The 144,179-nt window shown below is 42.8% G+C and overlaps 1 protein-coding gene and 1 long non-coding RNA gene across 7 annotated transcripts; one reads left to right on the top strand and one right to left on the bottom strand.

Moving 5' to 3' along the window:
- Positions 1-27,081: 27,081 nt before the first annotated feature.
- On the bottom strand, positions 27,082-33,414 carry LOC128416190 (uncharacterized). Of its 4 annotated transcripts, none has more exons than XR_008331166.1 (3): positions 33,312-33,414; positions 30,413-30,515; positions 27,082-27,450 (listed from the first exon to the last, which is right to left on the bottom strand). It is a non-coding gene; the product is annotated as an uncharacterized LOC128416190 (long non-coding RNA). The 4 variants fall into 4 exon arrangements; XR_008331167.1 differs by lacking the exon at positions 33,312-33,414 and adding an exon at positions 33,122-33,304; XR_008331168.1 differs by lacking the exon at positions 33,312-33,414 and adding an exon at positions 32,911-33,115.
- A 62-nt stretch (positions 33,415-33,476) lies between these two features.
- Positions 33,477-74,178, top strand: SLC16A1 (solute carrier family 16 member 1). Of its 3 annotated transcripts, none has more exons than XM_053393511.1 (5): positions 33,477-33,586; positions 60,076-60,333; positions 70,422-70,565; positions 71,631-72,497; positions 73,194-74,178. In XM_053393511.1, the coding sequence occupies exons 2-5, from the start codon at positions 60,117-60,119 to the stop codon at positions 73,469-73,471; spliced, it is 1,506 nt and encodes a 501-aa protein (XP_053249486.1). In that variant the 5' UTR covers positions 33,477-33,586; positions 60,076-60,116; the 3' UTR covers positions 73,472-74,178. The 3 variants fall into 3 exon arrangements, with proteins under 3 accessions (XP_053249486.1, XP_053249485.1, XP_053249487.1); XM_053393510.1 differs by having other exon boundaries at positions 33,496-33,609; XM_053393512.1 differs by lacking the exon at positions 33,477-33,586 and adding an exon at positions 34,686-34,707.
- The last annotated feature ends 70,001 nt before the right edge of the window (positions 74,179-144,179 follow it).

The raw sequence follows: 144,179 nt of genomic DNA, 5'->3' as shown, positions 1-144,179 counted from the left end.
ATTTTAACAGTTTGTTCTTTTCAGTGTTGTGGAACAGACATTCTGTTACCCAAAAGCAGCTTGTGCTGTACAGTGGTACCTCAGAAGTCAAACAGAATCCATTCCAGAAGTCCCTTTGACTTCCAAAACATTCGGAAACCAAGACGCAGCTTCCGATTGGCTGCAGGAAGCTCCTCCAGCCAATCGAAGCCACGGAAGTTGCGTCGGACATTCGGGTTCCAAAGAACATTTGCAAACTGCAACACTCACTTCCGGGTTTGCAGCGTTTGGGAACCAAAACCTTTGACTCGCAAGGCGTTTGGGATCCAAGGTACGACTGTACTATAAAAGGCACTGGAGCTGGAATAAAGGGTAATATGTACTCAGTCAAAAATGCCTTCAGATTCAATGGGATTCAATGGCCTACTAACAAATTTAGGCTGCGGAATTAAAGTTGATTTAGAGCTCTTGCACAACAAGCCCACCTCCCCAGAAATCAGATTTTTGTGATAAGAAAAATGCAGTAGAAAGCTTAGGATAGCACCCGCTTTGATGCGATGTTGTGTAGCCTCCACATGAACAAATCTGAGTGAATGCTCATTAAATAGCCGACATCATTTAATCTTCCTGAAAACAAATCAGGATAACAGATCAACAGATACATTGTCTGGACATGACAAAAAAGCTAACTCTAGTTTGGGAAGTTCTATGCCAGAAAGTCAAAGGATATGTTGTTTCTTTGCATACATGAACCTCATAGTAACAGGCTGTACTCCAACTGGGGCACAGGGTATCCCTGTGGAAGCCAGCAGGGATGTACAAAGCTAAGGTCAGGCCCTTTGGTTTAAAAATGTCCTAAAGCTGCAACAGGATTCAAAGGCCATTTTATTTTACAAACTTGAAAGCCAGAGCAAAGTTCAGCCAAACATAGGATACACACACTTGGCACAAGCTGGACGCAAAAGCTGTGAGTCTGTTCGTACCAATGACGACCATCTGACAGCTACATTACAAAGTACTCAGCACTGACCCCAAGAGAAGCGGGTTGCCTCATCTTCCATTTTCTCTGCCTTTGCTGGATGCTCCTTTCCCCTCTGCACCCAAGTGTGATCAAACTTTGCTCCTCATTGCCCAAATGCTAAACATTATACAAGTTGCAGTAGCGAGTTGGCCTTTGGGCTTTAACTTTTCCCCTCCCAGACATCAGCAAGTTCAGACCAGTTTGCAAGGTGCACTGCTTACAACTTTACATTTCTTTCACAAGAATATTAACAGTAAGGCTGGAAGATCGTGCAATAATCTAAGCACAGGGTACCTCAAAATGTGGTAAATTCCATCTAGCCTCTTTCTAGACTAGTCACCCTTTGTGGATGTAAGGGTGTGTGTGTGAGAGAGAGAGGGGGGGGGAATGTGCACTTGTGTATTTGTATAATATAAACTCACTGTTTTGTTTTTATGGGTGTTTGTGTGTAACTTGATAAAGTTGCTATTTAAATAATAATAATAATTTGAAGTTCTGTTTAAAACTTTGTGGTCAGTTGCCTTGAGACACTGCTTAGGGTATTGATACAATATTTTCAAGCTCAACTTTCATGATGTACTGGTTCAAATTACCAAATCACACAACTGGCCAATCTCAACTTTTATTAGTTTATTTATTACATTTATTCAGTGCATTTTTTCTGGTGGGGTACACATACCCCTAAACATTTTGTGAATCTTTGTACTTTTGTCTATTTACTGTATTTATTTTTCATGATTTGAACTATAAAATAGTTATTTTCTTGAGTCAAAACGAGAGTACCCCTAAACATTTTTTTAAGAACAAAGCACTGCATTTATTACATTTATATGCCACCTTTATCTTCCAAGGATCTCAAGGTGGTGTACATGGTTCTCCTCTTCTCCGCTTCATCCTCTCCACAACCCTGTGAGGTAGGTTAGGCTAAGAGATGGTGATTGGCCCAAGGTCACCGAGTGAGCTTCATGCTGAGTTGGGATTCCAACCCTGGTCTTGCAGGTCATAGTCCAACACTCTAACCATTACACCATCCTTCATTTGAGGATCACAGAACAGTTTACAATAAAAACACAATCTTCCATGGAGCCTTGTGGCTTCATATTTTCAGTTGTCATTTTTTAAAAAGCACTTGGATCCAGAAATAAGGGACAAAAGTCTCTTGCTTCAATGAACTGTAAATTACTTCCTGAAGTTCTTTTAGTTGTATTTGGAGATCTCAGCACAGATTGCCACTGTTTTCTTAGGGAGTATTTAAATGCAATTCTTGTTGTGTCCACTTATTCTTTATCCCAAGTCCTGTCTTTGACATCTTCACATGCTTTATTGCTCTATTTCCATAAGAAAAAAATCTTTGAAATGCACAAGGCTGTTTAAATCAGCATGGGGTCATAAAGAGTCTCTTGTGCATCAATCCTAGGGAGGAGATCACTTGTGATAACGTGACAGGAGACCCTGAGCTTTCAGCACGAGAGGCACATTTCCCTGTTGCCTTCTCTTTTCTAGTTGACTTGGGACCAACTTACACGCAATGAAGGGAGAGCTGTGTTTTCAAATGAACATCTTCCTAATCACCTGCATTGCAATTTTAAGTGGCATGTGGGCCACTTTCCATCTCCACTCAGGAGAAAAACTAGGTGCATCAATGGCATGAGGAAGCGTCAACTGCTATCTATGCACCCCTTTAAATAGATACTTTAAATTGCACTCCTACCACCTGCTTTAGATGTGATTGAGGCACACCAGTTGGTTATGCTGCTATTACATTAATTTAATCTCTGCTGTTTTTGCTCCATCTCTCCTTTTGTTTCTATGTCTGAGCTATTTAATCCTGCCATCCTTGAGGTCTTCTCCCGGTGCCCATGAAGGCTTTGAGCCCTGCCCCCCGCTTGTCCACTAACCCCCCCCCCCATGAGGTGGTAAAGGTATCACCTTTTTCTCCCTTGAGTAGAAGGAAGGAGTTCAAGACTGATGCTCTTTCCCACTTCCACTTTCAGCTCATTGTGCTTTTCAGGGCTAAGATCAATTCAGCTGGATCTGATTTTTACATGGTCCATTGGAAAAGCGAAGTCTGTATATGTGCATGTACTTTCTCTTTTTCTGTCTTTTGCAGGGGTTGGAGTGAGCAGAAACCTGAGGGGTTTTCCTATGGCACTTGCTCAAAAATCCAAATATGCCTACGGAACTAAAATGTTGGTGACCCTCTTACCTCTCGCATGATCACACAGTAATGAATGCTGTAACCAGCATACCACAAAGGCAGTTACTGTTGCTTGAGTCTCTTTTCTAAAGGGCGGGCAGAGAAAGTTATTGCTCCCTGATTTTCACCAAACTGCTTAAGGCAGCCAGTGTGGTGACATCCAAAAAATTTGAGGTACAATTTGTGTCATCATGCTCTTTAATACATGGATCCTTGTGGATCAATTTAAAATAGATATTGTCCTCAGTTTGAATGGGGAGACCAGCACTTTTGCTGATTTGGGTGGAATGGGGTTAGTATACCTTTCAAATACCAGTTAGCGGTTCTCAACTTGTGGGTCCCTGGATGTTGTTGGACTACAACTCCCATCATCCCTAGCTAGCAAGGCCAGAGCTCAAGGATGATGGGAGTTGTAGTCCAACAACATCTGGGGACCCACAGGTTGAGAACCACTGTGAGTAGCTACTTGAGTAATTTCTGCTCTATGCTAAACTAAGCTAGGCTAGGAAGGGAGGCACCCCTGATGCATCCTGCTGACCCCACCTCCTTACCTAATGCACAGAGGCAGGGCCAACTGGGCTCAGCTCTGCTCCATCCTATTCCATTTAGTTAATGCAAGAGTAGCCAACATGGTGTCATCCAAATTATGTTGGACTACAATTCCATCAGCCTCTGCCAGTATGGCCAATGGTCAGGGATGGTGGCAGTCATAGTTCAACATTTGTTGGCTACCCGATTAACACATGGAGACAACATCTGAATGGTGTTTGCAAGGCCTCTGGAAAAGAACAAACCCGGAACAGCCCAAACGTTTTATTAGCGCTCTCTCTCTTTCTGCGTTCAGTTTGTATTATTTTTGGATTCCTCTGGGGAATCACTGGAATTAAGAGATAACAAATAACCTCAATGAGTTCAGGCCACGACGCTCCCAGGATCTGGTAGGATGTTGAGCATGCCCATAGTTCCCCAGGGGTAGGTTAGTTAGTTGGACACATTTGGGTTATTGGCTTAGAGGCATCTGAGGTCAGCATCTGAGTGCATCATTCCTCAGTGCTCCGCCCATCCCCATGGGCTTGTGTGGCACTGTGAGTTGATGACACCTTCAGTCCCTGCCCTGGTATGAACCACAACAAAGCAGGCCTGTTGCGCACACATTCAGTGTGTATGTGAGCATGTGTGTGTGTGAGAGAGAGATCTCAAAGGGAAGCTGAGTCCAAGACTTTATCTTGCATAGGGCTTTGTGCAACCCATCACTAATAACATCAGGGTGTTCTGCCAAGTTCTCCAACGAACCTGTGACTTTATCCAAAATGATGGGGGGGGGACTGATTTATTCTACCAAAAAAGTGGAATTAAATAAACGTGACCTGAGAGAATCCCAGCCCTACAATTCCAGTCCTGTTTGGGCCTGTAGGGAGAGATGAAAGCCTTCCCTATAATTCCACTGTGCGACCCGGAATCCCCCCTACTTGATCTGCCAAAGCCTTTGGCTGCTGTAGAGCCCTGCATTTGATTGCCCTGACAGAAGCGGCTTATTAATTGCACTAATGAGGGGCTCAGCAATAAGAAGCAGGGCAGAGAAAGATGGAGAGAGTCCAGTGTGGCTAATAAAACGTTTGAAACCCAACAGAGCACAAGGTCACCCTGTTGCCAAGCTACTAGCTAAGCTGCCTGCCACACTAAATTGAGGACCAGGAGGTGACCCTGGGGGAAAATACCCTTCCCCAGAGAAGTTGCATTCTTAACAGGACAAGCGATGTTTTATTTTCTTAAAGTAGATGTACGTTATAGCAGGTTGGAATGATGTTGAAGCCTTCCATCTCTGGCCTTGGTGTAAGAAATAGCTGGGTTTTTAACAAATTCAAGAGCGATGTGTGTAAATTGGAAAGTAGACTGGACCACAAAATATGTTATTAAAGAAAACATTGAAAATGATTACACTTCCTTATCATGCTAGTCCCTTCCTTAAAGCCTGAAGCCTGGCTAGAAGAAGGAGAGATACAAATTCCCATGTTGCTTTCCGATGACAGGATCTTTTCAGTGGTGGTTTGCTGATTGGGGAATGCCCTCCCTAGTGTGGCTTGCCTGTCTCCATCAGCAGCAACTTAAAAACATTCCTGCTTACTCATGTACTTGGTGGCTGAAGAATACGGATCACTGGATGAAAGTATGTTTACTTGTAATTGCTTTTAGATTGTATTTTACTATAACTGTGTTTAGATGTTTTTATTTATAATTGTTTTTATAACATTTTAATCTGTTTTAGAATGTTTTTGGTCTTTAAATTTTATATCTGTATGCTGCCCTGGTCTACTTGCAGAGGAAGGGCATGGTATCCAATAAATAAAATATTAAGAATGAGTATTGGAGCCACCCTGAAAATGTATTATCTGTGTTCTGGTCAGATGAACAATCCCCTTTTCAGATCGGAGCTCGAGGTGCTATCTAGAGTTTCCTAAGAGGACTTGCCATGGCAGCAGAAGAGTATATGGACTGCTCCTGCAAAAATCGTTCTGGGAGGATGGTGGGAGACAAAGGGCAATGGAAAAGGAGGGGGCATGAGATGCTGAACACCATCAAGCCAGGTTTGTGTGGAAGAGTAGGCATCCGGAAGTGGAATGCAAGAAGGATGAGAATTAAGCTGGGGGATCTGGACCTGTGCTGGGGGCCTGCATAAAAGAAATCAGGGTTGCAACTGCAGATAGAGAGTATGCAAGAAGATCTGTACCTCAAAGAGACAGTGCCAGAGAGTAACAGCAGTACGGACTCAGCATGAAAGTTTTGTAAAGACTTTACTCTGCTCTATGCTTTTAAACAGGGGTGGCCAACTTCCAACAGACTGCGATCTACTCACAGAGTTAAAAACTGGCAGTGATCTACTCCCTTTTTGGGGGTTCAGGTCAAAGTTGTTGAGCTTCTTTAGGGAGGGAAGCCCCGTTTTTTAGGGGTGCAGGGCAAAGATGTTGAGCTGTTTTTAGGGGAGCCAAAGTTTCTTTGGGGGGGAGCCACTGATCTACTGGTGATCTACCACAGACATCCAGTGATCTACTGGTAAATCACGATCTACCTGTTGGACATGCCTGTTTTTAAAGAAGTTTCCTGTGTCAGCAGCAGCATGCTGTGGCAACACCTCAGAAAATCCTCTTCATTTTAACAAAGCATCTTAGTAAAATATATGACCTTATGTGCCTATAATTTTGTTTGGAGAGTATTTGGGTTTTATTGTGTCCTGGTCTTTGGTCTTTTGGATCAGGAGCTGCAGCTAAATTGCTTGCACCTAGCTAGAGCCACTGGAAAAGAGGGTCTTGTTTTTTCAGACTTCCCAGATTCTGAGATTTCAAACACTCAGCATGCTTGCCACCAGCATTTGGCACGTACATGGAGAAGAAATTTCTTAATCATATTGACTCATAGTAGATAATCATTAATGAAACATGACTGATGTGATATATACAAAGATTATTTTTTGAAACCAGAGGAAAAAACCTGATAAAATGTTTCTTTGCCAGTTTTGACAAATTGGGAAATGATTCTCTGGGGCTATTGTTCTGAGCAAGAATAAATCCTTGTTGTCTTAAAAACAACCATAAATTTGATTGTCCAAAATACAGTAAAAGGCGTATTGGGGAGAGTGAAGAATTAATCATTATGGGAGGAGCCATCCCCTTTCAGATGCAGCCTGAGAAGGACCCCTGTAATTCTTTGCATTAGTGATAAGTGGTGTTTTATAGTAAAATAAACCACTGCGATCCATTAGTAAGTTGCTGTGTCTGTTCTTATGGAAAGTTTGAGAACAGCTCTAATTCTCTAACACTGTACAGCACAAAATTCTTAAGATAGTATATCCTTGGAACACATGGTGGATGAGAAGTTAGATTCAAAGAGCATCAGACTAGCCTCAAGCCTCTTTGGCTTCTTAACCATATTTATCTTATTGCTTTTCTGCTATTTGGCTGACCAAATAGTAAAGGAATGTTCTGATAGATAGAAGGGGAATTTAAGCTGGATTTAAGCTGACAAAGGTTTGGGTTTCTGAACATACATGAGATGGGAGCCAATAAACAAAGGCTGAATCCTGATAAGGCAGAGGTGCTTCTCCCCAAGTGGTTCTCATTAGGTGAATGACCTCTGTAAGGCATTGCACTCCCTGTTGAGAAACAGGTTCGTAGTCTGGCAGAGACCCTCGATTCCATTCTGCCACTGGCATGCTAAGTGGATTCTGTTTATGTCCAAGCTTAGGCTGGTTCACCATCTACAACCATTCCTGCACTGGGACAGCTGGTCTCATTAGCCATTGCTCTAGTGATCTCCCATCTAGACAACTGCAGTGTGCTGTACGTGGGGCAGTCCTTGAAGATGGTCTGGAAATTGCAGCTTGTGTAGAACGCAGTTACCAGCTTGGTGAGCTTTATGGGAACAGTAGTCTTGAAAACACTACACTAGCTGCCAGTGAGTTACTGGGCCCAAATTACTAAATGGCCTGGGGCCCAAGTACTGAAAGATTGCCTCCATCAACCATCTCAGTGGTATTAACACATTTAGACTCTCCTGCGGAGTAGCTGGCATGAGACGGAAATCCCAAAACAGCAAAATAAAAAGCTGTTGCCCTCCTGACATGTTCTTGCCTTGTTCCAGTATGAGTGCTGCTTATCCTCTGCTCAGCCGTGCTTGACTAAGTCTGTCGTGTTTTCTGCTTTGCCTTAGTCTTGTCATGTCTTAGCCAAGCTCACCAACCGACTGCTGAGGCCTGGGGTAGCTGGGAATCTTGATTCCAGAGCAGATGAGGCAAGGAGGATCAGTTCAGGAACTTTTCCTAGGAAACAGTTGCTCAGACAAAAAAACCAAGTCTGGAACAATCCTTATATTAATTCTTAATTCTAATCAGATCTTGGTGATTCTATATCGGGGTGGGGAACTTCCAGATATTGTTGGATTCCAGCTCCCAAGAACCCTAGACAGCAGGGTCAAAGGTCAGGGTTGATGGGAGCTGGAGTCCTGCAACATCTGGAGGGCCACAAGTTCCCCATCTCATGAGCCTCATACTTGTTGCCTCTGACACAGATGCCAGTCATTTCCTGGCAAATAAAAAATGAACAAAGCACCCACTGTGAATGACAAGCTCTTCTTAAGATCCAACCTCAGTCCTCTCATCTACAATCTAATTCTAACCAACTCATGCTGGGACACAGCAAGACTGATCTGTATTTCACTCACTCCATTTCCAAAAGCCAATTTCCATATCACTTTTTTGTTTCTTCTAATCCATACATTTCCCTGTTTATCCATCACCCAAAAAATAAAAAAATAAAAATACAAAAGAGAATGCCAGTTTGCATAAAATGTGCATATGCTAATTTAGTTCTTACTCTTTTCCTCAGTTTAAATTGGTGGGAAACTGGTGCTTAGACATCACTGGACTGGAATTAGTCTGTCCCAGCCACTTATGAGTGGTGCATCCACGACACGTTTTGAATTTATTTTGCAGAGCAGATACATCCTAAACTGGACATTCTCAGATAAATGTATTAATTGTGAAATCCTGCACATGTTCCATCTTAAGGCTAAAGTTAGCTTAAGCCAAGCTTTGTTTGATTTCTCAGCATCCCAGCCAGGTTTGCTATCTGTGTGCAATGGGCAACTTCAGTACTTTTAATGCATGGATAAGAACCTGTAGAATTTGGGTATCCTTTTGCGTGTGTGTCTTTTGACAGAGTGCCCTGCATTCTAGTTCACACACAATGATCACATTCGGCTCTCATCTAACTCATTTCAGGTGTAATCCGCACAACATCCCTGTAAGGTAGGCAACTTCAGATCACCTAAGTCAATTCCTGACTGAGATTAGGTTTAGAACTGGGACTGTTGTCATTCACAGCACACATTCTTAGCCACTCGCGTAACATCCGTTCTTTTGCTCGCCTACATTCTGCTAGAAAAACAGAGTACCTTTGTGGAAAACAGATCTCAACAAAACTTGCAACTTTTCAAAATTCTTTGCTGCGATCAAAGAGCAACTTACAAAAGACTTCATTGAGGTACTAGCATAAGAGCGCTCTAAAGAAGTGCTGGATCAGCTTTTGCCCTCAATAGCAGGAAAAGTTCCAGATCCAAGACCTTGCGCTTTTGAACTTGGGGTATAATGTTGCAACCTTGACAGGGGATGGGGAAAGGGTAATAATACTCTCCTACAGTATTTCGTACTCATACAGACAGTCCCACTGAATTATCTGTAAGTATCTATAACCAGGGCGTCTTTAAACTCAGCAGCAAATGTTTTGCTTTACTTTAGAATAGTTTAGGAAGAGGGTCCAAATCGTAGGCCACAGCCTTGGAATAAAATAAAAAGAAAGGATCTTCCAAATAAATATTTATTGGTGAGTGTGATGCCAGCTGGTTTGATTGTGTCTTAGCTGTTTGTTCTCTGGAGTTCCCTGGCTGCATGACAACCTCTTTGAAATCTGGGGAAGCAGCTGAGTTTTGATGACTTTCCTTAGGAACTCTAGCAAGCCTAACTACTCCTTAGTGAAATCTGAGCATAGCTATGAGACATAGTTACAGTGGGTGGTTAATAGATATTCCCTTTGTGATGATAATTGTAGTTTGAATGCATGTGTGTGTGACAGAGAGAGAGAGAAAGAAGCTGTCTAACAGAATTTTCAGCTCGTTCACCAAACTACAGTTCACAGTCGCTGAAGAACTCATCAAGGAGACATGCTGGGTGTATTGGTCATTAAATCCAAAGACTAATTGACCAGCTGTCACCACTGAATGGTAACCATCACAAAAAGACAGCAACAGCTACAAAAAGAATCAAGAGTGGATCCCAACACACGTGAGCATCCACAGAACCCACCCATCCTGTTTCTAGGGAAAAGTCCAAATTCTCTGGTTCTGTGAGGCTAGGTAGGTTGGAGAGTAGACTTAAGCCCTTTAAAACTCTGTATATGTGTATTTATTAAGGAAATAAGTAATTTTGCAGGCATGAAAGATTGGGAAGACAGAAAAACACTAGGTATTGCTGCCTACTATGACTTTTGGGTGTTTCAAATTCTTTCAAAGGTTCCAAATTCTTAAGCCATTTTTAACTGCATGCTGGTCACGTCTTTTTTCTTTAGCAAACAAAGGGGTCTTTGTTGTCCCCAGAGTCCTTTGTCTCCTGCCACCTCCCCCCCCCCCCCAAGGAACAAAGTGAATTCTATGAAAGGGGAATTTCCTCTTCAGAACTCTGATAAACTATGCAACTCTACCTTCCATTTGTTGTGGGGGAGGGGGGAGGTAATTTGGATTATCTGGGTTTAAAGAGTTTCCATCACACCTCTGGGATACAGGATGTCTGCTTTGAGGGTTGGGCTATCAGGAGGAAATAGGCAAAGTTGCCCAGCTATTAAGGGAATTTTGAGAACACTTAACTCAAAGGAAAACAAAGGCTGAGATAAAAAAAAATGTGTGATGTTTCCATTTCACAGGAAAAACTGCAAGGAGCATGGTCACACCTTATATATGCTCTGGCCTGAGCAAAGTCTGTTGGGAACAAGGCCAGAGCATGGACCTTTCTTGACTAAAGTTTGCAAAGATGAAATCGGGCTTCTCTGCTGTCATTGCAGTTAAACTGTTGTGCAATCTATCCATTTTGAAACACAGACATGATCTGACTTTTTTCTTTGTTGTCCATAGTCTAATGAATGCTCATAATCAGGGTAAAATGTGGCATTTTTGAAAAGCTTTTTGGGAAAGCTGACTGGATGATTTTAACCTTCCTTTGGCAAGTAACTTGTATTTGCTTTCTGGCTACTTATTCATGTTTTATGGTTGCTTCAAGATTCTTTAGTGTTTCTCTTATTGTTGTGGTGCTATAAAACACCATGCTGTTTATGGCAGATAATGTGGCTTACAATTGACTTTTCCGCTTTCTCATGGTGATTAGTGAGAATTTAAAACAGGGTTGGCTAAAGTTTGTCCCGGGGGACCTGATCAGACCCCCAAGCAAATTTTTCTAGCCTCTCAGCAAGACCCCATTGAGTTTGGTGGCAAAAAAAACCAAAAATAAATAAATCAGCCCAGCACTCTGATGGGGTTGCAACCAGCCCCCAACATTTATCAATTGATCAATCAATTGATCAATCAGATGATAATTAACTACAAACCACAAAATTTGGCAAACCCTCCAAACCTATGTCATGGATAGAGGAGGTTAACCAATCGTGTCTTAAAGACACAATCACATATTTTGAAAAGGTGAAGGAGCTACTGGGTGTGATCCCATGGTCAGAAATATTAAATGAGAAGGGAGTTCAAGAAGGATGGGAGTTTCTAAAAGGAGAAATACTGAAGGCCCATATGCAGGCAATACCAACAAGAAAGAAAAGTGGGAGGCATCTAAGGAAAACTGGTGTGGCTGCATAAGAAGCTTACAGATGAGCTGAGAGTCAAGAAGGGCATGTATAAGAAATGGAAGAAAGGGAAATAACAAAGGAGGAGTATACACTAGTAGCCAACAGTTGCAGGGGGGGAGTCAGGCTGGCTAAAGCTCAGAATGAGCTCAGGCTTGCAAGAGAGGTTAAAAATAATAAAAAAGGTTTGTTTGGCTATGCTCGAAGTAAGAGGAAGAACAAGCAAGTGGTAAGTCCTTTGCGTGGGGAACACACAGAAATGCTATTGGGTGACAGAGAAAAGGCAGACTACTTAAAATGATGTAAGGAGGGAGCTACAGTCCAAGATAGGAAAATATATAGTAAGGGAACACCTAGCTACTTTAAATGAATTCATATCTTCAGGGCCTGATGAGCTGCATCCAAGGGTACTAAAGGAGCTTGCAGATGTAATTTTAGAGCCTTTGTCTCTTACCTTTGAAAATTCTTGGTGAACACCTGAGGTCCCTACAGACTGGAGGCGGGCAAATGTTGTCCCCATCTTTAAAAAGGGGGAAAGGAAGACCCAGGTGACTACCAGCTGGTGAGCTTGACATCGATACCAGGGAAGGTCCTAGAACAGATAATTCAACAGTCGGTCTTTGAGCATTTAGAAAAGAATGCTGTGATTACTAAGACCCAGCATGGGTTTCTCAAAAATAAGACATGCCAGACCAATCTGATTTTTTAAAAAATGGAATTACAAACTTGGTGGATCAGGGAAATGCTGTGGACATAGTGTATCTTGATTTCAGTGAGGCTTTTGACAAAGTCCCCCATGAAATTCTCACAAGGAAGCTGGTAAAATGTGGATTGAACAAGGTAACTGTTAGGTGGATTTGTAGCTGGCTGACTAACTGAATCCAAAGAGTACTCATTAATGGTTCCTCATTTTGCTGGGGGGAAAGTGACAAGTGGGGTGCCGCAGGGTTCTGTCCTGAGCCCAGTGTTTTTTAATGACTTGGATGAAGGAATTGAAGGATGCTCATCAAATTTGCAGATGACACCAAACTGGGAGGGGTAGCTAATGGCACAGAAGACAGAATCAGAATTCAAAATGACCTTAACAGATGGAGAACTGAATTCCAGTAGGAACAAATGTAAGGTTCTGCACTTAGGCAGGAAGAACCAAATGCAGAAATATAGGATGGGGGACACAACACCTGGCTTACTAGCAGTACATGTGAAAAGGACCTAGGGGTCTTGGTGGACCACAAGCGGAACATGAGCCAACAGTATGATGCAGCAGCAAAAAAGAAGAAGAAGAAGAAGAAGAAGAAGAAGAAGAAGAAGAAGAAGAAGAAGAAGAAGAAAAAGCTAATGCTATTCTAGGCTGCATCAACAGAAGTCTAGTGTCCAAATCAAGGGAAGTAATAGTATCACTCTATTCTGCCTTAATCAGACCACACTTGGTCCAATTCTGGGCACCACAATTTAAAAAGGATGTTGACAAGCTGGAACTTGTGCAGAGGAGGCAAACAAGATGATCAAGGATCTGGAAACTAAGCCTTATGAAGATCACTTGAAGGAGCTGGGTATGTTTAGCACAGAAAAGAAGAAACTAAGAGGAGATATGATATCCATCATCAAATATCTTAAGGGGTGTCACATGGACTAGGAAGCATGCTTGTTTTCTCCAATGGCTTCAAGTTGCAAGAAGGGAGATTCCAACTAAACATTTGGAAAAACTTTCTGACTGTAAGAGCTGTTCAGCAGTGGAACAGACTCCCATGAGAGGTGGTGGAGTCTCCTTCCTTGGAGGCTTTTAAACAGAGGCTGGATGGCCATCTGTCATGGATGCTTTAGCTGAGATTCCTGCGTTGCAGGGGCTTGGACTAGATGACCCTTGGGGTCCCTTCCAACTCTAAGATTCAATAATATATTATATGTCTTGAAATTCTGGCTGGGCTCCTCACCTCATCTCTACCATTCAGCGTGGCACACAGCCCGAGAAGTTGATTTCAGTCCCAAAAGCAAGAATCCTATTAGATTTAAACACTATGTGGATGCTTTTGCTTCTCAGGCAATTGTTAGGGAGACCAAGAGTGCATTGCCAAACCTTGCCTGCCTCCATGTGCCACTTACCTCTTGTTTGAACTCCTCCGGGTGTTACAGGGCTGCCTTCTGCAGGGAGCCTCTGTATATGATCAAGAACCAATGCAGGGAGCTTTCACAAGTAGAGGAAGCTCCATGCTGCAAACAATCATCCTTCAATTCATGGAGGGATATAAAGAGGGAAATGGTGACACGCTTGGTGGGGGTCTTTCCAGTGTACCTTCTCTTTCTCCTTTGAGGCAAAGAAACATCCTCATAGTGTCCTGGTGACCATTGGATCAGGCTCAGATTCCCACTGATGCAATTGCAAGAAAGCTGTAGATGGAGTACCTAATTTACTTGCATTCTTCACCTGAAGGGAGAAAGATGGAACTTTGTAAGATTCTAGAAAACCAAGGTTGAAAGTAAAGGCAGGCAGGCAGATTGCAAGAGTCTGATGAACTGAATTCCTGTTTTGTTTGTTTCCTTCTTCTTTACAGCAGACAGTAAAACTAAGGTTGAAACTAGAGGTGGCTTTCTCTCGACAGCTGCTGAAGGTCATCAGCCATTTAGCACCATATGGTGTAATAGAAAGCTGCTTGGTGTGCGGAGCCTGTTAAATAGAAAGGTGCTCAGGGCGTGGGCAACAGTAAGCCGCTTTAGGAATTGTTTGCAAGAAGCATCGAAGTATTATGTGGATTAAGATGTGTTTGCACTGTTTGTATGCAGGTTATTATGTTGCAATGGATTAATTTAAGTTTAATACTTAGCTTGATGTCCAGAACAACAAATTAAAGTGGAATATCAGTGAGACACTGATAGGGCTGGCTCTACAGAGTAGTATAATTTATATAGTACTGTGCCTCCTGCTGGAAGAAAAGTACATTCCAGCAGACTCCTCTCACTTTACTGTCATCTTACAGAGACCAGCCCAACCATTAGGCAAAGTGAGGCAGTAGGCTCAAGTGGCAGAAACTAACCTGTTGCTCATAGGTGTTCCTGGGATGGAAAGAAAATTCAGCTGCCAGTTTCTGTACCTGGAATTTGGTTTGTGTGTGTCACCATCTTGTTCTTTGTCTCAGGCAGCAAAATGCCTTGGGCTGGCTGCTTGTTTTCGCATGGGTAGTGGGGAGGAGGGAGAGCACTAGAATCAGGCAGGGCCTGTAAAATAAGTTGCCAACTGCCTGGTGACAATCCTGCCAGTGCAGATCTAGAGCGCTGCCAGAAGAATGTCTCTCTTTGGCTAGTTTTGAGGCAGAAGCCAGTATTCCTTCTGAAACATAGTATTCATAATGTGGTTGACTGATGACAGATGCTGGCATACTTGTTTGTTAGTGGAATTTGCTTGATATCTGTATTTGCTGGATATTGGAAGAAAAACAGAATTTTGGCATGTCACAGAGATTAGAAGGTTTAATCTAGATTCCCTATCTGGATTTAAAATGTTGTGTAACAAGTTGGAACGCTAATGGTTGGGTGGGTGGTGCAATAATGAATCTTTTCTTTTTAGTCTGATCTCTGCTGTGAACTCATCTTGTGACCTTGATAGACGAGTAATAAATTAGCTATGATGATACACATTTAATAAATTTGTTACTGGATTAAATCCTGGAGCTGCAAGAAAGTCATAATCGTCCATGAATTAGCCCTATTAAATCTGTGTGACGTGAGTAGATGAAATAGCAGTGTGGATAAATTATTTCACAAGAATGGAAATGGCAGGGGCGGGCTGTCTTATAAAGGTGGTAGTAAGAGATAATTAAAGCTTTGAAGATGCCAGCCCCTTTGCGTTTAATGGATCATGACCACAGTTAAGTGTGCATAGGATTGTTCTCTCAGGATCATGCTCACAACTATATGACAAGGTATACAGAAGAGTTTGGATTTGATATCCCGCCTTTCACTCCCCTTCAGGAGTCTCAAAGCGGCTAACGTTCTCCTTTCCCTTCCTCCCCCACAACAAACACTCTGTGAGGTGAGTGGGGCTGAAAGGCTTCAGAGAAGTGTGACTGGCCCAAGGTCACCCAGCAGCTGCATGTGGAGGAGCGGAGATGCGAACCTGGTTCACCAGATTACGAGACTACCGCTCTTAACCACTACACCACACTGGCTCACAACAGCCCAACAATGCAACAACATAAAACCCCCAGCAGCATACAAATCAATATAGCTACCGTAATTTGACCCAACAACCCCCACCCCCCTCTCACACAAAGAAAACTCATTGCAATCAACTGAATGCAACCAACCATGCTCTGGGCTCTCCAACCTCTTGCATCGCCAACAAAAGCAAACAGATAGACAAATAAAGAACCTATCCTCGTGACCCTACACATACACTAAGCAAAAGTATGAAAGATCATTACTCACACTTCTTTCTCCCCCCTACTCCTCCATTCTCTCCCCCGTAACCTCACAATGTCTATGACAGCAATGTCTCACATTGAATGTAATCAACCTGTAGAAAGGACTCTATGAATTGAAAACAGAGACATTGTATGTACTGTTGTTATCCATGAAAATCTTTCAATAAAAAGATTTCTTTAAAAGAAAAAAGAACAATATGACAAGCCACCTTTGGGATGCTAAATTGCTAATGTCCTCTGCACCTTTACCAAATATCAGGTTTAGGAACCACTTGTGTCCATCTTTGGTCATGTGTGTGTCTTTTTTAGCACCCAGGTATCCATTACCCCTCTCTATCTGCTGCTTGGGGTGCCTTTTGGCCAAAACATGGTATATCAATAAACCAGAACAGAACACAAGGAATAATAGACAAGGGCCATAGCTCAGTGGTCAAGCACACACTTTGCATGTAGAAGGTCTTAGGCTGAATCCCTGATTTCTCCAGATAGGGCTGGGGAAAATGCCTGACCAAATCCCTGGGTAGCCACTTACAATAAGTGTAGAAAATATTGAGCTACATGGACTTATGGTCTGACTTGGTATAAGGCAGTTTGCTATGTAATAGGGAAAGATTGCAGCTCAGAAGTAGAAAACATGCTTGCCATACAGAAGGTACCAGGCTGGATCCCCTGCATCTTCAAATATGGCTGGGAGATGCCCCAGTTTGAAACCCAGGAAACCCATTCCCCATCAGTGCAGAGACAGTACTCAGCAAGATGGAGAATGTTGAGACTTGGGTGTTATGCAGCTTCTTATGTTCCTAATGTTTGAACTACACTCCACCATGTACTGTGGTAGCATGTCAGTATCACATGTAGAGGCTGAAGAGTCACTGGGCAGTGGATTTCCTGCATTGATAGGGGAGCAGACTAGATGGCCTTTGAAGTGCCTTCCATCTCTGTGATGTTATATCTTTGGAAGGTACTTGCCACTGGCATGCTAACACCCGCTTCCTGGAAGTTCTATCCGGTTCTGTTAAACCCCTTCTGGACCCTTGCCTTAGGAATTATACTGACACATTTGGGCTCTCTACACAGCTTTCTCCCTGAAGGATATCTAAACAGCATATGAGAAGCTAAAGCAGTGGGCAACAGGAGAGAAAGCATTTATCAATGTTAAGATGTCTGATCAAAGAGCATTGATCAAAGACTGTGCTTATGCCCCAGAGAGCTGACAAACAGAACCAACAGTATCTGGCAACCTCATGCCTCTAGAAGTTTTGGATTGTCAGTTCCTGACAGCATGAAGAGGACAAAGGCTACACTTCTGAGTGTCTTGTGATCAGGTTAGGAGACACTGGGTGATGCTAGAGTGACACACAGGATTAGTATCCATCAAAACATTCTAAAATTACCTTCCAAATAGCCAACTGAGGAATTTCATATTTCCTTATTTTGACAGCACAGAAGTTGCTTGACCTGCCACTAATGCTTGCTGATTTGAAAGGGTATTTTTAAAATTAGCCTGTCTTGTAAAAAGAGAACTTTTGTATATTGTGTAGATTGCTATAGGGAAGAAGTCGCTTCTACAAACTTGTTGAAAACTGGAAATGTACTGTATTCCTTCTGCTGTTCTGCAGTTGCTAACTGATTTGGTTCACTATTCATCCGGATGGTGCCCTGGATGGATTGCTAATTGGTTCTCATATTGCATGTAGAAAGTGTCCCAGAGATGCAGAAAGCCTCACAAGTCTCTTTCTGCTGTTTTTATGCAACATCAGCCCTGCCAAGTTCATGGTCTCTCTAAGGACTGCTGGAGCAGGATGCTGAGCTGATGGCTCTATTCCCACCACACATGTCATCTTTATTCATGCAGTGGCTCTGGGAGTCAGGATATCCCAAAATGAGCAAGAAAGTGCAGCTTTCTCCTGGCTTCTGCGGGCCACTTAACTCATTTCAGGAAATCCCAAGTCCCTCTTGCACAAGATAGCAGCTATATTTGTGTTTTGAAAAAGCTGTCCTACTCCCTCCAGTCAAATAAAGAAATGTGCCTATTTTGGACCAAAATATCAAATGGGTTTGTTTCAATCTGTTTGGAGACAGTAAACTTGGTGGTTGGAATTAAGGGAGAAGCATCCTCCCTCCTCCTCTGTTGCCAATGCTATGGATCTGCTCCTTCTTGGGGACTGCAACCCTACACAGAACAGGCCTGTCTCCCCAACCTTTTGAGTCAAGAACATGGAACACATAACACCTCTGCATTATCAGGATTCAGCTTCGGTTAACAGGCCCACATCCAGCCCACCAATGGTTCCAGCTTTCTGTCTCCCTCCTCTCCTCCTCCTGTGGGGCAGTGTGAGGAGGCACCTCTCTTTGGAGCGGGGGGGGGGGCAGCTCAGAGACCAAGGGCAGCATCTGTGGCTGCTCAGAGAACTCCCAAGGAGAGGGGAGGAGAGAGGAGGCTAAGGGAACACTCCACAAGGGAGGGTGTTCGAAAAGGGGTGAGGGTCTGCTGGCTCTGCAGGCAAGGGGTGATATAACTGGGCTCCTGAGCCCCACAGGGGCGCCGCAGAAAGAATGTAGTTGGTCAAGGAAGCTGTGGACCCAGAAAAGGTTGAAAACCTCTGCTTTACAAGATAGGTGTTGTGCTCAGTGGCATTCCTCTGCAATCTACAGTTTACCTGTAGTAGTACAATTGGTCCTCTTAGGCCAATGAATATAACTACGGATTTGGGTGGAAAATCACATACCTCGCTACCTACTGCTGAAATCAATGGAATGCCCTATTGTGACTGGTGGAAAAGCAGGCCCAATGTGTCTCATGCTGAGCATCAAAAACAGTTAGAAATAATTGCTTATAATTGCATTGGGCTCAAAGCCAGGAGACTGGGAGATTTGTGAAATATTGCCTACTTTAGAGTCTACAGCATCAGGATTTTTCCATTTCACCATCTACCTTCCATCTGGTTGATGTATCTGTGCTTTAAGACTGATGTATTAGAGGTATCAGAAAAGTGATAATCCTCAGATTATGATTATTTGATTAAAGCAATGGGTTCTGGACCTTTTGTTTTGGCATAAGAATACCTTCAGGCCCTCATCTTGTCACCCGCCTAGCTACCACAACATTGTCATAATTTCTTCTACTTAAACTACCTTATTGCTTCTTAGGTGGATCATCAGAACCTAAATTGAACCTGGAATTCTGGTCATCAATACATCATTCTGATTGGTGCATCTGCCTCTTTGGTGGCGTTTTGTCTGTTGACCAAAAATCCATGTCTCTCCTGTGGCCAGTAAGGTTGCTTGAAATCTTCACGTCCAAGCATATAAACTCACAATTGATAGTAAAGGGCAAGTAAATCCAAACATGTAGTGTTGCATGTACTAACTACCGTATTTTTCGCTCTATAAGACGCACCAGACCACAAGACGCACCTAGTTTTTGGAGGAGGAAAACAAGAAAAAAAATATTCTGGATCTCAGAAGCCAGAACAGCAAGAGGGATCGCTGCGCAGTGAAAGCAGCAATCCCTCTTGCTGTTCTGGCATCTGTGATAGCTGTGCAGCCTGCATTCGCTCCATAAGACGCACACACATTCCCCCTTACTTTTTAGGAGGGAAAAAGTGAGTCTTATAGAGCAAAAAATACTCACAGCTGTAGCTGTTGTTTCTTCTGGTAGCTGCATCTCTGAAGCTGACCCCACATGCCCTTTGGTTTGGAGTCCTTGCCTCTATTAGCTGATGAAGAGGAATCTCACTCCTGGTCCCTAACAGATAAAGAGGACCGGAGGGCCCATCTGGCCCCTGAGACTGAGGGCTCCCATCTTTGCTCAGTGGCTACAACCTTGGGGACAGGACACACACACACACCCTGCCCCTGTAACAGCCAGTTTGGGATATGCATTACTGCTGTTTAGGAAGAGTAGCTGATAAAGAATATGAAATACACTGATATCTGGCAAGAGAGGCCAGCAACAGAAGGGACAGAGTAAAGAACAGAGACACACTACTATATTTTAATTAGATTCAAGAATTAACCATTTGCTCCCCAGCTGGAAATCCTCCCCACAAAGTACCCCTGTACAACAATTAGGCTTGAAAAAAGCTTTCTACTGCCTACAGTAGAAGGCTGCCCCCCACCCCGCAGCCTAACTGCAGTGGAAGGAGGATCAAGGAAAGCATGCAGCAGGCTTTTGATTTCCCTTTTTCCTGTAGAAGTGCTGTATAGTATAGGCAGCATATGTGGCTCACCTCTGACACAGTTTCTCCCTCAACAACCTGTGAAGTAGGTTAGGCTGAAAGTGATTGCTCCAAGGTACCCAGTGAAGTTAATGCTTGCCTGGGGATTTGAACCCAGGTCTCCCCAGTGCTAGACTAACACTGTTGCGTTATATGGGCTTATCATGCTCTGTTAAAGAACTGTTCAAATTCCAGTTGAAATATGATTGAGTTGGTTTACGCAGCATAGTCAAAGAAAGATGAGCCCCCACCTTAGATAACTGCAATTTGAGATCTGTGCAATTAATACCCACACACTGTCTTGTACAGCTACTGTTTGATTTCCTTTGCCTGAAATAGTTCCCTCAGAAACTGAGATGCTAAGTTCTTTTCTCCCTGAGAAGAAGTGAACTACAGTAAGTAAGGATGTGTGAGGACTCTTCCGCACAGCATTTAACTTTCCACAAGAGGCAACACTCTCACCTGATACCAACTTACAGGCAGGTAAGTTATAATGCAATTTTACATCTATCATCTCCAACCAGACTTTCAGAGTGTCTGCAGACTGTCAGCATTTTGCAGGAAAGGTTCCAGCGCATACTGGGGAATGCACAGTTATAGTGGATTAAAGCACTCTATTGCTTTAGTTGCAAGAAATCCATTTCTAAGGGACCTTTGAAGTTAGGAAACGAACAGGGGAAAGCACTGAAAAGTATGGAAATATGTATAAACAGCACACAATAATGAATGCAGAATTAATGCTCTTTGTCACATAACCTCCTTGGAAATATTTCAGAGCAAATGTTCAAAGAAGGCTGGTTAGGGCCAGCCCTATACATTTGGCAAAATGGTACTTCCCTCCCCACCAGAAAAGAACTGGTGAGGGAAGATCTACATCAGGAACAAGAAGGAAAGAGGATTGGTATCAGACTCTGCTGCCCCAATGAATTCTGTCACCTGATGATGTTGCCTCAGCTTGCCTCATGGGTGGGCCAGTCCTGATGGCCAGTGGTACAGTGCAACCACAGCATAAACTAGTTACAGGTAAGTAGCCGTGTTGGTCTGCCGTAGTCAAAACAAAATAAAAAAATTCCTTCCATTAGCACCTTAGAGACCAACTAAGTTTGTTATTGGTATGAGCTTTTGTGTGCATGCACACTTCTTCAGATCTGTGAAGTGTGCATGCACATGAAAGCTCATACCAATACCAAACTTAGTTAGCATAAACTTTGTGCAAGTAAATCGGGGTGAATGCCCAATAAACAGGTAATCTGGCTCTCTTCTCGGAAGCACTAAAGAGAATTACATTTTGACAAAACACCCCAATAGCCTGCTTAAAATCTATGCCTTGGTGATTCCCATCAGTGATGCATCTCCTGACTGATAATGTCCTAAAGTGAAGCCATGATTCTTACTCACACATAGTAATTGGTTATTTGCTTAGCTAGTTACTGGCTGTCAATCATGCATGCTCCCAGCTGCTAGATCTGATTTTCCCAGTTGAAAATCCTCTGCTTGTTCTCATGCATGGCCGCTACTCACAGACAAAGTTGGAATGCCCCTTGGCTGGAATAGCTATATATGTGGCACAATGCCCAACTGCCAGTGCTATAAGCCAGTCACAAAACTCCTGTGCCAGAGTTTACACTGAGACCCAATTCCAGTGTAATGTTCTGCCCTATAAGAGTGCTCTTGGAATGAATCCCATGGAGGAATACTTGTGGAAACTATTGTGACAGAAATAAAAATCCATGGCTTCCCAGGAAAGGTCCAGGAGTGGGGTACCATATACCTGCAATTGGCTTCTGCCTGAGGATCTTTAAGCTGTAACATGGACACTGATTTTCAGTTCTGACACGTTTTCCACATGTATTTCTTCTTGGGAACACTGTCAGTAGCATCCCTATGGAGGAAATTATCACACCAGCTCTGCCAGCATTAGAGATTCTAGCAAAACGTGCTGCCCACCATTTAAATGAGGCAAAAGAATACAAGCAATATATTTTCGTGGGGGGAAAGATGGAGCTGGCAAGATCACTGTGTCTTAGTCTGGGTGCCAGTTCCTTTGCAAGCCATCAGGAAAGGAGGTGGAAAAAGTAATTGCACCATTGGCACATATGGGGTGAATTGTCATTTACTTACTCTGATTTTTAAGGGAAATTTGCCCATTGGAAACAACAGAAGCTGTTTATATCGGCCAGCTTACAATGATCAGCTTATAATACTTTGATGCCCAAACAGTGCCTGATCCCTCATGGATCACTGAAAATCATGAGTTCAATAGATGAAGATCTGCAGATATTTAGTGTTTTGTCGATATTTAGAGAAATACATTATTACAATGGTGATGACTACCATTAACTAGCTTCCCATAGAGAAAGTGCTGTTAAAGAATTGCCAACTACTTTCCCATTCTGGCAGGGGTGTCATCTTGAATAAAATATTTGGGAGGCAGATAAGTCCCACCCCACATAATTGATCACAAGATGAGGCACACATACACCATTTGAATGGCAATGCCCATCAACTTTGGGGGGGCAGCCCACTCAAATATTTTATTGGGGGGAGCGAAGGGACCTCGGCTCCTAAGAGTTGACTCCTGGTATTGCTGGCCAGGACCAGACTTGCTTAGTTTCACAAGAAACAACACCAGTGTATTTGAAATCATTCTTAGTAGCAGTATACATGCAGCAATAATATGACTTCCCATCCTATATACAGAATATCATAGAATCATAGAATCATAGAATCATAGAGTTGGAAGAGACCACAAGGGCCATCGAGTCCAACCCCCTGCCAAGCAGGAAACACCATCAGAGCACTCCTGACATATGGTTGTCAAGCCTCTGCTTAAAGACCTCCAAAGAAGGAGACTCCACCACACTCCTTGGCAGCAAATTCCACTGTCGAACAGCTCTTACTGTCAGGAAGTTCTTCCTAATGTTTAGGTGGAATCTTCTTTCTTGTAGTTTGGATCCATTGCTCCGTGTCCGCTTCTCTGGAGCAGCAGAAAACAACCTTTCTCCCTCCTCTATGTGACATCCTTTTATATATTTGAACATGGCTATCATATCACCCCTTAACCTCCTCTTCTCCAGGCTAAACATGCCCAGCTCCCTTAGCCGTTCCTCATAAAGCATCGTTTCCAGGCCTTTGACCATTTTGGTTGCCCTCCTCTGGACACGTTCCAGTTTGTCAATGTCCTTCTTGAACTGTGGTGCCCAGAACTGGACACAGTACTCCAGGTGAGGTCTGACCAGAGCAGAATACAGTGGCACTATTACTTCCCTTGATCTAGATGCTATACTCCTATTGATGCAGCCCAGAATTGCATTGGCTTTTTTAGCTGCCGCGTCACACTGTTGGCTCATGTCAAGTTTGTGGTCAACCAAGACTCCTAGATCCTTTTCACATGTAGTGCTCTCAAGCCAGGTGTCACCCATCTTGTATTTGTGCCTCTCATTTTTTTTGCCCAAGTGCAATACTTTACATTTCTCCCTGTTAAAATTCATCTTGTTTGTTTTGGCCCAGTTCTCTAATCTGTCAAGGTCGTTTTGAAGTGTGATCCTCTCCTCTGGGGTGTTAGCCACCCCTCCCAGTTTGGTGTCATCTGCAAATTTGATCAGGATGCCCTTGAGTCCATCATCCAAGTCGTTGATAAAGATGTTGAATAAGACCGGGCCCAAGACAGAACCCTGTGGCACCCCACTAGTCACTCTTCTCCAGGATGAAGAGGAACCATTGATGAGCACCCTTTGGGTTCGGTCAGTCAGCCAGTTACAAATCCACTGAGTGGTAGCAAAGTCAAGACCGCATTTTACCAGCTTCTTTACAAGAATATCATGGGGCACCTTGTCAAATGCCTTGCTGAAATCAAGGTAGGCTACATCCACTGCGTTCCCTTCATCTACCAGGCTTGTAATTCTGTCAAAAAACGAGATCAGGTTAGTCTGACATGACTTATTTTTCAGAAATCCATGCTGACTATTGGTGATCACAGCATTCCTTTCTAGGTGCTCACAGACTGTTTGCTTAATGATCTGCTCCAGAATCTTCCCTGGTATTGATGTCAGACTGACTGGGCGGTAATTATTTGGGTCCTCTCTTTTCCCCTTTTTGAAAATAGGGACAACATTTGCCCTCTTCCAGTCTGCCGGGACTTCGCCTGTTCTCCAGGAATTCTCAAAGATGACTGCCAGTGGTTCTGAAATCACATCTGCCAGTTCTTTTAATACTCTTGGATGCAGTTCATCTGGCCCTGGAGACTTGAATACATCTAGACTAGCCAAGTATTCTTGTACTATCTCCTTAGTTATTCTGGGCTGTGTTTCCTCTGCTGAATCATTTGCTCCAAATTCTTCAGGTCGGGCATTGTTTTCTTTATCGGAGAAGACTGAGGCAAAGAAGGCATTGAGGAGTTCAGCCCTTTCTGTGTCCCCTGTTTGCATTTCACCATCTTCTCCTCTGAGTGACCCCACTGTTTCTTTGTTCTTCCTTTTGCTACGAACATACCCATAAAAGCCTTTTTTGTTGCTTTTAACCTCTCTAGCAAGCCTGAGTTCATTCTGTGCTTTAGCTTTTCTGACTTTGTGTCTACACGTGCTGGCTATTTGTTTGAATTCCTCTTTGGTGGTTTCCCCCCTTTTCCATTTTTTGTACACATCCTTTTTTAATCTTAACTCAGTTAAAAGTTCTTTAGATAGCCACCCTGGCTTCTTTAGGCACCTTCCATGTTTCCGTCTCATTGGTATTGCCTGAAGTTGTGCTTTTACTATCTCCCTCTTAACAAACTCCCAACCATCATGAACTCCCTTTCCTTTTAGTATTACTGTCCATGGGATCTCACCAAGCACTTCCCTAAGTTTTATGAAGTCGGCTTTCTTAAAGTCGAGAAATTGAGTCCTAGTATGCTTGGCTGCTCCTTTCCGCTGTATAGTAAACTTCAGAAGAGCATGATCACTCGCGCCTAATGATCCTTCCACTTCTACCCCACTAACCAGGTCATCAACATTGGTTAGGACCAGATCTAAAATGGCTGTTCCTCTTGTTGCTTCTCCCACTTTCTGGACAATGAAGTTGTCTGCAAGGCCAGTGAGGAATCTGTTTGACCTTATGCTCTTGGCTGAGTTTGACATCCAACAAATATCTGGGTAATTGAAGTCCCCCATTACTACTATCTCCCTTCCTTTTGCATGCTTGGCCATCTGTTCCAGGAAGGCATCATCTATGTCCTCCGTTTGGCTTGGTGATCTATAGTAAACTCCCACAATGAGGTCACTGTTATTCTTCTCTCCCTTAATTTTGACCCAAATGCTCTCACTTTGGCTTTGAGGTTCTAAATCTTGGATCTCTTCACAGGTATACACATCCCTGACATATAACGCCACTCCTCCTCCTTTCTTGTCTGGTCTGTTTCTCTGAAATAGATTGTATCCCTCCATTATTACATTCCAATCGTGGGACTTATCCCACCAGGTTTCAGTGATTCCTATTATGTCATATTTAGTTTGCTGTACCAAGAGCTCAAGCTCATCTTGTTTATTTCCCATACTTTGCGCATTAGTGTACAGACATTGAAGTCCATTAATCATTCCCCCGTGTCTCTTATTTAAGGATTTTTTCCTCCCACCACTAGGTCTGCATGCTGTTTGCTCCATTCGGTCTATGACATTTGGATGATCATCTTCATCAATTGATAGACTCCTACCTTCAGGAGCACTGTCTCCCTCCCCCACATTAGTCAGTTTAAAGCCCTCCTGATGAGGTTTCTGAGATTTTTTGCAAAAACATTCCTCCCAACCGTTGTGAGGTGCAGCCCATCGCTTGCCAGAAGTCCATCTTCAAGAAACTGCATTCCGTGATCTAAGAATCCAAACCGTTCCTGTTTACACCATTTGCGAAGCCAGTTGTTCACTTCCACTATTTTTCCCTCTCTCCCTGGGCCACGTCGTTCAACTGGGAGGACAGATGAGATGACAATTTGTGCATTTAATTGCTTCAATTTCCTGCCCAGAGCCTCGTAATCTCTTTTATTAAAAGCTGGGAAACAGAAAAAGCTGTGTTCAAGAGATAGAAATTCAAGAGTCAGCTTTGATTTGATTTTTTTGGCTCTAGGACCACATGCAAGTAGAAGGTGTATCAAAAGTGGGTGTGGCCACCAGTATCCCACTCATACAGGACACTCAGCCTTTATCCTAATGAATTGACTGATTTATGAAGCCACTGCCATGTGTACTCATTTATTTTATTTTTTTGTTGGCCTGTTGCATGGTGGCAGCAGAAAAATGTGCTTGGGTGACTGTATGAGGTATCTAAGCTGAGAGTTAACTGCTGTTTTAAATTTGTGTTTGTAAGCATTGCACATTTTGTTTTTAGTATGTATGATACAGCAAGCCTCCTAAAGATACTGACCTAGATTTTTATTCTTTAACTTTGCTATTTACTCATAAAGCGGGCCCATCTAACAAGTAAATAGCAGGCCTGCAGAATGATCCGTCCCTCTTTTGCCAATCCACACACTTGCCTGCATTGCATTCCATGACGTAGGTAGTTGATGTTCAGAATGTCTCAGGTTCAGTCCTTGAATCCCCTGCCTGAATCTCCTAGAGAGGCACTGCCTGTCAGTGTGGGGTATACTGAGCTAGTTGGACCTGTAGTTTGACTTGGAATAAGCCTTGGGATAAGGAAGCTTCCTATGTTCTGTGCACTTGTCTGTGTTGCCGTCGGTTAAATACAATACTGTTATACAGATACATCCTAAAAATGTGGTCCTTTCTTCCAGGATGAGGTACCCAGTTATAAACTGCCACCAATCAGTCCAGATTTTTTACTCTTATCAGGGGAGTAGATAAGGAGTGGTGATTACGTGAGGAATGGATGGTGATTGTGTGAGGATTAACTCTCTGTGGAAGGTTCCTTTTAAAACAGAAAGTAGCTTTTGTCTGGCTTTTGACTTGAAACCTGGACCATTCAGCTGAGTTCTACCTTTATGCACTGATCAAATTGTCTTGGCAGTAGGGATACATTTCCTTTCCACCAGTCATGCATCCTTTTGAAAGGGGTAAAAAAATATGCACAAAACATGTTTGTTTCAGCTCAATACTTGCAATATTTTTATTGATTGATTTTCTTTACTCAGGAACACAGATATTAGGATCACCTGAGAGAAGATTTTCTTAGAACTGGATGAACTTGCTGTTTCTCACACAGATATTTTCTTTTCCATTCTATATTTTAGTTGCCTCACCTATGTGGCAAAAATTTTGAATTATGAAGTAAATGCTCAACAGATATTAAATCTTATCAGCGTGAAGGGATGGGGGGAAAGCCTGCTTTGTGTCCACCTGACAGGCAGTGGCATAAATAAAAAACAGAGACATCAGTATGTGAATACAGAGACTTAAGGGCAATTCTGTGATAAGATCTCAGCAAGGATTGGCTTACTCTTCAGTGAGGAAATGTTTGTTAAGCTGATAGTAGGTAGAAAACACAATAGAAAAAAGTACCTGAAGCCTTTGCTTTAATCTGGCTTAATTAAGGAAATACTCGGGAGAGGCAACATTAGATGTTTGGTCCTTTTAGGTAATGAATGATTTTCACGTAATGATTTTACGAGGGCAGGGTATAAAAACATCAAACAAACGGCCAACAAAAAGTTTGTATATTTTGAATCAGCAATGATGATTTTCTTCCGTTGGTAGTTCTCTGAACAATCAAGGAAGTTTATTACTCTGCAATTAGCATCTTACAATAGCATCTCTTTATCATCTGGTGACTAAACAAACACATCAGCTCAAAGTATCACCAGAACTGCCTAATTAAATCATATAGTAATATAGTTTCATATGTGGAGATGGAAAGCCAGGAGTAACAAGTGCTCCTGGGATCCTGTTTTGTTTAGGATCTGCATTTGATAACATTGGGCAGAAAAGCACAAAGTCTCTGCATGCAAATAGGACACAAGGCACCTGCATTTAATTATTGCTAGGGTTGTGGAAGGTAATTTAATTAGTTTAAGCTCTATTGAAAGCTGAGGTATTTTTATGTGAGTGATAGGCCAGCTTTGGATGCATTATTTGTTCTCTACATGACTGTGATGGTTTCAGAGGATCTAGGCACATGCTGCAGATAGGAGAAATTACGTAAGTTTTATAAGATACAGATATAATTGTATCTTAATAACATGATTGTGCATTAGAAAACTGGGATGTACTATAGCACATCTTGCCAAAAAATATCAAGCAGGTGGTTCTTCAAGTCTTTACTAGAATTTTTTCTAGTAATTGCAAGCCATTATGCACCAGTTCCTATACAAAATATGAAGATTATAATGCAGAGTTTACATTACACCCATCAATTGCCTATATGGAGATAAATCCGGTCTGTAGAACAAGGTTGTTGACAACTAGTATCTCTTAATTTCAAACTACTTCCCTCCAACCCTCACACTATGAAAAAAATATCTCAATCTCACCCTAATCCCCATCTCCAATGGAGATGGGTTTGGAGCAATATTGTATAGTTTATTTCTCAGCTCCTGGTGCAAAAGCATTAGTAGGGCAATTTGTAAGTTTATAAATTTAAAAACAAATAAACAAATTTCCCCCTAAACAAAATGAACTGAATTTGAAAGAGGGCAAACTTTTGGAGTGGAGTGAAGAGATGCTGCTGCCAAATTAAAGATTTAATGAAGTCCTACATGTCTTCACTGTCTCCTTTGGCTACCTGACATTGAGTGAAAAGGAAGAAGAAAGTTCTGTCTTCAGACAAAGGAATTATTAGTCTACAACCTTTTAATGTCAATGCTTTTAAACAAAGGAGATGCAGCATTTCCATTAGACATTAAAAGTTTGAAATTGTTATTAACTAACTTCTTCAATACTTTCTAAGCATGAGGAAAGGGCTGATAATTTCAGAGGAACATGATCCCTGTTTTTAGTCTCCTTCAGACATGCTTTATATTTTATTAATTGCAATGTTTTAATCCCATCTTTCCTCTAACAAACTCAGAGCAGCTTTCATGGTTCTCCAACCCCCAACACCACCATATTATTCCCAAAAGTGTGAAGTAGCTGAGAAACTTTGTTTGGCAACTTTGGTGATTAAGTGGTATATAAATAGCTGCAATAAAAACATAGTTATTTATAGTTATTTTCTTTAGCGAAATTATACAACACTTTTCCATCCAAAGCTTTTCAATGCACCTTTCCATTTGAAGATGCATGTGCTTGTGTTTAACATTGTGTTTATCATGGCCGCACCAGTATATTAATACAAGTAAAATGTGAACAGCAGGTGCCTAACCATTTAGTTCACATGCCTAGAAGGGGAAGGGGGATAATTCTGTCTGGCAAGCAGAAATGCTTGTGCTGATGCAAAAATCAGAGGAGCTCAGTGTTGAATTCCTCCCATTAGGTTTATTTTGAGTAAAACCTAGTTGAAAGTCACCCAATAATAATACAATAAAAATGGAGTCTTTCTTTGTAAAGAAACCTTTTGACGAAAATTGGCCAAGCTGTATCTGACCCACACTGAGACTCTATCAGCATACTTGACTGCATGTGCTGGCCTTCTAGAATGAAAGAACCCTGAGGCAGTGAGCTTGGCCACCTGATGACACACAGAAACTGTGAGAGTGATCTCAAGCTTCCTTTCCCACAGGCCAGGAGGCACAACCGTGCTTCAGTCCTCAGCATTTTTAGGTCTGTCCAAAGTTCACCCTTATGATTAGCAAGCAATTGAAACAGCTCTTCTAGAGCTAGCAAAATCGCCAAAGTGTATGGGCAAAATGTTGAGACGAAATGGGGATGAGTGTTACTTGCCCCTCCTCAAAGATGCAGCAGCTTCAACAGTTTTCAAAGATGTCTAATGGTTGTGCCAGCACCTAATGGCAATTAACGTTTCTTTCAAGTACAGTACAGTCTCTCCGGTCTGGGGGGAAAGTGTAGTAAAGCCTTGGGATTAATATCTTTTAAAAATTCTGCACAAGATGCAATACTGAGGAGTAAAACACTTAAAATTCAAATAAATGTTTAAAAGAACCTTGGTCAACCCACCAGTCTTTATGTCTATACGTAATATGATTTTAAAAGTGGATGAGTGGAATGGTTATAATCCCTGGATTAAAATAATTGTGTTATTGTCCAATGTACAAGGTTCTGTTTCTATTTCTCAGCATCATTAAGTGCCTTAACATTTATGAAGCGTACCTTGAATGATCATGCCTGGTAGAAGGATGACTTTTCCCTTTGATGTGGCAGAAGAACCGTTTCCCATCTGTTTAGTGTCACTGGATTTGTTCCCCATTTCTTTCTAATATGGAGCAAATGACAAGATATTAAACATTTATCCTCTGGGAAAGGCAAAATTGGTCTGCCTTAGTCAATTTCAGGGTACAATGACAGGTGAATCACAAATTAAGAGAGCTCATGGCAAACAGCACTTTGACAAGAATTGTAATGCATCTCAAAAATAAGTTTTACCCTTGGTTTCTTGGTACACAATCCTTTAGCTGTTTAATTGTCTAGGTTTCATAGACAGAAAACTCTTTTGGTTAGGAGAAAGCACAATCACTATATGGCAATTGTACGGACAATTGTTTGATCAGTGTGTGCACACATGGAAATCACGCACTGGCAAACAACATTCCACCCTGATTGCCAGTGTGTGTGCTTACTACTCGGGAAAAGTTTAGTATTTCAAGTGGTCTTTACATAGTGACAGTATCTTGCTACTCTTAAGTTTTGATAGCAGGTCACGTTTACAAATACCTGATTTTCCAGGCTTTATACACTGTACTGGGAAGTGCCTATGATGGCTCATTTAACTGGATGTTTTCTCTTAAGTGACATATGGACCTTGCAAATGTTTTATAAAAATGTATGTAAATTGTTTTTTAAATAATTTTTATTAATTTCCCGTTTAAACATATATAATCACATCATTATTGTCCACTTTACCTCTTTGGCTCTTTAGAGCCTATCAACTTCCTTCCCTCTCACCTCTTGGCTTTCAAAGTTAACCTTTATATCACAGCATTTTATATATTTTCCAATTCTAATAAGACTATCACAAAATCCCTCAAAATTTAAATAAATAAGGGTAAAAAAAAATCTCATTAGAAATCTTCAGATAACCCTACTAGTGTTGTTAATTGCTTACAATGATCTTTCAAATATTGTATAAATTTACTCGTCGGTTTTGGATTTCCCCCGTCAACTTTGCCAGTTCTGCAAAATGCATGCAAATTAAGTCATGATGGCTGCTTGAAAAAAGGGAGTGTTTCTGATTTCTCACAAATGTTATGTTATATGAAATGTTAATGTATTATATGAGTTCCTACCCTTTCCCCTATGGTGTTGTGTACTGTATCATTTAGAGAACCAATACTGTCATTGGTGAGGGAAGAGGACAAGTCCATCCATTTCCTTCCTGTAAGGATTCCAACCGCCATCAAGTCTAGTGTCCGCTCCTATGCGGCAGGAGCAGTTCTGCTCTTTCTGCCTGGACCTGCTTTGCTCCCAGATCTGCCTGGGGTGGGTGAAGAATTTTCTTGGAGAGGGGATAATCTCCAATACAGAATTATATAAACTGCATTGTAATAACTCTAATAATTGATGTCTGGGGTTGCTTTCTTCTTCTACCCTCCCCATCCCTCTTTCCTCACATCATGTCCTTTAGATTATGAGACTGAGGGCAGGGGCTCTCTACTGATTTTTGTAAGTTTCCCTGGCAGACTTTTTAGCTAAAGAGCAGGGTATGAATGTGTAAATAAATAAAGACGCTGTTGCTCTTGTACAGATCATTTCCAAACATTTCATTCCCTCAGAGATAATAATAATTTATTATTTATACCCTGCCCATCTGGCTGGGTTTTCCCAGCCACTCTGGCCGGCTCACAACAGAATTAATGATGATTATAATAATAATAATAATAAAGCGATAAAACATCAGACATTAAAAGCTTCCCTAAACAGGGAATAATAGCACTCAGAGAGATTGTTCCTGCTCTCAGGCCACCTTTCGTAGATATTCTTTACCTGGTTTCCCCAGCTTTGGCACTGTGGACTTTGATCTGATTTTACGTCCTTAATGTAAGTGACTAAAACCAACCATAAACATGCTTGTTCAAGAAGCAACTCCCACTGCCCTGAATGGGATCCTAGTTCAGGACTGCAGGTTCATCGATTGCAGGGAACACAGATGTCTGGAGGGTGTGTGCAGGGCCGGATTTAGGTTTGACGAGGCCCTAAGCTACTGAAGGTAATGGGGCCCTTTGTCAACAACAAATTGCTGCTGTTTTTTGTGTTGAATATATGCTACATGGTAATTTATGGGCCTAATAGGTATCTAAAGCCATTTGCACATAACAGAATATGGATTTTATCAAAGTAATTGTTGAACTGAAATACAATTAAGAAGTATATTAATAGTGAAATTCAATTAAGAAGTATACTTTTGGGTGGCCCCCAAGAGAGCGGGGCCCTGAGCTATAGCTTGTAAGTAAATCCGGCACCGGTCTGGTGGGTGTCACAATTTCTGTGCAATTCGGAGTGCTAGGCTCAGACACCCTCAGGGCAGGGACCCACCTGCCCCCCTGCAGCAAACGGAAGTGTGCTAACTTCTAAGCAGCACATTTGCTGAGGCGAACCTGGCTGAGTTTCAGTTGCCAAGAAGGGGGGGGGCGGTCATTGAAGTCACGGCTTACCGTATCACAAGCACCGTTTCCAATTTTGCTCCCTCCCCGCAAAATATGAAGTGGGCATGGCGTGTGTGTGTGGGAATTGCCTCCCATATAAAAAGTACCCCGGGAGGGAGACAGACGTTACATTTAGGTGGGCTGCTGAAGCCCCAGAACCACTTATATATATATATATTTAAATACTAGTTAATAAGGGGCCCTTGTGTCGACCCCTTACTGAGCGAGACTGAGGAGCCCACTGGCGGCCACAGGGAGACCCGAGGCAGCCCCGCTCCTTTCTGGCAACGCCGCCGCCAGCTTCTACGTGCAGAAACGCCACTTTCCATTTGCCCCTGGTGGATATTTCCCCGCCTCTCCTCGCGAGCGGCGCCCCCGCTACAAAGGCTCCCTCAGGCAACCTCTCTCACACAAAGGCGCCTCTCTCTCTCTCCTATAAGGAGAAGCCTCTTTGCAGTCGGTGGGGGAGGCCAGCTGGTCAAGCCGCTCTATCTCTCCCTCTGACCCGCCAGCGCAAGAGCCCGCCCTTTGCCTCTCGGCTCCTCCTCCTCGCCGCAGGCAGGCTCCCCGCCCGGCCCGTTATAGTGCGTGAAGGGGCGGGAGCGCCTGCGAGTAGCGCTCTGGAGACTGTCTGGAAGGAGAGACGCGAGAGACGCGGCGTGGGGAAAGGGCAGGAGCGCGTCGTCTGAGTGCCGCTGCGTGCAACGGGTAGGGAGGGCTTCGGCTGCCCGGCTGGGGAGGCGGGAGGCAAAGTCCTCTCGGGGCTCCTGGAGCCCGCGGCGCTCCACGTGGCGCGGCAGAAAGGGGTGGCCGCTGGCCGTCTTGGGGGCAGCTTTTCGGTCTGCCCGCCAGCCCCGGAGTAGCACCAGCGCGGGGAAATGGAGGGGGGGGCGCGGACGGGCGACCCGAGCCTGGGGAGCCGGGCACGAGGTGGAAGGGGCGCGTGGCGACGGTGGGGTGGTGCTGGCACAGAGCTGTGGGGAGGGTTTTAAGCCCCGGGGGATGCACTAAAGCGAGGAGGTCCGAGGCCCAAGGTGGCCGGCCATCCTGCCACGTTGGCCATGGGCAAGGGGGTCCCGTTACTGATCGTTTATCGCTTTATCTTTAAGTGAGGACTGCTTGGGTCAGGGGCCATTGCATTCGTCTGTTTCCTGATTCCTGGGGATTTGCTGGGCTGGCGGGGAGGAGAGGGGACTGGTTGGCTAGCTTCTTTGTTTGAATTCAGCATGTGGTGGTTTGGGGGGTGCATGGCGAAGAAGGATTCGTTAATGTTTCTGCTATGTATCTTACAAGGGTTCGAGTTGGGTATGAGTAGTTGCGCGCATGGCTTGCTTGCTTTGCATGCCTGCATTCGTCTTGAGAGATCAGAGGATGTCTGACTTCCCTGTTGCACAGGCGTGCATCTCTCAGCGCTGAGATGCAGGTTTTGAATATAGATAAGCCTATCTAGCCCACACCGGGTAGCCCTAGCAACTCACCTCAAAATGATTTGCAGCAGAAGTGCGAGAGGGCTTACCATATTCCTTTAAATGTCCTATTATACTTGACAATCCTCGATTTCTCACCGCTTGGTTGTGGTTCAGTGTGTGCTATGCCTCCACTTCAAATACTTTTGTTGGACTTAATGTGAGGTGGTAAATTAAAAGTTCTATCTTTGATGGCTTTCACACACTGATGTCTTCACTAGATGTTGCAACCTCCAAGTGATGGCAACCATGTGTGAATCGACTCTTAAGCCTAGAACCAGTGGATTACTTACAGTGAAATACAAGGATGTGAGCTTGCCTTGTGAGATGATGCTAACAGGTATGTGGGACTGCTTGCAGTTCTGGTTGTGGCAAATGAACAAACATTGTTCCTTGAGTGCATCACCTCTTGTATCTTTTGAAAAGGAGACAAATCTTTAGGAATAAAGCCTTGCCTGTTTCTTGTGTGAGCTCATCAGCATTTCAGAATAGGCACTCTTTGGACTGGGGGAGGACAACTTTCTCACAATGTGATTTGCCTAGTTTACTGTGCCTTCTTTTGGTGACATTTTGAACCTTAAAGACTGCTGACACATCAGGTTAGCTTAAAGCATTCTTGGGTACAGAAGCAATTGTGCTGAACTGGCATACTGTCTGTTGTTTTCTTCAGGCTCAGCAGTTAAACCTTCCCAATAAGGAACCAGTAATTCTGTGTCCCTCTCTGTTTACAATTTTTAATAAAGAAAGTTACCCACCTATTTAATACTTTAGTTATTTCTTGCATTTGTTTACCACCTTCCTTGGTAACGATTTCTTGCATGACCTGAGTTTTGTTGTATGGACCTATTGTCATATGGAATCTCAGGTCTATGTCAGGAAACTATGTTACGGAGTTGTTCAGGTCTCTGTATCTTTTGAAAAGTACTACAGATGGTTGCATAGCTTGAGGCACAGTTATCAATAGGACTGAATCATTGTTCCTGCTATCTGAGAAAGCTGATCAGGTTATGATTATGATATATTCTTTTGCATTTTTCATTTTCAAGCTGTTAATGTCTTCAGTTTTAAGTAAAACATTAATTGGTTGCTATGCAGCACACTGTATTTCCAGATACAGAAAGGTGTTTCCAAACTTTTTTGCTTCTTCACAACTTCAGTACTTATTAAACTTTATTAAAATTTTATACTAGCAAATGTGATTGGGTGACCTTAAATACATTTATTATATTCTGTCACCTCTGCTTGTAACTGCTTTCCTACAAATTTGATGATGAGAACCTTCTAATTACACAGCAGCCAATCATGGGAACATGACTGCAGTTAGAAAGCTGGAGAGACATGGATGCATCTATGATAAAGAAGGCTGATCGCCGAAGAATTGATGCTTTTGAATTCTGGTGCTGGAGGAGACTCTTGAGAGTCTCATGGACTGCAAGAAGATCAAACCTATCCATTCTGAAGGAAATCAGCCCTGAGTGCTCACTGGAAGGGCAGATCCTGAAGCTGAGGCTCCAATACTTGGGCCACCTCATGAGAAGAAAAGACCCTGATGTTGGGAAAGATTGAGGGCACAAGGAGAAGGGGACGACAGAGGACAAGATGGTTGGACAGTGTTCTCAAAGCTACGAACATGAGTTTGACCAAGCTGCGGGAGGCAGTGGAAGACAGGAGTGCCTGGAGTGCTCTGGTCCATGGGGTCACGAAGAGTTGGACACAACTAAACGACTAAACAACAACAACAACAACAAATGATATCTATGATAATACCACAGAAAACAAATGGCCTGTAATGTACATGCAGACCCATTTCATTTTTATGTTTAAGGCAATGGGATGATTGCTCATTGTTTTGCTGTGTGATCTGTTCAGTGTATCTTTGCCTCAGCATGTGTGTCTGTCTGAGTTCTGCACGCATTTGATTAAGCCATGTTGATTGTGGTTAGGCACCTATTTCTGCACATTTCAGAAATAGGTTCTTCTTCTTTAAGAAGAACTGCCCAGTAGAATATAGTAGTGCTTTTCACCTTCTGGTTTTGCAGCTGGCTGTTGTTAAAGAAGGAACAAAACAACTCCTTTGCACTTTGCCATTTCAGCTACAACCTTTTGGGGATGAATGCGTGCCAAGCCTGTGAACGGATAAGGAACAGCCTTGGTTTAGGCAGGCATTCTCTATAACTTCTGGCCCATATTTCCAGTCCTGTTGTAACAGCTTGGCTGTGGATATGCATGTGCCAAGAGTCATTTCGTTTCTTATAGTTGCAGATAACTCTCTAAAATACATTCTGGTTGCATCATGTTGCAATCATAAGCTGGCCAAGTGTCAATCAAGGTAGCATTGAGTGTGTAGTATGTTTTGTGTGTCCTTGAGTCTACCACCTTGGCTCTAGGCATGCATACCTGGTCAGCATCACCTATATTTTTCCACCAACCTTGTTATTTCAGTTTACCAAACACTTTCCCTATTTCTGTTTCATTTCCCTTGTAGCCCATAGTACCATATAGCTTTTTGCATCCTGACATTCTTACTTCCTTGCCTTCTTTGGTGTTGCTGGTTGAGTTCTGAACAAATAAGGGTGTGTTGGCACCTGTGTACTTTGCAACTTATCTTTTCATTCTTGTCCCCTCCCCCCACATTGCCCTGGTACTAATCTTTTCGCATTATCTTTTATATATGTATTTCCTCCTTTTAAGACTGGTGGCTTCAGCTTTTTTCCTAAAGTAAAGCTGCATTTCCATAATTGTATGCATGTTAATAGCATAATAATGGAAGACAGGGGAAACTTTATGATGAAATGGATGTGTCTGTGCAAGGCTAGAACAAGTATCTCTTTCCTACTCTATAGCTGCTAATTCATACTAATTATACTTTAAACCAGCCTTCATCTCCTAGTGAATAGTAAAAAACATTAGTGAGGTGTATCGTGAATAGGCATGTTTTGGCAAAATTGTTATGTAGAAAGTTTCCATAATAAGGGAAAGGGCAGTGGCTGGGAAAGATACCATGAAATAGTTAGATCTGGCTGATCATGGGATGATATCAACTCAATAGAAGGTGAACTGTGGACAATGAGAGTAAAGCTAGATATGGTCTGAGGCAGGGGTCAACAAACTTACCCCGCCTCGGGCCAGTGCCTCCAGTGCCAGAGGGCGGGGGAGCGCGTGCCCATATGCGTGCGCATACACTATTTCCGGCGCACTTCCCGGTCGGAGGAGCACCGGAAATCGCTTGTGTGCATGGGCATCCTCCGACCCCAATGTGCACTAGAAATAATGCATGCACATGCGCAAATAATGTTTGCGCATGTGCGCAAGCTATTTCCTGTGCTCATCCGACCCGAAAGTGGGCAGTGCAGTGCTGGTAAGAGTGGGCGGTGGGGGTCACCGCGGGCAGAATAAACAAGTCCCTCGGGCCTTAGTTTGGGGACCCCTGGTCTGAGGTGTTAATACATCTTTACTCCTTTTAAACTTTTGCAAATAACTGACGAGATTTTCTTGACAAAATAATAATCCATGGCTATATTTTTAATTTTTTATAATATGGAAAATAATAGCTTTTGCCATTTTTCATTAGGAGTTTGATGCAAGGGGGAAGGTTTAAGCCTCTCCCCTATGCTATGATCCAAATGCAGAACTCTCAACAACCTTTTGGAAAGTTTAAATGAAAGCAGAGATGCAATCCACTCGTTTTTGCTCTCAGTGATAGATCATGGAGATATAGACCACATTAGTTCTTTGTATTATTACATTCAAACATAATAAAAGCCCCTCCAAATCCTGCCATGTTTGACATTTTGAAATTCCTTTACTTCAGTAGGAACAATTCTTTGGGTAATTTGGCATTGTTTTAAAAGCAGTTAAGCGTTTTTCACAATGATTAACATGAACAGCCAATAGGTAAGTTCACTTCTTCCCACTCTCACAATTTTACAGTAGATCAACTTGAAATGTAATTCAAATGAAACTCTGATTTGCTATACAGTGAGAAATGTTCAAGCAAAGCTTCCTGCTCCTTATGGAGCATTATCCATGAATCTTGTGCTTCTCATGCAATCTAGAGCTGCCAGTGGATTAACTTCTTTAACAGAGCTGTTTTGATCTTAGCTACTTAACTGAATACTAACCCACAGCAGTGAGGGTTTATATAACACTTTGGCAGCCCGATCCTATAGTTCTCCTGCGCATAACTGTGGCAGAAACCACAGTATAGTGGCATCATACATTAAATAAAAGGAGTAGGGTCATAACAGATAAAGAGTGCCCCCTCCACAATACTTGCCTGTACCCTTAACTATCTGTGTTCAAAACATAGTGTTGCAGAAGGAATTTGAAGCAGGGCTGTTTTGACTAGGACCAGGAAGACAGTTCAAGCAAGATAACTTGTACACCAGAATATACTGTAAGAAACCGTCCCTGTGGAAAATTATTCATGCTTCTTTCTAACCTTGGAGCACACACTGTAAAGCAGGAAAAAGATTTCAAGGCTTTGGGTGGCCAGGCACCTGCTTTGGTTTATTTATTTATTTCCAGTGGTTGGATTTGTTGCTTGACCCATGTTTTGGCATTCAGGATAGCAGGTTGTCCTAATGCCTATTCTTTTAATTTTTAAAGTTTTTTACTGTTGGAGGGACGCGGGTGGTGCTGTGGTCTAAACCACTGAGCCTAGGGCTTGCCGATCAGAAGGTCGGCGGTTTGAATCCTCGCAACGGGGTGAGCTCCTGTTGTTCGGTCCCTGCTCCTGCCCACCTAGCAGTTTGAAAGCACGTCAAAGTGCAAGTAGATAAATAGGTACCGCTCCAGCGGGAAGGTAAAGGCCGTTTCCGTATGCTGCTTTGGTTCGGCACATGACTCTCTGCTGGCCACATGACTCGGAAGCTGTATGCGAGCTCCCTTGGCCAGTAAAGTGAGATGAGCGCTGCAACCCCAGAGTCGTCCACGACTGGACCTAACGGTCAGGGGTCCCTTTACCTTTTTACTGTTGGATGTATACTGTTTTTATACTGATCTGCATCATTTTCTACGCAAAATATTTAAGGATATACATCAGTATCCGTTAATTTACTGACTTTATTCAACATTGCATAAAAGTTTTCCTCTGTTGTAGGGGAATGGATCTACAAAACTGTTTTTAATTTTCCTGGAGCTGGAAGCCTAAGCATTTCAAGTCTTTTATTTAAATGAACAGGGGTTGTTTAGATGAGTAATTTGGAAAGTCTAGTGAGTCCTAGCACAAATAAATTCCTGAACTGACAGCATGTTTTGCATGATGCAACTGGGTTATATAAGGTATTGGTAGCTGTTACCTACGTTTTCCCATTTTAAGCTATCGGAATAGACCGAACTGAATTGTAAAGATCACAGAGTAAACTGAACTGGTGTAAAACACTGTTCTAGAAGTCAGTCCTAATAAGGCAGAGAAACTTCTAATTTTTGTGTGGAATAAAGGCCTGGTTACAGAGATGATGTTCTGTGAATAGGAGATCTATCTAGCTGGTGCCTGAATGGGTTAGCTTTTTGTTAATCTGTGCTAACTCCATTTACTTCTAATATTTAAGATGTGCCGATATTAATTAAAACCAAACTGTTCAATCAAGTGCTGCCGATGGGAACAATTGTACTGAGTGGCTCTACGAGATAAAAAGATTCTGTCAGGGTGTTGAGCTACACTACAGTATATCCACATAAAGATGAATATTGGCTCATAATCTCTAATAAATCTAGAAATGAGAACCATGGAAGATCAAATAAAAATCAAATAAACAAGAGATGCATTGAACATCTCATTAAACAGAACTGCAATATGAAGGTTCTATAAATTAGTGACAGAGCACAGAGCTCATTCTCTCTCCTGCACCTGATTGACGGTCCCATGTGCAACCTATGGCAGGCTTTGCCATCTTGGTGCCTTCTAGATAGTCTGTACTACAGATATTTTCAGCCCCAGCCAACAAAACATTACTTACCTGGAACAGGATTCCATCTTAACATATCACAGTCCTCTTCAGGCATTACATGGGAATGATACTAGGGCATCAGCCATCTTTCCTCAATTGTTACCAGCTGTGTGGTTGCCACTTATTGTCCTACGCTCCTCTTGAGATTTGTGGGATAACATGAACATAAATACATTCCGTGTTGAGATTATCTTTATTAATACATTTGAATTCTGAATGTACTTTGGAATTGTACCATAACCTTGGAAGCAGGGTGAATGCTTCCATCTTGATGATGATTTCTATTTTTTTAAAAATGATATTTATTCAAAGTTTCATCAATACAAAAACAAAACAAAAAACAGAAAAATACAGCCAAAAAAAATAAATCAAAAAGAAAAAACCTAAAAAGAAAAAGGAAAATACAAATCTCAGATTACAACTTTTCATCTGCTTATTTCTTGAACCTCCTCACACCTCCCTTTTTTTATTCTAATTTAAATTGTTATTCCAGCAAATTATTCCCATGTTTCCCAATTTTAATTTAGATAATTAATCTTAACAATTTATCTTATTTGTTGATTCAACATAAACTTGCTATCTTTTAATATTATCTGTTATTCAATTACCTTAATCTCTTTAACCTTATCTTATCTTAAAAATCTTAAAATTTCAAAGTTTACATCATATTCATACATATTCCTTAAATCATTTCTACTAAAGCCAATTTAGTTCCTTTCCAGCATATTCCCTAATATTTATATTACGCTGATTCCAAAATTAACAAAAGAATTTCCCTTTGTATCTCTAATTTTTATCCAACGGTCCCTTCTTCCTGGTTTCGGATTGTGTCAGTCCTTTCTGTCCAATACATCCAGTCCATCAATCTGGTGTTCTAATGTCCGAGACCCTTAAGTCTCTTCTAGGCCCCTTCTGCAGATTTTCTTGTTCTTGTTTGTGCTTACGCACTTCTTTGTCTATTATTAGATTCTTGGGGAGTGGGTCTCCGGAGGGTTCTACCTGGTAATAATTTCCATTTTCCTTGGTCAGACTGGCCCCTTCCCCCCAGTCCCACTCCCCGTCGACATCTTTGTAATCCAAAGGAACCTTATCCAAAAAATAGTTCTTCACCTGTTTCATGGTCCCACTAGAGTTAGAAGCTTCCTTGATTTCAAACACTTCCCAACACTCTCCAAGTTCCATCTTCCAACGCAGTGGCTTTTGTTCCTGCAGGACTTTAGATCTCTCCATTTGTGTTGTTTGAGGAGTAATCACTACCTCTTCCTTCTTCATCTGCCCTTGGACTTGCCTTGTTAAGCCAGTTTCCTGAATTGATCGCTGTATAGCTTCTTTATCCTTATTCTCTGTTAAATCATATTCACTGGCCACTGCACTCATCAAATCCAATTTCTCATGCATCAAGTTCATTTTATCACACAGCTGCTCCAGCAAAACATTTGTCCTGCCAAGGGCAGACACCAAATCTTCCTTCCCACACATTTCTGAAGGTCAAGCGGCTGGTCCCACAATCCAAATCTCGCAGCTGTCTACAAATAAACTGCAACAACAAACTGACAGGCTCCCTCTAGGGGACACAGTTTCTATTTGTATCCAATTTTAAAATGTATCCACCAAAGAAGATTACTTTCATTTTCAAATCCTTTCAATTTTCAGATACTTTGTTTCTTTAAAAAAACAAAAATGCAGAAAGTAGCGTTGAAGTTAATTTGTTTCTCTTTAGCTATCTGTCAAAAATACTCCGCTTTCAATCAATGGACGTCTCAAACAATTTCTGTCCCGACACCCCGTTCCCAGGTTAGGGACGGTAGAAACTTAAATTCCTTTACTCTCCTCCTGCAGGATTGAACAGTCAAATATTTCCCCCCCCTTTTCTCCTGCTTCCAAGAGGGTTTTATTAGTTATAAATGCAGGAAATTTCCAATTTTAAAGCAGTTTTCCAGGCTATTAGGTTGCAGGGTCTTTGCTTCAATCTGTATACAAAAAAAGGGAGGTGGACTTCCTGTTTAAACCTTCCCGCTTCGTGCCTAATTCATAAATTTTGCAATTTTCTTGATCCAATTCTCCGTTTTTACTCATGGGTACTTGATTTAGAGTCCAAATGTCATCAGGAAAACGTCAGCGCTCTCCGGCGATGGCTGCGCGGCTTCTCTCCATGGAAATAGTGATCGGTTCGCAGCACCGCGCTGCTCACCCCACTTCACTCCGGAGCCCTAAAAAGGGGGTTCCTCGTGAGTAGGGGAGGCGCTCTTGGTGCTCTGCCGAACCCCACATTCCCAGGCTTCTCCGCCTGGGATTTCTAACGGGCCCCCGCCTTCGCCGTGGCAGGAAGACCCAATTTCCATGGAGCCTGTTCCTCCGGTCGGAGGAACTCCGCCATTCGTCGTTGGCACTAACCCGGAAGTCCCATCTTGGTGATGATTTCTAGTCCTGAACTCTTGTCTTGAGATGCTTCACAACTGATGGAAAAAAATACAATTTTGCTTACGGGTATCTTGATTCTAAGTCAGTTTTTCTTTAGTGAAAATCTGAATCTCTTATTTCATTCCCTGTAACTTTGAACACACTGAGTTATAAAAACAAATTGCACTATTCATAGTAATTACACTCTTGTTTCTGCTATAAACCAGCAGGATAAGGGACTTCAATTCAAGCTGGCTCTGTTTTTGGCTAGCTATGTTGTGCTGTGCCACAGCATATAGCTTGCAAAACTGCATCAGTTCCTAGTCACAATCATGAGTAATTTAGACTTATGCTTGTATTGAATGAGTCTCTCTCTGGGTCATTTTGGATACCGTTAGCCTTGTGCGCACTAGATGTAATCATTGTGAGAATTAACATATGGATAGGACCCTAACTAAACAATAATATAATACTGGGGGGAAATCTAATAATATCTTTTTAACATTCATAGCCTTATTCACTTGATCTGGAGCCAGTTCCTAGTGTTTGAGATGAAAATATATTTGTTTGCACACTTTGTTGTACTTTGATCTTGTGCTGACTTCTCAGAGCAGGTAAAGTTAATATGGCAAGACTGTGCGTTTTAATGTCCTCTAACTTTGTATGCATGCAATCTAATGCGTCCCATTGTAAGATGCAAGACATTTTAATCTGACTTTGTTGTTTTAGTGTTGGTAAGTAAGTAATGGGGTGCCTTTTGTCATAATTGTTAACATGATTAGTATCTGAAAAATAAAATTTTGAAACTGACAGGTTGCAATTTTATTTTTCTCTGATATTTCACTTTGGGCTGAGCTTGAGCATTGTCACATATAAGTGATTTAACACTGTCCTTGCTGGTCCATATTTCCATGACAGACTGCAGATGGTCCATAGTTCAAAGACTGGAGCAACAATTAGGAAGAAAACGGTTGGGAAGAAATGTGAGAGAGGGTGACTGGGAATCATTGTGAACTTCCAGGGGAAGGAATCACTTTTGTAAACTGATGAAACAGTGGCTTTCTCAGATCTGAGGTTTAACTACTATGTTACTTCAAAACAGATAGGCTTTTTGCCTGGTGAGGGGACAATATTCATGTATGTATTGATAAGAACGTGTGAACTCTGGAGGACATGTTGGGGCTGAACATTTATGAGTAGTGTGTCAAAATGGAAGATCTCAGTGATTTACTCAATTTACTTCCAAGTAGTATGCTTTAAAGTGCTACCCATTAATACAATGGAGATTTATTTTTCTGTTCTGGAATATTTTTCAGAACCTAAAATTCTTAAAACTTGATTTCAGCTTGAAGGAGGCAGACAGTAATGTTACTTCATACTTGATTTCCAGCAATTGTGCTGGATTGGTAATATAGCAGAATATAAGAAGAGCCTGCTGGATCAGACCCACCTAGTTCAGCATCCTATTCTCACAGTGGTCACTCAGATGCCTGTGGGAAACCCCCGAGCAGGGCCTGAGCAGAGGAGAGCACTATCCTCCTCTGCAGTTTCCAACAAGTGGTATTCAGCAGCATATTGTCTCCAATAAGAAAGAGCACAGTCATCATGGCTAGTAGCCAATTATAGCCTCTGTCACATGCTTTTAAAACTTCACATGAACCTCAGCCTCTCTCACCTGCAGCTCCTACCTGTGTGCACCTTTCCTCTGATTATTCCGTTTTTCCAGTTTGCCTTCTCTTGCCCTCATTCCTTTGGTTAGCTTCTGTGACAGTCTTCCTCTTCTAGGACCTCATTATTATCTAGGTCAATGGTTCCCAATTAGCTAATTACTGAGGACCTCTGTTTTTTCAAAAGCCAAGCCACAGACCCCCTACTTTTGAAAATTTTGATAACTCTCTGGTAGTTACCTCTGCAGAGCAATTTTTGAAGCAAAACAATGGATAATAAGCAAAGGATAATGAGCAACAATTTTAGGTATGCAAAAATAATAACAGATTAGGGCTGAGCGATATCTGGTTTTCAACATTTTGATATATCAGCAGCTAAGCATCACAATATATCACAATGTCTGAAATTGGAGATTGGAGGCATGGGGATGAGTGAAGGAGCAAACACAAGAGATCAGACGGGTGGGGTGTGTGTAGATCAGGCTTGGGGATGTGGGAAGCAGCAGCTGCGGAGATCCTGCAGGTGGGGTGAGTGCAGATCAGATGGGCGTTGGGGGGAGGAGACGAAGCAGAGTCACCTCCACTGATGGATTGAGTGGGAGGAGATAGAGATGGGGCGCATCAAGCCGCTGTCAGTGGGGCAGCCAGTGGTGGCAGATGGAAGAAGCGTTTGGCATAATAATCATTTCCTACTGATATCTGTTCCATCTTTTCCCTCTGGCAACTCATGAAAAGCACAGTCATTTGTTCTGCAGTTCTTGTGGCAGCCTCCTCATTTTAGGCATAGTTGCTAATCCAGAAGCTCTATTTTTCCCTTTCTACCCCCATATGATTCTCCCACCGCATGAAGCTTCTTCTCTTCCCATTCATTTTGTACCTTAACACCCACTCTCCCCCAGTGTCAGCTTCTTTCCTTCCTGGTCATTTTACATTCACTTCTTTCTTGTATAACTTCTTTCCCCTCGCATCCCCTTAACCATTCCCTGTCTGTTGTTCCTGTTTGCTGCTGTTACATATTAACTTTTTATCACTTGCTATAAGTTGAACGCTTTCTCTGGCCCTTTCCTCTCACAGCATGCAAGGAGGTGCTGTCCCAACACAGTGGTACCTCGTGTTACGAACTCCGCTAACCCGGAAGTAGCTGCTCCTGGTTGCGAACTTTGCCCCAGAATGCGAACTGAAATCGCACCAGAGGCAGGCCCTATTAGCGAAAGTGCACCTCAGGATAAGAACAGTTTCAGCTTAAGAATGGACCTCCGGAACGAATTAAGTTTGTAACCAGAGGTACCACTGTAGCAGGACTAAGGCATGTCTGGGAGAGCAGGGGAACAGGCAAATGAGGAAGCAGGGCTGTGGCACTGTAAGTAACGATTCTGAAAGTAGCCCAAGGCCCACTATCTGAAATGCTGCTGTAGAACAAATTTGACTAACTTACATATCTTGGCACCTAGATGTGAGTTTAGTTGTGTGGAGTTTTCCCCCCTGTGCATTTTAGTACTAAAATCACCTAGCATCAGTGTTTGAAACTCTCATTGTTCTAGGCACATTTTGTGATAGGCAATTTCATTAGCGCAAGCAGTTTCTGAGCAATGGACACATTACTGTGCCTAAGATTTTGGATTAAAACTGCAGAGTGGAAGGCAAGGAGGACATTTTTCTGCCTCCCCACTTCCAGCTACTAGTTAAAGGCTGGAGAAGAGACCCTATTAAGAATATTAAGGGGGTGGGCAGGGGAAGGACTAGACTGTGAAAAATGAACATAATATTTTAGCTGCTGTTCATTCATTTTCAGCTTTGTATTTTTGTTATTAAAAAGTAAGCCTAGACGTTCCGTTATTGCAGCCATATTCTTGGTTTAAGGTGCCATTTAGCTCCTAGCTTTCACATCTCAGTTTCTAATGCTGCCTGGCATCAAACTGTTAGTGTTCCCAACTCAAGATTTGTACACTTACCATAGAAGTATGAATTTAGAGGTGTCCCTGAGAGGGATGTTTAAGCATAACTTTGGAAGGCTGGGACACGTGTGGTGCTGTAGTCTAAACCACTGAGCCTAGGGCTTGCCGATCAGAAGGTCGGCGGTTCGAATCCCTGCGATGGGGTGAGCTCCCGTTACTCGGTCCCTGCTCCTGACAACCGAGCAGTTCAAAAGCACATCAAAGTGCAAGTAGATAAATAGGTACTGCTCCGGTGGGAAGGTAAACGGCATTTCCGTGCGCTGCTCTGGTTTGCCAGAAGCGGCTTAGTCATGCTGGCCACATGACCCGAAAGCTGTCTGCGGACAAAAACCGGCTCCCTCGGCCTATAGAACGAGATGAGCGCCGCAACCCCAGAGTTGTCCGCGACTGGACCTAACCGTCAGGGGTACCTTTACCTTTACCTTGCTTGGAAGGCTGCTAAATGAAACTTTTGGTCTGTGCCACTTGTGTGTTTATCCATAAGCCCGTTCCGCCCCATTTCTGCATTTTTTGTTTTTAAGCCAGGGGAGAGCATTTTAAATAAGCATTTGTGAACCTGTTCCTCACCCTCCTTAAAATATACATTTTATAGTGCATTACATGTACTAGATGGAGGAACTCCTTGTCACCCTCATAAACATCCAATTTTATTATCCCGGGGGGGGGGGGATGGGACCTACAACAACATTTCAAGACGTTTATAAAATAGTATGTAGATAATCTTTAAAAATATACTAATCCATTAGAATCAATATATTCTGAATTCTTAGAGCACTGTTTAAATAAAGTATCTCAGCACTGTCCAGCAACATAAGTGGAGAATTCAAAGAGTTTGGTTTTTCTTTTTATGCAGAAGTTTTTGAGGGACCAGTTATAGTTTATATGTTCTGGCAGTACAGATGATGCCCAAAACAACCAACAAATAAATAGCTCCTTTTTGCTTCTCAAGAAATCGTTTGATATTTTAACAGAATCTGGCTTATACTGTGATCTAATTCTTTGGTTTCAATTGGCTGAGGAGTAAATAGTTGTTCCAGATGCTGTTTGAAGGAAGTATATGCAATTCCTTAAAAGTAGTGCCATTTTAGCAACAACCAGCACTGCACAAATATGTGCAAATTAATCTCTCATAGAGGGATGGGGGACTTGTGGTGCTCCAGTTGTTACTGGCTAGTACTCTGGGATTTTGAGCGGTAAAGTCACAGGTTCCCCATCTCTGTTCTAGAATAAGTTTACCATATTTTTTTCAATGAATCCGGGGATACTTTCTGGATGTCCCATGGTCATATTATAAAGTACCGTATTTTTTGCACCATAACACTCACTTTTTTCCTCCTGGAAAGTAAGGGGAAATGTCTGTGCGTGTTATGGAGTGAATGCCTACGGATGGCGGGGGAATCTGCTGCAGTCGTGAGCAGAGGATCCATGGTTCCCCTTCCTTCCCTCCTCCGTGGCTCGCTTTGAAACAGCAAAGCGGGAGAAGAGCTGCTGAGTGGGGAGGAGAGAGGGACAGAGAGCCTGCTTGCTTTAAAGGAGCAAAGCGGGAGAGGAGAGGAGCCGCTTACACGAGTGTAAGCGGCTCCTGTCCGGTTGGCTCCTTTAAAGCAAGCAGGCTCTCTGTCCCTCTCTCCTCCCCACTCAGCTGGCTAAATAGCAGCAAAGTTTTTCAGCAAGCCGGGGAGGAGGGAGAGAAGCAGAGCCTGCTTGCTTTAAAGGAGCAAAGCGGGAGAGGAGAGGAGCCTTCTCCTCTTATACCCCTCTTCTGCATTATTAACAGCATCCTTCTCCACCCACCCCACGCGTGTTCCTTGTCCCTTGAGTGCTTTTCCTTCCCTCCCCACTTAAAACGTGGTTACAAAGCACGGATCCACATGGATCTTCAGGATTTTTTCACTGGGTCACCCCAAATTCACCATCAGATCACATAGCATGTCCATGGCTACAGCTTGCACCAAAAAAATCACGCACCCACTGTTGCCTGGGGCCGCAGTGGTGCAAAAACGTGGTTACAAAGCATGGATCCACATGGATCCTCAGGATTTTTGCATTGGGCTACCCCAAACTCACCGTCAGATCACATGTCTGTGGCCACAGCATGAACCACAAAAATCATACATCCACTGTTTCGTTTAGAAATTTTTTTTTCTTGTTTTCCTCCTCTAAAAACTATGTGCGTGTTATGGTCGGGTGCGTGCTATAGAGCGAAAAATACGGGTAGTTGTGTTCTGTGTTATAAATCAAGCACTGCCAGGAGTTGTTTCTTTTCCTTTTCCAATGTATGGTATTTCTCATCAATAAAAAAATTGAGTCTGGCACGAGCAAATTTTTATTCTGAGAGTGTGGCCTGGACTAAAAAGTTTGAGAACCACTGGCCTAATCTATTAAGGTTGTTCTTCCTACACTTCATCTTAAGACAGACCAATTTTAACACCAAGCCACCTTTTTCCTCCCCACTCCTGCTTAGATTAACGTCCAGCAGGAAAACTGGAAAGCTTGGTCACTGTTAAGTGTCATATTGGATGGCCTAAAAAACATATTTACCTGCTATGAATCTAATCTAAAGTGCTGACAAATTGCATTGTTCTTGTAAAGGAGAGGCACTACTGCCACTTTTGTAGAAGTCTATCAGTCTTCTGCCTTTCCTTTACCCAAGTTCAGAGACTGACCACACAAAGAACATCTCTTTTTTCAGGTTGCTTATGGGATATGCTGTGGCTGATGTGAAAAGGAATGTTGTATCGTTTCCACTAGTTGAAAAACCCTCAGTAGTTCTCTGTCTGCCTGTTGCTGACCTTAGTTCACCCTGTGAGCTTTGCAATAACCAAGGAGGCCCTCAATTGTCTATTGTGTGGTGCTGAGCCCTTGCAAGCCCCAGATAGTCACGTATACCAGGCAGAGCCAGATTTTCTTCTAGCCAAGGGGACTGAGCAAAACTCCACTTGAAACAAATTATTTTTGTCAGATGAAACAAGAGGGGAAAGTGACTATGATGAGCTTTATTTAAGCTTGTGCCTCTTCAGATAAATACTGTTGAGATTTTGTTCTGTTCAGATGTTTTCTTCCTGTTGAGGAAGAAGTTTGTCCCCTTTTAACTGCCTTACAGTTTTTTTAACCTATCCAATTAACTGGGGAGAGGTTTTCCTCTGTAGATAGGGTGGTGACACAGCTCCATTTGAAAACTGCACATAGCCAGATAAAAGGCATTTAAACCTATTCAGAAGCACTATGTAAACCAATCTTGTGCAGCAGAGGCAGTATAGGGTAATTGCTTTATGAACTGATAGGAGAAAGACCTTGCTTGCCATATAGAACAGAGTTTGTTATTTACCCACTCCAGTAAAACTTTAGATATGTTTTCATGTTTTAATTATTTTGATACTACTGCCAGTGTCTGGTATATATTGATTCCAATGTCTTTTAGTTTAATCCTTGCAATTAAATTGACTCTCCCAAATCCAACAATAATTAATTAGGGTGGACTTCATAGCCATAATTTGAAATAAAGCAAATGGAGCAACTTGCATCGTGTACATTGTGGCCAAATTGTTTATATAAAAAGCTGAAAATGCTTATGACCTTGAATGGGCCAGTAGAGCAAATCTGGCCAAGCTTTTTCAGGAGACCTTTCTCAATGGGTAGGCACTGGAAAAAGCCCTGTTTCTGGTAGCAACTAACTGCTTCAAAATCTGGTGACACCTACAGAAGGGTCTTGTCGCTCAATGCCAATGGTTTCTCTCTCTCTGTGTGTGTGATATGAAGATGCATAGCTGGACTTAAATTTGTTGGCCTGCACCTTTAATTTTGGCTGGAAACAAAATTATAGCTAGTGGAACAAAGTAGTATCCAGGAAGCAAACCTACGAAATCACTTACAGCTTTGGATGTCAGGGGCAAACCTGGACCTAGAGAATTCCTGGTTTGTGAATCTGATTTTTAAGCAACTGTGACATCAAACAAGATCAGCATATATACTGCCACTCTAGCCAGTGCGCCAACGGTTATAAGTCTGGATTGAGTATCTCACTCATCTAGTCCGCTACTAGACTTTAGAAAGATGTTCAGGGAAGCCACTGACTCCCCTGTCTTTGATGAGAATACAAGAAGGGAGCATACCAAATAGACTTGTCTCCAGTTCCCAGATACAGTTAGCCTCATAAAAGATCCCTGTGGAACTTCGCTGGATCTCTCCCATGAAAAGGAACAGCCTCATCAGTCTCTTAGCACCACCTTCAAGGTCAACCTTCTGGAAAAATAGAAGCGGAAGCATTGCAGAACCCCTGCACTTCATCTGCACAATTGGCTTGTAACTGGTCCATGTTTCCCCTATCTACCAATACAGAGTGTTGACCAGGAAGACAAAGGCACTTTCTGCCCTGAAGTCCAGCCAAAATCCCATTCCATCCATGAGTGCCTGAAGCTGCTTGGCCATAGCTTATTATAATGACTTCTGACTAGAAAGGAGAAGCTAGACATTGTTCTGTAACTTCCCAGTGTATGAGGTTCCATGGAGACCCTCTCCCTTTTTTAGCAGAGGCCTGGGTATTACTGCTGAAATATCTTTCTCCAGGTTTAATGCTTGCAAGTTTATATGCTCGGTTGTTTTTTAAAATATATAGGCCTGGTCAGAGACTTAAAATTTCCAACTGTTCCACTTGTTCAGCCAAGTTATGGAGCAATGTTATGAGCGGTGCCTATGTAACATTACTGCAAGTCAAGGCTGTGAATGGCATGCACAGCTGGGCCCCTGGAGATGGGCATGTTATGCTCCATGTTCAATAGCTGGCTTATGTACAGCTAACACCTACTGGAGCTTTGGGAAACTTTGGTCCAAACAAAGCTAAGCTTCAGGAGCAAAATACTTGACAAATGCAGGACAACACTATCTCTCTAGAGAAAATGATGCAACTAAATATGGTATTGGGCCCTGATGAAGGCTGCTCATATGTGTGTTTGTGTACCTGCACTGATCAGGTGTTTACTAGCTGTTAATAAATATGGTAGTAATTTGCAAAGATTTTAATGAAGGAGCAAGTGACACTGGCTGGATTTTGATAAAACATTTGGTGACAGAGAGGTACTTCATACTTGCACCTCTTTCCCTCTGCACCACAGAGGAGCTGGAAAAACATTACAGTTGCCCGAACAGGTGTGTCATGTTCATGCTGGTCAGCAGTTGTTCATCTGGTACAGGCTTTGGTGTTCCTTAGCTTCCTTGCATCTGTGTGGTGATGTTTGTTAGATCAGTTTCTGGCATTCAAGATTGTACAATGTAGATGTACATGGGCAAGTGTTCTCAGAAACCAGCGACAATAGTAGTAAATTGTTTTTAGGTAAAGGTAAAGGGACCCCTGACCATTAGGTCCAGTCGTGACTGACTCTGGGGTATCGGTGCTCATCTCGCTTTATTGGCCGAGGGAGCCGGCGTACAGCTTCCAGGTCATGTGGCCAGCATGACTAAGCCGCTTCTGGCAAACCAAACGCCGTTTACCTTCCCGCCGGAGTGGTACCTTTTTATCTACTTGCACTTTGACGTGCTTTCGAACTGCTAGGTTGGCAGGAGCAGGGACTAAGCAATGGGAGCTCACCCCGTTGCGGGGATTCAAACCGCCGACCTTCTGATCGGCAAGCCCTAGGCTCAGTGGTTTAACCCACAACGCCACCCGCATCCCCTAAATTGTGTTTAGGCCTATCTTAATAATTCTGACCAGATAAATATACAGTGGATCTATAAACAATATGTAACTATTTTAATATTTTGGTTTTGAGTGTTAGCAGAGTCTGTAACCTGAAGCGCCTGTAACCCGAGGTACCACTGTAACAAGGAAACAAAGGATATTTTTTCCCAACAGCTTTGTTTGTATGCAGATGCATGCAGATTTAGTCAGTGGGCACTGCAATTCCAAGGTCCCTTGGAAGGTAGGTTGGGGGGGGAGTAGGACATGTGGGATCTCTCTGAGGGTGGAGAGTGGCAATGGAACTCAGAGGTAAGTAGGGCAAGGCAAAAAGGTGGTGTGCTGGAGGCAAGCTGCGGGGGAGCAGGGAGGCTTGGGTCAAATTTCTTCCCAGTGCCCCTCTCCACAATAAACCCCCTAAACCAGGGGAACATTATCCTAGCCTAGGAGCTGTTGGTGTTTGTTTCCTTCTAATTGTTGTACATGGGAGGGAAATTGTTGCTGTGTGTGTGTGTGTGTGTGTGTTGGAACCCTGCAAATGAACAGAGGAAGTGCATTGTTTGCTCCTCTAATGACCTGGTAGGGCTCCTGCTGGCAGGGTAGAAGACTGCATTTAGTTATCCCCAGCCTTAAGAATTGCATGTGTTTTCTCAGCATTGTAATCCTGTGCATATTTTCCTAACCCCAAGCCGCACCAAGCACAGTGGGGGCCATTTTCTGAATAAACCTGTGTAGGTTTGTGCTGCACTATCTCTATTACTGGGTGACAGCATTAACTCCTTCCCATAAACAAGATTATTCCATCCCATGGAAAAACTCATAGGAACACGAGACTTAACTACTCATATGGTGATCATGATTCTCACTGGGATGGTAGAAATCTTACTATTGATTACATTTATAACGCACCCTGCCCTCCAAGGAGCTCAAGGGAGGATGCATAGTTCTCCTCCCCATTTTATCCTTGCAACAACCTTGTGAGGTAGGACTTTATCTTGTGAACTGCCCTGAGATCTTATGATGAAGGGTGGTATATAAATCTAATCTAATGTAAAATAAATAAATGGATGGATGGTAGCAGCTTTCTTGAATACCATATTCTGTGGTGGCACTGTCCTGTAAGTTAGCGAGTGGGAAACACAACTGCGTGTTTCCAAGATGTGGAGCTGAACGTTCCTTCCTGGACTTAGATATGAGAAAATTGTTACTGTGTCCTCCATAAAGAATTGTAAAGAGAATCCTATGTCAGATAATTATGTTGCTGAATTTACAGTACTTTGAAAGTGCTGTGTAATTCTACAATTATAAAGTTTGCTTCTTCATAAAGTGGCACAGTTAAAAAAACATCCTGGGAATTTGTGCAACATCCTGGGAATTTCTGCTTTGCTTCAACACCCTAATTGAAGTAGAAACTTGGTGAATGACCCATACTTCTCCTTGCCTAAATAAGAATTAATTCAATTTTCTTCTCTCTGTACCAACATTTAGTCCCTATTCATAGAGCCTGGAAAAATGCTTTTTATTCATTTGCAGCATCACATTTGACTCAACCATCTTATTTACTGTAAATGTGGCTTTTAAAATAACTATCCTTGGCTAGTATCTCTGAATTCCACTTCCAAGCACGCCTGACACGTAGCAGTGTTTTCCAAACAAAGCTGGAGACTTTACAAGCTGTGCTTTAAACTTCAAGGAAACTTTTGCATGTAGAAGTTGCTGTCTGAACTGGCTATTGCCTTTTCTCTTTCATATTAGGATGGAGAAGGAAATGAGCCCCACACTCATGGAAATAAGCCTGCAAAACAGTGTATACATCAAATTTGCCTTAGGGGCTTAAAGCAATAAACTAGCACAGTGTCACTTGAGCTGAATTTACTGAAACTCTGACCAGCTCAGGAAAACTTCTAATGCATTCAGTGTGTCAGTATTTGCACAGCAAAAGAAGATTTAAAACCGAGGTACTCCTTATGGGTGCTCCCTGCCTTTTAGTGCTACTGAGACAATGCTTTGGCACATTAAGCCATAAGCAAGTTTTAACAACTGTGGGTCAACACCTCACCTAATAAAGCGCTTTTTTCTTCACTGCAATTTTGCAATAATGTGTCTGATTCAGTGGAAGTACAAAAAGTAGTTGGGCATTGCTGAGCTGACTGACAACAGCTCTTTATTTCTTTTGTAAACACAGAAGTAAGTCTCCTAAATTGTTACCTTTGGTCAGCAAACGTTTTCCCTCTGATGTTGAAGATATCTCTGCCTCTCCGCAACATTGCTAAAACTGTTTATTAGTTAGTTTCCAAGAGCCTGCACTATTCATCTCCCACCCTGAAGCAGAGAATGGATGCATTGGCATGGCTGACAGAACTGTGGTTATTAAAGAGAGTTACTTCATGAAATACATTCTTCCCATACACAAATTCTCTGTATAGGGAGAAAAACAGTAGCTCTTCATGGGAGGGTCTGTTTCAGCCAAAGGAGATAGAAAACTGTGCAACTGCTGGAACGTATAATGATGTCCACTTACTATGAGTCAATATATGGAGCTGACCGAAAGTGGAATTCAGGATGGCTTGGTATGAATATAAAGCAGTGTGAGCTCAACTTAACAGGGCTGTGATCCTCAAATGTGTATAGTAATGACATTTTCAAAGTTTGCCTTTGGGCTGTTTCCCCCTAAATGAGGCAATTGCCTCACATATCAGCCCTTTTGATATCAGGCAGTGATAGAGGGGCAGTGAAAGTAAAGCAGAATATCTATAGCAAGCTGTAGTGCAGGAAAGTCCTAGTGTTAAATGCTCTTTGATCAGTAGCTCACTTTGAACATGACTGTGTACAGTACATAACTATATGCAAAATAGGCCTATCTCTTCTACATGAAGAGCATCTCATCACTTCATAAAGCATCTTGTGTACATCATACTGCCATGTATGTTTTTTTTTAAAATAGAACTTGGGAATGATCAAGGATGTCTGTTGCATATTATACTTATGGGTATCTGTATCAAAAATCTGAGGTGTATTCCAGACTACTGTGTCCCTTAGATAGTGTTAGAAACGGAGATATGAGAGCTAGGAGCTAAATGGCACCTTAAACCGAGGTTGTGGGCACAACAATGGAATGTCTAGGCACACTTTTTAATAACAAGAATACAAAGCTGAAAATGAATGAACTGCAGCTAAAATATTATGTTCATTTTTCACACGGTCTAGTCCTTCCCCTGCCCACCCCCTTAATATTCTTAAGAGGGTCTCTTCTCCAGTCTTCAGAGTGTAGCTGGAAGTGGGGAGGCAGAAAAAGGTCCTCCTTTCTCCTTCCACTCTGCAGTTTTAATCTAAAATCTTAGGCTCAGTACTGCGCCCAGAGCTCAGTGAAATTCCCAGTCACAAAATGTGCCTAGAACAATGGGATTTTTGAACACTGACCTTAGCTGGCATTAAGACTTCTGCTTGTGATTTCTTAACTGGTGAATGAAGGTAAAAACAACTGCTATCATCTAATACACAATGGGAAGAGGGCTGGAGAGAATAGTTAATAGGGTTTTGTGTTAGTGTGCATCTTGTGAATGCTTTCTTAAGGTTCAAATGTGACTTGGCTGTATGCATTGTCATTATGTGTTGTGGTAGTCTTGATTAAAAACAGTAAAACCAATATGGCTAGCGGCTGCTAAGCATTAAAAATGATCTTAAAGGTTTGCATGGAATCTGTTCCAATATTTTTATTTGGGGGGGGGGTTTATTGTAAATTCTGGTTCTGCATTGTTTTGATATCAAAATAAGTTAAATATAAGAACAAAAGCATCATTTTTATCAGGAGATAGTGGTTAGAATAATGCCCCAAACCTCCTTAAAGTAAAAGATCTTAATATAAAGCCGTCAAAACAAAAGCCTATAATGGTCAAAATCACATAGTTTAAAGTTCAACTAACCTAATGAAAAATGTAAAAAACATGAAGCAGGCTTAAAACTAAATTCACAAACCGCATTGAATGTTGCAATAGTTTCCTAGCTAGGAATAGTATGTGCAATAAATAATATATGTGGCTGATCTTAAGCAACAATTAAATTCTGAGACAAAGATCCTTTTTCTGCAGCCATCTGATAAAGCAGGGGTGGGCAAACTTTTCTTTCTTTTGAGGGCTGCATTGCCTCTTGAGATTTGGCTACTTGAGTACTAGTATGGTGAGGATTTTTGATACAGCTTTTGGTAGAGCTTACAATGGTACCTCAGGTTACATACGCTTCAGGTTACATACACTTCAGGTTACTGACTCCACTAACCCAGAAATAGTACCTCGGGTTAAGAACTTTGCTTCAGGATGAGAACAGAAATCGTGCTCCGGCGGTGCAGCGGCAGCAGGAGGCCCCATTAGCTAAAGTGGTGCTTCAGGTTAAGAACAGTTTCAGGTTAAGAACGGACCTCCAGAACGAATTAAGTACTTAACCTGAGGTACCACTGTATTTAAAAAACACATAACTATAGTTGAGACTGAAGTTTGTGCAGGCCTGTTAGTTTGTGCAGGCTCAGTAAATTTGGGAACCTGGGGCTAAAGTTTACCATTTTCTGGTTCTCTCTCGGCTCATGCCTCCCCCTTTCCACGCAGAAAACCAGAGGTACAAAGTTTGCTACAGAATTAGTATCTCTCCCCCCCCCCCGTTAAAATAAATACCTGTTGCTTCCACATTTTGATTAATTGCTCCTGAATGACTCCAAAATGGGAGAGGGAGGTCAGAATGCTGTGCTTCTGATGGATCTCCTCATCCCTAAGTGCTTATAATATTTGGAGTAATTTTTATGCTGTTAAGATGCCAAATATTGTTATTGGGTTATGTTGACAAATAGTGTGCTGCAGCACCCATTAAGGCGTCAGCATACCCTAAAGTGGCAAGAATGGCACTATGATGGTGGGAAATCTGCAGCATGAGATACAGTACATTCCAAAACAGTCAGGAATTCAGAACTCAAGAAGCCTATACAAAGCACATAAGCACCTATCAGAACTTTCTGTTGTTATCTACCACTGCTAAATTTAGACTTGTCTACTGACCTTCAGGGCTCTTTTCAAGAGTGACTGTAAAGGGTTTGGTATTAGAGCTCTTGGACCTTTCTACACCAGAAAATGTGTTCTTTAAAATCCTGCCCACTCCCAGTCTCAGCTTCTGGTCTCTCCTTTCAGGTTTGCCCTTTCAGACCCTTTCTTTCTGGAGTCTTGATACCTTCTAAGACCCATCTACCATCTAATTTAGAAAGCAGTCCTTTGACATCAAGGATGAAGAGAACTCATTTGATACTAATACAGGACTTCTTACCTTTCCAGAAAATGTTTTAGCTAATTAGTGTGCTCTCCGGACATGTTAAAAGTTTTAGATTTAAACACTTAGATTGTGTTAAGTTCTGTAGCTTGAGGAATGATCATTGTTAAGCACAACAGCAGTTCATGGTTGAATAGGAGTACCCTGAGAGAGTCTGCCACTTCTGAAATGTAGCTGGAGAAATCTTTCTGTATACAGCTCTATACAGATACAGAGCAGCAGGAGCCCAGTGTAATGTGATTCCTCTGACCCCAAAAGGCGTAGCAGGAAATAGTGAGCAACAGCAGCATTGCAGAGCATTTGGCAATAGATGAGTATCTGGTGTCAGTTCAGAAAATCTTGGGCAATGTTACCATGGAGAGCAGTGACCATTAGGAATCCTGAGAGCTTCTGGCAAAGTAGCTAAGAATGGGTCCCTCAAAGCACCAAATGGAAAATGTTAAGTGGACTAATGTAGAACAATAGGAGTCCCAATAATTGAAAAAGGGTTATAGGAGAAGGTGCACAGTGACAATAGGATGTGGAATGTTTTAGGCAGAGTTGAAGAAAAGGTGTGTGCAATTTCCTTCTGTCTTTTTTAAAAAACAATTTTATTTATTAAGTGGTCATAGCTGTGCAGAAGCGATAAAAAATACTGAAGTGCTGGGTTAGTTTCCCATACTGCCTCCTTCTACTCCTTTTAGGAATATGGACTTGTGGCTTTTTCTGCTGTGATACTAAGGGATAGTGAACATGTAGACATTAAAATTCAAAACATGTTGTTGTTGTTTATATTGAAATAGCCCCAGAGGATATTCTCTCTGCTGAACACCAGCAGTCCAAAGTGTGATTCATGCAAACTTTTGTTGTGGCTGAGGTTGGGATGGTTTCTTATAAACCAGGCTGACTTGATAGTGTTATGGTGGTCAAGTGGGGCAGCATGGTTTGAATTGGTGTGTCACTATGTTTGTAGTGAACCCAGGATGCACTCCAACACTCTTGAACTCAACTGTTCTTTGGTTCCCATAATTTTGATTGATGGTATGTGCTGATTGTTGGCCCTTTTAAGAAGATGTAGCCTAAATAAACCTCTGTGAAAGTCATGCTCATTGGAACTAATGCTGTTGACTGGAAATACAATGATTTCCTAACCATTTCAGCAGCCAAATGCTTTGTAATTGATATGTCTTGTGGGAGAAACTTTTGCAACTATTATGCAACTTCTAGGTCCTTGTCCTTGCTTGTAATTTATACTTCATGCATCTGTTTTATTGCCGAAGTTTTGTGTAACTATCTCTGACTTCAGGACCTAGCTATCCAGCATGAACAGTATCTATATTTTTCATATTTTTAAGTTTAAATTTGTATCTGCCCTTCATGCAAAGATCTCAAGGTGGTTCACAGCAGTGTTTGTACTGTGAGCTCCTGCATCCTTTCTTAAGGCTGTATGTATATATATATATATATATATATATATATATAACCATATATCCTAAAAAAAAGGTGGTTCACATCATAATTTATCGTAGAGTCTTTTTGAAAATGCTGAACAAAGAGACTCACCAGAGATTTCTAGTTCTTACTAACTCATTTTACTTGAAAATCCCAGATTACCAACAATTAATCTATTCTGTTTTATTTCTAGTTGCTCAGACCATGTATCCTAAAAAGCGAACCTTATATTTTTAAGCTTGCAAATTTTATAAACTAGTTTTTCCTATAATAGGTAAATAACTTCAGAAGAAAGAAATGCCAGTAGTGGTCTCTGGCCTTTAAATGGACATGGGTTTCAGGGTGGCATAACCTTGAGCTGTTCAAATCCAGCCTTGGCATTGCAAATGCCCATAAACAAGAAGCTTTTGATACGATTTGGTTCTGGAATTCAGAAACCTAATTGCCAGAAAGAATAAATGCTGATTTGAACTTAATGCTGTAACATTGTTTTACATAATGAGAATGAACTTGTTTCCCCCTGGGATCGCACACTTTCCCTCCAGTGTGGCCACAAAGAGGAGTTTGGACAGTTTTGTTTTTTGTCTTAAATTAACCACAGCTTGCCATAGCATCAAACCCATACAGTGGTACCTTGGGTTACAGACGCTTCAGGTTACAGATTCCGCTAACCCAGAAATAGTACCTCGGGTTAAGAACTTTGCTTCAGGATGAGAAGAGAAATCACGCGGCAGCGGGAGGCCCCATTAGCTAAAGTGGTACCTCAGGTTAAGAACAGTTTCAGGTTAAGAATGGACCTCCAGAACAAATTAAGTCCTTAACCCGAGGTACCACTGTACAAGCTGTGGTTAATCACAATGGTCGGTGAAAAAGAAGCCAGCTTCAAAGCACAGTTAAGAAACTGATTTCTTTGTTTTCATTAATCATAAATAACCACAGTTTGCCTGGGTTTGGAGGCCGTAGCCTCCCATAGACCTTCCAAACAACTTTTTAGGACTGCACTTTAGGAGGCAGTGGGAGTCCAGTGGGAGGCAAGGCTTTTTCTTACAGCACTAAACCATGTGTAAGCATTGCATCCAAATACAGCCTAAAGCTAGTGTTAATTTCTATGGGTTTTTATACTCTTCAGCTGTTTAAAAAACAGCCCTGTGAGTCAAAATTCAAATGTTGGATTTCATTCAGATGGAGTGTTCCTCTCAAAAGCTTCTGTGTAGGAGTAGAGGGAAGTTTCAGCTTGTAGAATGTTGTCTCATTTCAAGAGACTTAGAAAAAAATAAAATGGAATGCTTCCGCAACCCAAATGATCTTACTCTGTTTTCTTCACAGATCTTTGATTTCTAGTTGAATTTGCTACCACTTCAATCAAGATGCCACCAGCAATTGGAGGCCCCGTGGGATACACGCCACCAGAAGGAGGGTGGGGCTGGGCAGTAGTTGTTGGTGCCTTTATCTCTATAGGCTTTTCCTATGCATTCCCAAAATCCATCACGGTATTCTTTAAAGAGATAGAAATCATCTTCGAAGCATCTAGCAGCAAAGTGTCCTGGATCTCTTCCATTATGTTGGCAGTTATGTATGCAGGAGGTAAGTTTGCAAGCAAAATAAAGCTGCATGCCTTTACTGTGTCATATGTGGAGGCTTAATTATAATTGTGACTCCTCGTTTAATCTGTTTTAATTAGAGGCAAAAGATTCATTAATAGATTTGTTGTGGGTACCTTATTTAGTTTACACCCACACTGTATATTTAATGCAGTCTTATACCACCTTTAACTGTTATGGCTTCCTCAAAGAATCCTGGAAACTAATTAACTGTAGGTTAAGGATATCTGGAGTTGCTAGGACTATAGTACTCAAGTCCCTTAAACTACAGTTCCCAGGATTATTTTTTTGGGGAGGGGAGGGGAAGCAGTGACTGTTAAAATGATATAGGAGCACTTTAAATACAGTGGTACCTCGCAAGACGAAATTAATTCGTTCTGCGGGTTTTTCCGTCTTGCGAATTTTTTGTCTTGCGAAGCACGGAACTGCACCTCTTCAAGCAATGCACCCTGGGTATTAACGGTTTTAAGAAAAAGGAAACAAACTTGCAAGACATTTTCGTCTTGCAAAGCAAGCCCATAGGGAAATTTGTCTTGTGAAGCAACTCAAAAAACGAAAAACTATTTCGTCTTGCGAGTTTTTCGTCTTGCGAGGTACCACTGTAAATGGTGTAGATGTGACCCTTTGTCTCCCATGTGGTAGAATGAATTCTTGATACCCAAAATGGGATGGGGGTGGGGTGGAGAAAACCCAACTCCAAAGCTAACTTTTCTTCCTCCTTTACAAAGCTGAAAATAAAATATTTCCGGGGTACTATTTCTGACCTGGCAGTCTTTCTGGTGTGCCTCTCTGACATCATTTGTAAGGAGGCTGCTCCAAGTTAGCTAATTATTCTTATTCTTTATTAAATTTGTATTTTACCCTCCGTCCAAAAATCACAGGGTGGTTCACATCATAAAAATACAAAATGAGAAGTCAAAATACATAAAACCCCCCCAAACCAATAGCGCCCCCCCATACATTTTTAAAAACCATAGAATGCTCTATCAGCCCAAGGCGACCTGGTTATAAAGAAATGTTTTCGCATGGTGCCTAAAGATACTAATGAAGACACCAGGTGAGCTTCCCAGGGGAGAGCATTCCACAACTGTTCTCATGTTGCCACCATCTGGTATCTACTTGTGGAGGAGGCACACGAAGATGAGCCTTAGATGATGACTGCAGGGTCCGGGTCAGTTCATATAGGAAGAGATATTCCCTGAGGCACTGCGGTCCTGAACCATTTAAGGCTTTATAGGTCAAAACCAGTGCTTTGAATTGGGCCCAGAAACTAATTGGCAGCCAGTGCAGTTGGGCCAGGAACAGTGTAATATTCTCAAACTATCTTGCCCTGGTCAGCAGCCTGGCTGCTGAATTCTGTACCGGCTGAATTTTCCGAACCATCTGCAGAGGCAGCGCACATATAGCACATTGCAGTAATCTAACCTAGAGGTTACCAGAGCATAGACAACTGGAGTTAGGCTCTCTCTGTCCAGATAGGGCCACCAGCTGAAGCTAATGAAAGGCATTCCATGCCACCAGGCCATCTGAGCGTCAAGCGATAGCAAAGGATCCATCAGTACCCTCAAGCTACATGCTCACGCCTTCAGAGGGAATGAAACCCCATCAAGAACAGGCAACCTTCAAGCTATTTGGTCTAGGGGACCATGCCGCTAACAGTCCCTCCCTCTTATTTGGATAGAGCTTTAGTTCATTGGCTCTCATCCTTTACCGAGGCAAGACATTGGTCTACAACATCACCCGCAGATGTAAAGGAGAAGTAGAGCTGTGTGACACCAACCAGCTACTTGCTGGCAACATACTCCAAAGCTCCAGATGACTCAGTGGTGTCATATAGATTTTAAAAAGCATATGGGATAAAATGGAACCCAGAGGAACCCCACATTGAAAGCTGCATGGAGCCAAAGAGCACTCCCTAAGCATAAACCTCTGAAAATGACCATTCACACAGGACCAGAACTACTGCAAAGCAGTGCTGCCACCCCCCAACTTGGACAGATGCTCCAGAAGAATACCATGGTCAATGGTATTGAAATCCAAGGAGAAGTTGAGGAGAATCAATAGGGACATATTTTCCTTGGGTTTCTCCTGGCAGAGGCCATCATACAGGGCAAGTGCACTGCTTTTCTGAGTTAGCCTGGTTAAGGAAAGACAGTGGATGCTCAGCACTGCAAGTCACAGGAAGATACATTGTAGGAGCAAATAAAGCATTGACTATATGTATATCGGGACGCGAGTGGCACTGTGGGTTAAACCACAGAGCCTAGGACTTGCCGATCGGAAGGTCAGCGGTTTGAATCCCCGCGACGGGGTGAGCTCCCGTTGCTCGGTCCCTGCCCCTGCCAACCTAGCAGTTTGAAAGCACGAAGTGCAAGTAGATAAACAGGTACCGCTCCGGCGGTAAGGTAAACGGCGTTTCCATGCGCTGCTCTGTTTCGCCAGAAGCGGCTTAGTCATGCTGGCCACATGACCCGGAAGCTGTACGCCGGCTCCCTCAGCCAGTAAAGCAAGATGAGCACCTCAACCCCAGAGTCAGTCGCAACTGGACCTAATGGTCAGGGGTCCCTTTACCTATATGTATATCAGATCTTGTTATTTCAGAATTCCTGTGTTTTCCTGTTTTTTATTACATCCTAGTAATAATAAAATTAAACTTATCTTGAAAAGATAAGTAGGGTCTGGTATGGTTTAAAATTGGATGGGGGACTGTGGGTTGAGATTCATGCATTGCAGGGAGTTGGACAAGATGGCCCTCAGGGTCTCTTCCAACTCCACAATTCTACTGTTTTTATTATATTATTTTAGTTGCTTTTAGGTTTTTTAGACTGTTCAGGGATTTAAAAAAATATTAAGTGGTCTTGAAATGCTGCTAAATAAATACATTAGTAAGAAAACCTGCCCAGAGTAGAAGCTTTGGCTGAGTTCTTGCTTCCACCCTGGCTTCTTGCAAGTGGAACTGAAATGTGTGCTGTGAATTTTCTCACCTTCTTCTGTTGGAATGACCTGTAAGGCCCCAAAGTGGGGGTTAAGGTACAAGGATAAGGAATCTTTCCTCCCTTGCTGCTTTCCATAATGAGGGTGGATTACAGGTAGTATTTAATCAATCATTTTCTCTGAAAATTGTAACTATAAAACAAAATCTGCTTTGTTAATAGAAAGAGGAAACAGAGCAGCAGGATGGGACTTCTAATTTGGTGAGGAGGGGAAAAGATAAAAAAATAGTACAGTGGTACCTCTAGTTGAGGACTTAATCCGTTTTGGGGTGCCATTCGCACCTCGAAAAGTCCACAACTAGAGCGCCTCTTCTGTGCATGTGCACGGCGCGATCGAGCGCTTCTGCGCAGGCAGCGAACCCGGAAGTAAACACTTCTGGGTTCACTGCATTCGTAAGCTGAAAGTCCGTAACTAGAGCAGAACGCAACACGAGGTATGACTCTACACTTTCCAAATAGTTCAATATAAATGTTCGTGCTCATCTCTTGTTAGTAGCCATTGATGTTTCTTACTGGCACCTGCACTGTGCAACATGTGTGATCCATGGTTAACTATTTTCAGAGGTTTTGACCTGATAAAGCAGGATCTTGACAAATAAATCTGAGAAATGAAGAATGTGAGTGTGTGGAAATTTTTTATGCACTTTTATGCAAGAGAAATCTGAACCAGGCCACCATTGCCTTAATGTTAGCGTATAAATTATGTGTAACCTTGCATGAAAGCACATGAATTATATACTAACATTAAGGCAATGGTGGCCTGGTTTGAACTTCACATGCCTAGTTCCAACAAAGTAGGATTTGTTGATTGGGAGTGACCAGTGAGGCCAAGCATTTTCCCCACTTCCTGGTGTGCAAGGTGCACTTAAAACCACAAGTTTCCTGCTATGAAGAGTGCAAAAACAAAACAAAAACCATCTGGCACATGAAGGCAGGAGGAGGGAGTGTTGAAATTAGTTGGCTGGGTTGTCCCCCCCCCCCATTCAACAAATCATATTTGATTGGGAAAATGGCATTTGAACCAGAATTACCTGTTCATCAGCATTTCAATGGCTGTGGCTGGAGGTCTTTCATTAGAATGGTCTGTGTATAGAAATAGAGAAGCTAACAAGATACATCTGATTTAAATTTTATTTGAACTGAATTATTTCCAGTCTGCTTTCAAGCTACAGGACAAAGATCCCATTCTTTTGTCATAAGCATCTGAAACGCAGGATCTGAAAGGCTTGGGGCAATTATGGAGTGCAGTGTCCAGTTTTCTTTTTTAAAACAATTTCCCCCCTCCTTGTGCAGGGAAGTGGTCCTGGTTAGTGAATAGTACTCTGTATCTTGCCCCCCTCACTCTCGTGTTCTTTCTCAATGCTCATATTCTCAGTATTCCTCTCACTCATCCGTGCCAACTCATTTCTCTGTATCCAACAAAACTCCAGACAGTGCAAACAGAATGTTATGTAAACTGTACCCTTTACTAACTTACAAGACTGAGTTTTGGCTGTCTTGGTGCAGTATGTTGCCAGACCCTGGATATTGTCCTGTAATTGGAGAAGGTAGAGACACCCCCCTCCCAAGCTACTGCCGAATAGGAATCTCAGCCATGGCAATTGCAGCAAAACTGATGCATGCCATGGAAAAAGGGGCCCAGGCTATGCTGAATCAGATTTTCTCAGGGCAGATAGAAAACAAATATATATATATTCCATTTGCTACTGATACTTTAAAAACCCTAAAACCACTGATAAAAATCAACCTATTGGCTACATTTGGATGAGATGCTAAATCAGGGGTCAGCAAACTTTTTCAGCAGGGGGGCTGGTCCACTGTCCCTCAGACCTTGTGGGGGGCCGGACTATATTTTGAAAAAATAATAATGAATGAATTCCTATGCCCTACAAATAACCCAGAGATGCATTTTAAATGAAAACCCAGAGATGCATTTTACTCATGTAAAAATACGCTGATTCGCGGACTATCCGCAGACCGGATTTAGAAGGCGATTGGGCTGGATCTGACCCCTGGGCCTTAGTTTGCCTACCCATGTGCTGAATGGAAGGAGTGCTATTTGAGCAAGCCTAGTCTGCCCCATGACTCCCCTACCCCTGTTCTGCATGGCTGCGAGAAGTCTGGAAGCTTTTGCTTTCTCTTAATTGGACACCCTGAGTTGTCTTAATTGGGGATCAGGGCTTAAACTTAGTTCATTTCAAAATGAGATACCTTCAAGTACTGGTGAAGCTAACATAAAGGTAAAAGATAAAGGGACTCCTGACTATTAGGTCCAGTTGTGGCCGACTCTGGGGTTGCGGTGCTCATCTCGCTTAATTGGCTGAGGGAGCCGGCATACAGCTTCCGGGTCATGTGGCCAGCATGACTAAGCCGCTTCTGGCGAACCAGAGCAGCAGCACACGGAAACACCGTTTACCTTCACGCCAGAGCGGTACCTATTTATCTACTTGCACTTTGACGTGCTTTTGAACTGCTAGGTTGGCAGGAGCAGGGACCGAGCAATGGGAGCTCACCCCACTGCGGTGATTCGAACCGCCGACCTTCTGATCCGCAGGTCCTAGGCTCTGTGGTTTAACCCTCAGCGCCACCTGTCTCCCCATCATATATTACTCAAGTAAAAAAAAGCACTATAACAGTTTGTAAAACAGGACATACTGAATACACACACACAAACACGTCTATGTGTACTGAATTCCGATTCTCTTCACTTTCTAACCTGATGTTTCCCTTTTGGGATGACACGGCATAAATTCCTCCTTTGGAAGCAGAGCTGGGTATTTGTGGCTTCAATGCTGCTACAGTGTTGGTGGGCCAGACTTCTGTTTTGCATTTTGCCTCAGAAAGCAAGTGACGTTGTTGCATGAGACTTTTCCTTGGAAGGGAACAGTCTCTGCTTTGTCCTTATTCAGTTGGTGAGCCAACCAGCAGACTTCCCTGCTTCAGTGTTACAACAAGCACGTAAACTGACTTAATGAGCCGTCTGTGATTATTTGCTTTAAAGGTTTAGATAATCCGTTTTCTAAACACCCTATTTCTAATCGGTGCTCCTCCAGCCCTTTCTCTTCTCTCTTCATGGGCTGGGGATGCAGAGGGGAGAGGCGCCCAGGGTCTTCTGGGCTTAGCCTGGAGCTCCCTGGCCAGCCTTCCCAAGCTCTCTCAGGGCTGCTCCTGCCCAGCACATGAGTTGGCTTGAGGGAGGGCAAACAGAGCCCAAACAGCAAATGGAGGAGGGTGGAAAATGGGAATCCCTTGCAGCTTCTTCCCTCAGGAGGTGCTAAACAAACACTTCCCTGTAAGGGAGGGAAGGTGGGCTGTGTAAACATGAGGGGAACTAAGGCACAGAGAAGTAGCACACACAGATTTCTGAGGTGATTTCTGTGCCCCCAGCAGGGGTCAGTTTTGCCAACCCTCTAGTTTAGCCTCTGAGTGCCAAAGTCTTTTCCCCCCTTGGATGCCTGTCCCCGTTCCTCCTGCTTTTAGTTTTTATTGTTGTTGTTATTGTGCATAAAGCTGAATGCACACAAGTTAAATGCATGTAAGTTGTGGGCGGGTGAAGATTGCCTTTTCCTTTGTTTGGAATAATAAGAGAAAATGAGATGTTTGTTTCTAAGATGGGACATAATTATTTCATTAGCTGTTGGTATACTTCCAAAATATCCAGGCTCCAAAGAGCAATATTTTCTGATCTCACTTGGCTATAAGTGTCGTGAATGTTTTATTTTTTATTTTGCTTATTTGTGGCTGGCCTTGCTAAGCATGTGGCTTACTTAGTCTATATGCTTGTTTGCACTGTTGTCCTTTAAACCATTTTCCAGTAAAATGAATCTTTTTTTATTAAAATTTGCATATTTTTCCAGAAAAGGACAGTGCTCTTTTTCAAGGTAGTGATTAAAAAGTTGGTGGAAGCTCTGCCATTTAGGAGTTTCATATAACCACATGTCAAAGTTCATGTTCTGCAAAACTTTACATAAGCCGCTCCATTGATAGATGAGATTTTACTCCATGAAGTGAAATGTAATTTGGCTGTGTGCTCACTCTGTCAACTGGACTTGAATTCTGCCAATTCTCCCTTTTATAACATGGTACAATTCAGTAGTGTCCTCTTAACAAACACAGAACTTTAGTGTGTAATATCCATGTGACACTCTGAAGCTATTGTGTGCTTTGTGTAGGTGTTCTGCAGCTGCTGAAGCATCTGGATGTTGCAATGATATAAGAAAAGACTGCTGCACAAAAGCAGTAGCTGCAGAATGCGGCATGCCTAGTGTCATTCCTATATAAGACAAGTGGGTGAACTGTGGTCTGGGGGCCACATGTGGCTCCAACCTAATTTTATGCTCCTTCTGACACCACCTAAAGCTGCCCTGTTCCTCCATCTGATCAGAATTCCTTCCTTCCTGCATGCCCTCTCAGTTTTCCTGGCATTTAACAGTGACCCACTTTTATGTAGTTTCAGTAGAAGTTGAAAGGATGTTATTTTATTTGATGAAAATAAATGGGGGTTTGTTTTAAATTACCCTTTTGTACTTATTTGCGCTGTGTGTGGGGGGGGCACATTTAAGTCTGAAAGGAATTAATTTTATTTGTTTTCCAGAACAGTAGTTATTTTGGTTTGTTATACTAAAAAATCTTCTTACCTAATTATTTGAGTGATATTGTCAAACCCAGCAGGTCTTAAGTTCTAAGTAGGCCTCCATAGGATTGGACATTCTCATCCAAGGGTAGCTACAGTGAAAATTGAAGCAGTCTTCTTTCACATTAGTTAATCCATAAGGCTATTGTTTCTAGCTCCTTGATAGAACGTACTTCTTGAGGGAAACAATGTCTACCCACCCCTGCTACAGGCAAAATTTCAAGGGATAAAATTTCAGTGATTTATTTACATTTGCCTTGTAAAAAGAAAATGATGGGCAAAGTGCCATGGTGCAGTGGCAGAACATATGCTGTGCATATGAAGAGTCCCATATTGTCTTTCTGCAAAAATCGGTATGATTTTGGTTAACGGGCACAGTAGATTGTATGCATGGTTGAGCAAACTAAGATCCAACAAGCTTGTGAAGAGTAGAGCAGGTACGACTTTAGCACTGAAAGTGAGAGTCGTCTTTGGATTGGCAATCTACTTGGTTCTTCCTCAGAATTGATAACTCTACCTACAGCCTCCTTCCCAGCTGACTCTTGAGACCTCCTGGGGACCAGATGGGGCTCATCCTAATCCACTGGAACCCTTCCCAGGAACATCAAACTGTAGCTCTTCAAGCTTCTCCCACCCTTCTGAAAAAAAAGGCACTGCATAGACCTATGCCTGAGACCTTGGATTTTGGTTGGCTGGACAGGGCAACTTCATATGTATTCAGGCCTGGAATTTGGGAGCCCCATATTTAAATCTTCAGATTTCTTATGAATCTGCTACACAGCTGTAAAATGCACTAATCACTTTACCATGATTTTTAAAAAAAGCTTTATTAGGAAAATAATAACTGACACACAGAAAGGAGACTGCTGTACTTTGTGTACTTCTCTAAAAACAATTGGAACAGTACCAAGTGGGACAAGATGTGACCCAGCTGGAACTTGTTGGGATTTCTGAATGCCTTTGTGTGTGTTTTTTTTATAAAAAAAACTAGGATGCTGTTATCAAGGCCAGCAAACTTCTATTTAGTTATCCAGGGTCACCATGGGGCTGAGTACCTTGTTATCTGTTAATGAAGAAACCAAATCAGTTAATATTCAGGGCATGCACATTTGGGTTTATTTAAATGGGCTTTATTATCAGTCCTTAGTAACTGTTTGCTTTGGATTTAGGAAAGTACTTTAAATACTGCCGTGTAGCTTTATCAGACTCATACCTTTTGGTTGGTAATTAAAAGAATATAGTATATACATAAAAGATATTGACTAGAGAGGATTTCAGCTGTGATTTCAGCTACTGACTAGCTTGGAATTTGATACACAAGTAATACTAAAATATCCTCTCTTTTGTTATCACTGTTTTATATCTGGTTGAAACTGTTCAATTCATCTGTTATGCCAATCGTCAAACTACTTTTTACCACTCAAGGAGTTGCTTTGGAGCTGAATCATACATTTACATATTTGGTAAAAAAAACCCAAGTTTACTACAGACTGCCTACCCTCACAACCACTTCAGTGTGTGGTTGTCATAGGAAAAATCCTGCTGTCACCTGTATTAGCCTGTAGCAAATTGTTTTTATGTATGCCAATTCTGCTACCCAAAATTCTTCATTTTGTAAGTTGTTTATAAAATGCTAATTCAGCCAGTTCTAAAGTAGAGTGTTCAGCTGTGTGGACATGCCCATAATACAGTGGTACCTCGGGTTACAGACATCTCGGGTTAGAAACACTTCGGGTTATAGACTCCACTAACCCGGAAGTAGTACCTTGGGTTAAGAACTTTACCTCAGGATGAGAACAGAATTCGCATGCTGGCGGCGCAGCAGCAGTGGGAGGCCCCATTAGCTAAAGTGGTACCTCAGGTTAAGAACTGTTTCAGGTTAAGAATGGACCTCTGGAATGAATTAAGTTCATAACCAGAGGTACCACTGTACACACCCCTAACCCATGGGTCATCAGCATGACTCCTGTGGGTGCAGTGGTCTACTCCTGACGCCCTTGGATCATCTAACCACCTCCTTCGCTGCCCCACTGGTCATGAGATGTGATAATGATTACCTTTTTCTTCCTTGAAAGGTACATAGAGTGGAAGGAGGAAGTTGGAATTTTTATGCGCGCGTGCGCGCGCACACACACACACACACACACACACGGGGGGGGGCATTTACAAAAGTCACCCAACTTGTAGGAACAGCTTCTCATGGTGTTGGAGTGGGAATGTGCTTTTCCACAAGCAGAGCTCCAGTTGCAGTTCTTCGATCCAAATATGGATCAGCCTGGGACAAGCAAGCTAATATTTAACATGGTGATTCATGTATAATATCCACAGCCTTCAAAAGTTCATGCTTTGCTTGGCAGGCACCTGTTCCGAAGTGTAGGAAATGAACAGAAATGTAAAACCCTTTTTCACATCTAGATAACTATTGTCCTTTTGATTTTCTCCTAGGTCCCATCAGCAGTATCCTGGTGAACAAGTATGGCAGCCGGCCAGTCATGATGGCAGGCGGCTGCCTTTCAGGGTGTGGCTTGATTGCTGCCTCTTTCTGTAACACAGTGGAAGAGCTTTACTTTTGTGTTGGGGTTATAGGAGGTAAGTGGCATGGCTGCAAAACATCTATTTCTTCCTCGCCCAATCCATGGAACTCTTCTCTTCCTTTGAAGTCATGAGAAGGATGCAAAGAAACTAGTGTAGCCTACGAAACAGAACTGAAAGGATTATAGCAAGTAATTGCCCAGCCTTTTAGAAAGGCTAAACCTATGTCATTTTTTGTTTTCCCTTTTGTTTCAAGTGAAGACCTTTTTATTTGCTCAGGCTTTTTGGCTGTTGTGTTTTTCAGTCCTCCTTTGGGTTTTCTGTGGTTCTAATACTTTCATTTTTAATGTCCTGCTCTTTTTATAATGTAATATTTAAGACTGTTTAAATTTATGTTTTTTAATTGTTGTCTGCCTTAAGTGCCCTGAAAGGTGTGATATAAATAGCTCAAAATTAAATAAGCTTGCTGAAAGATACAGAGCGGTCCAGGAGAGAGTTGCATGGCTTCTTCTTTGTATCCACCTCTCTCAGCAGGAAGCAAAAGGGTGCCCAGAGTCCACTGTGCCTTGAAGAGAGGCACTGGGCCGAAAGGGAAGGAGGGTGCATTGCCCTCAACCCAGCAATTACCCCTCTTCGGGAAACCAGGTGTCACCACAGAGACTTCTGTGTTGACGTCCCATTTTGAAGCTCCGCATGGAAGATGCAGCATATAATAACCACCTCTTCCAACCTTGGAGTTTGACTGCAAAGCACAGCACTGCTTCTTACCTTGCAGGTGCCCCTCCTGGGAAACAAATGGGGCACTTGTCAGGTACGAACCCCTAACTCACAGTCTATCCCTACACTATTTAGTGTCTTGGCTCTCCTTGTTTTTTGTTTTTGTTTAATAACCTCAATCGCCTATACCTTAAATCCTTTGAATCTCTGTTTCATACATACGTCAACAATGTAGAAGCTGAGTCAGAAAATCACACCCCCACCTTCTTAGTAGCTCAAAACAGCAAATAGACCCAGTTTCTCTCACTCAGCCTACTTCAGTACAGTAAATATGTTCTCTAAAGCAGCGGATTTGCAGAACTGCCATTCTCATACCCTTAATTCAACTTTTTTTTCTGTTCCCAGGCCTTGGACTTGCATTTAATTTAAACCCAGCCCTGACCATGATTGGCAAGTACTTCTACAAGAAGCGCCCGTTGGCTAATGGACTGGCTATGGCAGGCAGTCCTGTGTTCTTGTCCACACTGGCTCCCCTGAACCAGTATTTCTATAGCATTTTTGGATGGAGAGGAAGCTTCTTAATCCTCGGGGGCCTCTTGCTGAACTGTTGTGTTGCTGGGTCTCTGATGAGACCGATAGGTCCCAAACCGGAGCCGCCAAAGAAAGAAGTTAAGGAAGTGTTGCAGGAGGCTGGCAAAGCAGGGGCAAAAGAAGATGGTGCAGGAGATGTCAGCGCAGACCTTATTGCTGGGAAGTCTAAAAAGCAGAAAAGCACAGTTTTGGGGACTGTTAACAAGTTTTTGGATTTGTCTCTCTTCACGCACCGTGGCTTCTTGCTCTACCTGTTTGGCAATGTGGTCATGTTTTTTGGACTCTTTACTCCATTAGTCTTTCTCAGTAATTATGGGAAGAGTATGCATTTCTCTAAAGAATCTGCTGCCTTTTTGCTCTCCATTCTAGCCTTTGTAGATATGGTTGCCAGGCCATCCATGGGCTTGGTAGCAAACACCAAGTGGGTGAGGCCCAGGATCCAGTACTTCTTTGCTGTGTCTGTAGTTTATAATGGAGTCTGCCACCTTTTGGCCCCTATATCCACCACCTATGCCGGCTTTTGCATCTATGCTGGGTTTTTTGGATTTGCCTTTGGCTGGCTCAGCTCTGTCTTGTTTGAAACACTGATGGATCTAGTTGGAGCGCAACGGTTCTCCAGTGCTGTTGGTTTGGTGACTATTGTGGAATGCTGCCCTGTTCTTTTGGGACCCCCTCTCCTAGGTAAGAGTATTTTCTGTATTTCTCTTGCAGAGGGTTGTGTATGATGATGCATTTGCCTTTTGGTGAGAGAGAAGGGGGCAAGAAGGTTAGTCAGGGGCGAGGAAGCTTAGTTCTGGGAGCCAATTGCTGCCCTCCAAACCTCTCTATCCGGCCTGCTGAACTCTCCCCAGGCAATACCCCTCTGTAGCCCTACTCCATATCCTCCTTGAGTGTTTTTGCCTGGCTGGAATGTGTCCTCATGGTTGCCTTGATAGATGGGTGTGTGGTGAAACTAGCCTATGCTATGAAGGTAACATTTGCATTTGTTGCCTTGCCCACTTTTGTATCTGGTCTCACCTACCAAAGGCAAGTTGTACGCAGAAGGTGGTCCAGATGGGAATAGGGCCTTCATTCTGAAAAAGATTTCCTTCTCCTCCAGAGTCAGAATTATGTTGCTTCTGGCACTTTGCAAATGCCAGAACAGTGATCTCATCAGCCTGTGGTACAGTTCCCATATCCCTGTATTACATATATATGGTAGAGCTGATCCAGCTTAAAACATATGGATTTTTTTTACCTGTGTAGGAAATAACCTACAAAGGGAGAGGAGGACTTTCCCACACTCCTTGGTATTAAGGCAGAGACTTTCTCGTCTAGCCGTGAAGTAAAACGCTAATGATCTTTTAATGTACTCCCCCCCCCTTCTTGTCCTATTAGGTAAACTCAATGATATGTATGGTGACTACAAATACACCTACTGGGCGTGTGGCATCATCTTGATTGTCTCTGGGATCTTCCTGTTTATTGGAATGGGCATCAATTACCGGATGCTGGCAAAAGAGCAGAAGGCTGAGGACAAGCAGAGGGCTGAAGCGAAAGAAGAAGAAACCAACATTGATGAGGCTGAAAAACAAAAAGAACCCAGTAATGATGTGGCCAGTCTGCCTCAGAAAAGCACAGAAGATAGTGTGAAAGAGGAGGATAGCCACATGTGAGAGAGACTGGTATCTTAAATCCAGGAGGGCATGATGAAAGATTATCAATATGATATGTTGTGCTTGGGTGTGGGGAGCACTGTTGGTAGTGAACAGTGGGGAGACGTTTATAAATCAGGTGATTTTTTTAAAACTGCAAATTGTCTTTTTATCAGCATTTGACAGTAGCAGAGCTCAATGGGCAGTGCCATCTTTTTATTGGGTATTGGGTGGGGAGGGAGGGAAATTTTTATACTCTGGCTTTTTTAACAGTAATGTGAATGTACTAATATGTGCCTTAGAGCTTCCACATTTAGGCTGTTCTGCTGGAAAAGCCTTACCTTAGTTCTACAAACTGTTCCACTTAGAATTTTGTAGTCTGCTTAGGCTATATCTGTAAAGGATATCTTGACTACTTTTTATGCAGTAGGTTTCAAGGTTGGGTGTTAAATAAACACTACTTCACATGCTTCTAAATTCTGTTACGGCCAGACTTGGTAGAAGTATAAATAGCTTTGGAGCATAGGTGATGAAAAGGTTGGTGGAGTTTTAATCAATATTATTGCAGTCCTGCTGTTTCTAGATTCCAGGTACATGCCAGCTTGATTGTGTTTCTAACAGTTTTTGAAAACTTTTCTCATTGTTGTGAGTTGTTTTGTTTTGTTAAAGTCCCTTCTTGGTTAAATGTGAGTTCTCGCCATTTGAATAAAATATGCAAAGAGACATTTCCACTGTCTTTCACTTGACTTATTATGGAGTCAAGCCTACTTTCTAGTCACCATTACTTTACTTACTGGTTGTCATCAGCCTAGAATGTCTGCCTTGAGAAAACATTTCAAAATGAAACGGGTATCTGTGCAAGTAGTTGAGTTGGTTACTTTGCGCATGCCTTGTGCATCAAGAGAACCCTCATTTATACAGTTTTTCTATACCCGTTTGACTCATTCAGTGTCTGAGCTAGCTTTGGAATAGGAGAGACTAAGGGTGTCACCCTAAGCACAGCTGCTTGCTTACTAACCCCACCACTTCCAAAGGGATTCATTTTCATTCTCATGTTCCTCTTGTAAGTAGTGATCTGACTGGGTGGCGATGAAATCTGGTACCCCATTTTGTGGAGATTAATGCTCAGAGAACAGTGTCTCAGCACTAGCTAAACTGTTGAGCAGATACTTCTTTCTAACCTGTGCTAAGGATAGATTGGTGGAAAATGGTGGAAAAGCTGAACAGAGACATTACTTTTCCTCAGTTCCTTGTGCTTTCTGATGTGGCAACTTACTCCAAATGGGCTAAGAATTCAAAATGAGATGTAGCTGCTCAGCTGCAAGATGCTTTATTTGGTAAAAGATGGGAGAATCCTTTGTATATATTTATTCATTTTTATTAGTGAGAGTGAAAACCACACTTGGAAGGATAGCAGAGCCTCTTGCTAGTCGTAAATCCTACTAAAAGTTAATAAATAATCCTGTGAGACATTTACTTTTTCAAATAAACTTGCATCATCTCATTCACCCATCAAATGCTGGTAGTTTTTCATGCTACTTTCAACGATTTTTCATAGCCACATTCCAAAGTGCACAAGTATATTGACATATATCTTGTGAGTCATCTAGTTAGAAGATAGAGGCAAATGATCTCTGTGGGTTGTAAAGTTAAGTTCCAATAACTGAGCCCACATAGTTCAATGGGACTCACTTACAGATTAGCGTATATACAGAATTTCAGTCTAAGACTTGCTGTTGTGAGTCACCCAGTCTTGTGAAAACCTGTAGAGGAGTGTAAGTAACAGAAGCACAATTTTCTTGGAATGTACCTGATGCTTGTGTGTGTGAACAGTGTGTGTTTCAGTGTGTGACTGCCGAAGTGAACATTAGCACCTTGCTTGATGTTTAGGCCAGAAAGATATGTGGGGAACATGGAAAACAACAATGTCTCCTCTGGTAATGTCTAGTAATACAAAATGCATTGTATGTGCCATGGGGCTCCTTGTTAGTCCCACACTACCCAGTTTCATTGGTTGCTGCTTGCAATGGCCAGGAAGCCCTTAGCATAATGTCCTTGTTGTATGTTTTGTACTATTAGGGAGGAAGAGAAGATGCTCTTTGTTTTTGGTGGGAGACGCAAATATTCTAATGTCTTGTTCTAGCCTCAATGTATAAAGTTCATAATATTGTGGTAGTGCATTTGTCTTTTTAGAATATGGAAAAGAAATAGATTTTTAAGCGTGCTCTGGGAATCTGAACCCAGCTTAATATGAACCAAATTCCGGCTCTGTGATTCTGTGAATTTGTGCAGTGGTTGCTTCTTGTTTTCCTGCAAAATAGTGTTCCATTCCAAACAGCTGGTGTGTAAGTATTAATGGGTGTTCTTAGTGTTCTCAAATTTTTGGCCAGATAAATTGAAATTCTGTTGGGTTTTTCCCTTCTAGCGTAGTGTATTTTGATGATCATCTGCACAGGAACTTCCTGTGCCTTTGATTTAGCAGTTTCGTAATAAGCCATAAGCACAGGAGGTTCCTCTGCAGGGACTGCTTTGTGCGACCTAAAAGCAGGTTTGTTGTGTGGCACATCAGTTTCTCCTTCCCACATTTCCACTTACAGCTGCAGACTTTGTACTTAGAGCTTTTATCTTGTGATTGGCCTCAAGTTGTAACAAGGAGGACCCTTCAGATCCTTTTGGGTGAATAGCACACATTTGTGTGGCTTGTTTTGTGAAGAGTTAATAACAGCAACTATCCCTGTAATGTGTAATATGTGATGTCATGAGTTTGTCCTTTGACAGTTAGGCAGATTGTAGGAAAATATGCAACTTCAAGCTTTCAGCATCAGAAAGTTTGCTAATATGAGTGGTGAAATGAATTATGATTAGTAACACTTAGCAATAATTTGTCAGTCCCCACAAAAAGTCCATGCATACACATCCTTAGAGGCTAAATATAACACGATGCTCTGGCAGGGGTGGCTAATCAGTGGCTCCCCAGATGTTGATGGACTCCAGCTCCCTTCAGTATTTCCCAGCATGGTGAATGGTGAGGGATAATAGGAGTTGTTGTCCAATAACATCTGGGGGGGCATAGAATAGGCACCCCACTTCTATTAGTTTCCCTCCACTTACTAATGCCAGCATCTTTAATTAAAGGGTAGGAAATAGATTAACAAGTTTTAAACCTTTGATTCTCCTTCACTGTTTATCCTACTTTTTTTTAAATCAAAGGTAAATTACTTCTCTGTGAAACACTTGCCTTGTCAAAGCTCATACTGAAGAGAGAATTCTTACCATTTTGTGGAAACTCAAGTCTGCTTTCTTAGAATGTTACGCAAATAGTAGTTCTAATAACTGGCCCACACTTTTGGTTTATGCAAATAAAGCTGAACAAATTGATTTTGTGTTTTTCATTTGCTCACCCCAAATATGTAGATTCTGACAAGTAACCTTGTTGGGTTTTTTGTTTTTTTAAAAAAGTTTCTGGAACTCTCTTGCCAGTATTACACAATGCACTGTGAAATCCTTTTCTGTTGTATTGTTTGCTTAGGTTTTGGATTTTTAATTATTATTTTTTTGTAATTGCATTCAGCTCTAAAATTGTACAAAAAGGAACAGGTCAGGGTATTTTCATACTTTAGAATATGTTTGTTTATAAAGCCAATAGAGTATTTTGTATAAACAGATTTTATTGTACTGTATTGAGCTGTGACATAAAACCAAGTTATATGTTCAGAAGTTCCATGTGTCAAGAATTCATAATAACTGGTTCACATTGCAATAAACTAACAATGAAAAATTTCAGGTGTGATCAGTGTTTTTTAGTAGAAGGAGTCATGACTACAGCAGTATAGATGTATTTGTTCTCAGTTATTACGTTTACTGGACTTTCATGCAATGATTTCCCCTCCTCCTCCTCCTTTTCTCCCACAGCCGTGCACATACCCCCAAATTTGCTCCAGAGGGTCTTCCAACACTCTGCAGCAGATTCTTAGTGGGAACATGCACTGAGCTGAAGGAGGGGGTAGCATTATGAAGTGGAAGTCCTGGTGCATGAGTGTATGTCTGTTGCACTCACATACATGCACCAGTGGCTAAAAACCATTGCAGCTATAGCCATCCTGGGAACATGATTGGAGAGTGGGGTAAAAATGCCTGTAATAAAATGAAAAGATAAAATGAATTCTCTATTTTAGTGTATGGAACACGCTGGCACCCCCAGCTAATTTGTGTTGCTACTGTTTCTTTTGGCATTTAGAATGGCTTCCACTCTACATTCATGAAACTGTATTTTAATTTAGCAAGGGTGGAGGTGGATGTCTACTTTGTAGTGAAGCTCTTTGGGAACATAAAGAATCCTGCTGGGTCACTCCATAGGCATCCTCTTTCCCACAACAGCCTATGGCAAGCCCTCGAGCAGAACACAAGCTTACTTCCTGTTGTTCTCCAATGCATGCTATTAAGAGGCCTCTGATCCTGGAGGTAATTATATAGCCATTCAACACCAAAGCACCAGACCAGCTTTGTGAGAGCAAATATAGACCAGTGGGGAACACTAGTTTTTGAGCTAAGCAACGATTTGGAGTGAAGCTTAGCAGTTGATTCATTTTGCCAATCATCCTGAACAAACCAATACCCGTTTTAGTAATAACTGGGTTAAAATGGTCTGGACTGCAAAACTTATATAAGGATCAGCAAAGATTATTGTAAAGCACATTGTACATACAAAGCCTGATCCTGTGTTCTTCAGGGTATATAGAACAGGTGAATTCTGCCAATATAGAGGACATCTAGATGAGTGGTTCCAGATGCTGAAGATAGGGCAGTCAGCTTTTCTGAATGGGGGTGTACGCCCCAGAGGCATCAGATATGTAGCTTGGCAATGCTCCTGTCTCCATCTTTGTCACTAGAAGCCCAGGTACTTTCAGTGACATGGAACACCCTTTCTGCCACAGGTGGAGGCAGTCATGCTTGTGAATACCACTTGCTGGAACCCACAGGGAGAGGCGAGTGCTCTTGTGCTTGGATCCTGCTTGGATCACTTGATGTCACGATTCACTCATCATACCACAACTTAAGGCACTGGGAGAGTCTTGGATATAACTGCATAGATATCTTTCATTGTGGCTACCTGCTTGTTAATAAATGCATTTAATTTCACAGTGCAGTTTTAAACTTGCAAGAGGTAGCTGGTCAATAATGTTGCCTAACTGGGGATTGAAAAACTCCCAGCTTTGAGCACCACCCCTCCCCACCCTACCCCGACTTGAATTTTGCCTGGTTAATTACATATTGGATCAGTTTCACAAGCTCCTAATAACTCCCCCCACATCCCCTTCAAAGACACATTCTTAAACTTTCAGTGGAATCTGCACCCTATGAACACAAATTTCTGTTCTAGGCAGGCTTCCTGACTGGAAGGAGGCATTCCTGGAGCAGCTACTCATGCAGAGATGCAATGGGCAGCATCCTCTGTGGGTGGGCACTTTAGGTTAACAAGAGCCTTTGAATATTGTTCTTCAGTACAGTGGTACCTCTGGATGCGAACGGGATCCGTTCTGGAGCCCCATTCGCATCCTGAAGCGAATGCAACTCGCGTCCGCGGGTCGCGATTTGCCGCTTGCGCATGCGTGAGCAGCGAAACCCGGAAGTAACCCGCTCCATTACTTCCGGGTCGGCACGGAGCGCAACCTGAAAATATTCATCCCGAAGCTACTTCAACCCAAGGTATGACTGTACTGGCAATCCTTTTGTGGATTCCTTTTAGGACCTGGGATCCTGCTTGGGGAATATGTAAATACATACCATATCTATCATCTATCATCTATCTATCTATCATCTATCTATCTATCATCTATCTATCTATCTATCTATCTATCTATCATCTACTGGTAATAGGGAGAGGAGTCTTCAAACCCAAACACTTCTGTATTGACTCTAATGACAGACTGTCCCAACAGATAAGATTCAGCTAACAAATGTACTGAAGTGAGCAGCTCAAGGTGTGGAAATAGCACACCTTTATCTTGATGTCTGTGATAGGTTGCGCCTGGGAAGGTTAGTAACTGAGTACATCTGTCCTCTTTTGCTTCTGTAGGCCAGGTTGCTGGGCAGGAATCCAGTTCTGCAGATCTAGCCTGAAACATAGAAAGGGAGTAATGTAACATTCAAAAGCCAACAGCCTCTCTATTGCCAAACAAACTACCTTTTCTGTCTTGGCATCTGAACCATTACATTGTATGCACTGCTAATTTTGAAACCAGCAAATCGTTTGACTAACAGAAATTGATATATGAAATGTTTTCTTTTTATAGCATTCGGAAAAGTTATTCTGATTAAGACCAGTCCTTATTTTGACTTCTCTGTAACCTGTAGATTTAGAAGTAACACAAGTAAGACAGATATGGGGCCTTTGTGTACTGCTAGTATTTAACAATGTGCAATGCTTGTATCTCCATTCTTGAGCGACAGGTTTGCTTCTTGTCACATTCCTGTGGTTACAGCCTCGCCACTGAGTGATAGTCTAACTGGTACAAAGCTAAGAAGTGTTGATAACAGTCCATTGTTAAGCAGAATTGCTCTCCTCAGGAAAAGAAAAAAAGGCGGAGAGAAGATCCAACCTAAAAAATCAAACAGCAATAAGCAAGTGGGAAAATATGTTTTAAAAATTTTCAAATACTGGACAGATAAATCTATCAGATTATATAAAATAGAATTCTAGGTTGTGGGCATGCAGGAGAGAAGAAGAAACTGCTCCATTCTACCAGGTCATGTACAGGGGTGTTAAAAATAAAAATTAAATCCCAACTTGTTTGCTGCCTTGGCTCCAAACATAAGTGCCTCAGAGTAAACTAGATAGCTCAAGCAATTGTCTTAAAAAGGAAACCAGAGCATCTAGAGGTCAGAAATCTCCCCGTAATTTTGTTTAATAGCTTTACTGCTTACAAAGGCAAGGAGGTTGGGAAAGAGATATTGCCAAGCTTCCTTCTGTAGCTGCTGCAACTGCACAAATGAAACCAATGAAAATGAGTTACTTGCAGCTTGTTCCGTTAAATCATTTCCAGTGTGGCTGCTACTCACCTACCCCCCCCCAAAATATGTAAAAGAAAGCTAGGCAAATTAATGAAGGATAAGACTATCAATGGCTACTAGTCATCATTGCCGTGTACTAGAATTGTAGAGTTGGAAAGGACCTCAAGGGTAATCTAGCCCAACCCCTTGCAAATACAGGAATCTGCCCAACATATGGCTCAAACCCACAACCCTGAGATTTGAAGTCTCGTGCTCTACCAACTGAGCTAGCCCCTCCAGTATTGGCGGCAGCAGACCTCTATAAACCCATTGCTGGCTATCACAGATGGGGAGAGTGCTATTGTGCTTAGGTCCTGTTTTTGCAGGCTTTCCTTGGGCATCTGGCTAATCGCTGTGAGGACCAGATTCTGGCTATTTTCTTTCCTTCCCCTCTCCCGTATAGGTTGCCACTGTGGAGATGCCAAGGGACTGTTCTGTGGCATTCCTCGATTCTGCAGCACCAGAACAAAAAGGAGGAAATATTTGAGGGGAGGGAGGGAGACAGGAGAGTGCTGAGCTTGCTCTCTGCAACTAGTACTAGGATAGCTGAGAACAGCAGAGCATCCTGGATTAAGTGTTCATGCCTTTAGGGCAAGTTTCTACTAAAAGGAAGAATTCCAATGTGAATCTTGCATAGGTCAAGGATGTCTTTTAATAGCAATGTGAAATGACTCTCGTTCATCTCCCGACCAAATTCCATCATAGGCAGCTATCATAAACATTCCTCTTCACCAGCCTGGCCCGTTTATTTCTAGGCTATTCTTAAACTTGAGGCCAGTTCACTACCCTTCATCCATTTCCCCTCTCATCTTTCTCAGTTGCCTAGGATATTTATGCTCTACTTGTAGAGAAAGTAATACCTTTTTTCTTTTTTTCAGGATTGTTCTTTCGGCCAGTTCTGGATAGGTATCTACTAGGAGTGCTGAATGTCGGTCATGAATGTTCCATCTTAAGGTGGTTAGGTGAAAAGCTTATGCAATACAGAGAATTTTCTGGTTTCAAGGTTCTTTTTTCTTAGTGTTTTTGGAACAACACACACCTGCATGTTGCACAAGAGATCTGTGACTGAATCTCCCTCTGGATTTTTATATTAAGTTTTTAAGGCAATGACAGCAGACGGAAAGAGGTATGAGGGTTGAATATTCCCTATCCTCTCACCACTGCTTGGATAAAAATTTGCACCGCACTTAGGAGCGTTGGCTGGATACTGAGTGAGTGAGCACCAGTAGAATTGGGGTTGTAGACCAACTTGGAAGAAAGAATCAGTAAATTTATATGCTGCCTATTTGACTGGGTTACCCAAACCACTCTGGGTGGCTTCCAGCAAATTAAAACCCAAACATGTTGATGTCGTAAAACAATTTACAGTGGTCTGATATTGGAACACGAACAAGCTTTTTATAATTTGGAGAACGAAGATACTGACCTGTGAATCCTGTAGCTCTTTGGGGAGGGAAGTGAGTCAGGGAAAAAATATGGGGTCTTAATGCCAAGTTGCAGAAGCCCACCTATTTTTAAATAGCATTTTCAAACAGCCAAGTGCACACATGCTCCCTTTATATCTACAAATCCCCAGATCTTTTATTGGAACAAACTGGATTAAGAAAGCAAATTCACTTGTTCCAATACTTAGTTTTGCATGCTGTCTTGTGTGGCTAGGGAATGGCATCTTAGTGAAAGATTGGTACAGCCATCACTAGGTCAAGACCCCGTAGGAAACCAATGATTTATTTTTCTTCCACCCTGATGGAAATAACATCAGCTATTTCCTCTGCTTGGCTGGAACTTCGAAAAAGCAAACAAATCCCTGGCTGGCATGAAACTGGTTTGGGGACTTAAGTATGAGCATGCTGTTTCTCCAGTTGTCTTTCTTTGCTTCCAGATTAGATTGATCCTGGTCTGGTCCGTGTAGTCTAGCGGGTAAAGATATCTTTGCTGGGACTGAACAGAAAGTAGTGATCAGCCCTTTCTATAGTGGTCTTGTGGAGAGGATTTTCAGACATAAAGATGCAACAGATTAATTGAAACCATATCCCCCAATCTGTGACATAACCACAGAACAGAACAGGACCCTTTCTTGACACATGTAGCTAAGTTTTCAAACCAGCCTACATTAAGGCTGATGATTTCCCCTGTGCTAAACTTTGGTCTACTGCAGAAAGACTTATCTTCATTGCCTTTTATTTCTAGGCATTCGAGAAATGTTGCATCGTTAAAATAGCATCCTATCTAAATATAGAGCTAAGGCACAAAGTGGCATGGAACTTCAGCTGATGGCCAGGGCACACTTTAGCCTGGGCACATTATTTATCCTTATCTGAGTACAAGCAAGGGCATGTTTTTCCACTGACTCTCATGTGCATCACCCTTTTGTGACTGTAGAGAACCCTCCCACTCATCTGCTCCTAGGTCAAAGTTATCTCAGGCAGAGATCCATTTTCTGCCGTGGACTGTTGTACCAGTTGCAAATAAAAAGCTTACAAAATATTATTGAATTTGTATACCAGCCTTCATCCGAAGATCACGGGGCCGCTCACAGCATAAAAATACAAAACTGAAACACAAAATGCATAATGAAACAAGTAAAACAAACCAATAGCCCCGTTCGCATAGACACGTTTAAAAGGCCATAGAATGTTAATCAGCCAAACGTCTGGTTGAAGAGATAGTTTTTCACGTGGGGCCTAAAGATATGTCATTAAGGTGCCAGGTGAGCCCCCCTGGGGAGAGCATTCCACAAATCTTGCCACCTTCTGCACTTATCATGGGGGAGGCATGTGAAAAGGGGCCTCAGATGGTGTTCACAAAGTCCACATTGGTTCATACAGGGAGGGGCGATCCTTGAAGTATTGTAGTCCTGAACCATTTAAGACTCTATCAGTCAAAAGCAGCACTTTGAATTCCTTATGTAATAAAATTTTCTTAACGCACACAGACCTCTAACGATGTTAGAGATCAAAGGTCCCTCCTGACTTTCAATTGCTGCAAAATGTAGAGCAGTTTATGCTGTGTCCAGACAGAGGGGGGGGGCATATGGGCCACTTGGCCTGGGCCTCCGATTCCAAAGGGGGCCTCGGTCAGCATATTCACAATGCACTGGGGTGAACGTGGAGGTGCAAAGGCGGCGGTTCAAGCCTTGAAATAAAATCATTTGTCAACATAAGTTTTGTGAAAATTATTTATATACTTACTTATTTATAAGACTTCAGTTATCCCCAGGGTAAAAAAAAAAGGGGGGCACATTATCTACCCAGCCCGGGCCTCTGCCTGGCTCTGCAAAGCCCTGGCTGTGTCTTGCTTGTGGCATAGCAACACTGCCTTTATATCTTGTTATCATCCATAGACTTTGAGTATCTTTTCATAATACAGCTACATAACAGTGATTTGAACATGTTCTGCTCTCTGAAGTGAGCCATTGGCTTGTACCAGCTTGCCCTGTGGTTTAGCTTTAGATGCATGGAGTATCTTCACATTGCTGCAAGTAGCTTACAATGGATTTCGGGCCCCTCCCCGCCTTCTTTTTTTTTGCATGCATTATAAGCAAGCGGCTGAGCAGCCTGTGAGTTCATGCTGTTTGAAGCTTCCTTCCTTCAGAATCCAATAAATGGGGTCCAGTTGCTGAATGTGGTGTTGGAAACACCCTAAATATTTGTCTTTCATGACGTATACATTGGGTGGGATGTGTTTTCTAAATTTCACTGTCTTGTCTTAATTTGCTTTTCTGCAGCAAAGCAGAGGATTGGTCCCTTCCAACTCTACAAGTCTATTAAAAACCTGACCACTTTAGCAATGGGAGCCGCCTCCTCCTTTTGCTGGGTCATGAGGCACACACAGCTCGGCCTGCCTTTCCGTGTATTGAAATTGTAGCTCTCCCTGTAACATGTGCTTGAACTGCTTCTCACTTAACACGATAGCACACCAACATTACTAGAGCGGCTGTAACCACAACTGCCTGTTATCTCCATCCCGGCATCTGATTCTTGACGCCAACGTCTTGCTAGCCTGTTCTGTTGGTTTTGCAGCAGCAGCAACTGCTGCTGCATGAACTTCTTTCGTGCATTCTCTTGACTGCAAAGACTTGGTTTGAAGATGGCATCGCTTTCACCCTCACTCCTCTTTCTGGCATGGAAGAGGCCTGTCCTTGTGATCTTCCCCCAATCCCCTGACACACACAGGCAGGCATTTAAAAAAGAAAAGAAAAAGGGTAAAGCAGCTTAATCATTACCATAATGCACTTCAATCCCCTTCCAAGACAGGAACTCTGCTGAGCGCATTCATGTGATGGCCATGAGAAGGGGATTGGCATTCTTGCATGTCCGCCTTGAGCCCAGGGACCCTTTATTTAGATTTGCCAGAAGATTTGAGCTCTGCTGAGTCAGGGGCTCCTTCTGCATCCGAATTGCTTTTTGTGAAGGTGTTGCGAGGTTTTAGGCGAATGAGACCCAACTGACCCCAGAGAAAATGAAGGATGAGAAAGCTGCTTATCCAAAGCTCTATGTCTTGGGAAAATTAGGTCTAGAAGGAGCTGCAGGAAAGCCACAGGACAAATAGTCACTAAGCTCCCATGTCAACAAGCTTAATATGCTTTCCTGCCTTAGAGCACCTGTTCCTTCAGTATATTGTTAATTTGTTCTGTGTTTATTATTATTAAATTATATGCTGGCTTGGGGATGATTTTCTGGAAATGCAAATGATGCATTTTATTTGTTTGTTTTAAAAAAAAACAGTTGCAAGGGCAGCTTGTGAGCGGGATCAAATCTTGCACACCCGAAAGAAGCCATAGAGCAAATAGCTGTTCTAACAGTAGCCTGTGAGCTAGCACTAGTGCAAGCAAGCACTCAAATAGGCCATCAGGGCTTCAGTTCTTTGGAACTAGTGGAGGTGTACCAGTGCTTGTACCACAAAAAGTACAACAAAGGGGTTCAGACTAGCAGGCTTGGTAGTTATAGCCGCTCAGGTTACAGTCAGACAAGTAACTTAAAAGGCATATATCCATAAATGTGTTGATTGGAGTATGTATCCTATAGTTCCCATAGACCAGTGATTCTCATCCATTTTGTAAGCATTACCTTTTGAGATGCCGCCTTTTCAGGCCCCATTTTCCCCGTCTACAACAGAACATGCAAGAATATGTTCTGCATTGCAGGGGGTTGGACTAGATGTCCCTTCCAACTCTACAACTGATTCTATGATATCACAGCAATAGTTAACACTATAATCCATTTTTAATGTTAATATAAGTATATTATCAGCAGCATGCTTGTGAACAGAGTTTTGAGCATGCAATAGAGGGAGGCAGAGAGATTGTCTCTTAAAACAGAAGTCACCAACCTTTTTGGATTAGTGGGCATATTTTGAACTTTGAGAGTGCTGCGGGTCCTGGTTGCAAAATGGCTGCCTTGGACAGGGAATGGAATAACAGGAAAATGTCTGCCATACTATAACACAAGATTAGAAAGACAATCACCTTGGATAAGCTTATGTATACCATGGGAAATCAGCTATGTCTTGCTGGTCCTGATTATGGAGATAACACACATGGATGCTTTTGCTGTCTCAATGCCACTAAAAATACAGTACACAAGGTTGGCATACCACTCTCACTTCACATAAATTGCTTAGAAGGTACTTGCACATTTTGCCCCATAACTGTCTTTCTAGGAAAGCTAATGACTTACTTTGTTGCTGGCATGCATCCATCTGTTTGGAGAGACAATGGCATGCGCCTCTGGGGTTGAAGTCAAACCACTGGAGAATTAAGTGTCTTCTGTGGCTGCAGAGAGCAGTGACTCTTGACTGTTGCATCCTGCATTGTTTTTGGTGCATTAGCAGAGCCAAAGTGACCTCTCTGGGGTGCAAGCCTGGGCAGTATGTATGGAGGACCTGGGCTGCCCAGACGACAAGACCCACCCACCCCTCAGCCTTGCTGATGTGATTCAAAGGAAAGCAGAGCAATACATTAGACACCAGCTTGATTGAAGGAGTTGATGGAGGGAGGTATACAAGACACCATCCAATGCCATCTTAGGGACCACACTCTGGATTTGTGTAAGGTTTATTCCTTAGCCATTTCTTCTCCAGAATACCATATTTTTCGCTCTATAGGACGCACTTTTTCCCCTCCAAAAATTAAGGGGAAATGTGTGTGCATTCTATGGAGCGAATGCAGGCTCCTTGGCTTCAGCGATAGCAACACGAAGCCTCCAAAGCGCAGAGGGAGCGCTCCCTCTGTGCTCCGGAGGCTTCGCGTTGCTTTCACTGAAGCCTGGAAAGTGAGAGGGGTCGGTGCGCACCGACCCCTCTCGCTCTCCAGGCTTCAGGGATAGCCTCCTGAAGCCTTTGGAGTGCAGCACGAGTTCCCGCTGTGCTCCAAAGCCTTCGGGTTCCTTTTGGTGAAGCCGGGAGAGAAAGACTCTCGCGGCTTCAGCAGAGAGGGAGAGCTGCGCAGCGCCCCTTCAGCGAAGCGGGAGGAGAAATGGAAGGGGCTCCATTTCTCCTGCCGCTTCACTGAAGGGGCACTGAGCAGAGAGGGGGAGAATTTTTTTCTTGTTCTCCCCCTCTAAAACAAGGTGCGTCCTATGGTCGGGTGCATCCTATAGAGCGAAAAATACGGTATGTCGTTCAGGGCAGTGGGTATGGATTTTTCCTTGGGGTTTACTCCCAAAGCCTTTCTCACAAATGTGTATAGCTGCAAGGCAGCTGAGTTTTAGGATCAGAGCTTTTCTTATTCTAGTTGGCTACCTTCCCAAGTTGATGAGCCTCATCTGCCCCTCACTTTCCCTCTACAGCACATACCGAAACTGCCTTATTGACCATTGCATCTACTATTGGTCTCATGCGCTCAATATACTGGAACCTGTCTTCACATGCAAGGAACTCATTGACCCATCAGCTACCCTCACTTGCTTTAGCTAGCCAGTTGAAGCTGCTTCCCAGGTGTGGCTGCTGTCACATACTGACAGCTTCTAGGAGCCACAAGTGAGAGCTGAGTGCAGGGTGGGGAGTAAAAGTGGACAAACTACCCTAGAATAAGCATGTGTCTCCTACCAGAGATACTACCCCCCCAACACCCCAAAGTGACTTACTTTGAAAACTAATGTGAAAGATCAGAGTCTGGGGCTCTTGCCCAAGGGCACCCCTGGAAACCCTCAAAGGTACCAGGTTGGTGATGCCTTCTTAACACCACCATGACTTCTGTGCTGTTGCTTTATCAGCCTTAAACACAGTATGGGCTGCTTTGTCGGTGATCTGTTTACATACTATATAATTATGGCTGAACTGTATTTACATTCTATATACATAACTGAATTGCCATTATTTCCACAAGCAGGAAATCTATCTCCTAAAGCTGGGAGCAGCACGGCCTCTTTCTGTAGTCAGTTTACACAGTTATAAGGTTGTTGCTCAAGGGGAAAGTTCAGGTGCCATCAGAGCTGCAGGACTTACAACTTACTCTGCTTTCCAGAAGGTTTACTGAACCCCGTAGAGGCAACCCTTAGGCTGTAAGCCTCCCTGTCAAGGATCGTAGTTTAGTCAGCAGTCATACACTGTGTACTTTCTGTTCCTGAAGCAGGATAGTGGGTGAGGGCTGTAGAAGCAGCGGGTGCTTGCTCCAATTGGTTCGGAGCAAGGACAAAACAAACAAGCCCTCTCTTAATATATCAACCAAGCATCACTAAAAGGGCAAAGATAATCAATCTAAAACAAATTAATCATCCATTATTCTTCCCGCAGATGGCGCTATATTAATGAGAGCCCTCTTGCTATGTTAAAATGCTATTACTGGTTTGGATAAATGGGATATTTCTCTCATGAAAACTACAGTAGATTAGGTCCTGCACCCCAGGTTCAGGGTAGGCCTTGACATCTTCCATGCCTATATTTCTGCCTACACAAGTATTGTCCCATCCATCTTCGATGTGCCATGTTGAAAGTGAAACACATCTGGCCCCAGATGTGTTTGTGGGTGGGAAGAAACTATATCCCTGGCTCTGGGCTTGCCTACATAAAACAAGTGCTTGTGGAGGGAAATAATACAAACATTACCTCACCAAATGAGCCTCACCTGATGATTGTAGTCAATATATTTTAAATGTTTTATACACCGTAGGCTGCATACCATCCAACTTTATCTGATGCAAAACTGGGATGTGTTCCCGGGTGGGTCACACGGCCTGTGTCTCCTTCTTACCCTGGGGCGAGATCTCACACAGTGCCCCAAAACATGTGTTTTGTTGTGCCATGTGAGATTGCGGCCCTGAAAAACCCCCCACTTTGGGGGGCCATGAGATCGCAGCACCCAAAATGGCTGCCAAGATCTCTCGTAAAAAAATTGCATGTCCCATTTTTTCCCAGGGCACTTGGACGGTATGTATACTGTGCCACACATTGGAACAGCTGAGTAGTTTGGTAGATATTCTACTAATGAAATAGGAATATGAGATGCAAGGAATTACCTAAATCAGCCTGGATAGTTGAGTTATGTGAAAGGATACATGATTTTCTTATTTTTCCACCCTGCCACTGGGAGCAGTCCTGTTATAGAACAATTGCTGTTTCAGACAGTTCATTGATGTTTCTGGGTCTGGTCCAATGCCAGCAGGCTTTGTCCCATGAATGTGGCCTCTGTGATTCCTTAAAGGAAGAGCTTTTGGCAATATTGGCTGTCTCCATCTTGAGACTTTTAAGGCACAGACAGGCATTGAGGCTTGCGGTAGCAGCAGATTGCAAACCATTCATTCCCCTTGCACAGGAAAGCTCAGGTGTTTTCTCTGTTATTGCAGGGATCAGCCAAGCTGGTGAGGCTCCCCCTGTTTCTGCTGTCACCACATCTTGTACCAGATTTTGTGTGTTGTTGCAGTGGAGGTGTTCTGCGCACGCAACCCCTCACCACAACACAACATTTTGCTAATAGGAACAAATATTTGTGAGGAAAACATCTAGTATTCATTAACGGGCTACTGGCTTGCAGGTAAGTAGCCAAAACATAACAGTCTAGAAAATGTTAATATCTGCTTATTACCCATCCACACATACCACAAGGAGAGAGTGGATTCAGCAAGCTACATATCAAAAGGGGTTTCTTCACCCTCAGCAAAAATGTCTTAAATTCATTTGGGATCTGCTATTCCCAATAGCAGAAACATCACAGTTTTTTTCCTCATAGGCTGTTAGGTGCTTTGTAAACTCCAACAAAAATCTGGACCTGAAAGATGCAGCTTGTCACGCTGGCCACGTGACCCGGAAGTGTCTGCGGACAGCGCTGGCCCCCGGCCTCTTAAGTGAGATGGGCGCGCAACCCCAGAGTCTGTCAAGACTGGCCCGTACGGGCAGGGGTACCTTTACCTTTACCTTTATAGAAGTAGATAAGTGCGCTTAGGGGTTTGTCAGGCAGGATGAACCTGTTTACTTGCCTCAGATGGAGGAAAAGGACCTAGAAAGGGGCTAGAGATGCTATTACTTGAACATTAAAAGCAGATAGCCAGCCTAGAAGCAGACAGTTTTAATAGAAACAGTTCTATTTTCTTATAAGATCTTTGTTAAACCTGAAACAGCATTTCTGACAGAAAATAAGTACTGTGCCTTTAATAGTGAATCTGTCTATCGTTATACCTCTGAATGTTTGTTTCCATCTTGCCTCAGCTTTAATTGATACCTAGTTCAGGGAATAAAAAGTTAAAAAAGGTAAAGGACCCCTGGATGGTTAAGTCCAGTCAAAGGCAACTATGGGGTTGCGGCGCTCATCTTGCTTTCAGGCCACGGGAGCCAGTGTTTGTCCACAGAGAGCTTTCCGGGTCATGTGGCCAGCATGACAAAACTGCTTCTGGCGCAACAGAACACTGTGACGGAAACCAGAGCTCACAGAAACACCGTTTACCTTCCTGGCGCAGCTGTACCTATTTATCTACTCACACTGGTGTGCTTTCGAACTGCTAGGTTGGCAGGAGCTGGGACAGAGCAATGGGAGCTCACCCCGTCGCTGGGATTCAAACTGCCAACCTTCTGATCAGCAAGCCTAGGAGGGAATAAGTTGTTACAGCAACCCCCAGTATCAAGAGTCTTTGCTGTTGGTTTATATTATATGCTACCACAAAAAGAGAACCCCTGAATTCTCAGTTGTTATAGACAGGGAGTGACCTCAGACTAAATCACCTCAGACTGGTCATGTTGCACCACTCCCATCTTCACTCAGGGAGTGTATTACACAATCCGATGCATATTTACTTAGAAGCAGGTCTTACTGGTTGGGATTCACCTAATGAGCCTCATCAGCAGAAGCCCTGTACAGAGGTTTCCACTTGTGCAATGGGGCTTTCCCCTCACTCCCCCCACCCCATGTCTCCTAGAATTAGCTCTGGGGGCATCAAGAGAACACCAAGAACAGTGAGCAGTTAAGGGGAGAGGAGGGTTGTTCTCTCTGGCAAAGCTTCTATGCTTGCACAGATGGAACATTCAACATCATGCAATGTTGACTTCCACTCACTGAGTTCAGTGGGGCTTATTTCCTAATATATGTGTTTAGCTTTGCTGTTTTAATGGCTTTACTTTAATCACAGATATTTAAGGTGGTGACCCCATGCACACTTACCTGGGAGCAAACCCTACTGAACTCAGGGGGGCTTGCTTCTATGTGAAAATGCATAGGATTTTGCTGCATGGCTAGAGAAGAACTGAAAGTCATATAATCCAATCACCTACATGGAGAAACAGTCGTTTGACCAAATTTGTGTATAATATATAGGCTCCAGCGTGTGCCAAATGAAACACAAGGAAGCAAGGTGCACTGTGCCTCAAATGATGATTGAATATTGTTCGAAGAACAATCCTAAACTAAATGGCTTGAAGAATGTGAGGGATTGCCATGAAAGGGATGGGGCTATGGGGGACATCTTGCCTGAGGGATCCTAAATGACATTCCTACAACCTGTATTTTACATCTTTCCCTTAATGTAGGGCTGGCACTCAGGATGCCAACCTATTACCAATATTTTTTTTTTTTTATAAATTTTTTATTGCTTTTTTCCAGAATCTAAATCCATCATCAATAACACAACAAAAGCGGTTTTACAAAAAGAAAAAGAAATTAAACAAGAAAAAATTCATTTTTCGAAGTCTTTTTTTTTTTTTTTTCATCATCCACTGGACTTCCCCATCTCCTCCATCCCTGCATTCTTTATAATAAATATAAACAGCAAATTAATACCTTGTTTCCTGTGTTTTTGTATTTTCATCTAATTATTCACTCTGAAATTAAAACTTTTCTCAATCATTAACTTTGTTTCTATCAACTCCGAATTTCAATACTGAAGCATATTTACCTCAAACCTTAGCAAATTTTTAACATTCATATATCTTATAATGTTTTTGTAAATAGTCCTTAAATTTTTTCCAATCCTCTTCCGCAGCCTCTTCTCCCAGGTCTCGGATTCTGCCAGTCATTTCGGCTAGTTGCATATAGTCCATCAGTTGTGTGTGCCATTCTTCCAGTGTGGGTAGCTCCTGTGCCTTCCAGTATTTAGCTATGAGAATTCTTGCTGCAGTCGTTGCATATAGAAAGAAGGTTCTGTCTTTCTTAGGTATCCTCTGGCCCACAATGCCCAAGAGGAAGGCCTCTGGTTTCTTCTGAAAGGTATACTTAAATACCTTTTTCAACTCGTTATAAATCATTTCCCAGAAGGCCTTCACCCTCGGGCATGTCCACCAGAGGTGGTAAAAAGTTCCTTCAGCCTCCTTACATTTCCAACATTTATTATCAGACAAATGGTATATCTTTGCAAGTTTGACTGGGGTCATGTACCACCTGTACATCATTTTCATAATATTTTCCTTTAAGGCACTACATGCCGTAAATTTCATACCGGTGGTCCATAACCTTTCCCAGTCCTCAAACATAATGTTGTATCCAATATCTTGTGCCCATTTTATCATGGCTGATTTGACTGTCTCATCTTGAGTATTCCATTTAAGCAGCAAGTTGTACATTCTTGAAAGCACTTTCGTCTTAGGTTCAAGTAATTCTAGTTCTAATTTTGATTTTTCCACCTGGAAACCAATTTTTTTATCTTTTTTAAAGATCTCTAAAATTTGGGCATAGTGAAACCAGTCTCGCACCTTCCCTTTCAATTTTTCAAAGCTCTGCAACCTCCAAGTGTCACCCACTCTTTCTATTATTTCACAGTATTTTGCCCAGCCACCCCCCATATTAAGTATTTTTGTGGCTTTAGCCTCCATCGGTGATAACCACCTCGGAGTCTTGTTTTCAAATAAGTCCTTGTATTTAGTCCAGACAGAAAACAGAGATTTCCTTACAATATGGTTTTTAAACAACTTATGAGACTTTACCTTGTCGTACCACAAATATGCATGCCACCCAAAAGCATTGTTGAACCCTTCCAGATCTAGGACATCAGTGTTTTCTAGCAAAAACCAATCTTTCAGCCAGCAGAGGGATGCAGCTTCATAATACAACCTTAAGTCCGGCAGGGCAAAACCCCCTCTTTCCTTTGCATCTGTTAATATTTTAAATTTTATTCGGGGCTTTTTGCCCTGCCAGACAAACTTCATAATGTCCCTCTGCCACTTTCCAAAACATTCCACTCTGTCCACGATCTGTAGGGTCTGGAACAGAAACAGCATTTTTGGCAATACATTCATCTTTACTGCTACAATTCTTCCCAACAAGGAAAGTTTCAATCTTGACCAGATTTCTAGATCCTTTTTAATTTCAGACCAACATTTTTCATAATTATCTTTAAACAGATTCAAATTTTTCCCAGTCAAGTTGACCCCCAGGTATTTCACTTTATTAACAACGTTTAGTTCTGTTTCCTTCTGAAACCCATCTATTTCTAAAGGTGTCAAGTTTTTTGCCAAAACCTTAGTTTTTTGTTTGTTTAACTTGAATCCCGCCACCCGACCAAACTCAGAAATTAATTCCAATACTCTTTTTGTGCTGGACACCGGCTCCTGTAATGTCAAAACCAAGTCATCTGCAAAGGCCTTCAGTTTATATTGTTTTCCTCCGACCTGTATTCCTTCCACCTGCTGATCCTTCCTGATCAAATTTAGCAAAACCTCAAGGACAGAAATAAATAGCAAGGGTGATAGGGGGCACCCCTGTCGTGTTCCTTTTTCAATTTTAAACTCTTCTGTCACCACATTGTTTACTATCAATTTAGCCTTTTGTTCTGAATATATTGCATCTATGCCATTTTGGAACGCCCTTCCCACTCCCATCCCTTCCAAATTCTTCTTCATAAATTTCCAAGATATATTGTCAAAGGCCTTCTCCGCGTCTATAAATATCAAAACTGCTTTTGTATTCAAATTTGTCTGTAGAAGTTCCAGAACGTCAACAATGTTCCTAGTATTATCTGACAAATGCCTGCCAGGGAGAAAGCCTGCTTGGTCTTTATGAATAACTCCATTTAAGACTTTTTTCAATCTATTTGCCAAAATGTCAGCAAAAATCTTGTAATCCACGTTTAGGAGTGAGATGGGACGGTAGTTCTTAAGTTGAGTCTTTTCAGATTCCAATTTTGGTATCAAAGTGATGAATGCCTCTTTCCACGATTCTGGTGCCCCCTTCCCTTCCATAATTTGATTACATACCTCCATCAATGGCTGAGTCAGGTATTCCTTCAATATCTTATAGTATTTGGAGGTAAGTCCATCTGGGCCCGGGGATTTGCCTAGTTGCATGTTCTGAATGGCATTTTCGATTTCCTGTTGGGTTATTTTATAATTCAGGTCAGTTTGTTTGTCTTGTGTTAGTTTTTGTAGGCCATAGCTTTTTAAAAATTTATTTATTTCAGTCTCCACTTGGGGTCCTTGGGAAAACAATTTTTTAAAATATCTCTGGAAACACTTTCTAATTTCCTCTGGTTTCTGAATACATTCTCCTTCAACCTCTAGATTGGTAACAAAGTTCAATTTTTGTCTCTTTTTCAGCTGCCATGATAGCAGCTTCCCACATTTATTTGCCGATTCAAATGATCTTTGTTTCATCTGTTTGATTTTCCATTCAACTTCTTGATTTATCAGTTTTGCATATTGTGCTTGATGGAATTTTATTTCTCTCAAAACTTCTTTTGATTTTGGATTTAGTCTCAACTTTTTCTCTCCGTCTTTTATCCTTTCCAAGATCTTGTCCTTTTTACCGTTCCAGAGTTTTTTCTTAATAGAATTCTGCTGTATCAGAAACCCTCTCATAACAGCTTTGCTTGCGTCCCAGATTGTTTTTTTTTCCACCGAAGTGTTCAAATTTAGTTCAAAGTAGTCTTTCATCGTCTTTTGGGCCTTCTTCACTATCTCCTGGTCTCTAAACAATGCATCATTCATTCTCCATCTGAAGGATCCAGCTGGTGTAAGTCTCAAGTCCATTTTCAAGGGGTTATGGTCGGAGCAAGTTTTAGGGCAGATCTCTACTTTTTTGGTCTTGGGTGCCAGTCCTCTAGATATCCAGATTTGGTCGATTCTTGTCCAGGATAGGTGGGCCTCAGAAAAGAATGTTCCCTCTCTACCTAGGGGGTTCTTTGTCCTCCAGATATCAATCAAGTCCATATTGTCTGTGAGTTCAAAAAAAGTCTTTGGTAGTCTGCCATCTTTAGTCACATTTTGATTTTGTGACTTATCCATGTGTGTGGAGACAACCCCATTCATATCTCCCATCAGAATGATGTTATTATAGTCCATATGGTCCAGCATTGTCTCATGCAGCTTCCCATAAAATTCAGATTTCCCCTCATTTGGTGCATAAATTCCAATTATCAAAAATTTTTCTCCTTGTGATTGTATTTCGATCGCCAAAATTCTTCCTTGTTCATCTTTGAACACAAATTTTGGTGCTAGGCTCTCCTTTGCATATATCACGACTCCCCTTTTCTTTTCTTTAGCTGATGAAATAAATTCTTGGCCTAGTCGCTTGTTTATTAGCACTCTTCTGTGGAGCCTAGTCACATGGGTTTCCTGGAGACAAATGACGTCTAGTTGTTCTTTCCTCAAAATGTGAAAAATCCTTTTCCTTTTTTCAGGGGAATTTGCCCCATGGATATTCCAACTAAAAAGCTGCAGAGACATCCTGGATCAGCTTGTTAGCCGATGGGGTTGTCTCCCTTCTCGTCTATGTCTGGAGGTGGATCTTTTGTACCAGGCGTGGGGGGTGGCCAGGTACCTGCTGTCCCTTTTCGAAGGTCCTCCCCGTGATCGTTTAGGAATTTTTCTTGCTCTTCTGCTGTTCTGATTCTCACCTTCTTCCCTTTCAAATTAAAAGATAATCCTTGGGGGAATTCCCACCTGTAAGGGATTGTGTTGTTTCTTAATAATCTTGCCAGATCCTTGTATATAGTTCTTAAGTCCAACAATTGTTTTGGTATGTCTCTGAAGATTTCTGCTGTCTTTCCCTGTATCACCAATGGGTTTTTAAAATGTAGGCCAAGTATGTTGTCTTTTTCTTGCTTGTATCTCAATATGATCAAGCAATCCCTTGGTTTATCTTTCTTGGCCACTCTTCCCAATCTAAAAGCGGTGACGATTTTGAAGTCTTTCTCTTCTGCCAAACCCCAGAACTTGGATATTTCTGCGGTCAAAAAGCCAGCCAAATCTTCCTTTTCTAGTTCTGGAATATTTCTAATCCTAAGATTACTTTCCCGGTTTTTCAGCTCCGCCATAGACAGATAGGCCTGTTGTTCAGTGACCTGTCTACTCAGTGGTCTTACTTCCCCTCTTAATTCCTCAATCCTTTTTTTGTTTTGGTCTGCTTTCGTGTTTGCGTCCTCAGCTAATTTTCGGTTCTCTGATATAGTCTTTTCAAAATTTCCTATCGCCTGTGTGTTTTGAGCAACTTGGTCTGTCAACTTATTAATCGTTGCTGTAACCTGGTCAAATTTAGCCGCTTGTTCATCAGCTTTCTTATTTAATGCTGCCAGTTGATCCAATATTTCTTTAGAAATAGGGTCTAATCCTCCTGCAGCCATATCCTCCAAAACTGGCTGTTTAAATTGTCCTTCTTGCAGACCTGTCACAATTGGAACAGATGATCTACGTGGCTGCACAGGCAAAGTTGATTGCAATAGTTCAGTTTGTTTTGCTTTCTTGGCAGCCCTTGTTTTTCCTGCCACACTCATTCCACAACTGTCTAGGTTTCAAGGTCAAATTGTAAATCCCATGGGAAAAGCAATCATCCAGGCAAAAAGATTTCCAAAACAACCAGCAGTTCTCAGAGGTTTATATTTCCACAATCCAGCAGGGGGAGCTCCCCAAAAGTTTCCACCATTTAATTCCCAAATATGGTAAAATCCAAAATAAGGGGGGGAAACCCTCTAAATTCACTTTAAACTGCAGATGATAAAGGTTCTTTGCGAAGGTGTGAACAACAGTTCCTTTTTTGTAACTGCAAAGTAGCCCAATGTAACTTTATGTCTCTATACACAGTTGCCACAGTCTGATGTTACTTTGTATCCAGGCAGCCCGTGAGCTGGGGCTTATAACTTTATAATCCACAAAATATAGAGAGGTATAGCACAGTCTCACAATCAAATCCAAACTTGCAGGGTAAGTTCCAACTTCTTTTAAACTCCTTTCAACGCTTCCGCTTTAAAAAAACTTTGCTCAGTGCTTTAAACAGGGACGGAAGACTGACTTCCTTTTTAGCGTCTCCCGCTTTCAGCCGAAATTCACCAATTTGATGTCCAAATAAAGCCTCAAATTTCTTACTCACGAGTTTGTTGTTTCCAATCAAATGTTCAAAGAAGAAAGGTCAGCGCTCATCAGCAGCAGCCGCGCGGCTTCGCTTCCGCGGAAAGAGCGATGGATTCACAGCACCGCTACCCCCTCCACGTTCCGGAGCCCCTTACGGGGTCCCTTCTACGTATCCGAGGTCGCTCCTGGTGCCCGCCGAATCCCACGGCCACGGGCTCACTCTACCCGTGGTTTTCCTAAACGGGTCGTCGCTGTGCCGCAGCGCACGACCCTTTTCCGCGGAGCCCCTCTTCAACAACTGAAGAGGACCGCCATTGCTGTTTCGCGCCGCCTCCGGAAGTCTTACCAATAGAGGATATTTTATTCCATGCTAAAATCCTTGGGTTTTTTTAGTCCAAATAATTTGAAAGTTTTTTCTTTTTTGCATATTTGTGCTTTCATGCAACAGGGAGAAAATGATTATTTATTAAGGCTTCTAATTTAGAAGTGGGTGTCTCAGTCCCACATTTGACAATTAGCCAAAGTTGAAAATCCAGTTTCAAGGGATTCAGACTAACAGGGCAACTATAACTTTCAGGATGATCAATAACTGGAGTTTCTTTGCCTCTAAGCTAAGGGAAAGTTCTCAGTAAATATGTGAAGAATCCAGGTTTCAGTTATCTGGCTGCCATATCCTCCCTCTTTGCCCAGGAATGATGGGTGGAAGGTGAGAAAAGCTTGAGGCCCTTTCTCCGCATATCACAAACAATGACAGGTTGTGCTGACCAGGCGTGTGTGTGAGAGAGAGGACGTGCAAATTAGACATTTTTTAACTTGGAACAAATGTTTGCTCCCACTAGAATATATATATAGCTAGAAATGCATTTCTGGAATGCCTTGCATTGTTTAGACAGCATTAGCAAAGAACCTGGGCTGCACACTTCTAGGAACTGAGATGGAAGGAACTGCAAGACTCATATTTCTGACAATTGTTGTACAGAGGGTATTCTTTTTGTTTCGCCTGAGGCCTGGCTTGATTTTGCAGTTTAGGGCAGCCTCTAGTGGCAATTTGTCTGATTACATCTCTCAGCAACCTAAAGGTCAAATAAAGGTTCAGATGGTCATAGGGCCCCTCCAGAACGATGCTTTATTGCAGGTGTATTCCGCAGCACACTCTTGACACAATAACAGCGCCTTAGTAGTGGGTTTATTCTGCTTTAGCTTGTACTGCAGTGCTTCCCGCAAACTACCACATTATTGCTGGTACTTGAACAATTCTCTGCAGCACAAATGAGTTGCAAACAATGTGCTTTAATATGGTGGGAATATGCAGATCTCAGAAGAGAGTCTATTTCTGAGATAGGCACTTAGGAGTTTGGAAGACAAAAATGGTTGCCATCTTTTGACTGGACCAGCTCCTATGCCTTTTTCAAAAATCATTTAGTAGTAGTAATAGTGATAAAAATAATAATGTATTCGTCGCTTTTTTGCTTGGGAACTCAAAGTGCCTTACAATATTGTAAGCAAAAAACAAACACATGCTTACATTAAAACCAGCATTAAAAAAACCCCAAAAGATAAGTCTATTTAAAAAAAAAACTAGATTAAAACATCGCACCCACACAACAAGGCTATAACTAATTAAAAGCCAGAGGCCTGATCAAAAAGGAATGCTTTTGCCTGGAGCCTAAAGATATGTAACAAAGGCACCTGGTGAGTCTCCCTAGGGAGCCACTGCAGAAAAGGCCTGTTCTCGTGTTGCCACCTACTGGACCTCTTGTGGAGGAGACTCATGAAGAAGAGCCTCAGATAATGATTGCAGGGTCCTGGAGAGGTATTGGGGTCCTGAGGTACTGGGCTCCTGAGCCATTTCACTTCCTAAACCTCCCTGTGTCAGGCAGTTCTTAAAAGGTACCGTATTTTTCGCTCCATAGGACGCACCTGACCATAAGACGCACCTAGTTTTAGAGGGGGAGAACAAGAAGAAAAAAATTCTCTCCCTCTCTGCGCAGCGCCCCTTCAGCGAGTCAGCAGGAGAAACGGAGCCCCTTCCATTTCTCCTGCTGCTTTGCTGAAGGGGCGCTGCGCAGAGAGGGAAAGCTGTGCAGGGCCTCTCCAGCGAAGCCAGGAGAGCAAGATGGATCGGTGCGCACCGACCCCTCTTGCTCTCCTGGCTTCAGCGAAAGCAACTCAAAGCCTCCAGAGTGCAGCGGGAGTGCTCCCGCTGTGCTCTGGAGTCTTTGCATTGCTTTCGCTGAAGCCATGGAGCCTGCATTCACTCCTTAAGACGCACACACATTTCCCCTTACTTTTTAGGAGGGGAAAAGTGCGTCTTATAGAGCGAAAAATACGGTACATGAGTGGGAGACTTTCTAAGAGAGGAGGCATGGGAAACTATTTTATACTGAGACAGAGCATTGGCGGAGGCTTCCCATCGTTTCATGGAGGGCTCTCTGACAGCCCTACCTGGAAATGCCAGAGATTAAACATGTTACCTCCTGCATGCAAAGCTAGAGGCAAACACACACACACACACACACACACACACACACACACACACACACACAGAGTTTTGTGATTTACCCCTGTGATTTAATTACATAATTATGAATGTTTGTAATTTTCTGAACTTCATTTCATTCCCTTATCACCTCACTGTTTACTATATGAATGTTGTGCTGTAGAGTGATGCATTTTCAGTCCAAAGATGAGCCTCTGGAATGCTGCTTCCGACACTGCGCACTTCCAAGTTGATGCTTCCCATGCATAAAAGATCAGCTGCCCCTGTACCTTCCCAAGAATCAGGGAGTAATTGCATTAAGAAAAAAAGTAGCACCGAATAAATCAAAACAATCTGATCTTGATCATAATGAGCAAAGTATTAATTAATGGTTTACCTGTAGACAAGATAGTTAATTGCTTTCTACACAAAATCAAGGGAGGGGTGGAACGGAAGAAGGGAAGGGGGGAAATGAATGTGTTTAACGTTTAATTAGAAGCTGCACGTCATGCATGTGGGCGAGCTTGTTTCTTGCAAATGTAATTGTTTGCAATTAAAGATCAGCATCTCATATTCATCTCGTCCTTGTCAGGCAATTAGCCATTTCCCTTCTCTAGTACCACTTGGCTCAGCGCATCCATTCACCTTCTGGCGAGCGGTGCAGCTTGGCGGGTATCATGCCACTGAGCCAGGTGAAGAGGAAAGCTGCCAACCCTCCCCAGGTGCCCTGTTTAACAAATGTTACTGGGATTTTAATGTCATTGCACAAAAAGGCTTAGTGCAGCGGGACAGAAACATGCCAAAACTGCAAAGTATCAGCAAAGTTCAGCAGGTGCAGGTTATTTCCATGTTAAGAGTTTTGCACGTCGCATTTTGGATTGGAATGCGACATATTCCTCTCCTGGTAACGTGCGGAGAGTGTGTACCATTCCAAGACAGAAGGCAATTTATTACGGACTTTGTGCTGCACAGGCATGCAAGTCCACCCCTCCCCCCTTGGCCTGTGCCATCCCCTCACTTTTAAATCCGGATTTCCCCCAGAGTTTATTTTTTCCTTATCAGATTTTTCCATGGAAATGGTGCATTTATTTATCAAATGTTTATAATGCTTACATAATGTGGAAAATCTCTAAGTGGTTCATATAAAACCAATTCCGTAAAATTTCCTAAAAGCTTGATAAAAATGAGATTGAAAACAAAACTATATTTCGCAAATGAAGCTGAGCATAGATTTGGATTGAAGAGGAAACATCTGGATTAAATGAGAAAATAAGATGAGATGGCATTTTGATGAGGCCATTGTTAACTTGGCTGAGTCCACAATTAATTGCCACGTGGTAGTGCCCTTAGTAATACCGCCTAAGCATTCTGTGGTCCTATTTCCCACCCCCTCCTGGCTAGAGTCCCATCTCTAACTGCATCTGAGTTAAAAATTGAATTGGGAAAACACACCATCCTTATGCAATGTTGCATGTGATGAATTTTGGCACGAACCTTGCCAGAAAAAGCGGAATCGGTTCCATGTGTTAAATCCAAGAAATGACCCACATATTCCACATGTTAATGAGATTCCTTTTTATCTGCCTTGGATACCTCAGATTCTACCATGAAATAGTGTTGCCTGTTTATTTTTTGTCCTGGCTTGGCTTCTGTGCCTTAGGTTTTTCTACATGGCCTTGGAAGGCAGGGTGCTAAGGCTGCTGAACAGACTCTTGGGCTGGGGTATTGTTTAGGGGGTTTATGGGGGGAAGGGTTTGCTGCTTTTATTGATATTATTTTTTTCTATCTTTATTTTAGATCTTATTATGATTGATGTGGAAATTCTTTCAATTTGATTGTGTACTTATTGATGTGCTATTTATTGTTTATGTCTGCTTTTGTTGTGCTTGCACTTCTGTATTTTTCACGTAAGCTGGCAATGTGGCAAAGAAATAAAATGATGTATGTATGAACAGAACAGAAGCTTCAGATGCAGTGATGGGGAAAGCTTCATCAGTTGGACTTCCTCCTAGCATGCAGCTGTTAAAGGTACAGGAACCATGCCGGAAGAAGGTGACAAATGTTTAGCGAGAAGCAGCTGCACCTGCTGAATTACTGACTGCTCATGGCAGAGGGGCTTTGTCAGGAAGAAGGTGGCAATCACAGCTCCCAATCAGCTTGCCTTAATAGGATGGTGTGCAAGTTTCAAAGTTGAGAGCAGAGTTTGTGAGAACAAAGGAAAGTGAGATTATGTGGTTCCCCACTAACCTGCCCACACTCACTCTGTCTGATTTATTTATTTGTATTATTTATTTTTATTGAAAGACTTTCATGGATAACAAAGGTACAAATAGTGTCTCTGTTCTCAGTTCACAGAGTCTTTTCTACAGGTCAGTTACATTTGGTGTGAGATACTGCTATCGTAGGCATTGTGATATTGGGAGGGGAGAGGGGGGAGGGAATGGTTGGTTGCAGTGAGTTTTGTTTGTGTGTGTGATGGGGTTGGGGTTGTTGGCTCAGATTAGCCATATACTCCTGACAGGTTAGCCATATACTCCTCCAGCGACCCTGTCTGATTTCTGAACCCCCAAACCTACTTTTCCTTGCAGTTTGGGGACCTCAAATTAGGACATGAATAAATGCACTGTGAACAGCTTTGTGTCTCTTAAAGGTAAAGGGACCCCTGACCGTTAGGTCCAGTCACGGACGACTCTAGAGTTGTGGCGCTCATCTCGCTTTACTGGCCAAGGGAGCTGGCCAGCATGACTAAGCCACTTCTGGAGAATCAGAGTAGCACACAGAAACACTGTTTACCTTCCCGCCAGAGTGGTACCTATTTATCTGCTTGCACTTTGATGCGCTTTCGAACTGCTAGGTTGGCAGGAGCAGGGCCCGAGCAACGGAAGCTCACCCCGTCGCAGGGATTCGAGCCGCCGACCTTCTGATCGGCAAGCCCTAGGCTCTGTGGTTTAGACCACAGCACCACCTGTGTCCCTCTGCATCTCTTATTGATATCCAAAGCAGTGCTCCCATTTCAAAGAGTGATTCCTTCACTAGAACTCTGGTTTCAGAAGCTTGTACCTGTCAAATGCTGAGCCTAACTTTGCACCAGCAGCCTTTTTCCTGTGGCAGGCCTCTGCAACAAGGAGATTGCTTCATCCTTAATGGCTGCAGACAAGAGCACAACAGGGAGCCAGAGAAATAAAATGAGTTCTATGCTAATGTGCCATTTCCCCCAGCTGTGCCCTGACTCTGAACATTTAGACAGGGATTCTGCAGCCGAGGAACAGCTGACCTTGTTCTGAGAAGACGCACCTACGGAAGTTGAACAGAGAGGCAGATTTCAGCCGATGATGAGGCTTGTTCCAGATGTGAAATCAAGAGTCAGTGACTGATAGCAGGAATGGGCTCAATGTCCCACGGTGCTGAAAGAATATGCATGAGGAAGTAGTGATCCATATCATTCTCAGTGCATCCTGTTGTGATAGGCTTTGAACAGACAGGCAGCACACAAAAAAACGATTTAAAATGCAGCAATGTCTAAGATTGCTACCTTCCCCTCTGGGCTCCTTTACCTTTAAGAGTGGCAGAAGACCTTTCCTTGCCAGCTATGTAGCTGCTAAAGGAAGCAAGCAACCAAAATCGATATATAGAAACTACACGTTACAAGGGAAGGTGAAACTTCTTAGCCATTCATGATCACTTACAGCAATATTGATCAGCAGGAGCAGATATGATTTTTACATATCATCTACAGTGGTACCTCAGGTTACATACGCTTCAGGTTACAGACGCTTCAGGTTACAGACTCCGCTAACCCAGAAATAGTACCTCAGGTTAAGAACTTTGCTTCAGGATGAGCACAGAAATTGTGCAGCAGCAGCGCGGCAGCAGCAGGAGGCCCCATTAGCTAAAGTGGTGCTTCAGGTTAAGAACAGTTTCAGGTTAAGTACGGACCTCTGGAACGAATTAAGTACTTAACCTGAGGTACCACTGTATGTGTTTGTGTATAAAATGGACATATACCAGACTTAGAAGAACACAAGAAGATTCTTCCCTAAGAGTAGCCAACCAGATTCCCAGGACATGAGCACAACAGCATTCCTTGCCAGTGTTCCTTTAACATCATTTGGACTGTAGTTCATAGTAGGTTGTTCTCAATGTCACTTAGGGTGAGATCCACAAGCCGCCCAGATATTTTTACACCTAGAGATTGAAACCCACTGCTTCACATTCCAGTACTGTGGAAAATTAGAACTGTAGTTGCTGGTATCTAGACCTTTACAGTGATGACCTCTGAGGTGGAAAGCTCTATCTCCTTACTCAGTTTCAGAAAGGGATGCAAGTTGTAGCTGTTTTGGGCTAAGCTAGTAAGAAATTTTGTATTGGTTCTAAAACAAACAGATGTAAGTGCATGCTATGTATTTAACATAATGTGTGGTTGGTGCTCAGAGTGGCATGTGAGTTCTGGTCAGGCCCAGGCCTGCTTAGCTTCAGAAACACAATGACCCCAGGACTCTTCAGGCCATTCTCTGGCCTATGGTCTTCAGCTACATTTATTTATTGAATTTATACACCACCTGTTTCTCTGAGGAGCTCAAAGCGCTGTACATGCTTCTCCCTCTCCCCAGGACACAAAAGTTGTTTAAGCAATCAACCTCAAAATCCCAGACCTGGATGCTATTTTCGCCGGTTAACTCCTGGACATGTCCAGGAAATTTTGGACATACGCCACCTCTAATTTTATCTGCACAGCAACCCTGTCAGATAGGTTATGCTGTGATGTGGTCACCCAGTAAGCTTCTTGGCCAAGTGGAGATTTGAACCCTGGTCTCCCAGGTCCGAGTCTCACGCTCTAACTGTTTATATTGCACTGGCTCTACAGTTTGAAAAACGTTGAGTTTGAAAAGTACTGTGCTGATAGCCAAAGCCACTTTCTGCAATACACAATTGATAACATATGGAGAAGCTTCCAGTTCCATCATTTGCTGGACTGCAGTTTAAAGCAGAGGTGGGTAACCTCAGGCTTGGGGTCCAAATGTGGCCACTAGGGCTCTCTATCTGGCCATTGGGCTCCTCCAAGGCTACAACCCCTCCTCAGCCGCACACCCTTAGCAGCCCTGCTTCATTGAGCATTTTTGACAGGCTGGAAAGTGTCATTGTCTAATAATGCCTCTTGGCTGCTGGGAGTTGGGGGTAGAGCATCAGTCTGTAGAAACTAGTCTCCTGTACAAAGGTGAATTTTAATTTGTTGCTTTGCCTGCTTTCACCCTGGCCCACCAGGGGGTTGCCCAGATGGAAATGTGGCCCTCAGTCTGCAAAGGAGTCCCCCACCCATGATATACAGTGGTACCTCGGGTTACAGACACTTCAGGTTACAGACTCCGCTAACCCAGAAATAGTACCTCAGGTTAAGAACTTTGCTACAGGATGAGAACAGAAATTGCACTGGAGCAGCTGGAGGCCCTATTAGCTAAAGTGGTACCTCAGGTTAAGAACAGTTTCAGGTTAATAATGGACCTCCAGAATGAATTAAGTTCTTAACCCGAGGTACCACTGTACAGGGAAGTTGATAGTATTTTCCTGCTTTCCAGGCCAGGCCTCAGAAGACAGCCATATAAATATGTCTGATTACGGCAGTTCTCAGGTTATTTCACAAACTATCCCCCTGCGCTTTCTTCCTCAGCTGTTTTTCTTTGCAAGTCTTCTTTGAGCAAAGGCTTATGGTGATACATCTTAATGAACAGAGCGATCCACTTCCACAGGTGCTCTTGCCATTTCCGAGTGCTTCATTGACCTCTCTAATACCCTTCTCTCTTTGATGTCTGTCTTAGGAGTGCAGGGAACCTTTAGAAAATGAAATGCTAAAGCTAACCAAGCTTTGAACTTACAATATGCTGTGGGAAAATGGAATCGATCCCACAGCTTGATGAGTCAGTAATGAAGAGTCAAGTCTCACACCACTGAGTGTCACCTTTCTGATGTCTTCATTGTCTTCATCTGCATGGCAGGAGGAGGTAGCGGAGCTGCTGAGGCCACAGCAAATGGACTGCTTATTATTCCCTTCCCACAGGAGTCCTAAAGGCTAAGCCCTTTATTTGCCTCAACACATCCAAGCGGCAGGGAGGTTGTGAGGATGAATGCATTAAAGCCTGTAGCACATCATGTTAAAATGGCTAAACTGGAGGCGGAATGTGTTATTCTCAACAAAACCAGGTACTATTTACATCCTCCTAACACAGGGCAGCACTGGAATGGATTGGCACATTCAGCTCAGATATCAAATCTTAGGTTAGGCTGCAGATGCATTCTGGCCCGTAGACTGGTGTGAGGTTTCCAAAGCACTATTTAGGAACAGCATTCCTTTGGGTACTTTCCAACGAATATCCTGTCAGAGGCAAAGCAATAAATCCTGTGGCAACCTGCGGTCTTTCATATGCCATTCAGGTACAACTCCCATAAGCCCAGACCACTGGCCATAGGAGTCAGGGTCCAACTGCATTTGGAGGGTCCCTGATATCGACCCTTCCTGTAAATAATCTCTGCATTTCCTAGACCTGTACAGAATCTGTTGCTTTGGCATGCACAGTCTCAAATAGGGGAGCTTGAAACCTGGGGTAATTAGACAGTCTGATCAAGTGTAAAAAAAAAGAAGTTTCTAAATAATACAGCCTCTTCTCTAGCTCATTTTCTGGATTATTGCCATCCCTTAAATGTCATTAACCCCATTCCTGTAAAATATGCACACAGCTCCCAAATGGACCAAAACAGAATGGGCATTTTCATCTATTTTATATCTATAGTATGATGAGTCCATTTCTTTGAAATGCCAGATTTTTCCTACCGCCTGTCTGCCTAGGTGTGATAGTGGCTCTTCTTCTCCTTGTCTGCGGGGAAAATGAATATTGCCCCAAGCAGCATTTGGGAAAGTTACTGTCTCTCTGAAGAGAGTTATTAGTTAATATTTGAGCAGAATTCACTAATAATAAGCCCCACAAGATACTCTGAAAAACGCTGCTGCCTCAATTGCTAGCTGAGAGAAATTTCTCTAATCTTTCAGAGGAGAGAAAAAGGATGTGTATGCCTTCCCGCAGGAATATGAATGGTTTTGACGCTGGTGCTGGAATTTGGAGGAGGTTTAAGGATGTTAAACTCACTCATGTGAAGATGGCTGGCAGAAGGTGCCACGTAAGTCCCACCTGAGAGTTCTCTGCGATGGGGATGGAGCAGGGCCTGCCCTACTGTTAGGCAGAATGGCAACAGAGGAGTTAGTTACAGATCCAACGCTTTCAACTTTACTATATATCACAGGGGATGTGGGACTGGGGCCCCTGCTCATTTCCCCTTGCTTCTCACATATCTCCCAAGTAACGTTTGATAAGAGAAAGATGTGCAATTAACATGTTTGCCCACTCCATTGACAAGTGACCTCTGGCCACTAGCTTGGCTTTGCTCCCAATGCTACAGAAACTGTTTCCTGGAGCATTTGTGTGCTGTGTTTTTTTGGGGGGGAGGAGTGGCAGAGAGAAGGTTGCCTTTGCAGAAGTATGGTGGCTGTCATGTGTTTATGCTTGCAGACATCTTTTACCCAACCGTAACTTCAAACAATGTCACTTCCAGGACATGGGGGGCAAATCTTGATACCAGAGTGCTGATTTCCTTTTCAAAAATACAAAATTATTTCATTTTTTTCTTTAATAAGCAAGGATGCATCGAGAGGTGGGGGGAGGCCTCCCAGGGACCTGGAGCCCTGGCATCTGCCTGTGCATGATTCATAATGGTGCCAGCCCTTTTATTGGAATGTTATCCCCTCACACAATTAGCTGCATGAAGGGCAGAGTGAGGCCATGCCTACTGGCTCCATAATACTACTGTGCCACCCTGACCCCATCTACACTTTGGGAGAAGGTTTGGAGAGGAGATTCTGCTCTATTCATCTAGGACAGGTTCTCCCTACAGGTTCTCCTGCATGATCAGGGTTCTGAATCCCCTGGGAGGAAGAGTGGACATATGCACATAGAGTAACCTTCTTCTTTCAGACCTCCCATCCCAGTATCTCTCAGTGAGAGGGGCTTGTGGGAATGTGATGACAGGGCCAGGGTCAGCAGGTGTGGGACTTCTCCAGTGTTGAACCCATGAGAGTAAAATGAGACTCTAGAACAGGGGTCAGTAACCTTTTTCAGCTGTGGGCCAGTCCACCGTCCCTCAGACCATGCGGTGGGCCGGACTATATTTTGAAAAAAATATATGAACAAATTCCTATGCCCCACAAATAACCCAGTGATGCATTTTAAATAAAAGGACATATTCTACTCTTGTAAAAACACGCTGATTCCCAGACCATCTGCAGGCTGGATTGAGAAGGCAATTGGGCCGCATCCAGCCCGCGGGCCTTAGGTTACCTACCTCTGCTCTAGAACTATCTCCTTGGTCCACCTAATACCACTTTGCTACTAGTATAGAAGGTGCCTGTATACTCTTGGCGAAGTGTGTGTGTAAAATCTCAGGCAAGCTTAATGTGATTTCAAACGCTACATTTGCACCATGTTGTAATTGAGATACCTTAGAATATAATGAGAGATAATACAGCATTGTGGCCAGCTTGCTACTAAAATGTATCATGTAATATGCCCTGCAAACAATCCAGGCACATTTCCTTCTTCCTTAATAATGGTATTATTGGTTTCCGTTCCTTTGGAGAACCACCTAGCCACCTAGATATTATGTTTTGTTTTGTTGCTAATAATTCTTGCTGAATCAGTTTTGAAACTGAGCTGATTGCAGTTGGTTGAAAAACCAAAAACAATACTGCAGAAACATATTTGGCAAGGTGTGCCACACTTACCTGCTTATTGCTCTTCCAGTTTCCAGGCAGTAAATGTGATCTTCAGCTTGGACAGGGTTTCCTGCTGCAGGCAGAGGAATAGTGCAGGTCTTGACCTTCCCCGAATGTAATCCAGCGTGATTCCTTGGAGAGTTAGGATTAGCACTGGCAGCATATGGATGAGCGACTCTCATGCTGTTTATTTAACAAGAACAACAGTGCATTCTGGGAAGGGTGAATGAAGAATCTTAGAACTTCAGCATAAGCAACATCCCAGGGATGCTGAAGAATTGGATAGGAGAGAAAGGGCACTGATTTTTGGAACTGGCTTTTTAGAAGGTTCTCCTTGTGCGTGTGTGTGTAACCACTGATGGTGGATTTGTGACTGGAATACATATGAATATTTCACTTCACTTTAATGCATTAAAACAAGGATACAGGACTTGAGGTCCTCCAGATGTTAATTCGCCTGCCACCAGCCATAGCCAAGATGGCCTATGCTCAGCAATGACAGCAACATATGGGGGTCAATGGGTTTTCCATCTCTCCATTTAGTGCTCAGGTAGACCTTAATTTGAGACAGTATTATTAAAAGGCTAAATGCTCCAGTGCCTCTGGGCATGTGCAGCATACCTTTTCCTAACCATTTTGATTTGCTGGATCCGGGGGTTAGGAAGGTTTCTGCATATAGTCTACCTACTCCCCCCCACCCCAAAAAGCCTCATAGCAATACTATCAGTAAAACCAGTTAAAGGCAAACATAATATATATATATATATATATATATATATATATATATATATATATACACACACACACATTATATATATATATATATATATATAAAATTTATTTTATATATATATATATATATATATATATATATATATATATATATATAATTTATTATACATATACACATATATATAAAATCAGTGATAAACTGAAAACAGATTAAAACACACGTCCACATTCTACATATCTGGGTAACAACAGTGTTCTCTGGTGGCTTACAAAATCAAAACACAATTTAAAAAAATCAATTGATTATCAGTAAATAAACAGCAACATAAAAATAGGAGCCGCAAATAAAAAAGTATAAATAGTTCAAAACAGTGTGACTAAAAGCAGATCTAAAAATTCAGAATTGAAAAAGCCCAGATCTAAAAAGCCTGGCAAAATAAAATAAAAAATCTTCACCTGGCACCAATAAGAGTTTAAGGTTGGGCCCTAGGTGAGCCTGAGAAGGAGAGGGCATTCTGTAACCAGATGTCACCGCTGAAATTCCCTTTCCCTGTCACATGGCACTTGGTAGGGGCGCCCAGAGAAGCATAGCCTTCAGAGCTCTGGAATGGCAGCTAGATGAGTACATTCACCAGTGACTGTGGCTGATCATTCAGCTAATGATTCTGGTCACTTCCGAATGACCTTTTTTATTGAGCTTTCATCCTGATTAGCTTGCACAAAGTTCAGAGGAGGTGCTGAGGATCACCAATGAATCAGGTGAGCTTGATGTGGGATCGGCTTTTAATCACAGCAGCAGGGAGTGAGGCAAAATGGAGGGGAAAGGCAAATGTTCAGAGGGGATTGGAGAAGGTATGATTTCCCTAGAGAGCATTGTTTTTCTTTATTTTAATTTATTCTACTGGGGAAAAAATCATTTCTTATTTCCTAATAGTCTTTGGCCCTGTCGCCTTTCACCTTTGGCCCCACCTGCATTGGAATGTGGCCGTTGGACGGTCAGCCATGTTTGAATCCAGCCCTCAGGCTGAGGGAGGTTATGCAAAGTTGTGCCAAGCAATTGCTATCTCACAACTTCTCATTTTCCTGACGCTTTTCTTACTCCAAAGACTTTGAGTTGTTTTGAAAGTGTGATTTGTTTTGAAAGCAGGTATGCTCCTCAAGGGAGCAAAATCCACTTTAATTCTGTGACCTACATTTGCTGGTATGCAATTAAATCTCACCTGCAAAATAAGAATGGTCTAGAGGTGCCTTGTGTTTCTTGTAATATATGGAGGCAGTTTACACACACACAAACACGTACGTGTGCGTGTGTGCTGCATGTATTCAATTATTGATGGACTTGTCTGTGTTAGTTACTTTTTTGGAGGGAGGAACTGAGCTGGAAACTATAATTGACAAACCTTTTGCTGAACTCAACAGGCAAATATTACACCTAAGAACATAAGGAGAGCCTGCTGGATCAGGCGTGTAGTCCAGCATCCTGTTTTCAAAGTGGCCATTAGATGCCCCTGAGCAGGACCTGAATGCAACAGCAGTCTCCCCTCCTGTGGTTTCCAGCAACTGGGATTCAGAAGCATATTGTATCAAGCCACTCGTCACCTTATCCTCCATGGATTTGTCTAATCCTCTTTGAAAGCCATCCAAGTTGGTGGCCATCACTCCTCCTGTGGGAGCAAATTCCATAGTTAACTATGTGAAGAAGTTAACTATCCCAGGACATTCTATACAAGATCTCAAAGTAGCTGTTTTACTACAAAGTAATTTCAGAAATAGACTGGAAAGAGAAGCTGCTGAATTGCAACTCATTACCAAACTTAAAACCATGGAGAGACCTGGTCTGAACAAAGACATTGGATTCTTATCTCATTATACATGACAAAGCCATTTTTCACCTTCTCACCCCTTGCTTTTTCCTGTAAGACCTATTGCAGTCGTTAAGAGTCGTCAACAGGCTCATCACAGCTATCTGCCAATCACCCATTCCCACCACCCTTCTGAGTAATACCCCTCCCCACCTTCTCACTCTATAGAGGGATCTGGCAACTTCTGTCTCAGTGTATCTGAAGAAGTGTGCATGCACACGAAAGCTCATACCAAGAACTAACTTAGTTGGTCTTTAAGGTGCTACTGGAAGGAAAAATTTTTTTTGTTTTGACTATGGCAGACCAACACGGCTACCTATCTGTAACTGTGTATGTGAAGAAGTACTTTCTTTTACTTGTCATGAATCCAGCTTCATTGGATGAACAAGAGAAGTGGGTGAGACTGTACCCACACTGGATCATGGTGCGTTAGAAGCCACACACTGACTGACTTCCCAGACCTGCAGACCATGCACCCACAGAATCTTGCCAAGCTTCGGGATTCACATCCAAGTCCACCATTTCATCCAGATAGTTTTCTGGCTGTACATTTTCCTTGTACAGTGGTACCTCGGGTTACATACGCTTCAGGTTACAGACTCCGCTAACCCAGAAATAGTGCTTCAGGTTAAGAACTTTGCTTCAGGATGAGAACAAAAATCGTGCTCTGGCGGCTTGGCAGCAGCAGGAGGCCCCATTAGCTAAAGTGGTGCTTCAGGTTAAGAACAGTTTCAGGTTAAGAACCGACCTCCGGAACTAATTAAGTACTTAACCCGAGGTACCACTGTATACTGGGCAGGAAAAAATCCACAAAGCAGATAATGGAACACCTTGTCCTTTCAGGCTCAGATGACTCTCTCCCTCTTGCCATTTTTCATTGGTCAGTGAAGAGTTTTCTATATTGGCAGGCTTTTGCTATGCCACATTAGATAAAAGTTTGAGAACTCTCTTCTCATTTATCTGTCACTCATGCCAGTCTTTTTATATTAAATTGTACTTTATTAATATGTTTTGTTATGGTTGTGACTTTTACTTTATGTAAGCCACCTTGAGCAGAGGTTAAACCCCTAGAAAGGAGTAGAAATCTTACTCTTACATACATTTTAAAATAGTTGCGATTTCAGCTGAAGTCCTGTATGCTTTTTCACATAGCCAAACTACATAGCAGACAGCCTTGGAATTATGTTATATATGATGGAATAGTTTACCACTCTGTTATAAGCCGCCCTGAGTTTTCTTGTACCCGGGAGGTAGACATTTAATAAACAAGGGCTGGAGATGACCCTGGGCCAGCTGTTGACTGCCTAGCAGGGGAGGAGGGGGCTGCTGCTGGGATGAGACTTTTGTGTAGAGAAGTAGCTTTCAATTGAAAAATGGAGAAGAAGATGTCAGCGAGGAAGCCGGCTGTTAAATCCCTTCTTTCAGGAGGAGATAAGCCAGGATCAAGTGGCTCCAAATCTCTTTATTTAAAGTGTATCTGGCAGCAGGAGGGATTCCAGCTGCTGGGGTTTGCTCTCATTTGTTTTATTTGCAAAGCGTGGGGTCCTGAGTGATAGAGATATTAAAAAATACCTGTGATTCTGCTGGATGCTGTGCAGTGAGCGGTGACAGATGTTATTTGCCGATTCCTGCAAATTCTCTCGCAGGGATTTGCAGAAATTGCCCTGTAATGCTGCTGGAAATGGCACCATTAGACACTGTGAGGAGATGGAAGGCCTCCGCTATGGATGGATTAATTCTCAGCTTGAGCAGGGAGGAGGCAGATCTATATCAAGGGGCAACTGTAGCATCTCAGGGTCAAACGACACTGTTATGCTAAATGCACAGAGGGGAAGCATGGTTTTTCTTTTGTCTTCTTTAATTACAGGTGGAGAACAGCCCCCTCCATTTGCATCAGAACGGCAGCACCTAGAGAGGGGGAATTTAATGCTTCTGTCCTTAGTCACAGTCCCAATGAAGTGCCCCACCTGACTGGTAGTTAACCTTAGGCAGCCTCCCTACACAGGCATCAAGGGGTTTTATTTTCCTAAGACTCATTGCAGTGCAAATGGACAGTCTTCATCAGCGCTGCATTTAGGGAAGGCAGGAATAAGCCTCTTCTCCTTGCATTCTGCATTTCCTAATAAATAATAATAATAATAATAATAATAATAATAATAATAATAATAAGTTTTATTTATACCCCACCCTAGCCAACCAAGACTGGGCTCAGGGTGACTAACACCAGGTATAAAAACAATTGATTAAAATACAACTTAAAAACAAGATTGAAATACAACATTAAAATGCAGCCTCATTTCAGTAGAAACTCAAATCAAAAACTTTTTGGGGGTGAAAACGTCAAATCTTCACCAAGGCCAACTATCCAGACTGGTCCTACGTGGGCCAGAAAAAAGCCAGGGAAGTCCCCAAATAGGAGTTCCATCACAGAAGGAGAAAGAAAAGAGCGGAAGGGGATCAAGTTGATTCCAAGCCAAAGGTGAGGCGGAACAACTCTGTCTTACAGGCCCTGCGGAAAGAAATCAGATCCTGCAGGGCCCTGGTCTCATAAGACAGAGTGTTTCACCAGGCTGGAGCCAGTGTTGAAAAGGCCCTGGCCCTGGTTGAGGCTAATCTGACTTCCTTAGGGCCCGGGACCTCTAGAGTGTTGCTATTTATGGACCTTAAGGTCCTCCACGGGACATACCAGGAGAAGCAGTCCCGTAGGTACACGCACACACCAGCATTTTAAAGTAAAGGGGGGGGCAGCGGCAGAAGAAGCCACTTGGGCGGGGCAAGCCGCCCTTAGGGGTGTGGTGCACTGCAGGGCCTCCGAAGTCTGCCTGCCTGCCTGCCTCCTCCCATTCAGCCGCCCTACAGCTGGGGGGGGGGGAGGCAGCGGGCAGACTGTTTGGGCAATGCGGAGCTAGAGAGACGCGTGGCTTGGGCACGCTGCAGGTCACACGGTGAGTGCCGCCCAGCATTTGGCCACCCCCCAGTAGTGACACCCAGGGCGGTCCGCACCCACCGCACCCCCCTTCCTCCACCCCGGGGGGGGGGGATGCCTGATAGTGATGGAATTAAAAGCACCTCTAGCTTGTCCCTCCCCCTCATGCTAGGACAATGTTAGAAAAGGCATATCTCAAAGGCAAAACAAAAACAAAAACTTGGACAGTGATTTAATTGTGGGCAGATGGAGTACATGAGGTCCTTCTTCACCAGCAGTATTTCTTTCCCCATACCATACTATGGAATAACGTCCCAATGGACAGATTCATTCATTTGCCTCGTGGCCTTGAGTAAAAGGCTGGATCTCGGCTAATTGTACGGTGTAGAAGTTGGAAGTGAGAATGATGAGAATGATCCCAGGAGGTTTCTTGCTTGTTTATGCCCTGAGTGCTGATATTTATGAGATTGGGAAAGAAAAATGGATTGGGTGGAAGATGTGAAAGATTTCCCTGAAAATTTATGGGTGCAGCTGATGTGAGAGTTCATTAATGCTCAATTCATATCAAAATAACAAACCACACTTTTGAATCGACCTGCGTTTGGGACCTGTACAAAGGGTGGCCCCAGGCTGTATGAAATATGACAGCCATGTGTTGGAGCACACTAGGTGCTTGATGAGACTTTGTCCTGATTCTGTGGTCCGCCTAAAGAATCTAAGACTCAAGCTACAATCCTGTATGCACTAACCAGGGAGAAAGCCCTGTTGAAAGCACTGAGACTACCTTCTGAGTACACATGTACGAGACTGCGCTGCCAGTCACCTGTGTTTACTCATACCCAAAGCTGGTCCAAGAGCATTTTGACACCTGAGGCAAGTAGCTCAAGGTGGTGTATATGGTCATGACGTCACATTTCACATGCACCGCTGGTTGAGGCTCAAGTCAGCGGCTCTGCTCCCACCCAAGAAGGTATGCATCTTTAACTCAATGATGTCAGAAATCATTCAGTAGCTTCTTCAACATTGCATTTCCATTTCAAGAAAATCTACAGCAGTTCTTTCAGCTTGCCACGCACCTGTTGAAGGCCCAGCATCTTTGTTTGAAAAAGCATTGGCAAGTCATGCCCGCCCCACAACTCCGAAGACTGGCAATTAACGCGGGTAGATCAGCACTAGAATGGGCTGCTTAAGCAAACAGGATTTTGTTTTGTTGTTGAGCATTAATGCACCAGAGACAATTGCAAAGCATCAAACAAGAAGTTAAAAAATAAAATAAAAATCTCCGCGGAGTTTCCCAGCAGGCAGCAGCATATCCTTTTGAACATTATGTCCCGGCCAAATTGTACACAGGATCTAATGAAACAATTGCAAGGCTTTATAAAATATTTAGGAAGTTCTTTATTGAGCTTGTTGCAGCTCAAAGCAAAGGCACGCTGCACAAAGGTCAGTAAGTGGTGCAATTTCTCAGAGACATCCTGCGATGAGAAGCTGCAGCACAGACTTAACTCGGTTGCCGTCGCTCTGCAAATGGGCCTTTGAAATCAACTTTAAAAATGGATGAAGAAAGTCCCTGAACCATCCCGGCCCAAGATTATGTTTCGGAAGATACGTCACACAGGGTTGCAAAGAACATAACGAGTGTAAGAGGTCACAGGATTGCTGGTTTCTTATATCACTAGGAACTTAACAATGAGCATTTTTAATGGTTCAATATTTTAAAAGGGGGGCTTATGCTAAATAATTCAGAAAGCTAATAAAGCTGGTATTACTGTGAAATGAGCATGGCCTTCCCGAATAATTCCGTTTTACTTAGATATGACCTACAAGGTGGTACAGCACTATTCCCTCCCCACACTGCTTAGCTGAGTTGAAAAGTCAACAATATTTCTGCGACTGCTCATTTGAAAAAAGGCAGAGGAAAGATGCTCAGAGTGTGAGATATTCTGAGAAAGAAACGAGGCAATAAAACCATCAGTGGCCAATGTGGGGCCCTCTAGGTATTTTTGGAGTACAACTCACACTTTCCCTAACCATGGATTCTGCTGGCTGGGGCTGACAGGAGTCTAATGCCCCCTGCAGGACACCATCTTGTTTGCTACCCTTGCAATAGACTTTTTTAAAAATAAAAATTGCTAGATCAGAAGCAACTGAACAATTCATGCAATCTGTTCCCTTCCCTCTCCAGTCCCTAGCATGCTAAGTTTCAGCATGCCGGGACAAAATACTGCACTGGCTCTTGGGAAATGTAGTTTCCCAATGACTATTGACATTGCAGTATTGCTGGATGGGATAATGTATTGGATTTGTAGGGTGGTATAGAAATTGGCTTTGCCTTGAAAATTAAGCAGAGCATCTTCCCAGTTTTTGGAGGAGTTGTTTGGCTTATTTCTGAGCCAAAGTCAACATGAGGAAGCTTGTCATCTATGAGATTTAGCTGCTGCAGTTTTCTGCCCCAGCAGCTTTTATGACACTTGATGTCACTGCAAGGATTTCTGTCTGCTGTAGGACTGAAGTTGCTGGGTGTAGGGTTCTTGAGCTCAAGTCCAGCTTTCAGGCTTCCCACAGGAATCTGGTTGGCCACTGTGAGACCAGGATGCTGGACTAAAGGAGCCATTGAGATGCTCCAGCAGGCATTTCTCATGTTCTCATGTCCCTTTCAATGAAGACTAATGCAGATAAAGCTCACGGCCTCTGCTGCTCACCCAGCAAGGCAGAGCCTCAGCAATAATCTTCCAGCAGTGATGGCACTGCTGCTTATGAAGGGGGAGGGGGTGAGTTGGGGACTGTACAGACTGTATCTGGCACTCCCACCAGTGCACCCACACAACTCCCACTTTGCCAACCCCTTGCCCCTCCCCCTCACAGGAAGTGGCAGTGATGCTCCGGCCAAGAGGCTGTTTCTGCAGCCCCAGCCCATAGGACAAACCACTCCTAGTAAAGGTAAAGGGACCCCTGACCATTAGGTCCAGCCATGACCGACTCTGGGGTTGTGGCGCTCATCTCACTTTATTGGCCGAGGGAGCCGGCGTTTGTCCGCAGATAGCTTCTGGGTCATGTGGCCAGCATGGTTAAGCCGCTTCTGGCGAACCAGAGCAGCACACGGAAACTCCGTTTACCTTCCTGCCAGAGCGGTACCTATTTATCTACTTGCATTTTGACGTGCTTTCGAACTGCTCGGTTGGCAGGAGCAGGGACTGAACAACAGGAGCTCACCCCATTGCGGGGATTTGAACCGCTGACCTTCTGATCAGCAAGTCCTAGGCTCTGTGGTTTAACCCGCAGTGCCACCTGCGTCCCAAAAAACCACTCCTGCTGCAGCTTAAAACTTTTTTTGTTTTTACACTTGAATGCCTGCAACGTTGCTCACAAAATCCCAGCATCATTTGCAGAAATGTTGGTAGCCTTTTCCATTTGCAGTTTTCTATTTGTATTCTTGTGCTTGCAAGCTTGCTCTCAAGAAAGTAGGGTCCCATTCCTGCTAGAGCAGCGGTGGGGGACCTCAGCTTCACAGGCTAAATACAGCCTTCCAAGCCTCCTTATTCATACCCCAGGACTCTCCCCAGATGGGCCCATTAACTATGAACCCCCAAAATTGGGATCCTCTGCAAACCTGTGCCACAGTTTTGCTGATCTTTTTCAGTGTTTTGCATGGAAGACTCCACGTTTTGCTGCTCCCCACAAACTGAGTAATTTATACGTCAAACATGGGGTTTGTACTTAACATTACTAGGGGGTATGCAGATTTTTCTTCCATTTTAGCAGGAGTTTTAATGCAAACCTCTTCCTAATCCTGGAGGAAGGCGTGTCCTACCACCCATCCCCTGAGCTGAAGGGTTGTGGCAACATGCCTTGCTCCAGCAAAGGAACATCCCGGAGCTTACTTAAATCACCTGATTGCTCCTTTAAAGCCACACCTGCCCCTTTCCCACACCTGATGTCACCTGATGTGGGACAGATGGATGTGGTTTGCCAGGAATGGCCTGGCAGGTCAAATTAGAACTCTTAGTGGGCCCAAGTTGGCCCAGGGGCCCTGCCTTAAATCTTTATCTCTCTTTTTTCTCCTATCCTTTATATGCGCTTGCTTCATTGGTGACCTCTTTTGGTGTGGCATATCTATTTCGTAACCCAATTACAAACGTTATCTAGATGTTAAAATGGTGGTGGTGGTTCAGTGATAAAAGGTCATGTCAAAAGGGATAAGATTGCCCATTAGTGAAGAACATAGTTCTTCTCTGTCCAAGAAATGGGATCTTATCAGGTTTGACTGTATTTAATGAATAGCATGCAAGTCAGAACAAACCCAATTATAAAATGCACTTGTGTTAATAACTGCCTTTCAGGCAGTGAAGGAAGTTAATACACTTTGAATAAAAGGCAAGGAAAGCCATTATCTCCAAATGCCTAGTTCTTGGTCAGCCAAAGCCGCATGAAATCATTATGCTTAATTATGGGATATCAGACTGGAATATCAGCCTCAATAATTATTTGTAATGATTTGTGAGTGCACATTGCACTCTCTGAGACAAGGTAGTTAACGTTGTCACAGGCAGCTGAAGCCAATTGTGGAAGTTCCCTTTTGAGGGGAAAAAAGAACTAGCTTGGTGAGCTTCCTCTGAGCAAATTCATCAAGCAGACTTTGCTTTGCAGGGGAGGTCACAGGCGTCACTTGCCTTTCTTTGACGCTACAGTCAGGGCTAGATTTAAGGGCCATCAGTTCCAGAGATGATGATTATGATTTTGAGTGGTCTCCTTGTCAGGCACATATCACACCAGTGCTAAGGGATTGAGACTGGCTGCCACCAAACCAGTTTTAAGATCCTGCTACTTTAGGGCCCCAAACAACTCTGGACCAGGTAACCTGAAAAACTGCCATTCCCTCCAGTGGCTAGTAACTATTGATAGCCTTATTACTCCATAAGCGAGAGCTGTTCAATAGTAGAATGGACTCCCATGGAAGATGGTGGACTTTCCTTCATTGGGGGCATTTAAACAGAGGTTGTATAGTCATCTGTCAGGGATGCTTTACTTGTGATACCTGCATTGCAGGGGGCTGGACTAGACAGGGGTGAATGAAGGCGTTGTGACACCTGGGGCGGGGCGTTGCTACGTATGACGCATGTGCCGTATGTAGCAACACCGCACATGTGCTGTACATAGCAGTTTGCCAGCAGCGCCGCTCCAGTGCCTTACAGACGGTGCCGGGACCCTCTGCTCGCAGATTCCACCGCCGTCCGTATGGCGCTTGAGTGGCGCCGGCGGCAAACTGCTATGTACAGCGCATGAGTGGCGTTGTAATGTACAGAGGCTGCACATGTGCTGTACATAGTGGTTTGCTGCCAGTGCCGGGATCCTCTGCTTGTGGCTGTAGCCGCGAATGGAGGATCGTCCACTTGAGGCTGCAGTGGCATGATGGCTGCTTGCACTGTCATGAGCCCCCGCGGGGTACCTTCTTGTCTTCCCCCCAGGGGAGGAATCTCTAATGGAGAATTCTCAGCATCTTCAGGGAGTGACAATTCCTTGTGGGAAGCCATGAGAGTTAAAACAGTCTTCAACATAGAAAACTTTTAGATAACTTCCAGTGATGGGAAACATGTAGTCCTCCAGATGTTACTGGACTCCAGCTCCATCACTCAGCATGGCCAATGGTCAGAGATGATGAGAGTTGTAGTCTAGCAAAATCTGGAGAGCCACCAGCCCCGCATGTGGTCCATAGCAAACAAAAAAGTTATAACTCCCAAGCATTTGGCTCAGCAGGGGTTAGCACGATACTCAGCTTGACAGTGAAATGATAATACTTGCTAAACACTTGTTAACACAGGAAACAACCCAAATCTGCCTAGCCAGCATTGAGGATTTTGGATCTGAAATCTGATTCAAGCAGAATCAAATTCTTACCTGGAACTGCATGTAAAGCTTGAAAATGATAATGGAAAATCTCCATTATCTTGCTGATTAGTTAGTATTCCCTTCAAGTAGGGTGGTAAATCACCACCATCATTAATAACAAATCCTTGTTCCACTTGCCATTTCCTGGCATGAGTAGGCACAGACATCTGTGGAAAGAAAGTCCTCCCAGCTCCCTCCTGGTTACATCTGAAAGCTGTCAAGGCTCTGTTTTTCATTGTCCTGGTGGCTTTTACAAGTCTCTTTGAAGTTCCTGTTAATTTTCTTGAACGTATCCATTCAGGCACCAGAGGAACAAAGGGAAGTACATCTCATAGATTGTTTTGTAGACGACTACGCTTGCTTTGTGTCATATAATTAGCTTTCAGAAACACTTAGCAGTGGGTTGCAGCTTGTTGGGATGTCATTTGCAGCTTTCATGGTATCCTTTCTCCTTAGAGTGAAGTTAGTTGCCTCTTCCAGTTCCCGTCAGCTGGGGAATTGTCTGAAACCTCCTAGGAAACGGATGGAGAACCCATGGCTCTCCATGTCATTGACTCCAACTCCCCTCATCCCTGATCACTGGCCATGGTTGCCGAGGCTGCTGGGAGATGGAGCCTTGTAACACCCAGAAGGCCACAGGTCCTCACCTCGATCCAGGCAGGCAGGGTTCCTTTATATATTGGTCCCATACCCAGTGCCTGTAGGGCAATGTATGGAGGCAGGCAATATTTGCAGAGCACTGGGAACTTAGATTCATAAATATAACTCACCCACAATGTTTAAAGTTATTTAAGTGTATTAATTTACATTTAATTTTATGAAAATCTAGGTGGAGATGCAGGGAGCAGTGGAGATAGGCTCCAAAGAAATTTCGGTGAATCTCCACCTCCCTGGACAGTCTGCAGTCTTCTCCCAGCTGTGGCTGTGTGACCAACCTTGAGGAAAACCTAGCAGAACAGCAGTCAGAGAGCATTTCCGCGTGGGTTGATTTCCATGGCATACCAAGGTAAGAGGAATAATTATAAATTGTGCTTGAGGGGGCTTCCCCTTGGGCAAGCTCATTTGGTGGATTCAGAAGCGAGAGCGAGGAGGTCTTCCTGACCATTTCTGGAGCTGAGTTTAAAAAGAACAAGTAGTTGAAATGGAGTGATCATGTGAAAAAAAACCCACAAGTAGTCAAGGAAGAAAAATACAAAAAAGGATATAAAATATATATGAGACCTTCTTATCAAATGATAAAATGTAGTTTCTCAAAATAAGAGGAAGGACTATTACAGATGAATATTGCGGAGGAGGTGTGGAGCAATGTATTTCCCACGAATGTGACTTTATCACCATGTATAAGCATAATATAACTCCTTAAGAGATTTATTTAATTTATATACAACTTCATATGTCAACAGAAATCTCTAAGCAGTTTACAGATCCCCCCAAAAGGAAACAATATAAGAAATATTGTACAGTAAGATTGCATGTTCAAAACCAAGCACAGTCCTATATTTACTAATCATCATGTCACATTTTAAGTCATATAAAGATCTCTATGCAGTTTACATAAGTAAAACAACCAACAAAAACAAATCCTACACAAAACGTCAAAATACATTAAGATACATCAAAATACATCAAAAGGCAGCATAAAAATCCACATACATGTCAAAAATGCTTTACTATTGGTGTTTATTTCATCCTAATCTTAGTAATCTATGTGAGGAAAATTTGCCTGCCTTGTGGGGTTGTGATGAGATCAGAAAATTACAGGGAGAAAATTATAAAGAATATAGTAGATATGATTGGTTATCCTATAGCAGGGACGTCCAACTCCAAAGAGACTGCGATCTACTCCCAGTATAAAAAACTGGCAGTGATCTACCCATTTTTACGGGATGGGAAGCCTAAGTTGTTGACCTTTTTAAAGGGTCCTGTTCTGTTGGGGGAACCGCTCACTTTTAACAACAATGCAGCGGAAACGACTACTTTCGTTTCCAGACTCGTCGGCAAACTACGATTAAAAACCACACATTTGACACAAGAAAGCAAAGGAGGAGGGGGCCGGGGACTTTTACTGCATTACTTTTCACTGCCACAGATCAAGAGGGATGCTGCGATCGACCACAAACATCCAGGGATCGACCTGTCAATTGCGGTCAACCGGTTGGACGTCGCTGTCCTATACCATTAAAGTTAGTACAGATTATTTTGGCTTATTTGAAAAAAATGATGCACACCCAGAACACTCTATTTTGGTGGGAAACGTATTAACTGCATAAAAAACCCAATCAACTGCTAAATGGCATACACTAAAAATGCCCACAGAATGAGAGTGATTTCATATAGTATGGCATATTGCTATGATGTCCAAACTTACAAAATGTGTATGATTAATGGAGGGGAGGCAGGAACAATTTAAAAATCTTTGGTCCTGGACTTGGAATAATAGAAAAGAGATATGAAATCACAAATGGTGATGTTAGTACATACCGGTAAGTATAATTATGTGAATAACAAATAGACATTTAGACTTTTTGCATGCTTAAAATCAAAAGAGCATCTAATCAGTAGTGCTTATCATTCATCCTAGAGCCTTCCCATTCATTTGGCAGATCAAAGACAGCTAGGAGGAGTTTACTTCCTTGTGAGCAATTGGATAAAATACGACCCACTGTTTTCCTTATATTCACATAGGGGCTACTTAAATGAATAGCAACTGAATATTCAGGAAGGGGCCTGAAATAACCAGCAAGGGTTAGACTTCTAAATGTACCCAAGCACAAATAGCTACATTTGGATGGGGATCTTATGGTGGCCAACTGTCCTATTTTACAAAACATGATACAGTGGTACCTTGGTTCTCAAACTTAATCCATTCCGGAAGTCCGTTCCAAAACCAAAACCAAAGCATTCCAAAACCAAGGTGCGCTTTCCCATAGAACGTAATGCAAAATGGATTAATCCATTCCAGACTTTTAAAAACAACCCCTAAAACAGCAGCTTAACATGAATTTTACTATCTAACAGGACCATTGATCCATAAAATGAAAGCAATAATCAATGCACTGTACTATAAAATAAATAAGACAGTATTGTAGATGATAAAAATTTAAATTTAAATGTTTTCTTACATGCACTGATGATAGTCATTGTTTGGATGGGGGGCTTTTATCCATTTCCACAGTCACACAATCAACCAATCAATCAATCAATCAGTGGCTGAACTGGGTTCCACATAGTCACAAAAACAAATTAACCAAAAAAGCCTCAAAAACAAAAATGCAAAATAAATGGCAAAAACAAAAGCGCCAAACTTAATCCGTTCTGGAAGTCCGTTTGACTTTTGGAATGTTTGAAAACCAAGGCACGGCTTCTGATTGGTGCAGGTGTCCCGGAAACATAGCCAACAGCCTCATTGGATGTTCGGCTTCCGAAAAACATTAGAAAACCAGAACACTTACTTCTGGGTTTTCGGCGTTTGAGAACCAAAGTGTTTGAGTAACAAGGCATTTGAGAACCAAGGTACCACTGTACTCTGTATGAAGAGCTGTATCAGTTCAACCCATTTTAATGATATAGAACCATCAGAAGGGAGAGCAGAGGTCTTGAAATTGCCCACCACCATTGAGCTACTTGCATAGCAGATTAGTTATGCATAATAGTTATGCTTATGGTTAGTGTGATGTGTAAAAGAGGCCACTGCCTGTCCCTTAACGGCAATGGCTGACTCTTTCCTCCTTGCCATGCAAACTATCTATTTTCCTAAAAGCAACCATGGGGTGTGCATGTGTGCTTTAGCTCAGACCTAGCGCGAAGGGGAAGTGCCTATGTATTCCCCTGGCCATGGGGGAATGGTGAGTGTGTGACTGCTCTTTGAGAAAGAAAAGGATGTCAGGAGAATACATCATAGATCTCCCATATGCAAGGTTGTTTCTCCTTTGGAAGGCATTACAAATAAATGTTGTTTAGTCGTTTAGTCATGTCCGACTCTTCGTGACCCCCTGGACCAGAGCACGCCTGGCACTCCTGTCTTCCACTGCTTCCTGAAGTTTGGTCAAACTCATGCCAGTAGCTTCGAAAACACTGTCCAACCATCTCGTCCTCTGTCATCCCCTTCTCCTTGTGCCCTCCATCTTTCCCAACATCAGGGTCTTTTCCAGGGAGTCTTCTCTTCTCATGAGGTGGCCAAAGTATTGGAGCCTCAGCTTTAGGATCTGTCCTTCCAGTGAGCACTCAGGGCTGATTTCCTTAAGAATGGATGCGTTTGATCTCCTTCCAGTCCATGGGACTCTCAAGAGTCTCCTCCAGCACCATAATTCAAAAGCATCAATTCTTCGGCGATCAGCCTTCTTTATGGTCCAGCTCTCACTTCCATACATCACTACTGGGAAAACCATAGCTTTAACTATACAGACCTTTGTTGGAAAGGTGATGTCTCTGCTTTACAAATAAATAAATAATATAAAAATCCACAGTGTTCCAAAATCTTCCAAAATAGCAAGCGAGCTTTCAGGTTCTACAGAACTCTTAATCAGACTGGATGATAAGCAAATTGGAGGCAGAGGAGGAGGGCAATGCAGGCTTGGTGTTAACGTAATAAAATCTGCATGGATACCAGTCTTTAAGATGCAAAGAGGTCACCTACCCTACATTATCTTACCATCTCTAGGGATACTGGGGTGAAGAAACACAAAATGGCTCCATAGACCAGGCTTTGAATTTCAAATCCATCAGATTCATGCTTGCTTCACATCTCGTTGAAGGCTTCTTTTCTTCTTGAAAATTCTCTTTGCTGTTTGTTCTTACATAGCTTGTTCTGTTTTCTGAGCTGGGCTGGGCTCAACATCCATGGGAGGAAAAATAGCTCATTCCAGCAGGTCACAGGGTCAAGGAAACATTAACACCTCTCATTGCTGACTGTCAGGTCCTTTATTGCAATCCTTTTGCCAGGAAGTCACAAGAGGGCAGTGTAGTGCCAGAACGATCTACCCAAGGGAAAAGGGAGGGGGGAGGGATGCTCGCTATCTAACATTTGCAATGCTAATATACTCCTTTAAAGTGTGATTAAGACAGTCCCAAACATTTCCAGACTGATTGTTGCATTGATTTCATTGTCTAATGTCAGCAGGTTAGAAAATTATATTGGCAAAAAATAGCTGTGCTGGGGAGAAAGTGGGAAGGTACCACTCAGGGGGATTAATTCTAGCAAAAGCAAAGCAGTGATTTCCCCTCCCTTCTTTCCAGTATCACTAGCGGCGAACATTTACAGTAGGAATGGACTGATAAGAATCACTGGCAAAAGATGTCATTCACATTCATTGCTGAGAATCAGGATGAGAAGCTGTAATTTCAGAAGCACGGTTGCCAGATGTGAGATTTGTAGACAGCTGAGTTTAGCTTAAAAGAAAAGAAGGAATACATATCTGAACCACATTCTCTTCTGCAAATCAATCCCACTGTTACTCCTAGAAACTCAGGGTGGTGTCCATCATCTTCCCACTATTTCATTATCACAACAATCCTGTTGTCAGACTGAGAGAAGGTGATTCCAGGCCCTCCAAGTGTCCCTATTTACCAGGGACATCCCTGATTTAGAGAAGCCATCCCAGCTTCCGATTTGATCCCAGAATGTCACGCTTTTCCTTAGGATGTCCCTACTTTCCATTGGAGAAATGTTGGGAAGGTATGGAGTTATGTATTCAAGTCCCGAGTTGTCTGAAGGCAATCCTGTATAGGGAAGCTTTTTAAAAAATGTTTAATGCTTCATTTATGTTTTTATATACGTTGGAAGCTGCCCGGCGTGGCTGGGGCAACCCAGTAAGATGTGTGGGATATAAATAGTAAAATTATCATTATGGAATGAGTTACAGAAAGGTAGCCGTGTTGGTCTGCCATAGTCAAAACAAAAAAAAAATTTCCCCCCCTTCCAGTAGCACCTTAAAGACCAACTAAGTTAGTTCTTCGTATGAGCTTTCGTGTACATGCACACTTCTTCAGATACACTTGAAACAGAAGTTGCCAGATCCCTCTATATAGTGAGAAGGTGGGGAGGGGTATTACTCAGAAGGGTGGTGGGAATGGGTGATTGGCAGATAGCTGTGATGAGCCTGTTGACGACTCTTAACGACTGCACACGGTCGTGTGTAAGACCTATTGCAGTCGTTAAGAGTCGTCAACAGGCTCATCACAGCTATCTGCCAATCACCCATTCCCACCACCCTTCTGAGTAATACCCCTCCCCACCTTCTCACTATATAGAAGGATCTAGCAACTTCTGTTTCAGTGTATCTGAAGAAGTGTGCATGCACACGAAAGCTCATACCAAGAACTAACTTAGTTGGTCTTTAAGGTGCTACTGGAAGGAAAAAAAAATTTTTTTTTTTTTTTGATTATGGAATGAGACGTCCCTATTTTCATTGGAGAAATGTTAGAGGGTATGTGATTGGCTCGAGGCCACCCAGTGAGTTTCATGGTTAAGTAGGAATTGAACCTTGGTCTTCCCAGTGGCGTAGGAAGGGGGGGGGTGGAGGGGAAGGGTCGCCCTGGGTGCCACTCTGGGAGGGGTGACAAGATGGCCTCTGCCTCCCCCCAGCTGTAGAGCGGCCAAGGGTGCCCGCAGTCTGTATGGGCGCCACTTGTGTGCCGTTCGTATGGGGTGCCGCTCTCGCGTGCAGCAGCCGTAGTCTGTATGGGATGCTGTAAATGCTCAGTCTGTACAGGCTGCGCCGCCCCAGGTGCCAGAGAGGGTTCCTCTGCCACTGGGTCTTCCCAATTCTAGTGTGACACTCAAACAACTGCAACATGTTCCTTAGCGCTTATGGTGAGAGGAAACCGCATTATATAAAGCAGTGTTCCCAACCTTCCCCCCTCCCCACGGACCACTTGAAAATTGCTGAGAGTCTTGACAGACCACTGAACGATTTTTCTGCTTGTTCTAGCAATTATAACATGCTGTGCTAGATGCTGCACGTTTTAAACCATATCACTCTTTTTAGTTATTACATTGCATTTTATTGTACAAAGTGTTCTTCGCAGGCAGGCTGCAGATCACCTGAATGAAGCTCACAGATCACTAGTAGAAACTCCTGGTCTAAAGAAGTCTTATCAATTTTGGTGCCCTCAATATATTTAGGACTTCAACTCCCATCATCCCTAACCACTGGCCATGCTTGCTGGTGCTGTTGGGAACTGTAGTCCAAAACTTCTAGAGGGCATCAGGTTGAGCAGGGGTGAAACTAAGCTTTATTTCACCCAGGTCAAAGACTCAGTTTGGCACCTCCACATGCATTTGTGTGTGTGCATGCGTGCATGTGCACGCGCATGCACACACACACTCACTCACACAGAGGCTGGGAGCCTCAGTGCCACCCCACTGGGGGCTTCACCTGGGGACAAAAATCTGGTTGCCCCCCCCTCTCGTAGCTATGGCACTGGGTTGGGAAATGCTGATTTAAAGTGTCAAAGAATGCAATTTTGTCGCTGGAGAAACGAAGCTCCTATTTTCTGGAGAGGAAGCTCCTATTCAAGGAGCTGGGCAGTTTGGCCTCTGATTATGAAAGTATCATGAGCACTTATTGGCTAGTGCCCATGCTGTAACAACAGAGATGAAGAGACATAGTTTACAGAGTCCAAAAATTCAGCTGTCTATGTCACATTTTGGGATGATTACTGTCCCACTGGATATCTGATGTGAGAGCATAGACTCTGTCTGTCTTTTGGGGTATTTTAAGCTGTCCTCCACCTATGTTCAACCTATAGATTTGTAAATGAACATAAATGTTACAGAATGCCAATAAGCCTCCAGGGACTTCCTCCCAAAAGAAATGAAGCTGGGTAAGTGAAACATCCGTGGAACTTCCCAGTATTTGGAGAAGTTGGGTGCATGTAATAATATGCAAACTGAGGAAATATGAGTATGTGTGGAATAAAAACAAAAATAAGAGCAACAGTTACAAGCTTGGAAAGCTAAGACACCTGGAAATAATCCCAACAGCATATAAAATGTGAGATGAAGGGTTGTAAAAATTATACGCTGTAGTTTACAGCAAGAGAGAAGAATTTTTCTAAGCAGGAATCAGTGGCTACTGTTAGCTAGCCTGGCACCACATGGAATGTTGTGTGTGCAATGACACACTCTAACATACACTGTCCTTCAAGTTAATTGGAACAGGAGGTAGCTTTGAATTCCAGCCTACAGCGTTGCATTTGGTAAATGATTTGCAAACGTTTGTCACAAAGTGGAGGAAGAGAAATGGAGTGAGAGGAGGAAGGGGCCAAAAAAATGTGTGTCTCTAACAGCAGAAGAGGTGAGAAGGCAAAGAAGAAAGGCAAGACTGAGAAAAACTGAGGATCAATCATGGTTTTTTGAACTAGCTTTTCATAGGGTATATATATATATTGCCCAGTCTGCTGCTGACATCTGTATGAGGAGTCCACACTGCATCTCAGAGTCTGTCATGAGTCGTGACAATACCATAAACAGTGTTCCTCTTTTTTTAAAAAAATAAAATAAAAAGCTTTTGCCTCTTTAGAGATATATACTCTGTGGATTGGATGCTAAAATAAGTTAAGAGGGTTCCTAGTAGAAAAGTTTCTCATCTATTCCTCCCTACTGCAGCAATGTGTGCCACCCCTCCAGCCTCTTTGGAGGATCTGGACCCACATCTGATCAAGGTCAGATGGGGTGTCGATTGGGGAGGAGGAATCACCCCAACCTCAGCTTAAAGTCTAAGATAAGTTAAGGGAAGTTCACTGAAGGAAAGTTTCCCAACCCCTCTTCTCCTACCAAACCCCTGTGCCCCATTCTTTAGCACAGTCCCTGACTCTTCAGAGAACCCTTTTGGGGGTTACAGGGGACTGCAGAGGAAAAAGGAGATGGGAAACTTTCCTTCTTAGGTTAAGTTAACTTCTTAGGACCCAACTCTATGTTTTGGCCATTGTGCATGCCATCCTTTCCCTTTTATTACAGGAATACCAGTTCCTCCCGAACCTTTAAACTCCAGGCATTAGTGCCATTGAAACCCTTTACCTCAACACTTTGTTCATTTGATGAGCTGAAATTCTTTAAGCAGCAGACAAGCCTGCCTGTTCCAGAATCCCAGGGCCTAGCTATCTTTGTATTCTGTTGTATGATTCTGCTATTCTTTATTTTTATTATTTGGCAAAGCCGATACAAATTCATCAGGGTTTGTGCACAAAGACAATGATGCAAAGCCTACAGTTATTGCGATGTAAAAGCAAAACAAAAGCAAGCTGCCAATCTGGAATTCTGGGAAAATGAGGCAAGTATGTAATATGGGAAATGTAGTTTGAAGATTAGTACCAGTACAGTGTAGGACTAAAGGGAAAAGAAATGCAATAAACTTGTCAGGAGTACCTTTTGACATGATACTGTGTCTAATATGAATTTGCCTAAGCAGTATATTTTCATGGGGTTTATTCCAAAAGGTGCATAGGATAAGCAGTTCAAGAGCTAAGGTGAAGAAGGACAGGCATAAATTTTGATCCCTGTCCGTTATCACCTCTTGATCCCAAAGATTAATACCTGGGAATCCTGCGTCTCCCTTGCCTTGCTCTGAACACAACAGTCACAGAGTTCTCAGGGTCCGTAAGGGTTAACTAATTTACAGGATTTATGACCTCCATCATGTTCCATGTTTCCTTTGCCCTCTCCTATTAATCAATAATCCATTATCATAACTCTTTGGAAATGATTTATCATTTTTATCATCTGTTTCCATCTTGGAAACAGGAGCTTTTCTGCATCAGAGCTTGCTATTAAACTTCTGCTCTATGAAGATGAATAGAGATAGCATTGTGTGTGTGTGTCCAGCACAGAGGAGGAGAGATGATGAGATTGCTTTTCAAGGCAATGAAGTCATTTCTGGACTCCCATATCTCTGTGTAGCTCAAAGCTATAGCCTGCTATAAATTTTGGCTCTTGTTCTCATCTGCTCAGCCTAGTATGGGTAGTCCAGTGGCATTGCTGGGTCCTTAAAAGACTCAGGACACAAAGTCATAAAATTGAATATGTTAATTTATATGCATAGATGCAAACATTGGCCATGTACCTTTCAGGCTGTGTACACACTATACCTTCAAAACACATTCTTTTCCTCAAAGAATTCTGGGTACTGTAGTTGGTTAAGAGTGGCTGGGGATTTCTTTCCCATCTATAGTTCCTCACACAGTGATCAAAATGCAAAAAATACTTAACATAAATTAAGTGAGTATATGCAAACACACACTTTTACACAGTGCTATTTTCCTCAAAAAAGAGGTACTGGAACTCACCATGAATACCTTGCTTGTTCTCTTATAATGACAATAGTTCTGTTGAGTTCTGGCTGGAAAAAAAAAGCCCTGCTTCTACATCCCTGCAACAGAATTAGGGTTTTGGATGACAACATTAGGGTTTATTTTGCTGATGAGACCCAGATCCCATGATAATTATTTCTAGCCTCATATAAGTGGGGGGATAATTTATCATTGTTACCTGGATAGTTCCAGAACTTATTTTTCTGGGGGAAAGCATCTTCAGACTGGTAACTTTTTTGATGATGGCATAAGAACACTGGCCATATAAATGTCTGTGGGCTGGAGAGGACTCAATTAAAGCTCAATCCTTGGCTGTGAATTCCCCATAAGTATTTCTTGAAATGATTGGGCCCTCGCCAGGTTTGGCTCAGCACAGCACCAGTGAACTGTCCATGTCCTATTAGTCAAAGAGTTGACACCAGCCTGACACAAATATCACTCACTCGAACCTGGCTCACACCCTCCATCACAAAGTGCAGGTTGGTGCAGAGCAATGTCAGAACATGGGAGCAGCAACGTCTATTGCAAAGGAACACCGAACCAAGCAAGCAAGCACGCAAACAAACAAAAGTGCTGTCCTGATAATGACGAAAAGGCCGGTGGTAGATAAATGTGTCCCATGGGATTATGTTAAGCTTCAACCAGAGAAAGTAGTTCACATTCACTCAAGTGCTCTGTGAGAATTAATACTTTCCATGGTGTTCTCTGCAGGTGTTCTGTTAACAGTGACCTGCTTTTGAGCAAGAGATTAGCGTTTCAGCCTGGCCTTGGGAAGATGTTAAAAAACCCCCAACTTCACATCAAGAGGACCAGCTGTTCTGTCCATGCTGATAGAACACTTCCATAGCAGAGTTGTGTGTGCCTGATGCAGTTGTTTCTGCACTTCCTCTGATATCATTATATAACTAGAACATTATACAACATCTATATATTTAAAACATCTGTATGCTGCCACTCTTCACTTTGGCAAAACCCCCAGGGCAGCTCCTACAGTGGCCAGGTCCCCATCTGTACTATACATTTAAAGCAGAATTATACAACAGTCATGGCTTCTCCCAAAGAATCCTTGGAAATGTAGTTTTTAAAGGGTGCTCAGAGTGGCTAGGAGACCCTTAATCTCACCACAGAGCTGTCATTCCAGAGTGGTTTACCAATTAATTCCTAAAGTCTGGAAGGTGGTGAAAAGAGAGAGGATATTTCCAGTTGTGGCACCCCACATGTGGAATGCCCTCTCTAGAGATGTTTGCTTGATGCTAAATTTTATACCTTTTCAACCCCAAGAAACACTGTCCAGGTCTTTTATCGTGTCATCTAAGCCCCTCCGCCCCCCAACTGGAAAGCTTTTATTGGATTTCCTAGTTTCTGTTGCTTGGAATTGCTTTTAATGCTTGTTCCACCTCCATTTTAAATTTTGTTACTGAATTTTACTTTGCATTCAGTGTTGGATCTGGCCTGTGAAGCCAAAAAACTTTCACCAAACTTTCAAACTTTCACTGCTCTTAAAAGATTAGGGCTGACTCTCGTTTTACATTTCCAAGCAGGAAACAGGAGGAGAGAATGCAGTTCCTTGGTGTAAGTGGCACCAAAGGTAAAAAATTTTAATACCTGAAGTCCAAGCTTTTAAAGAAGGTTAATACCTGAAGATAGGGGCCATGACAAGTGCATTGTCAAGAAGATCTAGATAGTAGTTGCAACAGAATTTTTGCTGATGTATTTATGGAAATTTGGTAAATTAATGAAATGAGTACAGAGGTTTTTCTCCCTCTCTCATAATACTAGAACCCAAGATCCTTAAATGCAGGGCCGTCTTTACCTGGGGGTGCAAGGGATGCGGGGCACCCAGGCGCCGAATTCTGGGGGGTGCCAGGTGCCTGCCGCTTAAGCCGCCTAAGCTCTTAACTATCTACCTGTTATGAAATAATAAATAATTTTGATCAAACTAGAAAAACTAAATACATACATACCTAGGTATTACCAAAATGTATACCTACTGTTTCACTAAAGGACTTGCAACTTTGTGGGCTCATTTGCCAAAGACGTGCTGCACTAGCGGTGGCGCTTGTCATTCACAATGGCGGCGCTTGTCATTCTCAATGGCGCCGTGCACGCAAAATTAACTCTTACATCATAATAAAAGTTAATTTGGGGGCTAAACTAAATTTGGGTGCACTGGGAGGATCTTTGCACCCCGGCGGCACATATGCTAAAGGCAGTGCTGCTTAAATGAATCTGAATATTGGAAGGTTCAGGCAGTCAGAAGGAAGTAGCTTTTTACACAACACACTGTTAATTTATAGGTTTTGCTACCACAAGATGCAGTAATGGCCACCAACTTGAAAGGCTTTCAAATAGATTTATACAAACGCATCGAGGATTCAAGACAAGATGACTATGTTCCCCCTCCACTGTCAGAGGCAGTATGCCCCTGTATACCGGCTGCTGGAGCTTCAATAATGTGTGACCCCAAAATTCTGGATCCCCCACAAATTGATGCCAAAGTTTTGTGCCATTTTGTACTGCAAACCCTACATTTTTTGCCTCCCCCCCAACTGAGTAATTGATAATGCAAATCAGGGTCACAAGTTGATGCCCAAAAATCCAAACTTATCAGATTACTGGTAACTCCAAACAGGTGTCATACGTTAATGAAGCTAATGAAGGTAGTTGCTGGGGAATCACAAGTGAGGAGAATGCTATTGCATGCAGATCCTGCTTCCAAGAGTCATACAGGCACCTGACCACTGTGTGGGTGCTGGGCTATACGGCCTTTGATCTGATCCAGCAGAGTTCTTTTTATCTTCTAAAAATGTTAAATGATTTGATTGTGGCTTATTGAGCCTCAAAGGCTTGGGATGTTAAAGGGGTTGTAGTCAACAAAATTTTACTCTGAGTAGACCCATTAAAAGAAACATTCCATAGTCAAGTCTATTAATGCCGATGGGTCTGCTCTGAGTAGGGCTGAATGCAACCCAAAATCCCAATGATGATGATTAAACCTTCAAGTCATTCTAATTCTGCTTCCTGTTCCATTTTAGCAAAAATTCATCTGCACAAGGATATCACTCCTGGAAGATGCTCTAGTTTTGGTGAGTCTCTGGGGAAAGGTATTTCACAGTGGAAAGGTACCCACCAAGAATGCTATTCTGCATGTTCTTGCAGTCCTAAAACATAATAAGGATACTCAAGTGCCAGGTTAATACAGTTTACATTCATTAGAGACATATAAATGGCTTGTACTCCTTGAACATACAGTACCACTGACATTTGCCAATTAAAAATATAAATTAGGAGCCAGAAGAACTCTGCAAAAGCTTTAGACACCTTTGTTGTCTGCAAGCTCATTCCGATATTGTGTTCTGCCCTGGGGGCTCCAGTAATTCCAACAGAGGACGCCATCACCTTTATTCTATTATCTAGTCCTTTTGTTTGAAAGCACCTGCTGTAATTTTTAAATCTATGACTGAAACCAGCCCTAAGGTTATTATTGTCCAAAATCATTGGGGGTGGGGGGGTGAGAATAACATTTACAAATGTTTCATCATTCAGATATCAACCCAATATGAAAAGGATATTTGTGATCAGCACATAAAGGTCAATCAGATTAAAAAATGTCCAGGCACAAGAGTAATATTTTGTAAATGAATTAGGAGCCGGAGATGTGCTGAACAGAATGAAATGAATTCAAATGTCAATGAACAGGCAGAGAGTTCAGCAGCACAAATCACTGTTCCAGCTCACCATTGTTCTGGAGATGATATTTTCAAAGGTAGGAAGCCTAAAGGCAGGAGGTTTCTGATGTACACAGGCACCTCTAAACATGGCCTGGTTTTTAGATATACTGAAAATACATTTTTGAAGGTCTCCTGTTCCATCAAAAGAGCCTACTCTTTCTCCCTTGCTGAGTCTGATGGCTTGAACTGCCCCCCAGGACACCTGTGTGATGACACTAGGGTGGTCTTTTATGCTTTTTCCAAAAGAGGACACAGGTGAGAGATCACATATTGGATTGTCAAAACTTCCCTGCCCTGACTGCTAACATGTCAGTAGTCTTGCTAACTGACTGAAAAAAAGGTGGCTGAATCTGCGCTTGTGCCTTTTAACAGCAGGCTGATAATCAGAAAGGCGATTACCAGCAGATGTTGCTCATGACTAAGCACCAAGCTGAAATTCAAGGCACAGCTACAAAGGCCAGTTGCTAAGTAGGCAACAATCCTGCATGCCAGAGTAAATTATTCTGACATAGAGTATCCACATCAGCTCCTGGTTTCCAGTTTTGGACAGAAATCATTCAAATATGTGATTCATCCATTGCATTCTGAGGCTCAACAATTATGGAAGGATTGCATCCTTAATCTTGTGTGAGACTTGTTGCGGTGTCTGGCCACAGGCCACTTAAGTTCTAGGCATCCTCATTCTAGGCACCCTTGACACTATTCTCTCCAAGCCCATTCGGTAGGTTTGTCAACACTGCATGTCGTGTGCTGGCTTCAGTGACCCCCAGCATAGGCTGAAACCCTGTCCCCATACCCCTTGCCCTCTATGAGTTGGTGAACTTCTGCAGTGAGGAGCACTTCCAACTGCATGTGTGGAGAGTCTTCACAATGTCATCTTAGATGTTTGCCCTCCAGCTTGTAGAGGAGGATGGTGACAAACTTAGTGCACATCCCTGCTTCCTGCCCCAAGGTCACTCACAGCACACCAGAAAGCTACAATCGAGGCTTCTATTTGTATTTTATTCTTGGCAGTCCCTGTAAGGTGGTAAAGATGTGAATATTTTGATATTTTCTTGTGAGATGGGGAGCTACCTGACTCTTCCATCTTCATCTTCTTCCAACTTCACTTTCACACACGGACACTGTAGAGTGCTTAAAAAATATATGCTATAAGCTATTAAAACAGGAATGGTAAGACTTCCATTACAGTTATGCTTGATAGAAGAAAATGTCATAGGTAGCTTATGCTCTCTTTCCCCAAGTGCAAGGCTGGACCTTGCAACACCATATATCTGTATTGTGCATGGCACTCAGACAGCTCAGAAGATGAAGGTTCTTTGCAGTGGAAGTGACTTTTCATCAGCTTCCTTAGGTCACTTTCCTATGTGCCTCTAGGACTGTTGCTGAATCTGGAATGTGACACTTGCAAACATTGGCAATATGGGATAGAAAGTGGAAGATGGCCAATTTTAAATCAAATGTACATTTTAGTCAACGTAGGCTTCACATTTGCAAACTATTAGAACTGACTTAAGCCTCGCTTGTGAAAATGGCCTAGGAGGTTGCACTGCTTAATATTCCAGATGGATATTGCTTTATGGCATGTGATGGGTCTGCTGGCTAGAATGACATTTTGCACACCATTTGGAATAATTTTACAGTGTGAATTCTTGAAAAGCATTTACAGCCCTCTTTATGTAGCAGTTAAATAGCATTTGCCACATAATGAAAGGAATATACTGTTTGGTCTGCAGGAGGAAAAATATCATCTTAATAAACAGCAATTATACAACTGGAGTGGGACGCGGGTGGCGCTGTGGGTTAAACCACTGAGCCTCTTGGGCTTGCTGATCAGAAGGTTGGCAGTTCAAATCTCCATGACGGGGTGAGCTCCTGTTGTTCAGTCCCAGCTCCTGCCCACCTAGCAGTTCGAAAGCACGTCAAAGTGCAAGTAGATAAATAGGTACCGCTCCGGTGGGAAGGTAAATGGCGTTTCCATGTGCTGCTCTGGTTCACCAGAAGCGGCTTAGTCATGCTGGCCACATGACCCAGAAGCTGTACGCCGGCTCCCTCAGCCAATAAAATGAGATGAGCGCCGCAACCCCAGAGTCGGTCACGACTGGACCTAATGATCAGGGGTCCCTTTACCTTTATACAACTGCAGTGTATAAAAAAACACACATACTTGCACATCACTTGCAGTTTGGAGCCTGTTTGAGTAGTAATCAATTTAAAGACAGATGGGTGACATGGAGAGTTGGTGGATGAGAGAAAGGTTGAGCATCCCTGCTTACCCACAGATTTTATCCTGTAATAAGTGCCCTCAGCCCTTAGTCCAAACCCCTGGTTTTACTCTGTCCTGATATCTAGCTCTCTTCTCCTATGACATGGTATATGAGAACCCATTTCTGCCTCTTCATTCTTCGGATATAGAGAGTGGGAATTTTAACAGCACAGGAGACCAGAGGCCAAATGCAACCCTATCCAAAAAAGCTACATAGCCCTCCCTCCACCGTAGAGTGTGAGTCTGACCTTCGTAATTGGTTCCATAAACCAGCTTCTGCCTCTGTAGCAACATTCTCAACGCCAGTCAAGGGCTGAAAAGAAGAGGTGTCATTTTTAATGATAGGGGAAACTAGAAGGAAAAGGGGAGAGTGTAAAATTTTAATTGGCTTACGTTTGGCTTCAATTCCCATGGTGGCTGTACGCTGAGTAATATATTGCAACATTTTTACAGGCTTAAATGTGAGACCAAAGCACTGCTACTTTCTTCCAAGCAATCAATTGCCTGTTGTATTTTCTCAAAGCTAATTCGGAGTGTAAATCGATGTTTTTATAAGTTATGCACTAATAGAACTGCAACCAGTGGAGTGCTCACCCTCAACATGCAGTGACTTTCCCAATTGTATAATTTACCGTAGTAAATAAAAGGAAATGGAATGTAATGAATTAATTGCCTACATAATAAAACTGCAAGTGTATGATAAATATAATAACAGGTAAACAAATTATTTGCAGAATTACTCATTGTACGAGCTGGCTGGCAGGGACATGAATGGACACAAGAGATGCTCAAAGCCAGAACCATCCTTCCCTATTATATCTCATTCCCCAGGACATCCAACACATCCATCACACCTACAATAGGACCATATTGCAACGACACGCCTTTCACACATCATGAAAAGTTGTCTATCCCAGTAGTAAAGACAGGAGCTTCATGTATTCTCTTAAGTATACATATAAGGGAGCAGTGGGGATGAGCATTGTAACTCAGTCCCCTGTCCCCATGCTTGTTGCTGTTCTCAAGTTGGAGAGTGGTTGTCTGATGCAGAGGTTCTTCTGAATAGCTGGAGGCTCTCTGCACATTTTTGGGTTTCTGCCCTGGGGAACCTCTATGAGGCCAGGAGTTTTCTCACTTCAGAAAATCACCCTCCAACTTGTGGAGGGCTATTGGAAGGGAAGGTGGGGAAGGGGGCAGAACTTAGTGCTCTTGTCTTTGTTGCACCTTCCCATGTGTTCCATTAATGTGAGTATTTGGTGCCTGAAGAGGACTAGGGTTACTTTGATCCATCTTTTACAACATCTAGAAGCTCTAGAAAAACACAACGTAGGTGTTTAATGGCCAATTGCTTTGCAGGGCCAAAGGGATAAGGTTGCTTCTAGTTAATGGGCAGAGCAATCTCAGCATATATTTGTGGCAGGGTGGTGGTGGCAAATGCGCTTGCAGAACAATTGCCACATGCATTGTCCTGCCACTTCAGTCATTGGGCCAAGCAAGGGAACCTTTTCTGCTTCTCTTTCATAGAAGGGAATGAACTGTGGCAGCCCCCAAGCAGGCACTGGGTTGCACCAGTTCTGTGGGCATGCTTGAGAAATATGCCTTGACCTCACTCTGTTTCCCTCCCACCCTGCAGGAGCTTTTTCCTGCTGTGCACAAGTACTTCTGTTCAGTGTATGTGCTGTCCTTCTGGTGGGGCACTTACACCACTTCCGATGGCCTCTCTGCCAGATTTCTGGTGATGCTTGGATTGTACCTTTCTGTCCCTCGCCTCACATCTCACCAGCTGAAAGACAACTGAAAACCCCATGTAAATTCTCAGAGCTTTCTATACATATAATAGGACTGCAAAGTACTGGTTATTTCAGTGAGGCATGGGCCATTCCTGGGGAGAGGGGTTGACATCTTAGCCCCACAATGTCCAGAGCATGCCAGCCTTGGGAAATCACACTGGAAGCACCCATATGCAACCCAGAAGAGAAGTGTATAATTTGAGGATAAAGGAACAGAGTTCATTCCTTGAATGTAGCAGGGAGATATTCAACCAAACATACAGAGTTCCTGCAAAACTACACAGCCAATAAGAGGGTGTGCTACCTTGGCAAACATCATGCTATTCTCCCTGGTTGGTAAGCAAGACCTCCACACATCCCCCCTCTTGGTTAGTTGACTTTAATACTAACATAATGAATCATAGAATCATAGAGTTGGAAGAGACCACAAGGGCCATCGAGTCCAACCCCCTGCCAAGTAGGAAACACCATCAGAGCACTCCTGACATATGGTTGTCAAGCCTCTGCTTAAAGACCTCCAAAGAAGGAGACTCCACCACACTCCTTGGCAGCAAATTCCACTGTCGAACAGCTCTTACTGTCAGGAAGTTCTTCCTAATGTTTAGGTGGAATCTTCTTTCTTGTAGTTTGGATCCATTGCTCCGTGTCCGCTTCTCTGGAGCAGCAGAAAACAACCTTTCTCCCTCCTCTATGTGACATCCTTTTATATATTTGAACATGGCTATCATATCACCCCTTAACCTCCTCTTCTCCAGGCTAAACATGCCCAGCTCCCTTAGCCGTTCCTCATAAGGCATTGTTTCCAGGCCTTTGACCATTTTGGTTGCCCTCCTCTGGACACGTTCCAGTTTGTCAGTGTCCTTCTTGAACTGTGGTGCCCAGAACTGGACACAGTACTCCAGGTGAGGTCTGACCAGAGCAGAATACAGTGGCACTATTACTTCCCTTGATCTAGATGCTATACTCCTATTGATGCAGCCCAGAATTGCATTGGCTTTTTTAGCTGCCGCGTCACACTGTTGGCTCATGTCAAGTTTGTGGTCAACCAAGACTCCTAGATCCTTTTCACATGTACTGCTCTCAAGCCAGGTGTCACCCATCTTGTATTTGTGCCTCTCAATTTTTTTGCCCAAGTGCAATACTTTACATTTCTCCCTGTTAAAATTCATCTTGTTTGTTTTGGCCCAGTTCTCTAATCTGTCAAGGTCGTTTTGAAGTGTGATCCTGTCCTCTGGGGTGTTAGCCACCCCTCCCAGTTTGGTGTCATCTGAAAATTTGATCAGGATGCCCTTGAGTCCATCATCCATGGAATGGAATGCTTTCTGCTGTTGTACTTCCAAGTTGACTTCCTACCTCCCTTTTGATTTGCCCAGGCAACTCTGGCTTTACCCTCTGTCCCATTCCTTGTTGATCAGCCTCTTGCGGTCTCCTTGCCAACTTCTGCTGGTGATGGCAGCTCCATGTTGGTGCTGCAGTAGCCAGGAAGAGCGGGATCCTCCATGTTGCAATGGCTTTCCGTAATTGTCCTGTAGTCAGAGTCCTATACAATAGAAGCTCCTCTTCTAACCAACTTTGATGTCAAAACATATATAACCCAATTAAAAAAAGAAGAAGTTCCAATTTGGGTCTTTCCTCCCTACAACTCATCAACTGAGTAAACAATGAAGCCCATAAACATTAATCATTGGGGGCTCAATTTGTGTTGGCTAACTCATTTAGCTGCAGAGCAGGCAGGCCTGAGATGCTTTCAGTGTGAGCTTAACCCCGCTAATAATTTATCAAACAACACCCATTTAATTGTCCTTCGGTGTCCATTAACTATTATATTGATCTTCTCCTTGTGACATTTGCCGCTTGCTCTGAAACCTGGTTTGTTTAGCACTATAAATATCAGGGCATCTTCCTCAAGAATCCACCCTTTAGCCCTTGGCCCTTGCTGAGTGTCACTTTGGTTTACTGATGCCATCTTGATTGTAGCTATAAAGCATGCTTCTTCCTTTTCATGACAAAGCAGCCACTCTTGGCAACTGTTTTTGCAGTGTGAGCAGCAGGAAGGACAAAAGGTCTTCAGGGGAAATGATAGGTAGTTTGAAAGCAAGAGTAGTGCGTATTTCTTGTGTGGCTCTTAGCCAGAACTGCCTATTTTCCATTTAGGTCCATGTAAAAAGTTATATTTGACTCAGGGGTTGCTAACCTTTGTGGACCCATGGACATATTTTGGATTTGTGAGTGAGCGCTGTGGCGGGCCACCCTTGCTCGTCACTTCTCTCCCTCACTCTCTTGGATGAGCCTCCCAATAAGAGAAAGAGAGAAAGAATGTGTGGACACACCTCACTTTCCCAAAGAATCTGAAAAAAGCTGGATGGAGTCAAATGAAACTGAACCTTGACAGAGCATTCAACTTCCTCCAGCTCTATGTACTTTCCAAGGAAAAAAGAATCCAACTATCCTATGGCTAAGGGGGTAGTGAGTGTGGGGAACTTTGTGGGTGGTGGAGAAGACATCATGGGTGCCATTGTGCCCACAGGTGCCACATTGCCAACCACTGATTTAGCTGTTGTCACTGTGGGCAAAGAGCCATGCCCCAAATGCCCCCACAACCACAGGGCCAAGGGGGTTGTATTTCTCAAGCAGCAGCAGCAGCACCTTAGGCCAAACAGAAAGCTGCTTTTGAAACTGAGAGGACTTCTTAGAAGCAGAACATGAGGACCTACTTTTTGGAAGAGGGGTGGAGCGGTGGAATTAAAAACCCCATTGGGTGGTGCCTCCTAGACATGCTTAAAGCAGATTTTGGTACCCCAATCCAGAATACCCACATGGTGCATCAAAATGGCAAGCAGCTGCTGACTGTAGCAGTACTCCTAACACCAGAAGCTTTTTCTGATGTGTCAAAATATTTAGAGGCATTTTTAATCTTTACAGCACCCCAGGGAAGTGAGTAGCAGCTATATGATTAATTTTTGTTGTTTTATTTTTGGGGAAAGGTGAAGAGAGGAAGATGTTAAGTACATTGCCTTTGAGTTACAAGCAGTTTGGGATCAGAGACGGAGCTGTCCAAGGTCTCTGGTTTACTTGTAATCATTAGACATCATCACTACTTTCCCCTGCTTCACGTTTATCATTCCTGCTCCACCTCCATGTCTCCTACTTAAATCCTCTCTGTACTGTTCAGTACATCATCTTTCACTAGTCTCCTACACCACCCATCTGGACTTTTTTTTTTTAGTTTCATTGTGCTCTATCAGGCAATGGCAAAGACTAATAGACAAAGACAAAGAAGGATTCCTAAGGGCCAGTACAGGAATCCCCTGTGAAAAAAATCCTACTCAACCCCTTCTACCAGGCAACTAGCAAAAGCCACCTTGCAGCACAATGAGAAGAGGAAGAGCTTGGGGGACAAGCAGGCTTATAAAGTCAGGCTCCAACCCTCACCAGCCCACCAGGTCCATCCTTCAACCCTCTCCTTTTGGAGGCCATTCTCCTGAGTCCTCGTTGAGGAAGAGAGGGGTGAGGGCAAACTGCTGAAGAGAGTGAAGGATGTTCCACAGTACCCGGGCAACAGCAAAATACCCCTTTTTGAATCATCACCCTATGATATTCCGTAGGGTGTGGTGCTTTGAGTAGAATTTCCTCAGTTGATTTTACCTGAGAGCACTGGGTTCAGTGGCAGATGTGTAGGATTGGGCTGCAAGAGCCTTGCCTGAAGAGCAGAAACTAATGAGGAGTTAACAGGATTTTCTAAAACTGTTTTTTTTAAGACTGAAAAGTGTGGTATATATCCCGGCAACTTCCCCACCCCTTACCCATTTCCAGGTCACAGAACAAAGGAAGACACGAGACGGTGCTAAAGGGATGTTATTTAGCTGGAGGCCCATTCTCAAACATGACATTCTGGAGGTCAGAGCGACCGCGTCACCGAGCAGCAGGTGCTCACCCAGCTTTGTGCAGCTGATTGTTTTCTGATGGCCTGGTGTCAAAGGTGGGTCAGGAGGAGTGTGCAAGCTGCCTCCCTTTACAGTCAGCCTCACAAAGCCCCCCAAACAGCACTGTATGTTCTGGGGGAGGCAGTGAACTTTCGCAGGAACGAAAAGACCTAAGAATAGAACTGTGTGTAGGCAGGGAAATAAGTGCTGCCTAAATAATGGGTGATCTGTAGAGGCTGAAGGCAGACATCTACATTGGGAGTTTTCACGAATCTCCAGAGGAGTTAGGCAAAGCTGAATAAACCTCCAAACCTTATTCTTTGTTCTCCCTTGCTGGGTGGTCAGAGTGGGAGAATCGGTGCATTTCAGGTTCACTCTGCTTCTCCTTTTCCCAGTCTTAAGTTCATCACATTTCTGCATCATACTGTGATTTTTTTTAAAGTCATCACAAAAGTTCACCAGCATTTTAGTGCACACTTCACCTAATAGACAAATTTCTGAATGCAATCTTGCCTGGTGTGCACGTTTCTTTCAAGCATTCCCCTCTTATATAATGTTGCCTTCCCTCTAATATATGCATTTTTGCATACATTTTCTTGTTGAAGAAAACTGTACTGCAAGATTTGGAGAAGCGCAGAGTTTGAAGAATAGCTATATTTTAGTTCATGCGTTGTTTCAGAAAGTGTTGAATTACCTGGGTTCACATTCAAATGCAGACTAAATTGAATTTATGTCCCATTCCTGCTCGGGGTGGCTAAACCAATGGTGACCTGGCTGTAGCCTTTCCACACTGTGATAATGTCATGCTCTCCTAGTGTGCAACCATAGCTGTCAAGTGTCCCTTATTTGAAGGGACAGTCCCTTATTCCAGTGCCATGTCCCACTGCTGTCCCTTATTGATGGATGTCCCTTAAATGTCCCTTAAATGATGTCCCTTAAATTTCAAAGGAAGCAGCTCCTCTCCCTCCTTCCCTGCTGGCCAGGGAGGAGGGAGGCTCCAACTGTGTTGCTTGGCTGTGTTGCTCACCCAATAAGAAGTCTAAGAATGACTGGGGGGTGGAGCTTGCATGCCTTGTGTGTGGCTAGTTAATGCAAGCTGAGGGTTTTTTTTAATGCTGGATGCCATTTTGTTGGACGTGCTGCTGCAAACTTTGCAGTGCAAAGCCAGGCTGGGGAGCCATCTTAAGTTGAGGTTGCATAGGCCTTGTGGTGCATGTGATTCAGATTCTATTCAGTTGAACCTCTGGTTACAAAGTTGGTTGGACAGTGTTCTCGAAGCTACCAGCATGAGTTTGACCAGACTGCAGGAGGACAGGAAGACTGGAGTGCCTGGAACAGGTGAGGCTGCAGGTCCCTTATTTTGGCTGCTGGTCCCTTATTTTCAAGGCTGCTGGTCCCTTATTTTCAAATCTGTAAGTTGACAGCTATGTGTGCAACACAGATGGCGCTTTTGCTCAAATGGGTTCACTATCCACTCTCTGTGACCCAAAATATACCTTGAATATATTGGTGTGTGCAAATCTTTTTTATTTTTTATTTTTTAAAATTAAATCTTTGTTATATTGCAAAGTAAATACATCAAAACAAAACCATACATAAAGAATAATATCCAATAAAACAGAAAGAAAGGAAAAGTCAAGAAGAAAAAGAAAAAATGCAAAGAAAAGTAGACAGTAAATGAATAAAGACAAGTATAATATTTCAATATTATGCAATAAACACTATTTTACATAATAATAATAATAATAATAATAATAATAATAATAATAATAATAATATAATAGACTTCCACCACTCTCACAACACTTCCTTTCACCTTTCATATTTTATCTGTATTTCAGTATTATTTTCATCTTAATATATAGATGTGTATATATGTATATTTGCCCTTTTCCATTCACGAGGTCATTCTAGACACAGCCAAATTTTTACATTTGAACCTTGTCTTTCTAAATAGTCATTCAAGCAATTCCATTCCTTCTTGACTGTATTCATTGGCTTTAGTCTTATTACAGTATATCCGTCAATTTGGCCAGTTCCAAATATTCACATAATTTACATAACCATTCCTCTTTGGTCGGTACCTGGTTACCCTTCCGGTAATTAGCCACCAGAATTCTCACTGCTGATGTCGCGTACAGAAAAAAAAATAGTTTTTTCACTGTTCAGCATTCCCAAAAGTTATGTTTCTGGCCTTTTACTATGTGAAATTCTTAGTAAATCTTATTAAACTGAGGCAAAAAGTAGAATCATAGAGGTGAGT

Source organism: Podarcis raffonei, chromosome 6 (assembly GCF_027172205.1).
Source record: "Podarcis raffonei isolate rPodRaf1 chromosome 6, rPodRaf1.pri, whole genome shotgun sequence".
NCBI lineage: Eukaryota > Metazoa > Chordata > Lepidosauria > Squamata > Lacertidae > Podarcis > Podarcis raffonei.
Note: the sequence above shows the minus strand (reverse complement) of the source record. Positions and strands in the feature narration are given on the sequence as shown.

Coding starts and splice junctions, on each gene's coding strand:
- SLC16A1 (XM_053393511.1), top strand. CDS start 60,117: ATGCCACCAGCAATTGGAGGCCCCGTGGGATACACGCCACCAGAAGGA. Junction 60,334..70,421: donor GGCAGTTATGTATGCAGGAG/GTAAGTTTGCAA, acceptor ATTTTCTCCTAG/GTCCCATCAGCAGTATCCTG. Junction 72,498..73,193: donor TTTGGGACCCCCTCTCCTAG/GTAAGAGTATTT, acceptor TTGTCCTATTAG/GTAAACTCAATGATATGTAT.